The 138158-nt window shown below is 46.4% G+C and overlaps 1 protein-coding gene, 2 long non-coding RNA genes and 2 pseudogenes across 5 annotated transcripts; all 5 read right to left on the minus strand.

Annotated features, from left to right (window-relative positions):
- Positions 1-16465: 16465 nt before the first annotated feature.
- Positions 16466-19200, minus strand: LOC145535404 (24-hydroxycholesterol 7-alpha-hydroxylase pseudogene; annotated as a pseudogene). The gene has a single exon (XR_014075401.1). The product of XR_014075401.1 is annotated as a 24-hydroxycholesterol 7-alpha-hydroxylase pseudogene (transcript).
- A 4172-nt stretch (positions 19201-23372) lies between these two features.
- LOC145535415 (uncharacterized) lies at positions 23373-27839 on the minus strand. The gene is made up of 3 exons (XR_014075411.1): positions 27722-27839; positions 27157-27405; positions 23373-24849 (listed from the first exon to the last, which is right to left on the minus strand). It is a non-coding gene; the product is annotated as an uncharacterized LOC145535415 (long non-coding RNA).
- A 12287-nt stretch (positions 27840-40126) lies between these two features.
- Positions 40127-94616, minus strand: LOC145535702 (uncharacterized). Its single transcript, XM_081564074.1, is given in 7 exon segments — positions 40127-40133; positions 41452-41954; positions 67038-67135; positions 67405-67525; positions 69402-69527; positions 93894-94241; positions 94491-94616. Coding segments are annotated over 7 exon segments (1329 nt in total).
- Positions 65192-66878, minus strand: LOC145535407 (casein kinase I pseudogene; annotated as a pseudogene). The gene is made up of 2 exons (XR_014075402.1): positions 66675-66878; positions 65192-66450 (listed from the first exon to the last, which is right to left on the minus strand). The product of XR_014075402.1 is annotated as a casein kinase I pseudogene (transcript).
- Positions 94617-96191: 1575 nt separating the features above from the next.
- Positions 96192-98760, minus strand: LOC145535411 (uncharacterized). The gene is made up of 3 exons (XR_014075406.1): positions 97150-98760; positions 96693-96821; positions 96192-96513 (listed from the first exon to the last, which is right to left on the minus strand). It is a non-coding gene; the product is annotated as an uncharacterized LOC145535411 (long non-coding RNA).
- Positions 98761-138158: the final 39398 nt, after the last annotated feature.

A 138158-nucleotide genomic window follows, 5' to 3' on the forward strand; every position in this document is an offset into this window, starting at 1 on the left:
TGCAATGACACCAAGGAGGGTGTTTTAGGGCGTCTCTTAGAGACGGGTTTGATCCCTGGGTCGGGAAGATTCCCTGGAGGAGGGCGTGGCAGCCCACTCCAGTATCCTTGCCTGGAGAATCCCATGGACAGAGGAGGCTGGCAGGCTACGTACAGTCCACAGGGTCACAAGGAGTCAGGCATGACTGAAGTGACTTCACACACATGCTGTGTTCCTGCTCAGACTCAGCCAGAACCTTCCCGGGCCTCCTAGACCCAGCAGGAGCTGCAGGACCGTGACATGTCACCTGACAGGAGCTGAGCCTGCAGCTGAGGGTGGGGAAGGGCGGCAGAGAGGCTCTGGCTCTCTGATGTCACAAGGCAGGTTTGGCCCCCAAGGACACACATGTCTTAAAGACAGACGTGGTGGCAATGGCTTTGGGAGCCCAGCTTAAGGCACTAGGTGCTCTGCCTGGTTCTGAAGGGGCCGCACCAGCCAGGGCCTCCTACCCATCGGGGAGGCTGGCTCTGCTGAACCAGGACATGGTTGAGCCCGGTGGGGAGCATGTGGTGAGACAGTTTAATAGGCAGCCAGTCTTGTGTGCTGAGCTTGGTAATTAGAACTTCTGGAAAATCAGTGCACTCTAAAATGTTAGCAAAATGAAGCTGTTAATTAATTAAGCCAAATTTCAAGCTCCTTAGAATTTCAGGAGACATTTAAGCTGCAAACTCTCACTTGCAATTATGGAAATGTGACTTGGAGAAGACTTAAAGGAACCGTCATCAGGAGGGTCCTCCTTGAGGGTGCTCCGCACTTGCTTTCCCTTAATGGGAACCAGGGCACCATCGTAACCACAAGGGGACCAGGGGACCGCCGTGCAGATAGCCCCTGACTCATGATGCCGTGACTGCTGTCATTTTAAAAGCTGTACTTGGAAGTTTGAAATCTGCTCTTTTCTGGGCAGTGCTGTGTGGTCCGATCCTCTCTCGTGATGCTGGGCAGGGCAACTCCCGGTCAGCCTCGTGACCACGGGGGAAACCACAATACACGAACGACCGCTCTGGACCCAGATGGCCATTCTGCTTTTCACCTTCAGTACACTGTCCAGTAAACTACACGAGATATCCAACACTTGATTATAAAATAGGCTTTGTGCTAGAGGATTTTGCCCAAACCACCAAAGGCAGTTCCAAATGAGGAAGGGAAGCAGTGGTCATCCCCTAACCTGGACTACAACAGGAGCCATCATTTAGTGCCTGCTGCACACTCTGTGTGGTTACTACTATGTGATTTGAGCATCTAGATTACCCCAGGTTCTCCCAATAAACATGCAAATTAGGCATCTTAATCACCGTCATTTTATGGATGAGGAAACTGACTCAGAAGGCTCAAGGTCGAAAAAGCTAACAGGGTCGCCTGGCTCCAAAGTCTATATTTTTCCATTTTGTAATTTTCTCATCATTTGGGCAAAAATTATTTCTTTGGCTCAGATTCAACATACTATTAGGTTTCTCCTTCCACATCAGTGGCCAAGAGAGGGAACTAACTTTGACCATATCAAAGAAGGCTGCTCATGAGTTGTTCCAATAAACTTCACGGCATGCCTGGAGGTCTTTCTACCCTGTTTACAGATGAGGAAACTGAGGCTCTGAGGGGTCTTTAAAGTCACACAGTCCTGTGAGTGGCGGGGCTGGGTTTCAATCCAGCTCAGTTGTTGTTGTTATTGAGTTGCTAAGTTGTGTCTGACTTTTTTTGCGACCCCATGGACTACAGCATGCCAGGCCTCCCTGTCCTTCGCTGTCTCCTGGAGTTTGCCCAAGTTCATGTCAAGCCAGTTCAGGCTGCTTCTAAACTCTATTCTTTCCACCAGGGGAGTACTTCCCAAAGTTTGATTCACCATCAACCACCTTCATGATGTTTTTGTATTTTGATTTGAGTAACACTTAGTACTATTATTTGGGGCTTCCCAGGTGGCTCAGTGGTAAAGAATCCAACTGCCAACCAGGAGATGTGGATTTGATCCCTGGGTCAGGAAGATTCCCCTGGAGGAGGAAACGGCAACCCACTCCAGTACTCTTGCCTGGAGAATTCCTCGGACAGAGAAGCCTGGTGGGCTACAGTCCACGGGGTCACGAAGAGTCAGACATGACTGAGCAACTCAGCACAGTACTATTATTTACTAGTTATCTTTCAATCATTTCCCTTTCAATGCAAGCACATTTCATTTAAAAGGGATATTTTGCCTCACTAGTGTGAAGGGAACACCAGTATTCTCAGTAGTGAAGAGGTGGTAGGCATAAACAAACACCAACAAAACCAAACATTATTTCTAATTCTGTCTAGGTCTACCTAAAGATCTGTTTGTTTAAGATCTATTTAAAGGTCTCTTTGTTAAAAAGCAGTGTTAGCAGGCATCAGGGCTTGTCAAAGACTTTCTCCTGATCTATATGCCAAAGTCTGAAAGAGAAATGAAAATGGAATAATTTGTTTACTACGTACTGCCACCTTCCTTAGCTCTCCATGTCGCACCTACGGTTCGGCCCCAGACCATCCACCACTCGCCTCTTTGTTCCATAACATTAAGGAACTTCACCTATGTGTGTGGAGGAAAACAACCTTCAGAAAATGTCTGAGTTGCATCAAAACACTTTAAAGCTGCTTCTCATGGGTTGTTTCTGCCTAAGATGGTGTATTAGGAAGCAGAACTCGGAAAGATGCTCCTGGCTTTACCAGCCTTCTGTAAATAAATACCGGCTTGTGTAAATAAATACCGGCCGATTTGTTTGGTATGAACAGGATGGTGGAGCCATCAGGGAACACACAGAAACTGGTGGTCCTTAAGGCTGTGGGATTCCTGGCAAACGGAAGGCACTCAAACACTGTTGAATGAACAGGGCTTACAGCCATTATCATGAGAGAAAAGAGACCAGAGCAAATGAAACCAGGGTTGTTTTTTTCCTGTCCTCGACATTTTCACTTATTGTAGATCAGGTTAACATGAGGATACAGGCAGCTGTAAGGGGGAGTCACCAGTGGCCTGTCTGTAAGGGAAGTGCTGGTGCTGATGGAGAGGAACCAGCCCCTTCTGGTGCCTTGGGATGGGGGATGGACCCGGTGGAAGTAACTGGTCCCAGTGGACTGGACCATTTCTCCTCTCCCCTTAGGCTGAGACGGCTGCATGTGGAAAGAGCACAGCAGGTCCATGGACACAGCTCACTTTTCCTTGCCGTTCATGATGGAGAAGCTACTGAAAGTCAGTGTGAAAGCTCTGGTGTCTACATGTCAGGTCTTGGAGGAGGCCCCACCCAGGGTATGAGGCTTTATCTACAACACTGCTCACTGTCCAGGGAAGTTGTACTGCTGTGTTGATCTGTGCTGTTTCCAGCCAGAATGCAATCTAGGGAGGGTGGTTCCTTCTGGATGGAGTGGCAATAACCTAACAGTCTTGAGTTCACAGATGCTTTTAAAAGATTTCTAAGCTTCACATGTTCATTTTGGGCTTCCCAGGTGGTGCAGTGGTAAAGAATCCACCTGCCAATGTAGGAGGTGCAAGAGATGTGGGTTCGATCCCTGCGTGGGGAAGAGTCCCTGGAGTAGGAAGTAGAAACCCACTCCAGTATTCCTGTGTGGAAAATTCCATGGACAGCAGAGCCTGATGGGTTACAGTCCATGGGGTCGCAAAGAGCGGGACATGGCCAAGCACACAGACACATGGCATGTTCATTTCGATGAGACTCTCAATAAAATTAACCTGACATAGTCTAGACCTTCAAGATGAGTATCTAATAACCAAGCCCTACCATGTAATTTTCGTTCCTGACTTGATGTTCACAAGCACAAGAGTGCCTGTGACACTACTAGAGGTGTTGTGAGCCAATGAGAAAAGAATAAAAGTGAATTTGACATGTAAATAATACATCTCTGACGAGCAAAGCAAAAATAAGATCATGCTCTACTGTTCCAAAGACGGTTTCTCAGCAGGTCAAATAAAGAAAGTGAAAGTGTTAGTTGCTTAGTTGTGTCCGACACTTTGCAACCCCATGCACTGTAGCCCGCCAGGCTCCTCTGTCCATGGGATTCTCCAGGCAAGAATACTGGAGTGGGTAGCCTATTCCTTCTCCAGGGGATTTTCCCAGCCCAGGGATCGAACCTACGTCTCCCACATTGCAGGTAGATTCTTTACCATTTGAGCCACCCGGGAAGTGCCAAATAAAGAAAAGTCATGGGAAGCTGAATCACAATATGACTAACACAGGCATGAAGATAACACAGGCATGAAAAAAGAAAGGCAGGAACAGTCAGTGCTATGATCACCAGGCACTGCTGCTTTTAAATTTGTTGATTTTGTAAATTTGTTGAGGCTCGTTGGTAAATTATATCTGGCTTTATAAGTTCTGTAAATATATACCAAGCTTTGTGTTTGTACAAAAGTACCATTTTAATAAAGTGATTTAAGTCCAATTCAATAATGTATTTACCGCATTAGCAGATCAATGTTACTCATGAACATAGATGCAAAAAACATAGAGAAACTACTAGTTTAAAAAACCAGCAACCTATGTGTGCATATACGAAAAAGCTAGATTTATCTAACTGGATTTCTCCTAGTCAAACACGAGATGGCAAGGGTGAACGTCAACACTCTAGGAATCAGCGAACTGAAATGGACTGGAATGGGTGAGTTTAACTCAGATGACCATTATATCTACTACTGTGGGCAAGAATCCCTTATAAGAAATGGAGTAGCCATCATAGTCAACAAGAATCTGAAATGCAGTACTTGGATGCAATCTCAAAAGCGACAGAATGACCTCTATTCATTTTCAAGGCACATCATTCACTATCATGGTAATCCAAGTCTATGCCCCAACCAGTAACGCTGAAGAAGCTGAACTTGAATGGTTCTATGAAGACCTACAAGAACTTTTATAACTAACACCCCCAAAAGATGTCCTTTTCATTATAGGGGACTGAAATGCAGAAGTAGGAAGTCAAGAAACATCTGGAGTAATAGGCAAATTTGGCCTTGGAGTACAGAATGAAGCAGGGCAAAGGCTAATAGAGTTTTGGCAAGAGAATGCACTAATCATAGCAAAAACCCTCTTCCAACAAGACAAGAGAAGACTCTACACATGGACATCACCAGATCATCAACACCCAAATCAGACTGATTATATTCTTTGCAGCCGAAGTTGGAGAGGCTCTATCCAGTCAGCAAAAACAAGACTGGGAGCTGACTGTGGCTGATCATGAACTCCTTATTGCCAAATTCAGACTGAAATTGAAGAAAGTAGGGAAAACCACGAGACCATTCAGGTATGACCTAAATCAAATCCCTTACAATTATAGAGTGGAAGTGAGAAATAGGTTTAAGGGACTAGATCTGATAGACAGAGTGCCTGATGAACTATGGACGAGGGTCATGACATTGTACAGGAGACAGGGATCAAGGCCATCCCCAAGAAAATCAAATGAAAAAAGTAAAATGGCTGTCTCAGGAGGCCTTACAAATAGCTGTGAAAAGAAGAGAAGCAAAAAGAAAAGGAGAAAAGGAAAGATATATCCATTTGAATGCAGAGTTCAAAAGAATAGCAAGGAGAGGTAAGAACGCCTTCCTCAGTGATCACTGCAAAGAAATAGAGGAAAACAAAAGAATGGGAAAGACTAGAGATCTCTTCAAGACAATTAGAGATACCAAGAGAGCATTTCATGCAAAAATGGGCTCAATAAAGGACAGAAATGGTGTGGACCTAACGGAAACAGAAGATATTAAGAAGAGGTGGTAAGAATATACAAAAAAAGTATACAAAAAAGATCCTCACGACCTAGATAATCACGATGGTGTGATCACTCACCTTGAGCCAGACATCCTGGAATGTGAAGTCAGTGGGCCTTAGGAAGCATCACTACAAGCAAAACTAGTGGAGGTATTGGAATTCCAACTGAGCTATTTCAAGTCCTGAAAGATGATGCTGTGAAAGTGCTGCACTCAATACGCCAGCAAATTTGGCAAACTCAGCACTGGCCACAGGACTGGAAAAGGTCAATTGTCATCCCAATCCCAGAGAAAGGCAACGCCAAAGAATGTTCAAACTACTGCACAATTGCACTCATCTCACATGCTAGTAAAGTGATGCTCAAAATTCGCCAAGCCAGGCTTCAGCAATACATGAACCGTGAACTTCCTGATGTTCAGCTGGTTTTAGAAAAGGCAGAGGAACCAGAGTTCAAATTGCCAGCATTCGCTGGATCATTGCAAAAGCAAGAGAGTTCTAGAAAAACATCTGTTTCTGCTTTATTGACTATGCCAAAGCCTTTGACTGTGTAGATCACAATAAACTGTGGAAAATTCTGAAAGAGATGGGAATACCAGACCATCTGACCTGCCTCTTGAGAAACCTGTAGGCAGGTCAGGAAGCAACAGTTAAAACTGGTCATGGAACAACAGACTGGTTCCAAATAGGAAAAGGAGAACATCAAGGCTGTGTATTGTCACCCTGGTTATTTATCTTATATGCAGAGTACATCATCAGAGATGCTGGACTGGATGAAGCACAAGCTGGAATCAAGATTTCCAGGAGAAATATCAATAACCTCAGATATACAGATGACACCACCCTTATGGCAGAAAGTGAAAAAGAACTAAAGAGCGTCTTGACGAACGTGAAAGAAGGGAGTGAAAAAGTTGGCTTAAAGGCCAACATTCAGAAAATTAAGACCATGGCATCCGGTCCCATCACTTCATGGCAAATAGATGGGGAAACAGCAGAAACAGTGGCTGACTTTACTTTTCTGTGGCTCCAAGATCACTGCAGATGGTGACTGCAACCATGAAATTAAAAGATGCTCACTCCTTGGAAGGAAAGTTATGCCCGACCTACACAGCATATTAAAAAGTAGAAACTACTTTGCCGACAAAGGTTCATCTAGTCAAGGCTATGGTTTTTCCGGTGGTCATGTATGGATGTGAGAGTTGGACTATAAAGAAAGCTGAGCACCGAAGAATTGATGCTTTTGAACTGCGGTGTTGGAGAAGACTCTTGAGAGTCCCTTGGACTGCAAGGAGGTCCAACCCGTCCATCCTAAAGGAGATCAGTCCTGGGTGTTCACTGAAGCTGAAACTCCAATATTTTGGCCACCTGATGTGAAGAGCTGACTCATTTGAAAAGACTCTGATGCTGGGAAAGATTGAAGACAGGAGAAGGGGGATGACAGAGGATGAGATGGTTGGATGGCATCACCGACTCCATGGACATGAGTTTGGGTAGACTCTGGGAGTTGGTGATGGACAAGGAGGCCTAGCAAGCCGCAGTGCATGGGGTCACATAGAGTTGGACACGACTGAATGACTGAACTGAACTGAACTGAAACCTACAAGTAAACTGTAACAACGTCTGCTCAGGGCTCCCCCTTTGGGGCACCCACAGGGAGCCTGGAACAGAGAGCTCATTTAGTCGTCTGTAAGCAACTGTGAGGCTTTACTTCCTACTTGGCTTTGGTACAGGATCCCTAGCCCAGCTCCGTACCGCCCTTTACTCGGAGAAGCTGGCCTGCTCTCCTCTGGTCATGTTGACATTATTCATATATTTTTGCCTGTGCTGAGTCTTCCTTGATGGACACGGGCTTTCTCTAGTTGGGGCGAGTCACATCTACACACTAGTTGCTGTGCACAGGCTTCTCATCGCAATGGCTTCTCTTATTGCAGAACATTGGCTGTAGAACACAGCCTCAGGAGTTGCGGGGCATAAGCTCTGTTGCTCCATGGCTTGTTGGATCTTCCTAGACCAGGCGTTGAAGCAGTGTCTCTTGCATTGGCAGGTGGATTCCCATCCACTGAAACCCAGAGAAGTCCTCCTCATGTTTTATCTTGCTCGTCCTGAACTGTAAAAGCTTCTCTAACCTCTCCTTTCTCCTGGATTAAAAGTATATGTGTATATGTGTGTGGGGGATGAATCATGTCTGACTCTTTGTGACCCATGGACTGGAGCCTGCCAGGCTCCTCTGTCCACGGGATTTTCCAGGCAATGGAGTGGGTTCCCATTTCCTTCTCCAGGGGATCTTGCCCACCCAGTGATTGAACCTGTGTCTGTTGCATCTCTTGCATTGGCAGGAGGATTCTTTACGACAAGCACCACGTCTCTTTTGAAAGCCCGAAAGAAAGCATGTGGCTTTACACATTGGACCACCTGAATCATTTCCTCTACAAGGAGTTCACTGACACCATCCACTCACACCTGCTGTGTGACCTTTCCCACTCCTACCAAACAGGTCCGGCTTAGCATCTGCAGCCTTTGACACATCTCCCTTGACATGGGTTTCAACCTAAATATCAGCTTTATTACTGATGAAACTGATTGGGTAGACCGTGATTGGGCATCTGAGCCAAGTCAATTTGCTGACTTCCTCCAGACTGGCTGAGACATGGGAATGGCCGCCCTCGGGGAACCATGGGCCCCGAGGATTGATCCACCTTCCCAGGTTGCTGCCTCCCATGTCAGGTTCATTCCCTGTCACACTCTGACCTGTGTGACAGACCCATTTTCTTCTGTACATATTACCTCTGAGATTTTCTTTCTCATACTGAGTCAGAATATCTGTCACACACACTCTTTCTGTAATATTCCTGTGTCACTCTATAATGCGTTTTCCATCACCCTTATTCTCTCTTGCACCCTATCTCTCCCAGACTCTATCTCTGACACTCTGTGCCACACACTCACTCTGTCATCGTATGTGTGAGAGAGTTAACTTAGGTTGCTAGGGAGACCAAGGCTCTTTAAGGAAGAGGTGAACATTCTTTCTTTTTCACATTATTTTACTTTAGACATGGAGGCCTGGTCCGCAGTAGAATCTCTTGCTCAAGGACATGATTTTTTTGAGCTCAGAACTTATGTCATGCGAGAAGGTCTGGGTAAAACTTCTATGGGTTTGAGCTCTGGGCTAACCCATTTCTTCTGGGTGATATCCTGCAGATGTCATCCCAGGATGTATGTTATGGGAAAGGGTCTGGGCAAAATTTTCACCGCCTTGAGGCATCATTTTAATCTAAATCTATTTTCTGCAGCTAGCAGTAAAGTATAAAATGCTGTCTTTAAACTAGCAAAGCAGGTGCTCTTTCCACCTGCTTCTGATGTCTATGTCAGAAGCTTTTTCTATCACTATCCCTTTAATAAAATTCCTAGTACACAATTCTCTGAGTGACTGAAATTGCGTCTGTTGGTCCCGGAATTAAATCTTTTCCTTTGCAGGCCACGAATCCGGTGGCACTATTCAACACTCACTGCACATGTTAAGTTACCATCTATCATCCTGGGGGCTCACTATCACTATCACTATCATCTGCAACTTAGTCTCTGCCCATGATATTCTGTCCTTTTGAATTCCTGTGCCAATGACACATTCACTCTGTCACACTCACTCAAAACCATTCACCTGTCACAGTCGTAAAATCTCTGAGAAACTCATTCTATCATAGACTGTCTTTCCTTCATACTTCTGTCACTCTGTTCTCACACATATTATTTGTCATTGTCATTATCTTTTTCCTTTCCAGATCTCACAATTCAGACCCAACTTAGGTCCCGTGCCTGATGGAGCACTGCAGTCATCAGCTGTGAGAAATGGAGAAACCAAAATGCACAAGACTTGGAGCTGCTGGTGTTGGGGAGAGAGTGGGTTTATGTGATTTGTTTGGAGGAGAGCTGCATCATGGGAGACAGGAGACTGACATGGCAATACTGTCTGACAACTGACCTGGTGGACCAACACCTGGGAAAGCACCTGAAACAGTGCATGGACCGAAGCAAGTGCTAGCTCTCACTATGGTAGAACAGCACAGGCACCGACGTGGAGTGGGCAGACGGGGCACACTGGTGGGTCATGTGGCTTGGCCCCTCACCCTCTAGTCCATCATAGTCTAGTGAGCCCCCTTCTACAGCATGACTATTCTTACAAGTGTCCCCCCAACCTGACAGTGGGCCGCTGAGGGAGAGATGTGTCCAGGCTCCCCGCTGGGGTCCTCTTGGCCACACAGCAGAAGACAGACACAGGCAGTAGACCAGGTCTACCCACACCTTAAAACTGACTGGGGGCCAGAATCGGCAGAAACTGGCAAGGTGGGAAGGTGGGACAGGGATGCCGCACCCACAGGGAAGGGTCAGGCACTGCTGGTACCTCTCCCCTCCAAGGGGGGGTGGGGTGAAGGCTGCTGGCCTTGGATCTGGAGGGCCGAGAAGACTCTCTGGCCAGAGTGTGGGGCTCAGGGGCAGGACTGAAGTACAACCCCTGATGCAGTCACCTCCCAAGGCACCAGTGGTCCCTGGCAGATGAACCCCAGGTCCAGGCAATGCTGCCCCAGCCCTGTCGTCACTCCCAGCTGTACCTTGCCTGTTGACTTGACCCCCGTGCAGACACAGAAATAACCAGCACGCAGCAGGCAAGCAGGCACAGGGTCACCTCCCAGTTGAGGTCCCCTGGTACCTCCAGCCCTCCGGAGAACCTCAAGACTTTGTTTCTGGGGAGGGAAAGGCCGTGAGAGTTGTGCCAGCAGAGGGCAAGAGACTGCGGGTGTCCAGGGGAACATGGCCCTTCCCTCTGCCCTTGAGTCTAGCTAGTTCCTGTGGTGCTTTTGAGGGGCCCGGGGCTCGCACACAGCCTGGAATCCCTGCAGTCTGTGTGCCCAGACCCCCAGACGGCCCTGCCCCATGCCATCCCCGGTGGGCCCAAGAGTAGTCCCTGTTTCGCTCCCCAGGTGGTCAGGAATAGCCCCCTCCACATCCCTGCTCTCAGGACTCCAGGGCCAGGCCTCAGCGCACCCCCATGTGCATGCACCTGCAGATGCCCACACACATGGACAAGGACGCAGACTTGAGTTACGTGTGGGAGACAAATGGGACAGACTGGGCCTGGCCCTGGTGCTCAATTCCCTTCCAGAAATTGAAGTCAGTAGGCTGGTCACATGTGAACATGGCAGCAGAGGTATAAGGGGAAGCGGCTCACTTGTTGTTTCCACGTTTGGCGGGAAACAGTTATGTGCTCAGAACTGCCCCGGAGTGACATCCAGGGACTGGTGTCAGGGTCTGATTGCATAGCTATTCTCGGCCCCCATAGTGATGTCAACCGCCCAGTGGCGTGGTTTCCTTCGGGTGCCTCAGCCCCTCAGATGCTCTGGCTGGCCGTGGTGGGCTCACCTGCAGCATGAGTGGTCATGGAGTCTGCAGACCCAGGTGCCAGAGGAGGTAGCATGGTGGGAGGTGCTGAAGGCCAGAGAGGCCCGGATGAACCTGGTAACCCAAATGGCCCTGAAGGGCACGAGGGCCTCGGAGGCATGGGAGAGGCGGGTGCAGCAACGGCTGGAGTCCCAGAGCTGGTACAGGCACCTCACACTCTGGGACCTGGCAGAGACACCCTGCAGGGCTTGGGCGGACAGGCCTTGATGGGGCCCGGTGCCCAGGCCATGCCTTGGCCAGGTGGACAAGCTATGTCAGGGCCAGGTGACGATGCCACCACGGGACCAGTTGGGACATGTGGCACCAGGGCCAAGTGGCCACACTGCCCAGGGGCCAGGAGGACACGGCGGGCTGTGGCCTGGTGGACATGCTGCAACGGGACTTCGTGGGCATGTGCCACCTGTGGCCAGAAGACCAAGAAGCCACATTCTCAATTTATATCCTATTTGAAGAAAGATTAGGGGCTGGAGCAGGAAGGAACGGACCTCCTGTAGACAGTGGAATGGAGAGAAGGCAGTGAGCCTGGGGATAGGAAGGGTTGTGGGGAGGGAGACCAAGAAGACGGCTGGAGGGTCTGGCCTCAGGGTATGGGTCAGGGTTGGCAGGGAGAGATGGAGGGGGGAGATTGTCTGAGGGACTGGAAGGGCAGGGAGCAGACTTGCTGTGGGGATGGAGACAAGTGAGAACGGCCAGAAGGAAACAGGCCTCCGAATGAAGGGTAGGCCTGAGGCACAGGCAAGGTTGGTGTGAGATGGTCCCTTAACTTCGCCGCCACCAGCTCCTTCGTAGTGCTCCTCCCATCACCCTTGGAGGCAGAGATGGCCCGCCAGTCCCTGAGCCCACGCGTCCAGCCCTACCACAGGGCAGTAGGGAAGGAGCTCACAGTGAACGGCAGCATCCTAGCGATGTTAGTTTGCAAAGGGGCCTGGGCGGGTGGCAGGTGTCTGGGGTCATTCTAATAGTCAATTGGAGAACCCCCAAAGATGAAGTCTAAAGATGTAGACATGTGCAGTGAGCCTGTCACCAGCTGAGGGGGCAGAGAGAATTAGAGGAACAGTTCCCACATTTAATTTGATTTTCTTTTTCCCTGCCTTTTAGGCAGCTGACTGCTGAAGATGGGGGCCACCTCCAAATTTCCATCATCTCCTGTCTCAAGCAACTTTTCCTATGGGTTGGGATCAACCAACCAATTACAGGATACTTTGTGCCCCTGGTTATCCCTAAGCCTAGGCCAAAAAAGAGTGCCTAAGATTAACCTAGGCAGTGCATCCTTCCCCAGGGCATTGATTCCTACACTGGTTGCTAATTTATTGTGAGGGCCTAACTGTTTGCTTATATTGGCCTTTGGACACTCTTGGCCTTGTTGTTTTCCTCTGGCTGAAGGAGGAGGGTCTTTCAATATTTCTTGTAGCAAAAAATAAAGCTGAACTGTCATTCTGTGTCTGAATATATTTTCAAGTACTGTGCCTCCACAGTTTCTTGCCTTTGTCCTTGGTTTCAAGGGAAGGTTCTGGGCTTCAGATAGTCTAGTAGTACAGTGTATTTGAAGAACAAGTTAGGGAATGGAAGAAAATTAAAATGTATCATGGCTTCTCATTCAGCATTAACTGCTGTCCGTATTTTAGAATACTTTCTTAGTTGTATAGTGGCAATATATGGCTCAGCTGGTAAAGAATCCGCCTGCAGTGCGGGAGACCCAGGTCTGATCCCTGGGTTGGGAAGATCCCCTGAGAAGAGAAAGGCTATGCACTTCAGCATTTTGGCCTGTTGAATTCTATGGATTTTATACTTCATGGGGTCACAGTGTCGGACATGACTGAGAGACTGTCACTCCATATTTAACAATAATGTAATTTTTGCATGTTCAGGATTAATGTGTCCCCCGGATTATTTTTATTTAACATGTAAACGTTTTTATCTTTCTAAAATGTCCTCAAAAAGATGTACTTGGATGCATAAAAGAAGTACTATAATGTAAGTTAAATTAAACATTTAATATGTTTCCATTTTCCCTATTAATGTTTCAGTGGAATTTTGTATAATTCTTTGCCTGACTGGTTATTTCCTCAAGATAGATTCCAATGGGAAGAAGTACTGTGTTAAAAATTCACATTTGTATTGATTTTTTAAGGCTATTGGTCCACAGTAGGTGGTTGCTACTCAAAAGTGTGCCCTCCCACCAGAATTCTAGTTGGCCCACCACCTTTTATAAGTAGGTCTGATTCCTCCCAAAGTAAAATGCTTAGCTTGCAAAAGATCAAACAACTCAGAAACACTAGAACTGTAACTTATGGCCTACTGACCTTGTTTTAGAGCAATGTAGTTAAGTTTAGGGACAATTAGTTAAGTCTTTGGGGGAGAAGTTAGCTCCCTCCAATGTCTAGTGTTTCCTGTAACTTCACCAGATTTGCTGATAGTTTTAGTAGTTCTGTGAATTTCATTGTACTTTCTACATGTATGATCAGGTTATCTGCAGATAAGGTGTTTTCAGTCACTCAGTTGTGTTCGACTCTGTGTAACCCCATGGATTACAGCCTGCCAGACTCCTCTGTCCATGGAATTTTCTCCAGGTAAGAATACTCAAGTGGGTTGCCATTTCTTCCCCCAGGGAATCTTCCTGACCGAGGGATCGAGTCCGCGTCCCCTGCGTTGGCAGGTATATGATTTACCACTGTGCCACCTGAGAACTAGCACAGTGTTAAAACTGAAAGAAAGTAAATGTGCATCTTCACTGAGTAAAGATTCAGTAAATAGGAGTAAGCCCATCCCTTGGTGGCTCAGTAATAAAGAACCCACGCGCCAATGCAGGAGACTCGGGTTCCATCTCTGATTCAGGAAGATCCCCTGGAGTAGGACAACCCATCCAGTATTCTTGCCTGGGAAATCCCACGAACAGAGGATCTTGACGGGCTACAATCCATAGTGTTGTAGAGTAGAACACAACTGAGTGACTAAACAACAAAACAATAAGAAATCAGAAGAAGTTGAGAATCTGTGTGAGGACATGATACATTGCTGTTCTTAACGGTATGCTCCAACCATGTGATTGTGGGTATTGCTTTTGACACTTTTTTAATTTGTGTGAGTCTCAGTTGCAGCACACAGGCTTTTATCTAATAGTTGTAGCGTGTGGGATCTAGTTGGCTCACCGGGACCTGAACCTGGCCCCCGTGCATTAGGAGTGTGGAGTTTTTGCCCCTGGACTTCAGGGGAAGTACCTGACATAAGTATTTTCTTTACTTGGAAAAATACTACTTTGCTCTATTCGATTAATGGGCTTCCCAAGTGGCACAGTGGTAAAGAATCTGCCTGCTAATGCAAGAGATGCAGTGTCAATCCCTAGGTCCAGATGATCCCTGGGAGAAGGAAATGGCAACCCACTGCAGTAATCTTGCTTGGGAAATCCATTGGACAGAGGAGCCTGGTGGGCTACAGTCCACAGGGTGGCCAGAGTTGGACATGCCTGAGTGACTAAAGCACTACCACCAACACGTTATGTACAATAATTCTGATTTAAAAAGTAGGATTGTTGGGTCAAAAAGTAATCTCTCTTTAAAACGTTTTATACATGTTACCAAATTGCCCTCCAAAAAGGTTGCTTCGATTTGACTTCAACCGATTGGGCATGAAAGTGTCCATTTTCTTACTTCCTACCCTGTATTTGTCAGCTTCTTGCTTAGTCTCTAAGTTGTGCCCAACTCTTTTGCAACCCCTTGAACTGTAGCCCACCAGGCTCCTCTGCATATGTCCTTGGGGTTTTCCATGCAAGGATAATGGAGTGGGTTGCCATTTCTTTCTACAGGGGATCTTCCCGACCCAGGGATCACACTCATATCTCCTGCTTGGCAGGCAGATTGTTTATTTTACCACTGAGCCACCTGGGAAGCTCATTAATCTAATAGAGCAGACGATTATTTTCCCAAATAAAGAAAATACTTAGGTCAGAGACTTCCCTCGTGGTCTAGTGGCTAAGATTCCACACTCCCAATACAGGGGGCCCAGGTTCAATTCCTGGTGAGCCAACTAGATGCCATATGGTGCAACCATTAAATAAGAGCCCGCATGCTGCATTGAAGATCCTGCATGCTGCAACTGAGACCCACACAAATTAAAAAAGTAATACCCACAGTCTCATGGTGGGAGCATACTCTTAAGAACAGGAATGTATCATATCCTCACACAGATTCTCAACTTCTTCTGATGTCTTTCTTATTGTTTTGTTGTTTAGTTGCTCAGTTGTATTCTAGTCCACAACAGTATGGATTGTAGCCCACCAGGATCCTCTGTCCATGGGATTTCCCAGGCAAGGATACTGGATGGGTTGTCCTTTCCGACTCCAGGGGATCTTCCTGAATCAGGGATGGAACCCGAGTCTCCTGCATTGGCACATGGGTTCTTTACCACTGAGCCACCAAGGGATGGGCTTACTCTGATTTATTGAATCTTTACTCAGTGAAGATGCACATTGACTTTCTTTCAATTTTAACACCGCGTCACTTCCCAGGTGGCACATTGGTAAAGAATCCGCCTGCCAATGCAGGAGATGTGGGTTCAATCCCTAGGTCAGGATGATCCCCTGGAGGATGGCAACCAACTTGAGTATTCCTACCTGGAAAATTTCATGGGCAGAGGAGCCTGGCAGGCTATATAATCTATGGGGTTGCAAAGAGTCGAACACAACTGAGTGACTGAGAACACCTTATCTGCAGATAACCTGATCGTACATGTAGAAAATACAGTGTAATTCACAGAACTACTAAAACGATGAGCAAATTTGGTGCGGTTGCAGGAAATACTAGACATTGGAGGGCGCTAACTCCTCCCCCAAAGACTTAACTAATTATCCCCAAACTTTCCACACTGAAATGAAACAAGATCAGTAGGCCATAAAGTTATAGTTCTAGTGTTTCTGAGTTGTTTGATCTTCTGCAAGCTAAGCTTTTTACTTTGGGAGGAATCAGACCTACTAATAAAAGGTGGTGGGCAAACTAGAATTCTGGTGGGAGGGCACAGTTTTGAGTAGCAACCACCTACTCTAGACCAATAGCCTTAAAAAATCCGTAGAAAAGTATATTTTTAACTCAGTACTTCTACCCTTTGGAATCTATCTTGAGGACATAACCAGTCAGGAAAAGACTTATAGAGAAGAATTGCACTGAATTATTATAAGGGGAAAATGGAAACATATTAAATGTTTAACACTTACATTACAGTACTTCTTTTGTGCATCCAAGTACATGTTTTTGAAGAAATTTTATTTTTATTTTTTTTATTTTTTCGCGAAGCTTATTTATTGTGCAACCAAGGAGGCAGACGGCATTTTATTGACTCTTAGAGGGCAAATCACGCTGTGATTGGGGTCAGATATTTCCCCCGAACATGATAGGATTTCTTTTCTGGATTTCATAGTAAATATTTCAGGCAAAGGTCTTAAGTAGTAGATTGAAATGTTATTTGACTTGACACGTCCCTTAGAGCTTCTATAAATTAGGAAAAATATTATCTCTTCAACTACAATTATAAACACCTTGAATCAAAAGGGTGCTTTCATCTTAGTTAAAATACAAATGAATAAATCAGTCAACATACATGTATTGAATATATCCTATAGAGAAGTGCTGTCCTAGGCAGAGTGGAGGATAGAAATGAGTGTCAGACATGATCCCTGACTTCACAGGTCTTAGAAAGTGATCATTTTATTCATATATTTGGCATTAGACATGTTTCTTAAATAATTAAATTAATAGTGGTTTAAGAATTCCAATTGCTAGTTAAGAATCATATTAAGAAAAAGAGCAACTTTCCAGAAATCATTATTTAATACTCTTTCAAGTCTAAGACTATTAGCCTTTTTCAAAATAGAAGTATGTTGTCTTCACAGTGAATTTAATGTATGAAAAATTTCATTCAAATGACATTATTTCTATTTAAAGTTTTGATATAATAATGCAGGGATCCCCAGTCACGAATCAGTATTGGGCCCTGGGCTGTTAGGAACCAGTCCACACAGCAGGAGGTGAGTGGTGGGAGAAACGGAAGACTCTGCCTCCCCCACTGATCTGTGGAAAAATTGTCTTTCATGAAACTGGTGTCTGGTCCCAAAGAGGTTGGGGACTGCTGCAGTAATGTACAAAACCAATGCCAACTTCTGAAGAATACCTCTTTTTGGATCACTGAAACATTTTACCCTGTATTGAGGCCTCAGTATCAATGAGAGTGATGTCAGATTCTTCGTCTACACTTCAAATACCAAATACACACGCCACCTGGACATTGTCTTGAACTAAATCCTAAAATAAAATTAAGTGACGTGTTCTTGTCAAACTCAGGTCTAGGTGCCTCCGGGCTACTGGATGGGGTTCAGTCATTCCTCCAGACGGCCCTGGCCCTCAGGCAGACATCATTTTCTTTGTTTAAACTGAATTCGGCATCGTCCTTCCGGCTGCTGGACACCCACCAAGTGGAGAGAACTCTGTTTTGGCAATGGGTCCAGAAGACTACAGTCATAATAATAAAATATTAAAATAATACATATTTGAATCTCCAATAGAGCCAGCCACCTTCCAGGACACTGGTACTTCCCGCTCCCAAATGCCATGAAGCAGTCCAAGAAAGCATGCTTCTCTAAATTTGCCTTTTTCCAACGTTCAGGCTTGAACAGGTCAGGTTCAGGAAAATACTTTGGATTTCGATGTAGCCAAAATGGAGACAACATCAATAAGTCACCAGAAGGAACAGTGTAATTCAAAATTTTAACTGGCTTCAGCACTTTTTGAGTGATGACACCAGGGGCTCGTAAACGAATGGTTTCCAAAATACACCATTTAATTAGAGGGAGTTTCTTCAAGTCATCCTCAGACACTTGAATCTTATCTTTACCTGCTGTGCCAAACACAGATGCTATGCCTTCCATAATGGTCCTGTGGATTTGGGGATGAGACAGGACAAATGCAAATGTCCAAAATGCAACAGGGACAGTATTGGACAGAGAAGCCCAAAGTAGTAAGAGCCTATAATTTGGACTCTTTTGTTCATTTGCTTCCATCTCTAGGAGATCCAGTACAGCCTGCATTACTGTCGGGGAATTATCTTTTGCAGATTTGTACGTTTTTATATCTGGAATGTTTTTCTCAAAAAGTGCCAGAAGCCATTTTTTGGATTTTGACCAGTTTCTGAAGAGGCATTCTGGCAACTGGGATCCATATTCAAAACCTTCATCATAAACTTGAAAGTGCTGGTGAAACTCCCTGATTTTCCTCTCATCTGTGGGAAACAGACCTTTTTTAAAGAGTATGTTCACTGTGACTGGGTAAAGGAGGTGCCTCATAAACTTGTTCAGGTCTGTGGTCCCGTGAGTACCTAAATTCTGCAACTGTTCCTGTAATTCTTCAGTCAATTGTCCAGGGAATTTGTATAGGTTGAAAGTCCCCATTTTCCCTTTCACCGTGATATAAAGTTTCTCATGCAGTTTTAAAAAGATATTCTTTGCGATGGAGGCTGTATGATAGATGGGGTTTTGCACCGCTAGTTCAAAATTTACTTCTTTGGATTTTAGAAACACATTAATTCCCTCTTCTTCAGTAACAAAGGTCATTCGGGTGCCCATAACAATGACTGTAAATACTGGCCCATACTTGATTCTCGCTTTCTCTATAAATTCTAGAGGGGTTTTTCCAAACTCAAATCCAGCTCCAATCCAAGGAATCCAGCCCCCTAAGCACGGCGGTCTACGCAAGTTCTTCCACTGAAGAAATAATAAAACAGCAACACAACCTAAGATTATAATCACTGCTGGGGAAATAAATTCCATGTTTTTGTCTAGCACCTTCCTGAGTCAGAGAAGGGAAAAGTCTTGCTTCTTCGCCCTGGAACAGGGCACTCACTGGACCACTCAACTTTTCCGCTGTTACTTTTGCAGTTTGTTCGACTTCTAAACTTTAGCCTCTTTTCCCCGCCCCAATTTTTAGGTAATTTTTGCATCATCTCTTCCTCCCACGTCCACGTCTTTCTCAAGTCCTGGCTATCCGGGACAGAATTGAAGAAATTTTAGAAAGAGGAAAAGCGTGTATGTTAAATTAATTCCAGGAAAAACTTAATCCTGAACATTCAAATATTACATTATTGTTATTTATGAAGTGACAGTCGCTGATTCATGTCCAACACTGCGACCCCATGGACTATACAATCCATGGAATTCTCCAGGACAGAATACTGGAGTGGGTTGCCTTTCCCTTCTCAGGTGATCTTCCCAACCCAGGGATTGAATCCAGGTCTCCCACATTGCAGGTGGATTCTTTACCAGCTGAGCCAAATATTGCCACTGTAAAACTAAGAAAATATTCCAAAATACTGACAGCAGTTAATGCTGAATGACAAGACATAATACATTTTAATTTTCTTCCACTTCCTAAATTGTCTTCAATTACACTGTACTACTAGCCTATATAGGAGAAGGCAATGGCACCCCACTCCAGTACTCTTGCCTGGAAAATCCCATGGATGGAGGAGCCTGGTAGGCTGCAGTCCATGGGGTCACGAAGAGTCAGACACAGCTTAGCGACTTCCCTTTCCCTTTTCACTTTCATGCACTGGAGAAGGAAATGGCAACCCACTCCAGTATTCTTGCCTGGAGAATCCCAGGGACGGCGGAGCCTGGTGGGCTGCTGTCTATGGGGTTGCACAGAGTCGGACACGACTGAAGCAACTCAGCAGCAACTAGCCTATATGAAGCCCCGAACCTTCCCTTGAAACCAAGGACAAAGGCAAGAAACTGTGGAGGTGCAGTATTTGAAAATATATTCAGACAGAGAATGATAGTTCAGCTTTATTTTTTGCTATAAGAAATATTGAAACACCCTTCTCCTCCAGCCAGAGGAAAACAACAGGGCCAAGAGTGCCCAAAGGCCAATATAAGCAAACTAACAGTTAGGCCCCCTTAATAAATCAGCAACCAGTGTAGGAATCAATGCCCTGGGGAAGGATGCACTGCCTAGGTTAATCTTAGGTGCTCTTTCTTGGCCTAGGATTAGGGATAACCAGGGGCACAAAGTACCCCGTAATTGGTTGGTTGATCCCAACCGATAGGAAAAGCTGCTTGACACAGGAGGTGATGCAAATACTGAGTTGGCCACCGTTTTTAGCAGTCAGCCAGCTAAAAAGGATGGAAAAAGAAACTCAAAGTAAATGTGGGAACTGTTCCTCTAATTCTCTCTGCCCCCTCAGCTGGTGACAGGCTCACTGCGCATGTCTACATCCTTAGACTTCACCTTTGCGGGGTCTCCAATTGACTATTAGAATGACCCCAGACACCTGCCACCCGCCCAGGCCCCTTTGCAAACTAACATCGTTGGCATGCTGCCATTCACTGTGAGCTCCTTCCCTACTGCCCTGTGGTAGGGCTGGATGCGTGGGCTCAGGGACTGGCTGGCCATCTCTGCCTCCATGGGTGGCAGAAGGAGCACTACGATGGAGCTGGTGGCAGCGAGGCTAAGGGACCCTCTCACACCAACCTTGCCTGTGCCTCAGGCCCACTCTTCATTCAGAGGCCTGTTTCCTTCTGGCTGTTATCACTTGTCTCCATCCCCACCCCAAGTCTGCTCCCCGGCCTTCCAGTCCCTCAGGCCATCTCCCCTCTCCATCTCTCCCTGCCACCCCTGACCCATACCCCCGAGGCCAGACCCGCCAGCCGTCTTCTTGTTCTCCCTCCCCGCAGCCCTTCCTATCCCCAGGCTGACCGTCTTCTCTCCATTCCAATGTCTAGAGTAGGCCCTTTCTTCCCTGCTCCATCCCCTCACCTCTGTTCAAATAAGATATAAATTGAGAAGTTGGCTTCCTTGTGCTCCGGCCACAGGGGCACATGCCCACCAAGTCCCGATGCAGCACATACACCAGGCCCCGGGGCAGCGTGGCCACCGGGCTCTGGCATGGCTTGTCCCTCCAGCCAAGGCGAAGCATCTCCACCAGGTCCCGGAGCGTTAGATGCCTGCACCGGCTCTGGGGCTCCAGTTTCGGCCGCACCCGCCTCTCCCGCACTTCCGAGGCCCTGGTGCCCTTCAGGGCCATTTGGGTCACCAGGTTATCTGGGCCTCCCTGGCCTTCAGCACCTCCAACCACAACACCTCCACCGGCACCTGGGTCTGTGGCCTCCATGACCACACACGCTTCTCATCAGCCCACCACGGTCAGCCGGAGCATCTGAGGGGCTGAGGCACAAAAAGGAAACCATGCCCCTGAGCAGGTGATGTCATGATGGGCGCCGAGAACGCCTGTGCCATCAGGCCTTGACGCTGGCCCTGGATGTCCCTCTTAGGTGTTTATGAGCACTTCGCTGTTTCCCACCAAACGTGGAAACACCAAGTGAGCCCCTTCCCCTTACACCTCTGCTGCCACGTTCACATGTGACCAGCCTACTGACTTCAACTTCTGGAAGAGAGTCGAGCACCAGGGCCAAGCCCGGTCGGTCCCATTTGTCTCCCACACGTAGCTCAAGTCTGCGATCTTGTCTGGGCCTTAGGGCATGTGCAGGTGCATGCACATGGGGGTGCGCTGGGAACCGGCCCTGCAGTCCTGAGACCACGAATGCGGAGTGGGCTGTGCCTATCCTGCCTGCCTGGGCAGGGAAGCAGGGACTGCTGTTGGACTCACTGGGGATGGCATGGGGCTGGGCTGACTGGGGGTCCAGGCTCAGAGACTGCAGGGACTGCAGGCTCTGGGCTTGCCCCGGGCCCCTCAGAAGCACTGGAGGAACCGGCTAGACTCAAGGGCTGGGGGAAGGGCCGTGTTCCCCTGGACACCCGCAGTCTCTTGCCCTCTGCTGGCACAACTCTCATGGCCTTTCCCTCCCCAGGAACAAAGTCTTGAGGCTCTCCGATGGCCTGTTCGTGCCGGGGCCCTCAACTGGGAGGTGACTCTGTGTCTGCTTGCTTGCTGGGTGCTGGTCTACTTCTGCGTCTGGAAGGCGGTGAAGACAACAAGCAAGGTACAGCCCGGAGTGACGACCGGGCTGAAGCAGCACTGCCTGGGCATGGGGTGCATCTGCCAGGGGCCATTGCTGCCATGGGAGGTGACTGCATCAGGGGTTGTACTTCAGTCCGGCCCCTGAGCCCCACACCCTGGCCTGAGAGTCCTCTCGGCCCTCCAAATCCAAGGCCAGCAGACTTCCCCCACCCCCCTGTAGGAGGACAGGCACAAGCAGTGGCTGACCCTTCCCTGTGGGTGGGGCATTCCTGTCCCACCTTACCACCCTCCCACTTTCTCTCGATTCTGGCCCCCAGTCAGTTTTAGAGTGTGGGTAGACCCAGTCTATTGCCTGTGTCTGTCCCCTGCTCTGTGGCCAAGAGGACCCCAGCGGGGAGCCTGGACACATCTCGCCCTTAGGGGCCCACTGTCAGGTTGGGGGAACATTTGTAAGAATAGTCGTGCTGTAGAAGGGGGCTCACTAGACTACGATGGACTAGAGGGTGAGGGGCCAAGCCACACGACCCACTAGTGTGCCCCGTCTGTCCAGCCCACACCTGTACCTGTGCTCTTCCTTCGTAGTGATAGCTAGCACTTGCTATGGTCCATGTGCTGTTGCAGGGGCTTTCCATGTGTTGGTCCACCAGGTCAGTTGTCAGACAGTATTGCCATGTCAGTCTCCTGTCTCCCATGATGCAGCTCTCCTCCAAACAAATCACATAAACCCACTCTCTCCCCAACACCAGCAGCTCCAAGTCTTGTGCATTTTGGTTTCTCCATTTCTCAAAACTGATGACTGCAGTGCTCCATCAGGCATGGGACTTAAGTTGGTTCTGAACTGTGAGATGTGCAAAGGAAAATGATAATGACAATGACAAATAATACGTGTGACAAGAGAGTGAGAGAGTATGAAGGAAAGACAGTGTATGATAGAATGAGTTCCTCAGAGATTTTACCACTGTGACAGGTGAATGGTTTTGAGTGAGTGTGACAGCCTGAATATGTGATTGGGACAGGAATTCAAAAGGACAGAATGTGATGGGAAGAGACTAAGCTGCAGATGATAGTGATAGCGATAGTGAGCCCCCAAGATGATAGATGGTAACTTAACGTGCACGGTGAGTGGTGGAAGGTGCCACCGGATTTGTGGTCTGCAAAGGAGAAGATTTAATTCCAGGACCAAGGGATGCAAGTTCAGTCACTCAGAGATTTGTGCAGTAGGAATTTTATTAAAGTGATAGTGACAGAAAAAGCTTCTGACATAGACATCAGAAGGGGTTTGAAAGAGTACCCGCTTTGCTAGTTTAAGGAGAGCATTATATACTTTACTGCTAGCTGCTGAGAATAGGTTTAGATTAAAAAGATGCCTCAAGGCGGTGAAAATTTTGCCCAGGCCCTTTCTCGTAACATATATCCTGGGATGACATCTGCAGGATATTAACCAGAAGAAATGGTTTAACCTAGAGCTCAAGGCCATGGAAGTTTTACCCAGACCTTCTCCCATGACATAGGTTCCGAGCTCAAAAAAAGCATTTCATTGAGCAAGAGATTCTGCTGCCTACCAGGCCTCCATGTCTAAGGCAAAAGAATGTGAAAAAGAAAGAATGTTCACCTCTTCCTTAAAGAGCCTTGGTCCCGCTAGCAACCTGACTAAGTTAACTCTCTCACAGACACCATGACAGAGTGAGTGTGTGGCACAGAGTGTCAGAGATAGAGTCTAGGGGAGACTGGGTGTGAGAGAGAATATGTGTAGTGGAAAAAGCATTATAGAGTGACACAGGAATGTTACAGAAAGAGTGTGTGTGACAGATAATCTAACTCAGTATGAGAAAGCGAATCTCAGAGATAATATGTACTGAAGAAAATGGGTCTGCCACACAGGTCAGAGTGCGACAGGGAATGAAGCTGACCACGGGAGGCAGCAGCCTGGGAAGGTGGATCAATCCTCGGGGCCCATGGTTCCCTGAGGGTGGCCATCCCCAGGTCTCAGCCAGTCTGGAGGAAGTCAGCAAATTGACTTGGCTCAGATGCCCAATCACGGTCTGCCCAATCAGTTTCATCAGTAATAAAGCTGATCTATTTAGGTTGAAACCCATGTCAAGGGAGATGTGTCAAAGGCTGCAGATGCTAACCTGGACCTGTCTGGAAGGAGTGTGAAAGGACTCGCAGCAGGCATGAGTGGATGATGTCAGTGAACTTGTAGAGGAAATGATTCAGGTGGTCCAATTTGTAGAGCCGCACACTTTCATTCAGGCTTTCAAAAGACAGGTGGCGCTAGTGGTAAAGACTCTGCCTGCCAACATGAGAGACACAACAGACACAGGTCCCATGCCTGGGTGAGGGAGAGTCCCTGGAGAAGGAAATGGGAAGCCACTCCAGTATTCTTGCCTGGAAAATTCCGTGGAGAGAAGAGACTTGTGGGCTACAGTCCATGGGTCGCAAAGAGTCAGACACGATTCTCCCCCCTCCCCCACATATACACATGTAATTTTAATCCAGGAGAAAGCAGAGGTTAGAGAAGTAGTTACAGTTCAGGATGGAGCAAGACAAAACATGAGGAGGACTTCCCTGGGGGTTCAGTGGATGGGGATCCACCTGCCAACGCGAGGAACACTGCTTCAATGCCCGGTCCTGGAAGATCCAACATGCCACAGAGCAACTGAGTCTGTGCTCTAGAGCCCACGTTCTGCAATAAGAGAAGTGACGGCGATGAGAAGCCTGTGCTCAGCAACTAGAGTGTAGACACCACTCGCCACAACTAGAGAAAGCCCGTGTTCATCAATGAAGACAAGCACCGGCAAAAGTATACGAATAAAGTCAACATGATGAGAGCACAGCATCTAGAGTGTAGTCCCCAATCCCTTCAACTAGAGAAAGCCTGTTTGCAGAAAGGAAGACCCAGCATAGGCAAAAATAAATAAATAAAATCAACAGGAGGAGAGGGGAGCAGGCCAGCTTCTCCAAGTAAAGGGCAGTGCAGTGCTGGGCTAGGGACCCTGTAGGAAAGCCAAGTGGGAAGTAAAGCATTGCAGTTACTTACAGATGACTAAATGAGCTCTCTGTCCAAGCTCCCTGTGGGTGCTAAAAAGGGGGAGCCCTGAGCAGACGTTGTGATAGTTTTAGTTGTAGGTTTAGCAGATATTAATAGGTTTTCACCATCATCCCTGGAGAAAAACTGTGTCAGGCCAGAACCGGATTCTCATGGACATGTAGAGAGTAGGTGTGGACACTCTGGTCAGACATGTGGGAGGAAAGCCCAAAGATCGTACAGAGAGAGGGTCTAGCGTGTTGACTTCTGTCATCCATACACAAGTGGAAATTCATGAATTAAGCAGACCCACCTGAGGGTCTGACATTAGAGCAGAAAGACAGTCAGTGGGACGTCTAGGTGTCTCTGACTCACGCCTCCACAGTCGACACCATGAGGACACCCTCATACACCCCCGCTGAGGGGACTGGTCACAGTTTCCCAGGAGCAGAAATGCTGGAGGTCAGGGATGTGCAGGCTTCACTGGATTCAGTCATGCCAGACTGCTCCCTGCTATGGCTGCCCCCATCTCCACTCCTACTGTATCCTGCGACCTTTGGGGGTTTCCTCCGCTGTAACTAGCCTGTTTGTATCCTGTTCCCATTTCCACAAATCGGAATTGCAGTTAAATTCTGGATTATCAGCAGAATATTTAAAATATCGGTATATTCTTGATATTAATCTGTTATGGGCTTAAAACAATATTTAGGAAGTAGTTCCCCATTCCTGGCTCAGAAGAATATTTTATTACATTTTCTACAGTAGCTTTATTTATTCGGTAACTCAAGGAACATTTTTTGCTGGACACTGTTCCAGGCCTCCATGGAGGTTCCAGTCTAGCCAGGACAGACTGTCAAGAAATGAAATAACAACTACACTAGATAGCCTTTGGGAATATGGTGACATCTCTGGCCGGAAGGGCAGCAGGAGAAAAGACAGGGAGCACTTGGAGGAGTGGTTTTCCCTTTTCAACTGGGTGGTCAGGGTCGGCTTTGTTGTCAAGCAGAGACGGAGTGAGGACTTGAGGGAGGTTTGGGAGCGTGAGGAGACCAGTGTGGCTGGAGCAGAGTGGGTGAAGAGGAGAGCAGCAGGACAGGGGGCCAAGACCTGACGGGGACTGGATGTGGAGGCCTCAGGGGACATGCTGAGGGCTTGTGCTCAGAGTGAAGTGGGAGGTGGTGGAGGGTGGCTGTGGGTTGGACTGTGTCCCCCAGAAAAAGATGTTGAAGCCCCACCCCCTGGAGCCTGTGGATGGGACTTGATTTGGAAATGGGGTTTTGCAGATATAATTAGTTAAGGTGAGGTCACAGTGTGTTACGGTGGCCCAAATCAAGTGACTGCTACGTTTATAAGAAAGCCATGTGAGCACACAGAGAGAGAGGCTGTGTGAAGACAGAGGAAGAGTTGGAGTGAAGTGTCTACAAGGCAGAGAAGGCCAGGTGCTGCAGGCCACCACCAGAACCTATGAGAGAGGCCTGGAACTGACTCTCCCTTGGCGCCATCAGAGGGAATCAGCCCTGCCAACATCCCAGTCTCAGACTCCTGGCCTCCAGAACTGTGAGAGAATAAATTTCTCTTGCCTGAAGGCATCTTCTTTGTGGTACTTTATGATGGAAGCCCTAGGAAACTCATACAGTTATCAACAGAGTGGTGATATAATCTGACTGATATTTTTGATTCGTGAAGTCTGGGTTCATATTGTTCTTTTTGTTTTTCATGCTTATCAATATTGACTTCATATGTGCAAGACTTGCCTGCTGAAAAGTCACAACGTTCTCATCTGAGTCCTTAACTTTTTATACTTTTAGCTTTTGCGTGTAGAGCTCTGAGCGTTTGACTGTAATCTTTGTGAATGATGGAAGGTAAGTACACAAGGCAATGGAGGTTTGCTTTCCCCATATGGATATTCCACAACCAATTGCTCAACAAAAGATTATCCACCCCCGCCCCCCCGCATTGAATTACCTAGACTCCTCTGCTGAATATCCATTGACCACATACATATGTCTGGAAATGCTTCTGGACTGTCAGTCCTGTCCCATGGATCCACAGCTCCATTACTGGACATGTACAGTAAGCGATGAAACTAGGCTGTGTTTGTCTTTTTATTTGTGCATAGTCACAAGTCTTCAGGCTATCATCGCGCTTCTGTTCTCACATAAATTTCAATATCAGCTCATCAGGGAGTTCTCTGGTTGTCCAGTGGTTGAGACTCTACCTGCCAATGCAGAGAACACGGTTTCGATCCCTGCTCCGGGAAGATCCCACAAGCTGAAAGGCCACTAAGCCTGAGCACCACAACTGCTGGGCCTGTGCTCTGGAGCATGACAGCTGCAACTACTGAAACTTGAGTGCCTAGAGCCTGTGCTCTGCAACAAGAGAAGTCACCGCAATGAGAAGCTTATCTGCGGCAACTAGAGCGTAGCTCCCACTCACCATAACTAGAATAACCTGACGTGTGCAGCAACAAAGACCCAGCCAAGCCAAAATTACGTAAACAAGCAAACAAATGAATCTTTTAAAAAAGAACCTGCCTCACAATGCAGGGGACATCGCTTCAATCTCTGGTCAGGGAACGAAGATCCTATATGCAGTGGAGCAACTACTGAGCCTGGGCATCGTGACTGGAGTGCCTGTGCACTGCAACAAAAGATCCTGCGTGACACAATGAAGTTTCCACATTCCCCAAATAAGACCTGATGGAGCAAAAGAAAGAAAGAAAGAATTTGTTTAAGAAATCAGCTCATCAATTTCTGCAAAAATCGTTGCTGGCATTTTGGAGGACTCTATCGAGGAGTTTGGGTGAAATTGATCCTTGAACAATATCAATTCTTCCCATCAGACATGATTGAAGAACATGCATATGATACATCGCTGCATTTTTAGGACTTCTTCAATTTTTCCCACGGTGGTGTGTGATAAATTTTCTGAAATGTTCCCTAATGTTTCATAAAGGGCAAGGAGCCCTTTGTGTCTGGATCTAACTAGGCAAAGGTGAAGGAAAGTTGCATGGCTCAAGGTAGCCTGGAGTTAAAACTCCCCTCCAGGTCCTCCCCACCGTTCTAAACAAAACAGAGAACTCTCTCACCCAAAGAAAAAATGGATATTAGGTTGATTACACCCAGCTCCAAGCTGGCCCAGCTTCTGGCCGAACTCCAGAACTCGTTGCCCCAGCCATTTAAGAGATAACTACTCCCAGCAACCTTGGAGAAGAACAGGCCCCCTTAAGACAGTAGCTTTCTACATACATGTCTATATATACTTACTCTTTTCTTAGATAAGTGCAGCAGCTCGCTAACCTGACTGCTGCCCCTTCTCACCTCATAAAAGGTGATCTGTTCCTGTAGAGTGCCAATCTCATTCTTTTTCGGAACCTCGCCTACTCTAACTCCGTACCTTACATTTTTGGTGCTGAGACGCAGGAGGTTGAGGTTCCTTCTCCTTCTCCACGGCTAGCTCTTCGGAGCGTGGAAGACTGTCGAGCTCACTTTCCTTCCCGGGCTTTCAAGACCTCCTCGAGAGGACGCCCTGTGCCTTCGTGAGCGGTACAGGTCCTGTGTAAGGGCTTTATTGGTTTTCCACGTACCCCGAGGAATACTGCCCCCCCTTCCTGGTTTCTCTACACTCTCTTTTTCTCGAGACCGACCAACTCCAGCAGAGAGGCCGTTTGCCATTCGACTGCTTTACATGCAACACTCCATTCAAGCCAGCCCCTAAATTAAGGTAAGATCCAATCTGGATGGTTTTTCTAGAGGCGCCCTAAAACTTAGCCCTCCCGGGTCCCGGGGACCTTTGGCCTATGGCCACTCCGTAGGCCAAAGTAGGGGATGCTCCACCTCGACACAGAGCTCTCTTCTCATAACTCCTATTTCAACTATGGTGACAACTCGAGCTCCCAATAGGAACCTCTGCTTGCCTTTCAATTATGGGGTCTAGCCAATCTGTCCTAAAGGATTCCCCTCTGGCCCGTGTTCTCAAAAATCTCAAGCCACTCTCTCTCACTGAACTCAAAGCTAACCGATTAAAACAACTCTGTATACAGATCTGGCCTCAATACCAATTAGACAACCAAGACCACTGGCCTGAGTTTGGGACTTTTGATTTCAATATTTTATCAGATCTCACTAACTTCCTCAAATGGAATGGCAAAGGGTCAGAGGTCCCATATGCCCAAACCTTTTGAGCCCTTCCGAGCAGGCCCTCCCTATGCAAGAACTGGTCCACCCACGAGGTCCTTCTATGCACCTTGCCTCCCAAACAAAAGGGCTCTTCTTCTTCAACTAACCACTGGTCATGACCTTCCGCACCCCCAGAATTTGACCCAGCGGACGAGCCCCCTCCCTATCTGCCACCCCGCCAACCCTCTCCTTCCCCCTCATCCAATTCACCTACTGACCCCAAAACCTCTCCTGACTCCCCCTCAACCCCGCCACCCCGTCTCCCTGACCACCCCTTCCCTCTTCCCTCCCCTCCTGCCACACGGTCACATACCCAACATATGTTTCCCCTGAGAGAGGGAGCAGGGCCAGAGTGCCCCACACGAGTCCACGTGCCATTTTCATTGTCAGATATCAGCCAGATAGAAGAAAAGTTAGGATCATTTTATGAAAATCCTACCAGATACAGAGAACAATTCCTGAAACTCTCCAAGGCCTATAACCTCACATGGAGTGACATATATTATATCCTAAATGCCTCTCTCACCCTAGATGAAAAAGAACGTATCCGGCAAGTGGCAAAAGCCCATGCCGATCACTTCCATAACCAAGACAGGGATAGCCCAGCTGCTGATGAGGCGGTGCCTCAATCAGATCCCCACTGGACTTACCAGCCCAGTGACCCAGGTATCAGGAGACTGAATCATATGATTACCTGCCTTCTAGAAGGAATGCAGAAAAATGCTCATATCCATGTCAATTTTGATAAAGTCAGAGAAATCACCCAAGGGGCAGACATAAATACAGCCTTATTTTTGGCATGCCTCACAGAGGCAGTCCAGAAGTTTACTAACTAAGATATCACCACCCTGCTGGATTACTCTACCTTCATCTTCAGTTCATCAGCCAGTCCGCCCCTGATATTAGACGCAAGCTTCGACAGCTAGACAAGGGTCCTGAGACCTCCCCCCAAAGAGACCTTCTAGAAGTAGCCTTCAAGGTGTTCAATAATAGAGAGGAGGAAGCTAAGAGAGAAAAAGACCGTGAGAGAAAAGCTAAATATGCCCTTTTGGCGGCAGCAATTAAGGGAAGAGATCAGCCCGGCCCAAGTCATCCCAGACTGGGACTTAAGACCTCCCCCCTGGACCCTGCTTCCGATGCAACCAGTCAGGACACTGGACAAAGGCATGCCCAAACCTGCGGCCCCCTACAAAAGCATGCCCAACCTATGGTCAGTGGAGACACTAAAAGGTGGACTGTCCCCAGGGACGCCCTGACAACACTGGGGAGGTCCCCACCTCCCAGACCTGGAGAGTGGAATGTTCATAGGGATGCCCTGGCACCCCTGGAGAGATTCCCGCTTCTCCCCAAAACCCCAGCCCAACCCTACGAGAGTTGTTCCAATGACGGGGCCTGGGTTCCAGCCTCCCCGTCCGTGTCCCAGACACGAGCTCAGAACTTAGGGTAGACGGGGTAATGGCCAGAAAAAAGACCTGTATTGTAATAGACACTGGAGCCGCTTTCTCTCTCTTAACTTCCTACTCTGGCCCAACTCAAGACTCAGAACTCACAATCAAGGGGGTCTCTGGAGTTCCCTTAAGGCCAAAACTCAGCCCTCCATTACTCTGTCAATTTGAAAAATCGACCTCATACGCTCATTCCTGATAATGCCTAAATGCCCAATGGCACTCCTAGAGAGACATTTGTTATCCAAATTGGGGGTCTTTATTACCATACCCCACCTCGATACAGTCTCTATATTCTGCATGAAGATGGCACCTGGACTGTCCCTCTCCCGCACCCCTGACTTTCCCTTAGATCTACCCGCCTTGGACCCCCACGTCTGGGACACTGATCACCCATCCATAGCCAAACATCATCCCCCAGTCCACATTACCCTAAAGGACCCCTCGAATATAATCACCCAACAAGAGTATTCTCTCACCCCCGAGGCCCACAGGAGACTTAAGCCTATCATAGACCGGTCTTCTTCAGGCCTCTATCTTAATGCCTACCCATTCACCACACAACACCCCTATTCTGGCAGTAAGGAAGGGACCAAACTCTTGGAGACTGGTCCAGGATAGGCAAAAAATCAATGAGGCCATCACGTCGACTTTCCCAGTAGCCCCTAACCCTTACACCCTTCTGTCTGCCATACCCCCGACTGCAACCCACTTCATGCTATTAGATCTCAAAGACACCTTTTTCACCATCCCCCTCCACCCCTTCTCTCAACCCCTTTTCGCCTTCACCTGGCAAGACCCCGAGACTCATGCTTCCCAACAACTAACAGTTCTCCCCCAGGGGTTCAGAGACAGCCCTCGCTTTTTTGGACAGGCTTTACAAAAGGACCTAGAGACACTCGACCTAGCCCAGAGTCATCTCCTCCAATACGTAGATGACCTCCTCCTTTGTAGCCCAACCCGAAAACTCTGCCTCCAACACACTGCCAAACTCCTTGGGGCCCTGGGATCCTAGGGTGATCGGGTGTTCCCATCCAAGACCCGGGTGTTCCCATCCAAGACCCAAGTAGTACAGACAAACGTCACCTATCTGGGGCTCTCCATGTCCCACCAACAAAAAATTATTCCCCCAGATATAATCCAGGCCTTAATTAACTGTCCACTTCCAAAAACCAAAAGAGAACTCCTGTCTATCCTCGGCCTCCTAAATTTTTTCCGTATCTGGATCCCTAACTTCTCCCTCTTTGCAAAGCTGCTCTATGAGACAACTGAAGGATGTCTGGATGAGCCCCTCTTTAACCCTTTCTCGCTGGCCAATCCTATTCGCCAGCTCACCCTGAGCCTCCTCCGAGTGCCAACTCTCCACCTGCCAGATCACACCAGACCATTCTTTCTCTTTGCCCATTCCAACCAAGGACAGGCCCTGGGGCTTCTATGTCAGCAGGCTGGAGACACCTGGGCTCCCATAGCCTATCTGTCAAAACAGCTTGACATGGTGACCAAGGGTGGCCTCCCGACATACAGGCCACGGCTCCTATCGCAGCCCTCGCACCCAAAGCAAATAAACTCTCTAGACATGCCCCTTTAACAGTCTGTTCTCCACACAGCTTCTGAGACTTACTATCACATCGGGCTTTCCTCTCCCTTCCCCCTTCCAGGGTGCAGGTCCTATACGCCTTTCTCCTCAACCCTCGGCTCTCATTCTCCCCCTGCGCCCCCCTTAACCCCGCCAGCTTCTTACCCACATCCTCTACAACAGACCCTCTCCTACATAGCTGCAACCACCCTCTTAATACCTAAAGCCCCAAAACCAACCCAAAATGCTCCTCTAAATGTATGCTCACCTCATTCCTTCAAAGATTTACTCTCTCATCAGACTTTCCTTTCTCTGCCCCCTGCTCGACTACAAATCCTCCACACACACCTCCTCGACCCATCCCTTTCTTTTATGCCTTGTAAACCTCTTAATCCTGCTAGCTTACTCCCTACACCAGATCCAGAAGCAGAACACCTATTTCATGACTGTGTTCAGACCTTAGATATGACACTTAATCCCTTTGAACATATAACCGATCAGCCCCTTACTGACCCCAAAATCCCATCCTGGTTCATAGATGGCAATATGAACACTAATAGTCCAGAGACAGCCCAACAGAGTTATCCCCCCTTGCCTCATCAAGTTAGCCACACTCCCAGCTCACACATCCTCACAACAGGCTGAACTGATAACTCTTACACAAGCTTGGACCCTAGCCAAAGACCAAAAAAGAAACATTTACACTGACTCCAAATATGTCTATAACATATTACATTCTAACATTGTAATCTGGAAAGAGAGGAGATTGCTCACTCAGAAGGACACACCTATTCTCAATGCTTCTTTTATTTCTGAACTCCTCCATGCGGCTCAGTTCCCCAAACAAGCTGCTGTAATACATTGCCAGAGACATCAGCAACATAGTCCTATCTCCTTTTAGAACAATATACCAAATCACAAAACAAAATGACAAGCCGCCTCTGGTAGTCCTGTCTTTACTATAGCCAAAATTGGTGAGCCTAACATCCACACTTTACTTTCATATTTACATTCCCTTTTCCACCCCTCTACAAAAGTACTTAAGACTTGCCTTCAGAACTTGATTAAACTGACTAAAGACGATGTGACTTATTTCAATAATCTGACCCAAACTTCTACCATTTGTCAGCGGACAAATCCTAATTCTAACATTCGCCCCCCTCCTTCCCCCACCCACCGAATTTATAGATATCTTCCCACACAAGCCTGGCAGGTAGATTTCACCCACATGCCACCCGTAAAAAGGCTGAAATTTCTCCTAGTCTTTGTAGATACATTTTCTAGATAGATTGAAGCTTTCCCGACTACTAACAAATGAGCCCCTACTGTGGGTCAGGTTATTCTTACTGAAACTCTCTCAAGGTTTGAAATGCCTTCCTCCCCCCAGGCTGACAATGGACCCGAATTCACATCCCAAATCACCCAAAATATTGCACGAGCCCTTCAAGTTCCTTAGAGGTTTCACATTCCTTATCATCCCCCATCTTCTGATAGTGTTGAGAGAGCCAACCAAGTCCTAAAAAAAAACTCTGACCAAATTAACGATCAAACTTCAAGACTGAACGAAACTCCTCCCTTTAGCCCTCTTAAAGGTCCGGCCTTACCAAAAAAAACCCTTAAATATCAGTCCATTCGAGGCCATGTATGGGAGGCCCACAATACCTTTGGCTCTTCCCCCCTCCCAAGACAGTCCCAAACTGCTTTCCCACCTTCCTTTTCCTTTACTTGCCCAGACACGAGATGCCCTTTGACAACATATGGATAACTTACTCCCCCGACCACATCCCAATCTTCCATACCCATCCCTTCAAATAAGAGACAAAGTCTATATGACAGTTCAGTCCCACTCAGATCTAACTCCAAAATGACAAGGACCCTACACAGTAATTCTGCTGACCCCTACTGCTCCAAAACTAACAACAAAATCACCCCTTGGGTACACATTACCCGGTTAAAAAAGGTTATGCAGCCCATTGATGAAAATGCTTACCAGACTAATACCTATTAAGTTTCTCACACAGGCCCTACAACTCTAAAGTCCTCACCGCTTCCACCGCCCCCAACTGGCAACAGATGAGCCTGTCGGTTTCATGGCTACAATTATTCCTGTGACAACTTCTTTTTTTTTTTTTTATAAATTTATTTATTTTAGTTGGGGGCTAATTACTTTACAATATTGTAATAGTTTTTGCCATACATTGACATGAATCAGCCATGGGTTTACAGGTGTTCCCCTTCCTGGACCCCCCACCCACCTCCCTCCCCATCCCATCCCTCTGGATCATCCCATTGCCCCGGCCCTGAGCCTGAGACAACTTCTAGCAGAAAGCTGGGTCTGGAGTCCTCAAGGAGCCACGCTGGAACACATTGAAGATTACATCGCCACCCTGTGGCTACAGGAAGCCTTTTCTAACCTTTACCCCTTCTCAGACCATTCATTTTTATCATCCTCCTACTCACCTTTGGGCCTTGTTTGTTTAATCTTTTCCAGAGATTCCTCCAAGACCGAATCCGAGCCTTTTCCTGAGACCAAGTCAAGACTGCTGTTTTGCTTGAGACCCTGACGGCTAAAATAAAAAATCAACACTACAGGCCTTAGACTTCCTTCCTCCCGTACCACCAACCCCTGACCCTCATTTATCAGCACGAAGAAGCCCTGAACATTAAGGGCACCCACCTCTCTTTCTCTTTTTGTATATATTCCTTAGGGTCTGGAATGAAGGAAAGTTGCACGGCTGGAGGTAGCCTGGAGTTAAAACTCCCCTCCGGGTCCTTCCCACCATTCTATGCAAAACAAAGAACTCTCTCACCGGAAGAAAAACATGGACATTAGGTTGATTACACCCAGCTCCCAGCCGGTCCAGCCTCTGGCCCATCTCCAAAATTCCTTGCCCCAGCTGTTGAAGAGATAACTACTCTGAACAACCTTGGAGAAGAACAGGCCCCCTTAAGACAGTAACTTTCCACATACATGCCTATACATCTTTACTCTTTTCTTAGGTTAGTGCAGCAGCTGGCTAACCTGACTGCTGCCCCTTCTCGCCTCACTAAAGGTGATCTGTTCCTGTAAAGTGCCGGTCTCATTCTTTTTCTGAACCTCACCTTCTCTAACTCCCTTACCTTACAAGCAGTAAGTCTATTTCTCTTTCTTATCATTTATGTGCTCACTGGAGCATCACTTTTAATTTCCTACAAGAACTTTCCCTTTGCATTCATAACTTCAGTAACTGGTGTAAGAGGCCTAGCTTTCAGCCTGCCTCAAATTCTGATGCACCTTCCTCACTCAGCGTAACCATTTCTAGATGTTGATTTGAGCTGAGAGACTCTTCCTTTCACTTGAACACTTAGAGGCAAATTGTAAGTTTATCAACCGGCCTAATTTTCAATATTATTATGTCTCAGGGAAAGAGAGGCCTGAGGAGGACAGGAAGCAAGGCAGTTTGAACACATACATTTATCATCTAAGTTTGCCAACCTAGAGTCATGGATTAGTAGTAACATCAAAGATCACTGATCATAGATCAAGATAACAAGTATAATAATAATGAAAAAGTGAGAAATATTGCAAAAATTACTGTAATGAGTCACAGAGACAGGCAGTGAGCAAATGCTATTGGAAAAATGAATGGTGCCAACAGACCTGCGGAATGCCCGGTTGCCCACGAACTGTCAATTTGGTTTTTTTTGTTTTTTTTTTTAAAAACCCACAGTACAGAAGCAGACTCATAGACACAGAAAACAAACTTAATCGTTACCAAAGTAGGAGGTGTTAATTCGGAGTATGGAATTATCAGATGTACATTACCATATATAAAATAGATAAACAACAAGCACCTACTATATAGCACAGGGAACTATATTCAATATCTTGTAATAAAGTATAATGGAAAAAAATTGAAAAAAAGAAAAAAAACTCATGATATCTGTAAAGCACAATAAAGCAAGGCACAAGTAAAATGAGGGAAGTCTGTACTAGGAGCTGGGGGAGGGCAGATGTGGCTCGCAACATTTCTTCAGACAATAGTTTCAGAGGTGAGCATCTACACTCAGGGAAAAAGGAGAGAAACTCATGACCAGCATGGACAGAAGCCAGGCACATGGTGACAGCTTTCGCTGGTTGGTTGAGCAAGGAGCAGGAGGGGATGTGAAACTTGTTGCAAAAGAAGCTGAAATGTCTTATGGCTCAGTCCATCTACAGTCTACCATGCCTACCTCAGATGCATTGAGAAACCACAGCCAAAGGACTCAGAGGTTTCTGTAGTAGATCCTTCCTGCTGTGGTACAGCTTCTTGGGGAGATTTCACCAAGACAAACTTCCGTAGGAAACCACAGATGAGGCAATGACTGGCATCCGGGCTCTACTGCCCCATACTGGATCTATAATGCTGATGAAGACGACATACTGCCAAGAGAGAAATTGACCCCCAAAATTCTAGATACATTCTTGAGATCAGCTCCACTGCCCTGAAAAATTTCCCTAGCCTTTATCTTAAGAGTGAGTAAAAACGGAAGTTATAGAGGTATAGATGGACTTCAAGATGTGCTACCCCCAAACATGGCACCTTGGTGTATAGAATACTCTAAGCGGAAAGACTCTGAGAAAACAGCTGAAACAGTGCGTTCCCTCCGACCTTCCCCCCTGCCCTTCTTCCCTGAAGCAGGTCATTGAACCCTCAGGTGAGTGGTTCCCTGGCTATACCCAGACTAAAAGAGCATCCTTACTTATCTCAGAAAACAAAGGGACCCTAAGAAACAGTTTGTGCTAAGTCTCTCCCAGTTACTAAACTTACTCTCTGACTTATCATATTCCTCCACAACCATCCAGTCTTCCTCTAACCCAGCACAGAACTCCTCAGGTCAAACTGTTGCTTCGTGTCTTCATTCCCTTATCAAGGCTCCCACATCATGTAAAACTTATGTGTATGCTTTTCTTCTGTTAATCTTTCTCTGTCAGCTTAAATTTCCCATTCAGCCAGGGACCCTAAGAAGTCAAGAAAACCTTTTTGCTCCCCCACTGTAAATAAAAAGGGTAGCACATGCCCTGAATCAAAGTGGACATCTTTAAAAGTTGCTACTGCTCTAGTCTTCCCTTCAGGGATCACACACCATATTCAGAGTCGCTTGGACTGCAAGGAACTCAAACTAGTCAATGTTTAAACAGATCAACCCTAAATACTCATTGGGAAGACTGATGCTGAAGCTGAAGCTCCAATACTTTGGCAACCTGATGCGAAGAGCTGACTCATTGGAGAAGACCCTGATGCTGGGAAAGACTGAAGAAAAAAGGAGAAGGGGGCAGCAGAGCATGAGATGAATAGATAGCACCACTGACTCAATGAACATGAATTTGAGCAAAGCCTGGGCGATAGTGAAGGACAGAGGAGCCTGGCATGCTGCAGTCCATGGGGTCACAAAGAGTTGGATACGACTTAGTGACAGAACAACTGCACTAGTAATACCTCAGCTAGCCAATGGGCACAACTAGAAAGCCACATGGCCATGGCTGCAGAATCAAGGCATCCTCAAATTTGAAAGAGATGGCATCAGTCACAAGGAACGTGCTGCCCGATACAAAGCTCTGGGCATACTGAAAACATGAGATCCTTTGGTTGAGGCCCAAGCAGCTGCTGCGTTGTTCAAAACTAAACATAACGGTAAAGACTTGCCTTCTGGCATGGAGCCACACTCTCACTCTACACGTTGTCCCTTCCTTCCCTTGTATTCTGCAATTGGCCATTTTGAAGCAGTTATTGGGTTGGAGTGGGGCTTCCTGTTCCCAAGAGGGACCAAAGGCCATACACCCCCCTCTGAGTATTCTGGAGAACTTTGGTGAAGGGAGAGACTTGGACTTTTAAGGATCTGTTGGCGACATGCACCTCGACCGTTCTATCTGATCTCGAGGGGTGAGAGAGCACCCAGATCCAACTGATGGGGGTTAGGCCTGGAGAAGGGAAAAGGACCATAAAGTCGCCCTGTTAAGTCAATTCAATGTACACCTGACCCCTGAACAACATGGTTCTGAGCTGTATGGGTCCAATCATGCATACATTTTTTTCAAAACATCTACTGAAAACATTCTTTGGAGTTTTAACAACTTATTTGAAAAATTTGCAGATGAATCGTGTAACCTAGAAATATTGAAAAATTAAGAAAATAGCGGGTACATCCTGAATTCATAAAGTACGTGTAGATAACAGTCTCTTTTGGCATTTACTACCATAAAATATACACAAATCTATTATAAAAAGTTAAAATTTATCAAAACTTCAAGCACACGTTTATAATCCATGGCGCGGTTCACAGTCAAGAGAAATGTAAGCAATGGAGAAAGTCAGGAATACATTCTAACTGCATAAATTGAACCGTAGTCCATACCTACTACTGTAATCATTTCATAGCCAGCTCCTTTTGCACCTGCCATGAGCTCAAGACATGCAGGTATCCACTTAAACACCATGTGATAGTAATCATCTCTGTGTGAGCAGTTTGTTTTTCCAAAAAATTGTGTGTTGAAGTAATAAGCCATCTCCTATGGTTCTCAAGTAGTTTTCATCATGCTTAGTGCAATATTGTAAACCTTGAATGACACCATGAACCAGACCAAACCACTAGTGATGCTGGAAGTGCTCCCAAGAAGCAGAGAAAAGCCACAGCATTACAACAAAAAATTGAACTGCTTGATATTTGCTATAGGTTGAGGTCTGCAGCTGTGGTTTCCCACCATTTCAAGAAAAAAGAACCCATCGTAAGGCCTATTGCTTTTGAAAAAAGCAAATTGGTGAAGCTGCCATTGCAGCTATACCAACAGGCCTGAAAACCTTGCACTTTTTGTGAAACGCTGTATCTAATTTTGAAAATGCAGCTGTAATGTAGATGCAGGATTGCTCTGAGAAAGGCATACCAAAAGCCTCTATATGATTCAAGGAAAAGCCAAGTCTTTCAACAACAACCTAAAGCAAAGGAAGGTGAAGAATCTGAAGCTGGGGAATGCAATGTCAGCAAAGAAAGGTCTGATAATTTTAAGAAAGAAGTTTGTTTGGCTTTTAAAATGTCAAGATGAGAGGAGAAGCAGCTTGCACCCACTAGGGGGCAGCAGATGCGTTCCAGATACCAGGCAGAAAAACCGCTGAGGAGAGGGATATCTGCCTGAAGAGGTTTTGAATACAGATAAAAGTGCCCTATTCTGCCGGAACCATGTGGAAAAAGACATTTACGAGTAAGTAAGAGAAGCAAGCACCGAGATTGAAGGCAGGGACGTCAGGACTGACTGACAGACGCTCCGTCGTGTCCGACTCTTTGCTTCCCCGTGGACTTTATAGTCCGTGGAATTCTCCAGGCCAGAATATCGGAGTGGGTAGACTTTCACTTCTCCAGGGGATCTTCCCCACCCGAGGATCATACCCACGTATCTTGCTCGTCTCCTGCCCTGGCGGTCGAATTCTTTACCACTAGCGCCCAGGTAATGGATATAACATACAAAATATGTGTTAATCAACTGTTTATGTTAACCGTAAGGCTTCCAGTCAACAGTAGACTATTAGTAGTTAAGTTTTGGAAGAGTCTAAAGTTATACTTGGATTCTTGCCTCAGAGGGGGGTTGGTGCCCCTAACCCCTACGTTGTTCAAGGGTCAACAGAACTGTCATTGTTGCTTCCATGACCCAATACATCACCGGGACAGTGTTTTGCATGCTTGTTCTAGGAATGCTGGATGAAGACCAAAGGAAATTCTCTGGTTCAGGGGCTGCCACATGTAGAGAGATGACAGCAGAGTGTGCAGTGCATTCCCCAACCCATCTCCCTATCCTCTCCCAGGTGTCCGAAGAGAAACAGCAGAGAATCCCTGGAGGACAAAGAGAAGTTACGGCCTTGATTAAGACTAAGATGTGGCAGGTAGATTAGGACAGTAAAGCATCAATACAATGGCCCAGTCTGGCCAGTGGGAAAAACCAGCGCGGGGTGCAGGCTCACTGTGGATTACCGCCAGCGGAATGTATGTTGCTCCGGTGGCCCTGGCCATTTGAGACTTTGTGGCTGTAAACAAATGTACAGCACAGACTGATGGCACTGGGAGTGCTGTGTCACCGCCTAGGCCTTCTTTTCTGTCCCACTGGACTTGGAAGACACTCCTCCATGGGTCTCTTGCGCTCCTACACATCTTGCTGAGTGTGACAGGAAAGCAAGGCCCCGAGTGCTCTTTCCCTGGCATTTCTCAGGTTTGTGCTTACAGCAAATGACTCCAAGGCTGGTTTCCAGGCTTCTCTTAGGGAGCAGGTTGCCCAGGCTCAGGGTCCTTTCCTGTAAGGCAACTCAGTGCACAGGCAGGCATTTGTCAAGGATGATCTGCGTCACCTCTGCGGGAACTCAGGCTTAGGAAACTCACAGCCTTTTAAAACTCACAGCCGTTTTTAAAAAACGGAATCTTCCCTGTTGCTAGAAGAGAAAGAGACCTTTTCCTCCTTCCCTTTTCTTAGAACACTTCCTTGAGAAAACTGGTATTTATAAACCCTTCCTCTGCCCCTTGGGTACATATGTAAATCTGAAAAGGGTTCATAAGCCTTCTGCCAGCAAAACAACCCGGGAATAATTTTCTTTTGGGCCTAGGAGCCATCTCCTTGAACGATAAACACCAAAGCAGACAGTGCTCTGTCTCTCTGTCATCCTGGCACCTTAGCCTCAGGCCCTGGCTCTAAGCTGGAACACAGTTCAGTTCAGTTCAGTCCCTCAGTCCTGTCTGACTCCTTGTAACCCCATGGGCTGCACCACGCCAGGCTTCCCTGTCCATCACCAACTCCCAGGGCTTGCTCTAACTCATGTCTGTCGAAGTCAGTGATGCCATGCAACCATCTCATCCTCTGTGTCCCTTTCGCCTACAGCCTTCAAACTTTCCCAGCAACAGGGTCTTTTCTAATGAGTCAGTTATTCACATCAGGTGGCCAAAGTATTGAAGATTCAGCTGCAGCATCAGTCCTTCCAATGAATATTCAGGACTCATTTCCTTTAGGATTGACAGGTTGGATATCCTGGCAGTCCAAGGGACTCGCAAGAGTCTTCTCCAGCACCAAAATTCAAAAGCATCAATTCTCTGCCTCTCAGCTCTCTTTATGGTCCAACTCTCACATCCATACATGACTACTGGAAAAACCATAGCTTTGACTAGACGGACCTTTGTGGGCAAAGTAATGTCTCTGATTTTTATCACACTCTCTTGGATTGTCATAGCTTTTCTTTCAAGGAGCAAGCATCTTTGCATTTTGTGGCTGCAGTCACAATCTGCAGTGATTCTGGAGCCCAAGAAAATAAAGTCTCTCACTGTTTCCACTGTTTCCCCATCTATTTGCCATGAAGTGATGGGACAGGATGCCATCATCTTTGTTTTTTGAATGTTGAGTTTTAAGCCAGCTTTTTCACTCTCCTTTTCCACTTTCATCATGAGGCTCTTTAGTTTCTCTTTGGTTTCTGCCTTAAGGGTGGTGTAATTTGCTCATGTGAAGTTATTGATATTTCTCCCGACAATCTTGATTCCAGTTTGTGCTTCATGCAGCCAGGCATTTCCCATGAGGTACTCTGCATAGAAGTTAAATAAGCAGGGTGACAATATACAGGCTTCACGTATCCTTTCTCAGTTTCGAACCAGTCTGTTCTTCCATGTCCAGTTCTAACTGTTGCTTCTTGACCTGCATACAGGTTTCTCAGGAGGCAGCTTAGGTGGTGTGGTATTCCCATCTCGTGAAGAATTTTCCATCGTTTGTTGAGATCCACAGAGTCAACGGCTTTAGCATAGTCAATAAGGCAGAAATGCATGTTTTTCTGGAATCCTCTTGCTTGTTTTATGATCCAACGGATGTTGGCGATTTGATCTCTGGTTCCTCTGCCTTTTCTAAAAGCAGCTTGAACATCTGGAAGTTCTCGGCTCACGTACTGTTGAAGCCTAGCTTGGAGAATTTGGAGCATTAATTTGCTAGTGTTTGAGATGAGTACAATTGTGTGGTAGTTTGAGCATTCTTTGCCATTGCCTTTCTTTGGGATTGGAATGAAAACTGACCTTTGCCAGTCCTCTGGCCACTGCTGAGTTTTCCAGATTTGCTGGCATTTGAGCGCAGCACTTTCACAGCATCATCTTTTAGGATTTGAAATAGCTCAGCTGGAATTCCATCACCTCCACTAACTTTGTTCATAATGGTGCTTCCTAAGACCCACTTGACTTCAGGATATCTGACTTCAGGATATCTTGACTTCCAGGATATCTGACTCTAGGTGAGTGATCACACCATCGTGGTTATCTGGGTCATTAACATCTGTTTTGTGTAGTTCTTCTGTGTACTCTTGCCACCCCTTCTTAATATCTTCTGCTTCTGTTAGGTCCATGCCATTCCTGTCTTTATTGTGCGCAATTTTGCATGAAATGTACCCTTGGTATCTCTAATGTTCTTGAAGGCATCTCTAGTCTTTCCCTTTCTATTGTTTCCCTCTGTTTCTTTGCATTGATCACTTAGGAAGGCTTGCTTATCTTTCCTTGATACCTGCTTGTCATAAGAGACAGGAGAAGTCTGACTCTGCCTTCGGATAAAGACAATTAACTGGCACAGATGCCACTACCATGACCAGCTGAGCTTAGGATGAACTACAAGAGAATGTAGAGAAAATGGTGGTCTCAGGTCCTCTTGCAGGACCACTAGTTGTCGTTCTTCTTAAGAACATTCAGGTACTGGACTGTGTATGCTCAGTTAAGCAAAAGGTTGATTTCTTGCTACCTTTGCAGTCTGATTAGCAGATTGCGCATGATGCCAAGCACAGTCTGGTTTAATACTCAGTAATGAAATCATTCTGTCTCTATTCTCCATTTGTGGAGAAGATCTCCTGCGTTTTCAGGAGACTGTATTTTTAATTTTCCCAGTTTGCTGATGAGGCTGGGATGGCCTGAAATTTCCCGAACTGAGCAGACCAGTGAAGATGAATTATAAAATGCCTCCCCCTTAGCTCTTTGCTCTTTTCCAATACTACCTGCATGGATCTCACTGTCCAGATTCTAGATTTTCTTTTTGAGTAAGCATGCGTAATACAGGACCTAAAAATCCATCAGGGTCACCATCAGCTTTAATGGTGGGAAAGACGGGAAGCCCAGATGTTGCCTGCAGATCTTCTCTCTTGAATGGCCACTAGAGCTCTAGATGACATTTGGAAGGGAATCCATTTGAAAGGAAAATGCAGGCTTATATTGGCCTGAGGATGCTTCCATTAATTTGGATGAATTAACACATGCGGTGGTTTTTAGAAGAACCTCTTGCCCAGGTTTCCCTGGTGGCTCAGACGGTAAAGAATCTGCTAGCAACGCAGGATACCTGGGTTCAATCCCTGGGTCAGGAAGATCCCCTGGAGAAGGGAATGGCAACCCACTCCAGTATTCTTGCCTGGAGAATCCCACGGACAGAGGAGCCTGGCAGGCTACTGTCCATGGTGTTGCAAAGAGGTAGACACGACTGATCGACTAACACTTGCACTTTCATCCCCAGCAAAGGAATTACTTGTGTTTACAGGATGAGTATCATCCTAGGAAGAAGGTTAAACACTATTTGGGAAGATGTAGGAAAATGGAAGAGGAAATGGGAGAATTAAAGTCACTTTCTCTTTCTGCAAATCCTCCTCCTCCTTTCTCTGCTGTCTCCCCTCATTTTGGTCCCTTTCCATAGCATCTCTTTATCTTCACACCTCGATCAGACTTCTAGTGAAGGCAAAACTATGATCTTCAAGATGGGCAGTTAAATAGATTTCCCTGCAAAGAAGGACAAGGAGACAGTAATGAATTATCGGCCCTATGTGAGGTGTGTGAGTCTCATGCCCCAGCTCTGACTCCATTTCGGGCTTAGCCTAGATCTCGGTCTTCAAGAGTATTTTCTTATCTACAAACTAAATAGCTAGAAAAGCCGAGATGAGAAAGCAATACTGTTAAGGAGTAAGTGGGAACTTTAATAAAAGACGGTGTCCCCACCCCACCTCCCATGGTGGCTACAGGATGGGGATTTGTCACTTGGAATAGACCAGCAAAAATGGTGCTAGGCTGAAAAATACAATATGGGAAAGGAAACCCAAGAGTCATCTAATTCTACATTTTTCCTGACTCAATGACAAGACAGTTAGCCTTCCCTAACCACTTTGCCAATGAAACTGATGCCATTAAGTGGCTACCCAGACTTGAAACAGTACAAATCTACATGCTGTTCAACTTCCCTACATTATTCACTGAGGGATTCTTTTTGTGGGCCCAGGAAAGACCCACAGAAGTTTGCACAAGTACCTGGCAGTGTGTTTTCAATTTACAGCCCCAAACATTGGGATGTGCCCTGGTAGCTGCACAGAATTGTGCAAGCAGCAGGCTGTGGTTGGTTGATGGAGCAGGCATGTCAGGACCGAAAAGCAACCCAGCATATCAGGGGGAAAGGTGGCCAAAAGACTCAGACTATATGCCACCTCCCACAACCATGGAAGAACTAATGACTTGAGGGACCCACTGAGAGGCCTGCACATGGCCATACTTGAAGTCCTTCTACGAAAAGTGAGCTGGGAGAAATCACCCCACAACTTACCGGCCTGGATCCAGAGGCAGTTCAAAATCACCCACTAGTCCTAGCAACGTTTGCTTCAACCTAGAACAGACGATTGCATAAAACTTAGCAGCAGCTGCTCAATTTGGGGGCATGCTAGAGAAAAAGGAAGGAGAAAAGAAGCAGTTAAACATCACTGTGTTAGCCACTTGGTTACAGCTATTTTCTAAGGGAAGAACCCCTACTCTGGACAACACGTGAAGGGAGCCAAGTTAGGTGGGAAAACTGTATGTCATTATTACAGTATGCCAAGACACTGGATGAGGGACTGGAGAAAGAGACTCCTGAGAATGCAGAACCTGCAGGAACAAGGGAATCAGGAAAGCCCAGGACGAAACCCTCAGCCAGGGAATACTAGGGAAAAGTCTCAGAGTCAACTGATTGAGGGAACCTTGGAGGTGGAACCCAGTGAACTACAGGTTTCAATAACTTGCCCTGAGGCTAATCTATGCTTGCCTTTTCTGGTAAATAGTCATGCTGCAGAAGACTCTTGAGAGTCCCTTGGTCTACAAGGAGATCAAACCAGTGAATCCTGAAGGAAATCATCCCTGAATATTCATTGGAAGGACTGATGATGAAGCTGAAGCTTCCAAGGTATGATGTGGACAGGAGCAGGAGCAGGGTGGGCAAGATCAAGGGCAGGATGTGGGTGGGCTCAGAGGCAAAAGTGGGTGAATTGGGGGGCAGGGTTTGTGTGAGGAGCCACCAGGGAAGCCCACTTGGGTGGGATTGGGAGAAAGTGTGGCCTGGGTTCAGGGTGAAACCACCCTCCTCTTCATCTTTAGCACCTCACTTTCAATCTCTCCCCAGAGCCACAAGGCTCTTCTACGATGTTTACAACCCACAGAGTAAGAGGTCCCAAGCCCTCAGTGGACCCCAAGGTGAGACTTTTCCTTCTCTATTTCATGACCTTCCATTTCTCCCCTTCTCCCTACCTGACCACCTTCTTCTTCTGGTTCTCCATGCTTGAAGTGCCTCCTATTCCTTCTTCCCTCTGCCTGACTGCTTTCATACCTACTGACCAATCTCGGTGGGTCCCCTCCTCTCTTCCTGACCTCCCCTACACTCCCCCGCCCTACTGCTCAGGCATCTTCTAGTCTCACTTTTCTCTCTGCCTGGTTGCTGCTTCTTTATTGATAAGCTCCTTGCCTGACCACACCCCCCCCAAACATTTCTCTTTCTGCCTGTCTCTCTCTTTCTGCCTGTCTAGCCTCCATTCCTCTCCTGCTCTGTAAAACCATCTCCTGTTCATCCTGTCTCCTTGCGTGCCCAGCTACTTTCTTTTCCTAGCCCCTGCCCGACATTCCACCCCAACCATCCCTGAAAAGCCACCCTCAATTCCTCTCTTTTGAATTTCGGACTTCCCTTCATTTATGTTTTTATTCTTGCTGCCTCACTTGTCCAGTCACCTTCTCCCTGCTTCTCATCTCCAAAATCCCTTCTTCTTTGCTTGATCAGCCCTCATCCCTCCACACTCCTGACCCCATTCCTCACCTCCTCTATGTTTTACCAACCTCCATTCATCTACTGTGGTCCAGCTAGTAAAGAATCCGCCTGAAATGCGGATGACCCGGGTTCAATCCCTGGTTTGAGAAGATCCCCTGGAGAAGACAAAGGCTACCCACTGCAGTATTCTGGCCTAGAGAATTCCATGGGTCCATGGGGTCGCAAAGAGTTGGACATGACTGGGCGGCTGTCACTCACATTCATCTACTTCTCCCTGTCAGACTTCCCCTCCATCCTTCCTCTCCTTCCTGTTTGATCTCTTTCTACTCTTCCATCCATCCTACCCATCACACCCTTTCCTACATCCCAGCTTAGCTTCTTCCTCCATCCTCCGTGCTTGATCATACCCGCTTTGCCCCCTTCTTCTTTACCTAGTAATCACTGAATTCCTCTCTTCCTTCCTGCTAGGTCACTTCCCGGCCCTCTCCTTCTGCCCGACTGCCCTCCAATCCCCCTCTTCCTCTCATTTTACCTGCCCGATCACCCTCCATAGCCACCCCCCTCCATACCTCATCATTATTCTTTCTGCCCTCAGGCTCCAGATGATCAGGTGTGTGGTTGTCCACTAGTGCACAATGTCTTTGAGGTCACTGATGATTTCTGTCATCTCCCCAAATGCCTTTGCAACCTCCACTATTGCTGGGAGAAGCTGAGGCGTGCCGAGGTGGACCTAGAGCATGTTTGTGTGGTAGGTTACGAGGCTGAGTGTGGCTGAGGGGCAGCATGGGATCCTAGAAGCCCCTTCTCACACTTACCCCCCGCAGTTGCACGAGCTGGCTGAGCAGGAACACAAGGAGCGCACAGCCATGATGAATCGGACAGGGTTGCCGGCCCTGATGCTTCACCAAGCAATCCAGCATGATCCACTCACCACTGACCTTCGCTCCAGAATAGACAGCTGAGCTCTGCTCAACTGAGGTCCTATGCCCGATACCTGGTCCAAGGGAGACACTACAAATTTCTCACACACCTGTTCCTATAACCATGTCTTTCTCAGGGCATCTCAAAGTTTCTCTGTGCTTCTCTGTTCCCCATTTAGCATCCTGTCTCTACGCCTCCTTAAGGTGGACTGGTCTTTAAAATTTCCCCATTTCTGTCCTTTCTCTTATCCCCCGTCTCTCTCTTTCCTGAATCTGGGCGGGGCCAAAGGGTCTGCCCTGTGCTCATCTCCCACTGGCCAGAGTTTTGTTTAGAAACTTGAGATTAGCAAGACATTTTAATATCTCCTGGTGGCCCCTAATCCAGTCTCTGTGCCCACAAACTCAATTCCACACCTCCGATGGTGGTGGGTCACAGTGCAGCTTTACTTGGGTGGCAGGCTCATTTGGAGTTGGCTGAGAAGTGCTGCACACTCAGCTCAGTTTGTCCTTTTCTGTCAAGGGAGAGGTGAGGCTACAAAGTGGGTACCAGTGACCCTGAGTCCCCCGTCCCAGGCCATCAGTTCTGTCATTGTCACCTGATCAGTGCACTTTGACCAACTTCTGTATAATTGTTGGCATTCCCCAGGCCAGAGGTGCTGGAAAAATGTTGCAATGGAGGGAAAAGGTGATGATTCCGTTTTGGGACACTGAGGAGAGTTCAAGGTGTCAATGCGATCGTGCCCTTGCCCCTGCCCATCTTGTTCCACCCCTCACCATACCATGAGATCCCAGCCCTTCTGTCAGCCTTGGCCCCTGTCAGTAGAGTCCTGGTCTATGCACACCCCCACTCCCAGACCTCTGATCCTGTCTTGTTCTCCTCTTCCCACTACCCTGCTCTGGGTCTACTCTTTCCAGCTGACTCTGTCTACCTAATGCCTGTAGGGTTGCCAGAAGAGGATTGGGACCTCTGCCACATCTGCCTTTGCCAGGCCCTGCCAGGCCGGTGGAGGTGTGTCCAGTAACGCTGCCTGTGGGGACTGGTATGCCTCCAATGAGAGACTTCAACTACTCTTCCTGTTCTTTTTATATTCACTTGACCCTCAGAGATTTTGGGGGGGGCAAGTAATTTTCACTATTGTTTCTTCTGCATGGACTCAGATATTTCATCTAAATATTTCGGGATGTTGCTCTAGACTTACACCTCATATTCCACCATCACTAGTATATTAGTTATCTAATGCACTCCCTATCTGGTGCCATATCTCCTTTTTTTATTCCCAGTATTGTATTTTTTTCTTTCTTGATCATATTTTCCAGGAGCTAATCCCTTTAAATAATTATAAGATTAGATGTTAGTTTTATTTATACTCCCTAAGTTTATATTTATTTCTGTAAACTTTCATTTGATTAATTGCCACCTTGATTGTTTGTTTTGTGTTTCATTTGTATGTGTTTGCTTCATTTTGTTCTTTCTTGAATTGAATTCCTAACTTTATTATTTTTTGTTTTCCAGTCTATTATAGTAGTAAAGGATTTGAAACTACACACGTTTTTCTAATGCAGCTGTACCTCATAAACTCTGGTCTGAAAAGTGCAACTTCAGAATTGATTTCTCACTCTGATTCTACCTTTTGAGGAATGTTTCTTAGTTTCTAACTGCTTAAGCAGTTTTGGCTATCTTTCCTTTCTATATTTGTAATTATGCTTTTACTGTGATGAGAGAATGTAGCATGTTGAATCTGAACTCCAAACATGACTCAAGATTTTCTTTGTGGCCCAGATTACTCAAGTGAGTTTTGTAAGACTTTTCATGGATGTAAGAAAACATATTTTCTGTTAGGTTCAGATTACTCATTAGGACTTTTCTATCTAGTTTGACAGTTACTGCTTCTTTACTCTGACTTTTGTCTTTTTGTCTGTTCCAACTCTTCTGTTATCAAAAGATAGAATAAATGTTGTAATATTTTAAGACAAATTTCTCTTTGTAGTTGTGTTTTTGGCAGGTAGAGGTGGGAAACCCCAAAGTTTTGCACAATCTTAGGCTCTTTTGCACAACGCCACTATGGGTTTTCTCTGTTTTGCTTGTTGAGTCCTTTTGACCTTGAATTTACTTTGCCAAGCACATCATCACTGCTTCTTTTATTTTGCAGCCACTAACCTTCTGTGTGGGTTTCCCAGGTGACTCAGTGGTAAAGAATCCACCCACAATGCAGGAGAGATGGGTTCTATCCCTGGGTCGGGAAGATCCCCTGGTGTAGGAAGTGGCGCTCCACTCCAGTATTCCTGCCTGAAAAATTCCATGGACAGAAGAGCCTGGGGGCTACAGTCCAGGACTTGCAACGAGTCAGACACGACTGAGCAACTGAGCATGCACAACCTTGTGTATCTTTGCCTAAACCTTATTTTTCTCACTGTTTAAGGTATGCTTCTTTTCAACTGTATACATTTGTTGCTCTCATCACACACTTGTGTCTTCGGCTTTAGTCCATTTAAATACGTGTAAGTACGATAATCTTGTCTTTTCTATTATACCATCCTTATTATCAATTTTACTGTTTCCTAAATGCAACGTTTTTCTTTCCTTCTTCCTAATACTTTGATGCTTCTGTTCATTTTTGTCCCTCCCCCTTACCGCATTAATGCTTTTTATGTTTACTAATTGTACAATTATATATTGGGTCACTTCTAACAGGCATGATTTATGTGTTCTCTATTATTTGATCAGAATATAATCAGCCTTTCCTTGTAGAGAAGGATATTTATCACCCGTATTTGCCTCAGGAAGATGAACAGTATTATTTTTGGGTTTTTCTAGCAATATTTAAACTGATCTTTGGAAGACTGTATTTTTCTTAGGGTAAGTCAATTCTGCTTCAAGAAAACTTACTTAGTATTTGTACCTCAAGGTCCCAATCACTTTATTTACCATAATTTAACTCTAGCTACATGAATGTGCAAATGTTTTACCACAACAGTTATTGCTAATCATTGTTTTGCTCTCTTATTTTGAGGTCTATCTTCTCATTCAGTATTCATTTATTTAGAATACTTCCTTTAGTGTTTTCATCAAATAGAGTAAACTGGTGGAAGAGTCTTCAAATTATTTAGTGTCTGAACCTGTTGTTCTTTTGCTTTAAGGAGTGTTTTCTTGGGAGTGGGTATAGGATCTCTGCACTAGAGTCCTTCTTTTTAACTACACTTTTTATTTTTGTATTGGAGTGTAGCAGATTAACAATGTTGTGATAGTTTCAGGTGGCAAACAAAGGGACTCAGCCATACACATATAGGTATCCAAGAGTCCTTCTTTATTGATGGCCTATGAGAAGTGGCTTCTAAGATGGCTCCCAGTGATCCCAGACTCCTGGTAGTCAAGACTTTGTGTAATTCCCTCCATTTGTGTGACTCACTTCTAAGCAGTAGCATACCTTTAACACTGAGGAGATGCCACCTTCGTGATTTGCTTACAAGAGATTGTAGCTTGTGTCTTGCTAACAGACTCTCTTCCTTGTGGACTTAGTGAACCAACTTGCCGTGTTGGGGAGGCCTAGATAGCAGGGAACTCAGGACTGCCTTTGACGAATAGTATGAAACTGAGGCTCTCAGTCCAACAGCCCAGATGAACTGGATCCTGCAAACAACCACATAAATGAGCTTGGAAGAACATCCTTCCCCAGGTGAGCCTTCGGATGAGGCCCCAAGCCCTGCTGAGACCTTGATGGCAGCCACACGAGAGACCCTGAAACAGACAATCGAGCTATGCTGTGCCTAGGATCTTGACCCACAGAAACTATGAGATAATCAGTATGTGTTGTTTTCGACAACTCAGTTTATGGGGATGTGGAGACAGACAGGTAGGGACTGGAGGGTCAGTGATTTTGTGAAAGATACTAGGTGGGTTTCTGAAATGAAAACCATAGCATCCATCAGGAAAGTTCAGTGTTTGGCTGCTCCATGAGGCAGTTTTCAAAACTACGTGGGTCATTAATTGGTAGTCTGGGGAGACAGATAATTGGAAACCTGCGTGGGATGGGGCACTGCTGCACTTGTGTTGGTTATTATTCAGTGTTGTCATAGTCATCACTGTGGATTAGTAATATGAGGAGCCTGGCCATTCAAGTGACTTTGAAGTGTCCTCTGGCAGTCCCTGTAGTGCATCCATGGGTGGATTCTGCTGGTCAGTGAGTGATTGGCAGCGAGAGGAATCAGGGGTATAGTGCCAGGGACGTGAGGTGAGCAGAGACCAACATTTTTGAGTTGGTCAGTCACAGGGGGACTTGGTGCACACCTGGTTTCCAGGGTCTAAGAAAGGAGGGAGGATGAGTTTGAGTTTTGGCCTCTGTCAGAAAAGGGAAATTCAAGCAGGTTGCTGTGGATGTGCACAGAAATATGCAGAAGCTCAGTTTATGCCCACAAGATGTCCTCCTTCAGCCGGAGCATCTTGAAGACGATGGATAATAGGAGTATTGTTTATTGGGAGCCGACCCGGTATGGGGTTCAGAATCACAGACTGACTTTGGAGTCGGCTGACCTTGGCTTCAGTATTTCCTGGTCTTTCTACTTGCTAGTAGTGTGACCTTGGGATAACTGACTTAGCCTCATTGTGCTTCAACAGCTTCTGCTGTCAAATGGTTTTAATGATCATCATTGTCATGTAGCTGGCAAGGTTACAGCGAAAATTAAATGAGGTACCTGATATTGATCAGCAGGGCCTCAGGGCAGAGCAAGTGTGTCACAGGAGGGGCAGATTCCAGACTTGCTGCCCCTGAGATGAATCACCATCCCACTTCTGAGCGTGAGTACCACGTGGCTGGTGTCCCACATCCAGAGCCCTGCCTCTTTCAGTGAAAAATGTGATGTAGTTGATGGAGGAAAGGTGGGATGAAGGGTTAACCCCCAGAGCCTGGGAGAGGGGGAGGTCCAGGGTGTCTGCAGGCAGCAATGTTCAGGTAGGGTGACCACCAGCCCCAGCCTGGGAGACATTGCCCCCTGATGTCCAGCATGCCCCACTGGCTCTGTGGCAAAGGCTCAGCTGATCACCACCCGATCTTCTGTTTTCCTGATCCTTGGGGATTTGCTAATTTCCCCTCTACCCTCATCTAGGGCAGAAAATTCCTTTTTTTTTTTTTTTGGACCCTAGAGGATGGCCAGGTAGTAGGGTGAGCACAGTCTCTAGGGCCCTTCTAGTTCTTCCTCTTCTTCTCAAAGATGAATAAAGTGGCCTGAGAAGGTACATGAGTTGCCCAGGTCCCTGGGGTTGTGACTGTAATGAACTGGAGCCAGGTCTCCTGACTGTGTCCTCCACCCTCCCCACACTCCAGCCAAGACCAGCTTTCCCACTAAAAGTTCCCCTTGAAATTTTGCAAACAGAGGAGAATGAGGGAGCCAGACATTGCCCCACAGCTCCCTTCTTCTGACACTCCCGACTCTGCTGTCAACTTCGGGGACAGGCTGGTTGTCACAGGAGCTCAGTAAGACAGTATGTGTTATAAAACTGCATTACTTTAGTTTTGTTGATTATATGGATTTGAAATAGTTAAATGTATTTTATATTATTATATAGATTCATATATGTATATAAATATGTAAAAATGTATATTAATATATATGATTATATAAAAATAGTTTCATGTTTGTAACAGGAAGTGACACAATCTAAGTAGAAAGATGAAAATTAAAATGACCTCTAACTCTATTATCACCTAACTATCAATTCTATTAACGTTTTGATGTTTATGGTTTCAGACATTTTTTCTGTGTATGTGCATGTGTGTCTGTTCCTGAGTGTTTAATATATTAGTAATATATGCACACTTAGTTTATATGAAAATTAGAATTGTTTACCTTCATTTTTTGCTCTTTACACTAACTTAAACTTTTCTCCATGTCAGCAAATATTTTTGTATGCAAATTTAACAGTTGCATAATATTGAGTTTTTGCATGTATCATCATTTTTATAACCAATATACTGTTAATCTAGGAATCATTTTAGGAATCAGTGACCTAAAATAGACTGGAATGGGTGAATTTAACTCAGATGACCGTTATATCTAACACTGTAGGCAAGAATCCCTTAGAAGAAATCGAGTAGCCCTCACAGTCAGTGAAAGAGTCTGATGTGCAAGAGTCTGATACTTGGGTGCAATCTCAAAAATGACAGAATAATCTCTGCTCGTTTCAAGGCAAACCATTCAGTAGCACAGTAAACCAAGTCTATGCCCCAACCAGTAGTGCTGAAGAAGCGGAAGTTGAACAGTTCTATGAAGACCTACAAAACTTTCTAGAACTAACACGCAAAACAGATGTCCTTTTCATTATAGGCAACTGGAATGCAAAAGCAGGAAGTCAAGAGATACCTGGAGTAACAGGCAAATTTGTCCTGGAAGGACAAAACAAAGCAGGGCAAAGGCTAACAGGGTTTTGCCAAGAAAACGCACTGCTCATAGCAACACCCTCTTCCAACAACACAAGAGAAGACTCTACACATGGACATCACCAGATGGTCAATACCAAAATCAGATTGATTATATTCTCTGCAGCCAAAGATGGAGAAGCTCTATATGGTTAGCAAACACAAGACCGGGAGCTGACTGTGGCTCAGATCATGAACTCCTTATTGCCAAATTCTGACTTTCATTGAAGAAAGTAGGGAAAACCGCTAGACCATTCAGGTATGACCTAAATCAAATCCCTTACGATTATGAGTGGAAGTGACAAATAGACTCAAGGGATTAGATCCAAAGGACACAGTGCCTGAAGAATTATGGACAGAGGTTCATGACATTGTACAGGAGGCACTGATCCAGAGCATCCCCAAGTAAAAAAAATGCAAAAAGGCAAAATGGTAGTCTGAGGAGGCCTTACAAATAGCTGAGAAAAGAAAAGAAGCTAAAGGCAAAGGAGAAAAGGAAAGATATACCCATTTGAATGCAGAGTTCCAAAGACTAGCAAGGAGAGATAAGAAAGCCTTCTTCAGTGATCGATGCAAAGAAATAGAGGAAAACAACACAATGGGAAAGACTAGAGATCTCTTCAGGAAAATTAGAAACACCAAGGGAACATTTCATGCAAAGATGGGCACAATAAAGGACAGAAATGTTATGGACCCAACAGAAGCAGGAGATATTAAGAAGAGGTGGCAAGAATACAGAGACGAACTATACAAAAAAGATCTTCATGAACCAGATAACCATGATGGTCTGATCACTCACCTAGAGCCAGACAACCTGGAGTGTGAACTCAAGTGGGCCTTAGGAAGCACCACTATGAACAAAGCTAGTGGAGGTGATCGAATTCCAGTAGAACTATTTCAAATCCTAATAGATGATGCTCTGAAAGTGCTGTGCTCAAATGCCAGCAGATTTGGGAAACTCAGCAGCGGCCACAGGACTGGCAAAGGTAAGTTTTCATTCCAATCCCAAAGAAAGGCAATGCCGAAGAATGTTCAAACTACTGCACAATTGCAATCACCTCACACGCTACCGAAGTAATGGTCAAAATTCTCCAAGCCAGGCTTCTTCAACTGTACGTGGACCGTGAACTTCCAGATGTTCAAGCTGCTTTTAGAAAAGGCAGACGAACCAGAGATCCAATTGCAACATCCGTTGGATCATTGAAAAAGCAAGAGAGTTCCAGAAAAACATCCACTTCTGCTTTATTGACTATGCTAAAGCCTTTGACTGTGTGGATCACAACAAACTGGAAAATTCTTCAAGAGATGGGAATAGCAGACCACCTGACCTGCTTCCTGAGAAATCTGTATGCAGGTCAAGAAGCAACAGTTAGAACTGGACGTGGTAGAACAGACTGGTTCCAAATCGGGAAAGGAGTACGTCCAGGTTGTATACTGTCACCCAGCTTATTTAACCTCTATGCAGAGTACATCATGGGAAATGCCTGGCTGGATGAAGCACAAACTGGAATCAAGATTGCCGGGAGAAATATCAATAACTTCACAGGTGCAAATTTCAGCACCCTTAAGGCAGAAACCAAAGAGAAACTAAAGAGCCTCGTGATGAAAGTGGAAAAGGAGAGTGAAAAAGCTGGCTTAAAACTCAACATTCAAAAACCGAAGATGATGGCACCCGGTCCCATCACTTCATGGCAAATAGATGGGGAAACAATGGAAACAGTGAGAGACTTTATTTTCTTGGGCTCCAAATCACTGCAGATGGTGACTGAAGCCATGAAATTCAAAGATACTTGCTTCTTGGAAGAAAAGCTATGACAATCCAAGAGAGCGTGAAAAACATCAGAGACATTACTTTGCCCACAAAGGTCCGTCTAGTCAAAGCTATGGTTTTTCCAGTAGTCATGTATGGATGTGAGAGTTGGACCATAAAGAGAGCTGACGGGCAGAGAATTGATGCGTTTGAACTTTGGTGTTGGAGAAGACTCTTGCGAGTCCCTTGGACTGCCAGGAGATCCAACCAGTCAATCTGAAAGGAAATGAGTCCTGAATATTATTGGAAGGACTGATGATGCAGCTGAAGCTCCAATACTTTGGCCACATGTTGTGAGTAACTGACTCATTAGAAAAGACCCCGTTGCTGGGAAAGATGAAGGCTGTAGGAGAAGGGGACAACAGAGTATGAGATGGTTGGATGGCATCACCAACTCGATGGGCATGGGTTTTAGCATGCTACGGGAGTTGGTGATGGAAAGGGAAGCCTGGCGTGCTGCAGTCCCTGGGGTCGCAAAATTTGGACACAACTGAGCGAATGAACTGTACTGATACTGTTAGTAAACATGCATGAAGGATAGTTTGGGTTTTGACAATTAATACCACTGTAGTTACATTTCTGCACTTAAACCTTTCTTCATATAGGTGACTGATTTCTAGAAATTGAAGTCTTGGATCACGGTGTAAGGAAAAATATTTAACAACTTAGGAGGGGATAGTCGGTACACATAGTCCCAGTGAGAAACCTGCCTTTTCTAAGTGTCACACAATCATATCAGTTACAGATACACAGCTTGTGGCCATAGAAATATGGTGCTCCTTGGGTCTCCCACAGGGTGCGACCCCCAGCTGAAGTGTGGGTGTTTTCAGACGGGTGGATCTGATCTCTACAACACTTATGACTTCACAGACCAAGCTCCTTCCCAAAAAAGCAGGAAGTAACCAAGTTTTTAATGAGTTATCATTAATTCATGTATTTGTTTTTTTGCATCCATTGCTTTCCCAGTGTCTTTAGGGGGCCTTTAAGAATCCCTGAAGCATAGCCAAAGCAATCTTGAGAAAGAAGAATGGAACTGGAGGAATCAACCTGCCTGACTTCAGGCTCTACTACAAAGCCACAGTCATCAAGACAGTATGGTACTGGCACAAAGATAGAAATATAGATCAATGGAACAAAACAGAAAGCCCAGAGATAAACCCACACACCTATGGACACCTTATCTTCGACAAAGGAGGCAAGAATATACAATGGAGAAAAGACAATCTCTTTACCAAGTGGTGCTGGGAAAACTGGTCAACTAGTTGTAAAAGAATGAAACTAGAACACTTCCTAACACCATACACAAAAATGAACTCAAAATGGATTAAAGATCTAAATGTAAGACCAGAAACTATAAAACTCCTAGAGGAAAACATAGGCAAAACCCTCTCTGACATAAATCACAGCAGGATCCTCCATGACCCACCTCCCAGAATATTGGAAATAAAAGCAAAACTAAACAAATGGGACCTAATTAAAATTAAAAGCTTTTGCACAACAAAGGAAACTATAAGCAAGGTGAAAAGACAGCCTTCAGAATGGGAGAAAATAATAGCAAACGAAGCAACAGACAAACAATTAGTCTCAAAAATATACAAGCAACTCCTGCAGCTGAATTCCAGAAAAATAAACGACCCAATCAAAAAATGGGCCAAAGAACTAAACAGACATTTCTCCAAAGAAGACATACAGATGGCTAACAAACACATGAAAAGATGCTCAACATCACTCATTATTATTAGAGAAATGCAAATCAAAACCACAATGAGGTACCATTTCACACCAGTCAGAATGGCTGCTATCCAAATGTCTACAAGCAATAAATGCTGGAGAGGGTGTGGAGAAAAGGGAACCCTCTTACACTGTTGGTGGGAATGCAAACTAGTACAGCCACTATGGAGAATAGTGTGGAGATTCCTTAAAAAACTGGGAATAGAACTGCCATATGACCCAGCAATCCCACTGCTGGGCATACACACCGAGGAAACCAGAATTGAAAGAGACGCGTGTACCCCAATGTTCATCGCAGCACTGTTTACAATAGCCAGGACATGGAAGCAACCTAGATGTCCATCAGCAGACGACTGGATAAGGAAGCTGTGGTACATATACACAATGGAATATTACTCAGCCATTAAAAAAATACATTTGAATCGGTTCTATTGAGATGGATGAAACTGGAGCCCATTATACAGAGTGAAGTAAGCCAGAAAGAAAAACACCAATACAGTATACTATTGCATATATATGGAATTTGAAAGATGGTAACGATAACCCTATATGCGAGACAGAATAAGAGACACAGATGCATAGAACAGTCTTATGGACTCTGAGGGAGAAGGTGAGGGTGGGACGTTCTAGGACAATAGCATGGAAACATGCATATTATCATATGTGAAAGAGAACTCCACTCCATGTTCGATGCATGAGACAAATGCTCAAGGCTGGGGCAATGGGATGGCCCAGAGGGATGGGGTGGGGAGGGAGGTGGGAGGGGGGTCCAGGACGGGGAACACATGTAAACCCATGGCTGATTCATGTCAATGTATGGCAAAAACTACTACAATACTGTAAAGTAATTAGCCCCCAACTAAAATAAATAAATTTATTTGAAAAAAAAAAAAAGAATCCCTGAAGCAAAATGTCCAGCTATGACTCTATAAATTTAGGTCAGAGGAGATATAGAGAGAATGAACAAAGTCAGCACCAAGATCTATCTTGAGTGTAGACAGTTGTGCCTGATAGTCCTGCAAAGTAAATAAAATTGAGCTATAAGTTTCTTTCTTACCTTCCTATTAGATGCAGCTGGAAAAGAAATGCAGTCATTTGCAAGATTTACATTGGTCACAGATAGAAAATATGCCAATTCTTCCAGGGTAAATGTTTCCTGATAATTGAATTTCAAAAACAAGTTTGATCTCCTTATGGAGTGTAGATGAGTTAACCTTGTACTTTATCATCTAAATCAGGGCACTTTAGAATGCGGAAGGGGCATCGTTAATAATTATGGTGGGGGACTTCCTTCCTGGCAGTCCAGTAATTAGGACTCTGTGGTCTCACTGCTGAGGATCTGGGTTCAATCCCTGGTCAGGGAACTAAGACCTCACAAGCTGTGCAATGCAGCCATTAAGAATAGTAATAGTGGTTATACCAAACAACAGGTGTAAACTGGAAAAGGGGTCGGCCTAAGGAAAAAGACAGAGTGTTATCGACAGTAATCTTGTCGTTAAGTGTATTGTAGTAGGGTCTGCCACAGCCGTCTTCTAGAAAACGGTTCTCACATATATATGTATCTCACATATTCTCTATCCGTTCGTTTGTCTATGTAGTCCTCATTTTTAGTAAAGAACAACTATTACTGCATGAAAACTGAATTTCAGAAATTTCAGTTATATTTTCTCCTACAAAATGTTCTTTTATATTAGGTATTTAGTAACAGGCATACTATGTTTTATACTAGGATTAAAACTCATTAAGGACTTTGCAGGTGGCACAGTGGATAAGACTCCACTTGCCAACACAGGGGACATAGGTTGGATTCCTGGTCCAGAAAGATTCCTGCAGTAGGAGGAGGGGGGTTGTTTGGATCTGAGGATAGAGATCTGTGATATTTACAGTGCCCCAGTGGTACCCTCAGTTTATTGCATGGGAGCAAGACAGAGAATTATCTTCTAAGACATACAACTAGGGGAGAGGGTGGAAATTTAGGATGGAACAGTCCCCCTTCTGAGATTTACCACTGGATGATCTGAGGAATGGGCAAGTCAGGGAGGTTCACAAGCTACCAATGATAAGATAGCATTAGAGAAGACTGGGGAGGTGTCAGAGTGGTCATGAGGGAGTTCAGGGTATTTCACATTCAGCACACACAGAAGGTTTCCTTCCAGTATGAACATTCAGGTGTACAATGAGGTACGACTTCTGGGTAAAGATTTTCCCACAGTCACTGCATTCATAAGGTTTTTCACCAGTATGAATTCTCTGATATGTAATCAAGACTGACTTGTAAGTGAAGGCCTCTCCACATTCAGTATAAACATAAGTTCTTTGTCCAGTCCGAGTCTTCTGGTGTAGAAGGAGATTGGATCTTTCGGTGAAGACCTTCCCACATCTTGTGCACGTATGGGTTTTTACCCTGTGTGAGTTCTTCTATGCTCATGCATTGGATTTGGAAGGGAAAGATGTCCCATAGTCACTGCATTCATACGGCTTCTCTCCACTATGAAATTTCTGATGTGCGGTCAGGTGGGTCTTCTGGATAAAAGCCTGCCTACATTCAGTGCATATGCAGGGTTTCACTCCTGTGTGAATTCTCTGATGCAACCTCACTATTGACTGATGAGTGAAAGTCTCATCACACTCATTGCATTCATAGGGTTTTCCCACAGACTGGGTTGGAAAAAGAGGTGTGGCTTCTGAGTGAAGACCTTTCCACATTCACTGCATACATAGGCTATCTTCCCAGTAAGAAATTTTCAATGAGGAATGTGTTCTTGTTTCTGGCTGAGGGCTTTCCCACACTGATTAGGTTCACAGAATTTCTCATTTAGATGAGAATTAACATAGTATAGAAAAGGGAATAACTAAAATTTGACTACGACCAACAATCTTCTCAAGGTTTTTCTTATGTTACTTCTGTTAGGACTTGTAAGTTTAACCTATACTTCAAACCATTTCCAAATGTATCATATTTAAGGGGTTGTTCTTATGAACTAACTATGGGCTCACGTAAGTTATTATTCCAGTGTACTTACATTCACAATCTCTATACTTATTCAATGTGTTCTTATTGATGAAAGCAACATGACACAAAGGTGTATTTTGGTTTCCCTTATATTTATCTGGTCATTGTATTGTCACAGTTTTTGTTTAAAATGAATGCAGCTGCTGCTGCTGCGAAGTTGCTTCAGTCATGTCTGACTCTGTGTGACCCCATAGATGGCAACCCACCAGGCTCCACCGTCCCTAGGATTCTCCAGGCAAGAGTACTGAAGTGGGTTGCCACTGCCTTCTCCGTTAAAATGAATAATCATTTTAATTAAAAAGAAACAATGAATAATTCCTCTTGAATTCATCCAGTTTCTCATTGTGAAATGAAGCTTTTACGGTAATCTACTCTATGATTTCAGTCTCAGGTTTCTTTATTAAAAGGAGAAAAAGAAGGCAAAATTCAAACTTAGAACAGTTAGCCAAATATAGAGGAGCTACATGCAAGTGATCCAGGTTGGACACAGGGAAAGCAGATGAGGATGAGGATGATGATGATAGAGAACACTCCTATCGCTCTCTGTTTATGCTATGTGCTTATAGTTTTTAGGACATGCCAGGCACTGTCCTATGTGACACAGAAGTATGTACACACATATAAACTCATTTAATTCTCTCAGAAACCGTAAGAGCTGGATACTATTAAACATTATTTAAAAAGGAAACTAAAGGCCAGAACAAGTAAATACTTTTCTCAAGATGGCATGGGTCATATGCAGGAGAGATTAAAACAATGCAGCACGTCTCCACTTACATAGTCTATCTGGTACCCATTTGGGGGCTTCCCTGGTGGCTCAGATGATAAAGAATCCACCTGTTAATGTAGGAGACACAAGAGACACGAGTTCCATCCCTGGGTCGGGAAGATCCCCTGGAGAAGGGAATGGAAACCCACTCCGGCATTGCTGCCTGGGAAATCCCATGGACAGAGGAGCCAGGTGGGCTACAGTCCACGGGGTCGCAAAGAGTCGGACACGACTGAGTGACTAAACATGCACCTACATAGTACCCATTTAGTTCTTCCAGCAGCTCAGCTTTACCCTAAGTAACGTACCAACTCAGCTGGAAGGGAAAATCACTGATGCTTTGTACAGAAGATGAAATACAATAGGTTTTAATATTAAATAGAATGAATAAGTTATGCTATTATCCCATTATACTAAATTTTAAAATATTGAGCCTGATCAGATCATGAAATCCAGTTTGTTTTCCTCGTTTAGTTAGGCTAAAATAGTGAAATCTAGAACTTTGTCTTATCCCTGCCAAGCTTCACTATTCTTTCACTCCTATGCTGTACTCTTTATATCCACAAGCCTCATTTCATTTATTCTAGAGATCTTATGCATCCCGATTCACAGGCATGGATTGAGACTTCTTCCAACTTTCTACTTCATTTAGTATATATGTACAAAATTCTCTAGAGCCAATAATATCTAGTTACAGTTAACACCATTCAATGTAAAATGTTAATGCCTGTGCTGAAAATAATTATCTTTAACATTCTGAGCCCATAGACTTCCTTATCAGCACATAAATAGAGTCATCAGTCTGGAAACATAGCTATGAACGTGAGTTTGTATTCTGCCAGTCGTGGAAGTGAAAGTCGCTCAGTCGTGTCCAACTCTTTGCAACTCCATGGACTGAACAGTCCCATGGAATTTTCCAGGCTTGAATACTGGAGTGGGTTGCCTTTCCCTTCTCCAGGGGATCTTCTAAACCAAGGGATCGAACCCAGGTCTCCCACATTTCAGACAGACTCTTTACCAGCTGAGCCACAAGGGAAGCCCAGAAATACTGGAGTGGGTAGCCTATCCGTTCTTCACAGGATCTTCCTGACCCAGGAATCAAGCCGGTGTCCCCTGCGTTGCAGGCGGATTCTTTAACAACCAAGCTATGAGGGAAGCCGTGAGTCATGAACGTGTCCTCAAAACATCCAGCTTATTCCCCACTCCAATAATTATTCACATACACGTCTTCCATTCATTTGGCTCTTTCTGCTCTTTGTGCCAGTTCAAAATACATATGTGATTCATAGACCAGTTAAGAGCACTATGCTCTGAAAATTAGTCCACAGTCTCACCACAACTTTAGGGAGACATAATTTTCTCTGAATGTTAAAAGCAGACTTTATCTATGCTGCCCGCCTTGATGCTTTTTGAGGGAGAGTTGTCTCCTTCACTAGAGTGATTAATGCACAAGGCTGAATTCTTTTTTGTTTTCAAGCCATTTCCCCCTTCCTACTAACGAACTCTTTTTGACACACTTTAAAAATAAAAACCCACTGAAACATCTCCAAAACACTATTAATGTCAGTACTTGAACTGTTTGCTCCATTTTTCCACTAGAAAATTTAAGGATAAAATATTATTAATTGTTTAAAGTTTCCTCATAGGTATAGGATGGAATACAATCATGTACCACACAATCGAAAAACATTATCTTTAAAGATATATTTCTGGAAAGAAAGCAAAAAAATGATTAACATGGGTAGTCCCTGGGGAAGAGAACCGGAGCGTAGAGGTGAGAGTGAGATGTTTTAGTGTCTACTCTTTCACACATCTGAATTTCAAAGTTTGTGAATGTGTCATCTCTACAAACAAACAAACTCTGACATCAGATTGTATACTCTTGCTCATCACCCTATACCTCATCCTCAGCTGCTAACTTTGTGGTGTTTCAATTTCTCTTATAATCTGCTACTTTGAATGTTAATTGGATTTCTTATCCATGTGGGGTTCCATTCCGTGAAGTGCTTGTTCTTATTGTTCTATCCATTTGTAACTGTAGATATTTTGCATTTTCCTTCTTGATGAGTACCTTCTTTTCTTTATCCAAACTTTTTCCTTCCAATTAAATTAAAAATTAAATAGAGGGGGGAAAGTTTTTATTTTCTCTGAGTTCTATGGGATGGTGGGGGTGAGAAAAGGAAAAAAAAAATATTAGATACTGGAGTGATTAAGGGCCCAATTTTATGGAACAGGTGAAGCCTGTATCAAAATAGAGCCCTAAATAATCAATAGCCCAGACACAGGGAGAAATTTCCTATGTAGGAAGCATTAAGAAAACTGGAGTTAAACATGAGTTGTGGAAGATATACAGATACAAGTTTGAGTTAGAAATAAGGGGCCTGCTGTCATTAAGAGCAAAGTTTCATTATCATGTGCTACATAATAGGGAGTAACTGCAATTTTATTTCATAAGGCTAGCACAAGATAAATGTCATGGTTTAGGTAATGATATCTGTCAGTAGCACTTAAAATAAACTTGTCAAAAAATGGAATTAGTTATCCCATTAAGAACAGAATGATTCAACCAGGATACAATATGGACTTGTGTTGTGGTGACAGAGATGGGACTTAAAAGGGTGGGGGGGGGCATTTAAATAACACTTTCAAAAAGAGAAAAAAAGAGGAATTGCAGAGTGAAGAATGTTGGAGAACAATATCTGATTTGGGCAATGATGATTCCAGTTAATAATATATTTAGAGTGAAAGAACTGCACAGTGAGGAATGTCACTCCACATAGGTAAATTTTGGTACTAAGGTACAGACATAATGCAAGGACTAAGGGTATCACTATATGAGTCAGTAGAACAGGAAAATAAAACGTGTTCAGAATGGATGGAAGATTCCATTAAGGAAGGGACGAGCAGAGGACAGTAGACAGCGCCTTTCAGTTAAAGGGAATGGAAGGAAAAAAGTTTGTAAAAAGAAAACAAGGTACTCATCAACAAGGAAAATGCAAAATATCTACAGTTACAGATGGATAGAACAATAAGAACAAGCACTTCACAGAATGGAACCCCACATGGATAACAAATCCAATTAACATTCAAAGTAGCAGATTATAAGAGAAATTGAAACACCACAAAGTTAGCAGCTGAGGATGAGGTATAGGGTGATGAGCAAGAGTATACAATCTGATGTCAGAGTTGACATATATAAAACAAAATGAGGTTGGTTTTAGATGACATTGAGAAGCTGGAGAGGAAATGGAAAGGGATTGGCAGGAGCAAGGGCGGGAATTGGTTCTTTTGAAAGGAAGCAGAGCCATGAAATCCGAACACATAAGGACAAAAACTATGGTGGGGAGGGGGGCAGGACAAAAGAAGCACAAAGTAGGGAAGGAAAAAAATAACTAGGAAAGCAAGGTGCCTGAGATGGTAGCGTGGCATGTGATCTAGAGTACAGGGGTAGGGGGAGAAGGGCAGATAGCTCTCCTGCCAAAAAGCCAAGCAAAGAAGACAATGGATATTCCCAAGGGTCATACTAGGACATGGCATTTAAGTATTAAAGGGGCTTCTGTCAACTCTGCCTAAGCAACCCTAAAAGTTTAGAGACATTATTTTTTTACAGAAACAGTTTACAGTTTTTAGTGAATCTGTAAACCAAAAAGCTCTCGTTTCCAAGTAAAAACAAATTCCAGATCATGTAGATGTTTATAGTGACTAGTTTACCTAAACATATATCCATGTTCAGTTGTAAGATGTTAACTAAAATTCTGTGACAAATATGCTTTTTCTTAAATACCAAGAACATTAGAGAATTAATGCAGTCCTAAGGGTAATCTAGTGGTCACTAAGTTTTTCTTAAGCCTTCACTTAAGATGCTGTTATTTCTAGCACAGGTAAGCAGGCACAGTCTTTCATATGATCAAACACTGGAATCTTTGATTGCTACCATAACAGCTGGCTTGCAAACAAGTAGCCAGCCATTTAAAGAATGTTTTAAATGAACAACTTGCAAACCCCAGGGTTGGATAAACCCTCAGAATGCATTTACAGCCATAGCAACTGTGCTTAAAGACTGTACGGGTTGTTCTTCTGAAATGAGATCTCTCAAAGCAGTAGAGTTCAAAATAAACGATTTTAATTAAAACTGGCATAGGCACAATTTTCCCACCAATTTGTGTGTGTCAAGCATTTAGTGAACTTTTCCACTTGAAAAAGTGATATAGAAAACCAGATACCATGTTTTACTAATTACAGAGCCTTCAGGAGACACCACATCTCTGCTGACCAGAGCGTTTATAGGGAAATTAATTTCCTGCTCCAATCTCCTGCTCTGCATCTTCTGTTCCTTGATTCATGCTTGAGGAGCTTTCACTTTACTTTTGGTTTTGTCACTTGGCTTGCCTGTCCGGGTTTGGGCCTGCTGACCCTGCCCACTTGAAGAGGCAGCCTGCTGTGCTGCTTTCTGCTTTAACACTATCCAATCAAATGCATAGTCATGTTGGTAATTCAGGGTCCTGAAAAGAGTGCGGAATAGCTGCCTCAGGTACGCGTAATCTGGGGCTTCGTCAAAGGACAGCCCACGACAGTGCTTTAAGTACATGGCAAATGCTACAGGAAATCCGTCACATAAGACTTCAGCAGGTGTGGTCATCTTCATTTTGCTAATCTTTTTACATGTTTGCTTCATTGTTGGAGCCTTTAGTCCCTGCCATGGCAGGCTGCCTCTACAAAAATACATCAAAAGATATCCTAACGATTCCATGTCATCTCGGCGACTTTGTTCACCCCCAAGATGTGTGTTGAGGCTAACAAAGTCGGGTGTTCCACTCAGATGTTTACCGTCTCTATAGGGTATGTGTTGCCCTGTCCTGCTGTCTCTGTACTTCTTGGCCAAACCAAAATCAATAAGGAACAACCTCTTCCACTGCTGCCCAGTACCCATGACAAAATTTTCTGGTTTAATATCTCTATGTATCATATTCATTGTATGGACATATTCGAGTCTACTGATCATCTGATTAGCTAACATCAGTATAGTTTTCATCGTGAACCTTCTTGAACAGAAATTGAAGAGGTCTTCGAGGCTGGGTCCCAGAAGATCCATCACTAGCACATTGTATTCTGTTTCCTGACCACACCATCGTATCTGGGGGATGCCAACCCCACCCTCAAGGATACTGTAGAGTTCCTTTTCATGTATCAAGAGCGGCTGCCTCACCTTCCGTGATTCTAATTTTACGGCCACTTCTTCGTGGTTGGTGAGGTCAATCGCCAAATAAACGTCCCCGAAAGAGCCAGAGCCGATGTGCCGTACCAGTTTATATCTCCCTCCGACAATGAAATCAGCCTTGTATCCGCTGCTGCTCGCCATCCTGAGAGACAAAGATGGCGTTAGGGTTAAGCCCCAGCACCTCTAAGGGGACGATGGACGCCCGTAGGGCTCGTCCACGGAGCAAGGCTGTGAAGGCAGGCTAGGAACAGAAAACGCTGGCTGTTTCTCAGCGTTACAGGGCCCAGAATCGGCCAAGGGGAACCTGACCACCGCTACTGTCAGGTTTCTTTTCACCAGCCCTCAGATTGTTAAGGGGGTTCTCACCTTTAGCAGGCTGAGCCACTTGTTTCTGGCGGCGGCCGCGGCCTCGCTTTCGCGGCGAATTCGGGGGCTGGGGAGCCGTGAAGTTACGGTGGTGATACCGCTGCCACCACGGCCGCCGGCTCCGGTCAGGCCAGGCGAGATCCCTCGTCACCCCGCCGACGCTGCCATCTTGGTACAACGGCTGCAGCCAACACAAACTGCCCCGAGTTCCAGGAGGGCGCTTCGTGGCGCAGAGAACTCTGGGAAAGGAATCACGGGCGCTCTTAGAACCTTCAAGCCAGATTCTCTTCAGAGCCTTTCAAAGGCATCAGCCTCTCCTAGAAAAACAGATCTACTCCACGGCCCCATCTCCTCAGCTCACACATCTGAGCAGCTGTGATGTGGGGTTTCCTCCTGCAATGTCCGTGGGCCCTCTCCTTGCTCCAGCTTGAAGATGACCTCTGGTTTGGGAACTTGGTTCCCTGTGAACAGGACACGATACAGGATTGGGTCCGGGTCATTGGGTTTCAGGGCCTTTCAACCACACTTCTATCTGCTCTTCAGGAAAGGGATCCCATTTCCCTGGGAATAGAGTAATATTCAAAGAAGTGCAAAAGGACGGAAGTACCTCGGGCAAATCAAGGATGACACCATTACACACTTCGGATGCCCCAGAGCATTCAGCAGCTGAGAATGGAAGCAGCCTCTCTGAGGCCCCTGGCAGGTGCACAGGGCAGCTGTGCTTACTTACCCACCGCGCACAGGTGGCTGTAGGTCTCCAGTGTCACATCCCGGTACAGGCACCTCTGTACAGGGGCCAAGTGCTGCCACTCCTCCCTGCTGAAGCCCACAGTGACGTCCTCGAATGACCCCTGTTACAATACAGTCCCATTCAAGGTGACATGGTCAGCACTGGGGGTTGGATGGAAGAGATCTAGGAAGTTAGTTGTCTTGAATGATTTTCGCCATGATATGCTATGCTTATTAAATACCTAGTTATACCTAACACTGTGCAGGGTAAAAATAGCTAAAGCTATTAATTTCTCGTATTCAACATGTGTTAAATTCAATCAGTAAAGAATTATTCAGAAATTAAGATTAAATTAGCTTTTCTAAATCTTCTAGTTCTTTTAGGAAATACCTAGAATTCATTTTCTAAACAGGTAGGTACCAGACACGCTAGGTTCCTTGGCCAGTGCTGTGTGCTAATTCGCTTCAGTCGGGTCCGACTCTTTGTAACCCCATGAACTGTAGCCCGCCAGGCTCCTCTGTCCGTGAGATTCTCCAGGCAAGAAAACTGGAGTGGGTTGCCCTTTCCTTCTCTGGGGGTTCTTCGTGACCCGGGGATGGAACCCGAGTCTCCAGCATCGGCAGGAGCCTTCCTGCCATCCCAGCGTCACCTGGGAAGCCTATCTGAGACCTCAGCAAAAACACAGTTATTCCTATTTCTCCCACCAGTTTCTTTGAGGCAACCTAGCCTTTTCCATCAAGCACCTACAAATTTTTCCAGCCTCTACCCGCTGCCCAATTCCAAAGCCACTGCCATGTCTTTTTAGGTGTTTCTTATAATAGCACTCCACTCCCAAGTACAGAAAGCTGTAGTTTCCTAGGACTGTCGTAACAAAGTACCACAAACCGTGTGGCTCAGAACAACAAGAATCTCTTGTCTTGCAGTTCTGGGGGCCAGAAGTCTAAAATCAAGGTGTCAGCCAGGTCATACTCTTGTTGAAGGTGCTAGGGAGGGTTGTGTTCCATGCCTCTCTCCTGGTTTCTGGTGGCCTCAGGCATGTCTTGTCCTATAGAGGCATCACTCCAATCACACGGTCATCTATTCCTTGTGTGCCTCCACGAGGTCTCCCTTGTGTGTTTGTGTGTCTTTGTGTCTACACTTCCCTTTTTTGTAAGAATGCCAGGCATATTGGATTGGGGCCCACCTAATGACCTCATTCTAGCTTGATTACTTCTGGAAAGACCTGATAGGTTACTGCTGTGAGCCGTGTGCTACGCCAGGATTCGTGGCCTCGGGAGGAGAGGAATTCGATCCAGGGCCAGAGATGAGGCTTGGCCACTGGAATTTTTTGTGTAACAGAATTTTATTAAAGTATAAGAGAGACAGAGAAAGCTTCTGACATGGACATCAGAAAGGGGCAGAAAGAATGCCCCCTTGCTAGTTTTTTAGCAAAGTGTTTTATGTCTGTTAGCAAGCTTATTAATCAGATAAGAGAGACACCTCAAGGCTGAGGGAGTTTCACCAGGCCCCTCTCCCACAATAAGCATTTTTGAGATAGGAGGGCCCAAGGTGTGTCATCCCCCAGCCATAAAACAACTGACATGAATACTGGTTTGTTGAGCCATTATCAGCCCAAGGGTTGAGTAAAGAAAAACAAGTTAGTCGTAGGCAGAACCATTTTCAAGGAAGGCAGATTCCAAATCAAATACATGGTTTCATTAACATAGCTTAAGAAAAACTTTTCCATAGGAAACATATTGGTTAGCTCAATTCTGAACCAGGTGTCGTCAACACAGAATTAAAAGCAGAGAAGGAAAACTAATGTCTGCCACTTGCAGTTTATTTTCTCCTGCCGCTCTGGGACTTCTGTGCTTCCTACCTGTTACCCTCTCAGACCCTATTTCTACTTAGGTCACATTCAGAAATAGTGGGGGTTAGGACATCCACATATTTTCTTGGATGGACACAATTTTACTCATAACAGGGTCCTCATACATTCACAGGGTAGATGCACATACCCAGTGAGAGGAGGTGGCTGTAGTTTTCAGCATCATGTCCTGGTACAGGATCCTGTGAGCAGAGTCCAGGTGCTGCCACTCCTCTCTGCTGAAGTCCGCGGTCATGTCCTCAAAGGACACTGACACCTGTAAACACAGCCCCATTGGGGGTGACCAGGTCAGCGCAGGGGGATCAGGGGAAGACAAGAAATTGCTTTTACTGAGTTGTATCGTAATACCTCATGGGCTATGATTTTTCTATTGTCACTCTGCTTATTTGACTTATATGCAGAATACGTCATGAGAAATGCTGGGCTGGAGGAAGCACAAGCTGGAATCAAGATTGCCGGGAGAAATATCAATAACCTCAGATACGCAGATGACACCACCCTTATGGCAGAAAGTGAAGAAGAACTAAAGAGCCTCTTGATGAAAGTGAAAGAGGAGAGTGAAAAAGTTGGTTTAAACTCAACATTCAGAAAACTAAGATCATGGCATCCGGTCCCATCACTTGATGGCAACTAGATGGGGAAACAGTGGAAACGGTGACATACTTTATTATTTTGGGCTTCAAAATCACTGCAGATGGTGACTGCAGCCGTGAAATTAAAAGATGCTTACTCCTTGGAAGAAAAGTTCTGACCAACCTAGACAGCATAGACATCACTTTGTCCACAAAGGTCCGTCTAGTCAAAGCTAAGGTTTTTCCGGTGGTCATGGATGGATGTGAGAGTTGGACTATCAAGAACACTGAGTGCCAAAGAATTGATGCTTTTGAACTGTGGTGCTGGAGAAGACTCTTGAGAGTCCCTTAGACTGCAAGGAGATCCAACCCGTCCATCCTAAAGGAGATCAGTCCTGGGTGTTCTTTGGAAGGACTGATGTTGAAGCTGAAATTCCAATACATTGGCCACCTGATGCGAAGAGCTGACTCATTTGAAAAGACCCTGATGCTGGGAAGGATTGAGGGCAGGAGGAGAAGGGGACGACAGAGGATGAGATGGTTGGATGGCATCACTGACTCAATGGACATGGGTTTGGGTAGACTCCGGCAGTTGGTGATGGACAGGGAGGCCTGGCGTGCTGCGGTTCACAGGGTCACAAAGAGTCAGACACAACTGAGTGACTGAATTGAACTGAACACATAATGTATAGAATAAAAATATCTAGTCATAAATTTCTGCCATCTATTGTACGTAGCAGTCTTTCATTTAAAAAATAATAATTTTCATTAGTTATCTATTTTATACATAGTATACACAGTATACCTGATTCAGTATGCTATACAGCAGAAACCAACACAGCAGTGCAAAGCAACTATACTCCAATAATAAATAAATAAATAATGTGATTGAAAGGGGAAAAATAATGTTGTCCAGGATTTGAAGTTTATTCTATTGTGTTGCTCACGTTAAAGGGGAATTTGTGTTTTATTCTGTTTTGAAGAAGGCATGTACACTGTATAAAAATTTATTTACTGATTTATCATTGGCTGTGGTGGGGTCTTTGTTCCTGTGCATGGGCTTTCTCTAGTTGTGGCAAGCGGGGGCTACCATCCAGGTGCAATGTGAGCGCGTCTCATTGCAGTGGCCTCTCTTGTTGCAGAGCACATTCTCTGGAGTACACGGGCTTCAGCGGCTGGTGTGCATGGGCTCTGAGGTGGGCTCCTGGGTTCTAAAGTGCAGCCTCAGTAGTTTTAGTGCACAGGGTCACTTGAACGGGAGGCCTTTGTCTTGACAAGTGGACTCTTAACTGTTGGACCACCAGGAAAGCCCAGCATCAACCCTTTTTTCTCAATTTACATAGCTCCCACTACTGCTGCTTTCATTTAGTCTTCAAAAATACAGGCATTTTCTCCTGATGCCTTTTTTCTGAGTCAATTTTCACTTAATTCCCTAGTTGTCAGAAAATGTTCAGTTCAGTTCAGTCGCTCAGTCGTGCCCAACTCTTTTGTGACCCCATGGACTGCAGCACACCAGGCTTCCCTGTCCATCACCAACTCCTGAAATTTGCTCAAAGTCATGTCCATCGAGTCAGTAGTACGATCTAACCATCTCATCCTCTGTTGGCCCCTTCTCCTTCTGCCATCAATCTTTCCCAGCATTAGGGTCTTTCCCAGTGAGTCAGTTCTCTGCAGCAGGTGGTGAAAGTATTGGAGTTTCAGCTTCAGCATCAGTCCTTCCAATGAATAGTCAGGACTGATTTCCTTTCGGATGGACTGGTTGGATCTCCTTGCGGTCCAAGGGACCTCAAGAGCCTTCTCCAACACCGCAGTTCTAAAGCATCATTTCTTCGGTGCTCTGCTTTCTTTATAGTCCCAACTCTCACATCCGTCCATGACTACTGGAAAAACCATAGCTTTGACTAGATGGACCTTTGTAGGCAAAGTAATGTCTCTGCTTTTCAATATGCTGTCTAGGTTTGTCATAGCTTTTCTTCCAAGGAGCAAGTGTCTTTTAATTTCATGGCTTCAGTCACCATCTGCAGTGATTTTGGAGCACAATAAAATAAAGCCTCTCACTGTTTCCATTGTTTCCCCATCTATTTGCCTTGACGTAATGGGACTGGATGCCATGGTTTTAGCTTTCTGAATGTTGAATTTTAAGCCAGCTTTTTCACTCCCCTCTTTCACTTTTATCAAGAGGCTCTTTAGTTCTTCACTTTCTGCCATAAGGCTAGTGTCATCTGCCTATCTGAGGTTATTGATATTTCTCCCAGCATTGTCGGTTCCAGCTTGTGCTTCATCCAGTCCAGCATTTCTCATGATGTACTCTGCATATAAGTTAAAGAAGCAGGGTGATATTATACAGCCTTGTCGTAGTCCTTTCGCGATTTGGGACCAGTCTGTTGTTCCATGTCCAGTTCTAACTGTTGCTGCTTGACCTGCATACAGATGTCTCAGGAGGCACATTAGGTGGTCTGGTATCCCAATCTCTTGAAGAATTTTCCGCAGTTTGTTGTGATCCACACAGTCAAAGGCTTTGATGTTGTCAATAAAGCAGAAGTAGATATTTTTCTGGAACTCTCTTGCTTTCTCAATGATCCAGTGGTTGTTGACAAGTTGATCTCTGGTTCCTCTGCCTTTTCTAAAACCAGCTTGAACATCTCGAAGTTCACGGCTCACGTACAGTTGAAGCCTGACTTGGAGAATTTTGAGCATTACTTTGCTAGTGCGTGAGATGAGTACAATTGTGCGGCAGTTTGAACACTCTTTGGCTTTGCCTTTCTTTGGGAACGGAATGACATCTGACCTTTTCCAGTCTTGTGGCGATTGCTGAGTTTTCCAAATGTGCTGGCATACTGAGTGAAGCACTTTCACAGCATCATCTTTTAGGATTTGAAATAGCTCAACCGGAAGTCTAAAACCTCCACTAGCTTTGTTCGTGATGATGCTTCCTAAGGCCCACTTGACTTCACTTTCCAGGATGTCTGACTCTAGGTGAGTGATCACACCATCGTGGTCATCTGGGTCACTAAGTCTTTTTCGTATAGTTCTTCTGTGTATTCTTGCCACTTCTTCTTAATAGCTTTTGCTTTCGTTAGGTCCCTAATATTTTTGTCCTTTATTGTGCTCAGCTTTGCATGAAATGTTCCCTTGGTAGCTCTAATTTTCTTGAAGAGATCTCTAGTCTTTCCCATGCTATTGCTTTCCTCTATTTCTTTGCATTGATCACTGAGGAAGGCTTTCTTTTCTCTCCTTGCTATTCTTTGCAATTGTGGATTCAAATGGGTATATCTTTCCTTTTCTCCTTTGCCTTTGGCATCTCTTCTTTTCTCAGCTATTTGTAAGGCCTCCTCAGATAACCGTGTTGCCCTTTTTACATTTCTTTTCCTTGGGAATGGTCTTGATCACTGCCTCCTGTACAATGTCATGAACCTCCATCCATAGTGTTTCAGGCACTCTGTCTATCAGATCTAATCCTTTGAATCTGTTTGTCACTTCCACTGTATAATCATAAGGAATTTGATTTAGGTCATAACCGAATGGTCTAGTGGTTTTCCCTACTTTCTTCAATTTAAGTCTGAATTTGGCAATCAGCAGTTTTGATCTCAGTCACAGTCAGCTCCCAGTCTTATCTTTGCTGACCGTGTAGAGCTTCTCCATCCTTGGCTGCAAAGAATATAATCAATCTAATTTCTGTATTGACCATCTGGTGATATCCATGTGGAGTCATCTCTTGTTTTGTTGGAAGAGGGTGTTTGCTATGATGAGTGTGTTCTCTTGGCAAAACTCTATTAGCCTTTGCCCTGCTTCATTTTGTACTCCAAGGCCAAATTTGCCTGTTACTCCAGGTATCTCTTGACTTCCTACTTTTGCATTCCAGTTCCCTATGATGAAAGGACATCTTTCTTGGGTGTTAGTTCTAGAAGGTCTTGTAGGTCTTCATAGAACTGTTCGACTTCAGCTTCTTCAGCATTACTGGTTCGTGACTAGACTTGGATTACTGTGATATTGAACGGTTGGCCTTTGAAACAAACAGGGATCATTCTGTTGCTTTTGAGATTGCACCCAAGTACTGCATTTCGGACACTTTTGTTGACTATGAAGCCCATGAACAGTTGGAAAACGTACTCTGTTCGATATCAACCCATGGTCTATCTAGAAGAATGTTTCAGGTGTCCCAAGAAAAGAATGCATATTCAGCCAAGGATGGGTGCCGTGTTCTCTAATATATGTCAAGTTGATTGAGTGTTGTTGAAATTTTATAACACTTTACTCATTTGTCTTCTACTTGATCAATCAATTATTTGTCAACTTTTTGGTGAAAACTGAAATGGAGATGTTAGAAATTTATACTTCTACGCAAAGGAACTAGAATACACAAAGCAGGGACTAGCATGGAGGATTTCTATTATGTAATGTTAAGACTTACCCTAAATCTACAATAATTCAGACAGTGTGTTACTGATGCAAGTAAGTACAGACACATATATTAATGAAACAGAATAGAGGTCCAGAAACAGATTTGCACACATATACACAACCAGTTTATGAAAAAAGTGACGAAGTACTTCAATGGGGAAAAGCAAAGCCTTTTTATTTATTTATTTATTTTGGGGTTTTTTTTTAATCAATTTATTTATTTTAGTTGGAGGCTAATTATTTACAATATTGTAGTAGTTTTTGCCATACATTGACATGAATCAGCCATGGGTTTACATGTGTTCCCCATCCTGAACCCCCCTCCCACCTCCCTCCCCATCCCATCCCTCTGGGTCATTCCATTGCCCCAGCCCTGAGCATTTGTCTCATGCATCGAACATGGAGTGGAGTTCTGTTTCACATATGATAATATACATGTTTCCATGCTATTGTCCTGGAACGTCCCACCCTCACCTTCTCCCTCAGAGTCCATAAGACTGTTCTATGCATCTGTGTCTCTTATTCTGTCTCGCATATAGGGTTATCGTTACCATCTTTCAAATTCCACATATATGCATTAGTATACTGTATTGGTGTTTTTCTTTCTGGCTTACTTCACTCTGTATAATGGGCTCCAGTTTCATCCATCTCAATAGAACCGATTCAAATGTATTTTTTTAATGGCTGAGTAATATTCCATTGTGTATATGTACCACAGCTTCCTTATCCAGTCTTCTGCTGATGGACATCTAGGTTGCTTCCATGTCCTGGCTATTGTAAACAGTGCTGTGATGAACATTGGGGTACATGTGTCTCTTTCAATTCTGGTTTCCTCGGTGTGTATGCCCAGCAGTGGGATTGCTGGGTCATATGGCAGTTCTATTCCCAGTTTTTTAAGGAATCTCCACACTGTTCTCCATAGTGGCTGTACTAGTTTGCATTCCCACCAACAGTGTAAGAGGGTTCCCTTTTCTCCACACCCTCTCCAGCATTTATTGCTTGTAGACTTTTGGATAGCAGCCATTCAGACTGGTGTGAAATGGTACCTCATTGTGGTTTTGATTTGCATTTCTCTGATAATGAGTGATGTTGAGCATCTTTTCATGTGTTTGTTAGCCATCTGTATGTCTTCTTTGGAGAAATATCTGTTTAGTTCTTTGGCCCATTTTTTGATTGGGTCGTTTATTTTTCTGGAATTCAGCTGCAGGAGTTGCTTGTATATTTTTGAGACTAATTGTTTGTCTGTTGCTTCGTTTGCTATTATTTTCTCCCATTCTGAAGGCTGTCTTTTCACTTTGCTTATAGTTTCCTTTGTTGTGCAAAAGCTTTTAATTTTAATTAGGTCCCATTTGTTTAGTTTTGCTTTTATTTCCAATATTCTGGGAGGTGGGTCATGGAGGATCCTGTTGTGATTTATGTCGGAGAGTGTTTTGCCTATGTTTTCCTCCAGGAGTTTTATAGTTTCTGGTCCTACGTTTAGATCTTTAATCCATTTTGAGTTTATTTTTGTGTATGGTGTTAGGAAGTTTTCTAGTTTCATTCTTTTACAAGTGGTTGACCAGTTTTCCCAGCACCACTTGGTAAAGACATTGTCTTTTCTCCATTGTATATTCTTGCCTCCTTTGTCTAAGATAAGGTGTCCATAGGTGCGTGGGTTTATCTCTGGGCTTTCTATTTTGTTCCATTGATCTATATTTCTATCTTTGTGCCAGTACCATACTGTCTTGATGGCTGTGGCTTTGTAGTAGAGCCTGAAGTCAGGCAGGTTGATTCCTCCAGTTCCATTCTTCTTTCTCAAGATTGCTTTGGCTATTCGAGGTTTCTTATATTTCCAGACAAATTGTGAAATGATTTGCTCTAGCTCTGTGGAAAGCCTTTTTAAAAAAGTGTGCTGGAACAAGTAGATAAACACTTTGGAAGAGAACACAAACCGTGATCCACACTGCACACCATACACAAAAATTAACTTTAGTGTTCACACCACACACACAAACACACAGACACACAAACTAACTCTGTGAGGTGATGAGTGTGCTGACGAACTTGATTGTGCTATGAAAACGGACATACAGATCAACAGGACAGATGAGAAAATCTAGAAATAAACCCACACATTGATGGTCAATTGCTTTATACCAAAGGAGCCAAGAAAATGAAAAGGGAAGGTCAGTCTCTTCAATTACTGGTCCGGGAAAACTGAACAGCCACATGCAATAGAATGAAACTGGAGCACTCTCTTCAGCACACATCAAAGTGAACTCAAAATGGTTAAAGACTTGACCTTAAGACCTGAAACCATACAACTTCTGTTGAAATCATAGGTGGTAAGCTCCTTGAAATAACGCATGGAGATAAATTCTTGGACTTGACACCAAAATCAAAGGCAACAAAAACAAAAATAAACAAGTGGGAATATACCAAACTGAAAAGTTTATGCATAGCAAGTCAAACCTTCCACAAAATGACAAGGTAGCATACTGAATGGGAAAAATTATTTGCAAATTGTATGTCTGATAAGCGGTTAATATCCAAAATATGTGGGGCTTCCCTGATGGTTCAGATGATAAAAGAATCTGCCCACAATGCAGGACACCCTGCTTAGATCCCTGGGTCGGGAAGATCCCCTGGAGAAGGAAATGGATTTAAGGAAATAGAATTCAAATCCATAGATGTAAAATCTGTGGATTGGGTTGACAACACTTCAACACAGCAAGAGAGATAACCAGACATTATGTGCCATCTGGAGGGATGAATTAACACGCATTCAGTACCATTTCTGAAGTACTTGTGCCTAAAAATCGAATCTGTATCGATCAAGCCTCTAAAATTATCAGTCCATATTAACATAGGGACATGGGAACTATGAACTAACATCACAAGAATGCAATTAGAAAATTCCAAAAGGTGGAACATAGTTCAGGGCAAATGGCCCAGTTGCTTCCACAAGAATGTAACTGGAGTAGAGACCATTACCTCAGTTCCAGATTAAAAGGGACTTCAGAGATTATTGAGGGAGAATTCTCCACAAATCTCAATTTCTGTATATCTTTCAAGCAGACCCAAGATTGCCTTTTTTCCAAACTATATTTTCAAAGATATTTATATAGTGAACAGCCTTAGAAGATAGAGTCACCCTCTCTCGAGCAAAGGGCAGGTTATACTAGAAATTATGCCCAAGACATTTCTTCCTCAAGGCAAGATTCAGGGAGGCTTACCACCCTTTATGAAAGACTCCATCGATGCCCATAAGCTAGGGGTGCTTCTCCTATGATGCAACCTAGCGCACATGCAGGTAGCATCTGGCCTCTGCATTACCCTGTGGGAACTGAAGTCTGGGGAACTGGTGAGAATGTTCATACTCTGGCCACCACTAACGCTATGAGTATTCAAATCGTTTGACTCTGACCCAGGAGTCTCATGTCTGCTCTCAGCAGCCATAACACCGTGGCCAGCTAACTTGTTAGCTTGCATGTAGGATAAAATCTTAGATCCTGTACAGTTCTTGGAAGTTTTGGTGATTAGGATGTGCTGTGCACAGATATGTGGCTTTCTGGAAAAGGAAATAGAAGGGACTCATGAACATCCCTGCCCCAGAGATGTCCACCTCCTAGTCTCTGGAACATGTGGATATGTTATACTACACAGCAAAGGGGGAATTAAGGCTGCAGATGGAATTAAGGTTGCCAATCAACTGCCCTTAAAACAAGGATACTATTTTGGCCTTTCTGGGTGGGGCCAGTGTAAAGAGTCCTTAGAAGTGTAGGAGTGAGGTAGACGAGAAGGCTAGAGTAATGTATGAGAATATCCAACCCGCTGTTGCTGGTGTTAAGGATGACGTGAACCATATCAAGGAATATGTGTGACCTCGAAAAGCTAGAAAGAGCAAAGCAATTGATTCTCCCCTTGAGCCTTCAGGAAAGAATCCATCTGGGTTTCCCTGGTTCGTCAGTCAGGAATCGGCTTGCCAATGCAGGAGACGAGGTTCGATCCCTTATCTGGGAATATCCCACCTGCTACGGATCAACTAAGTCCATGTACCACAACTACTGAGCCGACGCTCTAGAGCCTGGGAACCACAAATACTGAGCCCATGTGCTGCAACTACAGAAGCCCACACACCTAGAGCCTGTGCTCTGCAACAAAAGAAGCCTCCACAGTAAGTCCTCACACAGCAACAAAGAGTCGCCCCCGCTCACTGCTACTAGAGAAAAGCCCACGCACCAACGAAGATCCAGCACAGAAAAAATTAACAAAAATAATAACAAAGAACAAAACGAACCCATACCTGCCAACATCCTGACCTTGGCCCAGTGGGAGCCATTTAAGACTTCAGAACAACAAGATTAAAAATTTCTCTTGTTTTAAGCCACTGAGTTTATGGCAGTTTGTTACAGGAATGATAGAAAAGTGACAGAGGCAAATTAAGGAGATTTGAGAGAAGTCCCTGGAATCAGTAGTGGGAAAATGTTGATCAAATTGTATGGTCAATAAATGGTCCTCCACTTTACTGCCAGTCGGTGAGGAGGAATTGGAGAAGTTATTGCACATGAAGTACCATGTAGTAGGTTTAGACAGCTGCCTCAATAGTGTTACGTATGGTTGGTCTTAATTCTTCTAGGTGGGGGACTTCCTCACCAAACTGTGATCAGTCTCAAGTGTAACTTATAGTACACACTCTCAAGCCTCTAATTGTAACAACTCGTACAGGCATACCTCAGAGATATTGTGGGTATTCCAGACCACCACAATGAAGTGAGTATCACAATAAAGTGAGACACAAATTTTTGGTTTCCCAGTGCATATTCCAAAAGTTACCTTTAAATCATACTGTAGTCTTTAAGTGTTCAACAGCATTGTATCTTAAAAAGCAATGTAAGTTAATAATTAAGAAATATTTTATTCTTAAAGGGCTTCTCAGGTGGCACAGTGGTAAAGAATCTGCCTGCCAGCAGAGGAGATGCAAGAGACAGTGGGTCAATCCCTGGGTCAGGAAGACCCCCTGGAGTAGGAAATGGCAACCCATTCCAGTATTCTTGCCTGGAAAATCCCATGGACAGAGGAGCCTTGAGGGCTACAGTTCATGGTGTTGCAAAGAGTCAAACACTACTGAGCACAGAACAGCACTGAGGCCTAAAAGATGCTAACCATCATCTGAGTCTTCGGTGAGTCGCAGTCATTTTGCTAACGGAGAGTCTTGCCTTGATGTTGATGGGTACCACCTTGACTAAGATGGTGGTTGCTGGGGTGACTGTGGCATTTCTTAAAATAAGACAGAAATGAAATTTGCCTCACTATCTCTTCCTTTCACGAACAGCTTCTCTGCAGCATCTGATGCTGTTTGATATAGCATTTTACCCACAGCAGAACTTTTATCAAAATGTGAGTCAATCCTTTCAAATTCTGTTTTATCAACTAAGTTGATGTCATATACAGCAATCTTCATGGCATCTTCACCTGTAGTCGAGTTTATTTCAAAAAACTTTTTTTTTTTTTTGCTCACACGTAAGAAGCGGCTGTTCATCTATTCAAGCTTCACGATGAGATTGCAGCACTTAAGTCACATCTTCAGGCTCTACTTCAAATTCTAATTCTCTTGCTATTTCTGACATCGGCAGTTACTTCCTTCAGTGAAGTCCTGAAACCCTCAATATCATCCATGAGAGTTGAACCCACTTCTTCCAAACTCCTGTTAATGTCAATATTTTGACATCCTCCCATGAGTCATGAATGTTCTTAATGGCATCTAGAATGGTGAAACCTTTTCAGAATATTTTCAATTGCCCTTGCCCAGATCTACATGAGGAATCACTACCTATGGCAGCTAAAGCATTATGAAATGTATTTCTTAAATAATAAGGCTTAAGCTGAAATTACTCCTTGATCCATGAGTTGTAGAATGAATAGGGTGGTAGCAGGTATGAGAACAATATTCATCTCATTGTACATCTCCATTAGAGCTTTTGGGTGACTGGTCCATTGCCAGAGAGCAGTAATATTTTGAAAGCAATCTTTTTATTTTTCTGAGCAATATGTCTCAAGAACAGGCTTAAAATATTCAGTAAACCATGCAGTAAACAGATGTGCTGTCATCCAGGCTTTGTTGTTCCACTGACAGAGGATAGGTAGAGTGAAAGTGAAAATGTGAGTCTGTCAGTCGTGTCTGACTCTGTGGCCACATGGACTGTAGCCCACCAGGCTCCTCTGTCCACGGAATTCTCCCAGGCAAGAAGACTGGAGTAGGTTGCCATTCCCTTCTCCAGGAGATCTTCCCTACCCAGGCATCGAACCCAGGTCTCCTTCACTCTAGCCAGATTCTTTACTGTCTGAGCCACCAGGGAAGCCCACTTCCAAAGGACAGGTAGAATACATTTAGCCTAATTCTTAGGAGCGCTAGGATTTTCAGAATGCTCAGTGAACATTGGCTTCTTTCTTAAAGTTACCAGCTGCATTAGCCCCTAAAAGAGAGCCAGCTTGTTCTTAGAAACTTTCAAGTCAGGCCTTGCATTCTCGCTGACTATGAAAAGTCCTAGATGACATCTTCTTCTGATATAAAGCTATTTGACTACACTGGAAATTTGTTGTTTGGTGTAGCCACTTTTATTAGTTATTGTAACTAGATCTTCTGGATAAGTTGCTGCAGCTTCTACGTTAGCACTTGCGACTTCAACTTGCACTTTTATGTTCCAGAGACAGCTTTCATTAACCCTCATGATCCAGCCTCTGCTAGATTCAGACTTTTCCTTTGCAGCTTCATTCAACTCTCTCAGGCTTCACAAAGGAGAAGAGTTACAGCTTTGCTCTGAGTAAAGCTTTGGCTTAAGGGCATGTTGTGGCTGGTTTGATCTTCTGTGCAAAGGTGAAAACCTTCTCTCCATATCAGCAGTGAAGGAAAGTTGCATGGCTCGAGGTAGGCTGGAGTTAAAACTCCCCTCCAGGTCCTCCCCACCATTCTAGGCAAAAGAAAGAACTCTCTCACTCAAAGAAAAAATAGACATTAGGTTGATTACACCCAGCTCCAAGCTGGCCCAGCTTCTGGCCGATCTCCAGAACTCCTCGCCCCAGCCATTTAAGAGATAACTACTCCCAGCAACCTTGGAGAAGAACAGGCCCCCTTAAGACAGTAGCTTTCTACATACATGCCTATATATACTTACTCTTTTCTTAGATAAGTGCAGCAGCTCGCTAACCTGACTGCTGCCCCTTCTCACCTCATTAAAGGTGATCTGTTCCTGTAGAGTGTCAGTCTCATTCTTTTTCGGAACCTCGCCTACTCTAACTCCGTACCTTACATTTTTGATGCTGACACCCAGGAGGTTGAGGTTCCTTCTCCTTCTCCACGGCCAGCTCTTCGGAGCGTGGAAGACTGTCGAGCTCACTTTCCTGCCCGAGCTTTCAAGACCTCCTCGAGAGGACGCCTTGTGCCTTCGTGAGCGGTACAAGTCCTGTGTAAGGGCTTTATTGGTTTTCCACGTACCCCGAGGAATACTGCGCCCCTCTTCCTGTTTTCTCTACACTCTCTTTTTCTCGAGACCGATCAACTCCAGGAGAGAGGCCTTTTGCCATTTGACCGCTTTACATGCAACACTCCATTCAAGCCGGCCCCTAAATTACGGTAAGATCCAATCCGGACAGTTTTTCTAGAGGCGCCCTAAAACTTAGTCCTCTCCAGGTCCCGGGGTCCCCCGGCCTAGGGCCACTCTGTAGGCGACAGTAGGGGACGCTCCACCTAGACACAGAGCTCTCTTCTCATAACTCCTATTGCAACTATGGGTGACAACTCGAGCTCCCAGTAGGAGCCTCTACTTGCCTTTCAATTATGGGATCTGGCCAATCTGTCCTAAAGGATTCCCCTCTGGCCTGTGTTCTCAAAAATCTCAAGCCACTCTCTCTCACTGAACTCAAAGCTAACCGATTAAAACAACTCTGTATACAGATCTGGCCTCAATACCAATTAGACAACCAAGACTGCTGGCCTGAGTTCGGGACTTTTGCTTTCAATATTTTATCAGATCTCACTAACTTCCTCAAACGGAATGGCAAAGGGTCAGAGGTCCCATATGCCCAGGCCTTTTGAGCCCTTCGGAGCAGGCCCCCCTTATGCAAGAACTGCTCCACCCACGAAGTCCTTCTATGCACCTTGCCTCCCAAACAAAAGGGCTCTTCTTCTTCAACTAACCACTGGTCATGACCTTCTGCACCCCCAGAATTTGACCCAGCCGACGAGCCCCCTCCCTATCTGCCACCCCGCCAACCCTCTCCTTCCCCCTCATCCAATTCACCTACTACCCCAAAACCTCTCCTGACGCCCCCTCAACCCCGCCACCCCATCTCCGTGACCACCCCTCCCTTCTTGCCTCCCCTCCTGCCACACGGTCACGTACCCAACATATGTTTCCCCTGAGAGAGGTGGCAGGACCAGAGGGCCCCACACGAGTCCACGTGCCATTTTCATTGTCAGATATGAGCCAGATAGAAGAAAAGTTAGGATCATTTTATGAAAATCCTACCAGATACAGAAAACAATTCCTGAGACTCTCCCAGGCCTATAACCTCACATGGAGTGACATATATTATATCCTAAATGCCACTCTCACCCCAGATGAAAAAGACCGTATCTGGCAAGCAGCAAAAGCCCATGCCGATCACTTACATAACCAAGACCGGGATAGCCCAGTTGCTGATGAGGCGGTGCCTCAAACAGATCCCCACTGGACTTACCAGCCCAATGACCCAGGTATCAAGAGACTCAATCATACAATTACTTGCCTTCTAGAAGGAATGCAGAAAAATACTCATATCCATGTCAGTTATGATAAAGTCAGAGAAATCACCCAAGGGGCACACATAAATCCAGCCTTATTCTTAGCACGCCTCATAGAGGCAGTCCAAAAGTATTCCAACCTAGATATCACCACCCCTGCTGGGTTACTCTACCTTCATGTTCAATTCATCAGCCAGTCCACCCCTGACATTAGACACAAGCTTCGACAACTAGAGAAGGGCCCTGAGATCCCCCAAAGAGACCTTCTAGAAGTAGCCTTCAAAGTGTTCAATAATAGAGAGGAGGAAGCTAAGAGAGAAAAAGACCATGAGAGAAAAGCTAAATATGCCCTTTTGGCAGCAGCAATTAAGGGAAGAGATCAGCCCGGCCCAAGTCATCCCACACTGGGACTTAAGACCCCCCCCTCCAGACCCTGCTTCTGATGCAACCAGTCGGGACACTGGGCAAAGGCATGCCCAAACCCGTGACACCCCCCCCCACAAAAGCACACCCAACCTGTGGTCAGTGGAGACACTAAAAGGTGGACTGTCCCCAGGGACGCCCTGACACCACTGGAGAGGTCCCCACCTCCCAGACCTGGAGAATGGAATGTCCACAGGGATGCCCTGGTGCCCCTGGGGAGATCCCCACTTCTCCCCAGAGCCCCAGCCCAACACTATGAAAGTTGTTCCAATGACGGGGCCTAGGTTGCAGCCCCCCAGCCCATGTCCCGGACATGAGCTCGGAACTTACGGTAGACGGGGTAGTGGCCAGAAAAAAGACCTCCTTTATAGTAGACACTGGAGCCGCTTTCTCTCTCTTAACTTCCTACTCTGGCCCAACTGAAGACTCAGAACTCACAATCAAGGGGGTCTCTGGAGTTCCCTTAAGGCCAAAAAATCAGCCCTCCATTACTCTGTCAATTTGGAAAATTGACCCTCGTACACTCATTCCTCATAATGCTTAAGTGCCCAATGGCACTCCTAGGGAGAGATCTATTATCCAAATTGGGAGTCTTTATTACCATAACCCCCCTCGATACAGTCTCTATATTCTGCATGCAGATGGCACCTGGACCATCCCTATCCCTCACCCCTGACCTTCCCTTGGATCTACCTGCCTGAGACCCCCAAGTCTTGGATGCTGATCATCCATCCATAGCCAAACATCATCCCCCAGTCCACATTACCCTAAAAGACCCCTCGACTATAATCACCCAACAACAGTACTCTCTCACCCCAGAGGCCCACAAGGGACTTAAGCCTATCATAGGCCATCTTCTTCAGGCCTCTATCTTAATTCCTACCCATTCACCACACAACACCCCTATTCTGGCAGTAAGAAAGGGACCAAACTCTTGGAGACTGGTCCAGGACCTGAGAAAAATCAATGAGCCTATTACGCCAACATTCCCAGTAGTCCCTAACCTTTACACCCTTCTGTCTGCCATACCCCCAACTGCAACCCACTTCACAGTACTAGATCTCAAAGATGCCTTTTTCACCATCCCCCTCCATCCCCTCTCCCAACCCCTTTTCGCCTTCACCTGGCAAGACCCTGAGACTCACATGTCCCAACAACTAACATGGACAGTTCTCCCCCAGAGGTTCAGAGACAGCCCCCACTTTTTGGAAAAGGCTTTACAAAAGGAGCCACACTCGACCTAGCCCCAAGTTATCTCCTCCAATACATAGATGACCTCCTCCTTTGTAGCCCAACCCAAAAACTCTGTCTCCAACATACTGCCAAGCTCCTTGAGGCCCTGGGGTCCTGGGGTTATCGGGTGTCCCAATCCAAGGCCCAAGTAGTACAGACAAACATCACCTACTTGGGGCTCTCCATATCCCACCAACAAAAAACTATTCCCCCAGATAGAATCTAGGCCTTAATTAACTTTTCACTTCCAAAAACAAAAAGAACTAACTCCTGTCTATCCTTGGCCTCCTAAACTTTTTCCGTATCTGGATCCCTAATTTCTCCCTCATTGCAAAGCCGCTCTATGAGGCTACTAAAGGATGTCCAGATGAGCCCCTCTTTAACACCACCTCTCTGGCCAATCCTATTCGCCAGCTCACCCAGAACCTCTTCCGAGTGCCAACTCTCTACCTGCCAGATCACACCAGACCATTCTTTCTCTTTGCCCATTCCAACCAAGGGCAGGCCCTAGGACTTCTATGTCAGCAGGCCAGAGACACCTGGGCTCCCGTAGCCCATCTGTCAAAACAGCTTGACATGGTGGCCAAGGGGTGGCCTCCCTGCATACCGGCCATGGCTGCTATCGCAGCCCTCGTACGTGAAGCAAATAAACTCTCTTGACATGCCCCTTTAACAGTCTGTTCTCCACACACCTTCCGAGACTTACTATCACATCGGGCATTCCTCTCCCTTCCCCCTTCCAGGGTGCAAGTCCTACATGCCTTTCTCCTCAACCCTCGGCTCTCATTCTCCCCCTGCTCTCCCCTTAACCCCGTCAGCTTATTACCCACGTCCTCTACAACAGACCCTCTCCTACATAGCTGCAGCCTAACAGTAGATCTTACCCAAAACCCCTTTCAACATTTAACAGATCAGCCCATCTTAGACCCAGACACCTCACACTGGTTCGTTGATGGCGGCTCTCAAAAATCCCCACCCTTCGCAGCGGGATATGCCACCATCCAGAGGGACCTTTGCCACAATTACGAGACCCAGACAACTGAAGCTTCACCTCTGCCACCTCACACCACCTCCCAACAGGCAGAACTGATAGCTCTCACCAGAGCTTTGACTCTGACTAAATATCTAAGGGTTAACATCCACACAGACTCCAAATATGCCTGTAACCTACTTCACTCAAACATCCTAATATGGAGAGAGAGAGGTTTCCTAACCCAAAAGGGATTCCCCCATTATTAATTCAGACCTGATCCACAAACTTCTAGAAGCAGCACTCTTACCAAACAAAACCGCCATCCTCCCCTGTAGGGGACATCAAAAGAAAAGTCTCATATCAGCCTACAACAAAGCTGCAGACCAGAAGGCAAAAGAAATAGCCCTGTCCCATCCCTCCCTCCAGTCCCCTGTCATCTTAGCTCTGACTCCATCCGACCCTCCCACCACCAGAAAAATCCTCTCTTATCTACACTCACTCTTTCATCCCTCATCCAAGACACTCCAACAGTTCCTCCGTAACCACTTCCCCACATCCACTGCTGACCAACAATATTTAGATAACCTTAACCGCTCCTGTCAACCATGTCAACGTATTAATCCCAATTCCAACCTTAAACCCACCTCCTTTCCAACCCATCAAATGCGAGGCAGCCTCCCAGCACAGGTTTGGCAGATAGACTTGACTCATATGCCCCCGGTTTGGAGATTCAGATACCTCCTGGCCCTTGTGGACACCTTTTCAGGATGGGTAGAAGCATTTCCCACGACAAACAAAAGAGCCCACACCGTGGCCCAAATCCTCCTCACAGAAATTATCCCCAGGTTTGGCCTGCCTTCATCCCTACAGTCTGATAAGGGCCCAGAATTTACGTCCAAGGTCACCCAACAACTTGTCTAATTCTTACAGATACCCTGGAAATTTCACATTCCATATCATCCCCAGTCCTCAGGAAAGGTAGAGAGGATGAACAGAATAATCAAAGAAACTCGTACTAAATTAACCCTCGAGGTACATCTGGATTGGACTAAACTTTTGCCAACTGTTCTCCACAAAATGCGGGCTTTGCCCAGAAAGCCCTTGTGGCTGAGCCCCTTTGAGGTGATGTACGGAAGGCCCATGCTCCCTCCTGGACTCCCCCCTGAACCTCTTCCCATACCAAGCTTCCTACACTCCCCTCTGCTGGCGGAACTCCGCAATGCCCTCTCGAAATTCGTCAACCACAACCTGCTTGCCCCTGACCCCCAAGCCCCCTTGCCCCCTTTACAAATTGGGGACATGGTCTATCTGTCAGAAACTCCCCAGGGTGACCTAAACCCAAAGTGGCAGGGACCATTCAAAATCATCCTGCTTACCCCAACCGCAGCTAAACTCGAGAAGGTCACCTCCTGGGTACACCTCTCCTGCCTAAAACGGGTCACTTCTCATCCTGCGCTACCTGGACACTCTTCAACCTACAGCTGTTCTTGACCCAACAGCTCCAACCCTGATATAACAGAAACATGCCTAGGCAACAACCTGTACTTAACTCTTATCACGTTATTGAAATAGACAACCCACTTTGCCTGAGATGTCAGCCTTAGACAGGTTAGTACAACTTCAAGCCAAAAAAAAAAAAAAAAAAAAAAAGAGGGCAAAAAGACCTTTTAATCTTAAAGCAGAAAACTGTGAGATCTCTGTCTGTCTGGATATATATGTATGTCTCAGTGCATGTCTTTGTCTCTGGATAACATTGCTGAGGTTAATTTATAAATGAGCTAAACAACAGTTCATGGTTTCTGAAAGAAAGTAAGATGCATGTGTTCAGTAAAAAGGTATAAGAAATGGAATTAAGAGAAAAAGGAAGTATGGCCTATAGATGGCTGTTCTATGAATGGATGAATACAGAAAGGGTAAAAAAGGTTTGTGGAAAGTGAAACCAAAAAAGTTCTATGTGTGGTACATTTTATTAAGAGAAAAAGAGGTATGGCTTACAGATGGCTGTTCTATGAATGGGCAAATAAAGTGATGAATACAGAAAGTGTAAAAACGGTTTGTGGCAAGTAGAAGAGAGTTTTGTGCATGACACAAGTTTCTTAAGACATTAAACTGCCTTTGCAAACAAACAAACAAACAAACACATGTTTCTATCACATTACCCACTGGAATCACCTCCTGGGAACACCTCCCTCACCTCAAATCTGATCCTGCACTGCCCTCCTTAACTGACCCCTATCAGGTCTCTCTCACAGGCCCACCTCCTTAAAAATTACCCGACGACAACCTCTGTCGACCATCTAAGAAGACACCGAATGACGTGGACACTCTTCAACCTACAGCTGTTCCTGACCCAACTACTACAAGACCTCTAGACCAGCGCCCCAACAGGAACCTCCTTCGAAGACCTGACCATGCTGGGGTCTCAACTGTGGCTTCAGGGAACCTTCTACAACCTGACTCCAGACGAAATTGATTTCTTTACTCTCATTCGCTACATCATTCTACATCCTAATGAACACTGTTCCTCCTCAGATTCAAACCACCACCAACTTGGGACCTTCTGACCCTCGCCCTGGCTGGCCTCTTCCTGTCTCTCTAACTATAACTGCACTCTTAATCTTAGCCCTTGCTATAGGCCTAATAACTATCTCCCCTCAGGACTGGTCACTTATCCTTCGTCTTTCCATTGGCATCGCCTATGTCGTTAGCTGTGTTCTACTCCTAGGGTACTATTTCCTCTGCACTGCCTAACTAACAGGACCATTACTCCTCTGTTCCTTATCTTTGATGCACTCCCCAGCCTTCTGGCTAGTCCCTGCCCCTGTTCAGACATTTATTCCCATGTTCATTCCTCATGTTATAATATGGCTCCAAGTCCATGTACCATGAACCTCGGGGGGGGGGGGAGGGGAGTCCAAACACCTACTCACTGTTAAAGTACAAAAGAGAGGAAGTTTCGTCAAAAGCCAAATGGAAAAAACATATGTTTCTATCCCATTACCCACTGGGGATACTCAGATAGGGGTGGGATACTAGATCAAAATCAGAAAAAAAAGAACAAGTTATAAAGAAATTAATTTCCCAGTTACAGGCGACCCCTGAGCCTTATAAATGCCTAGGCCTCCCTGTCCATCACCAACTCCCTGAGTCCACCCAAACCCATGTCCATCGAGTTGGTGATGCCATCCAGCCACCTCATCCTCTGTCGTCCCCCTCTCCTCCTGCCCTCAATCTTTCCCAGCATCAGGGTCCTTTCCAATGAGTCAGCTCTTCACATCAGGTGGCCAAAGTATTGGAGTTTCAGCTTCAACATCAGTCCTTCCAATGAACATCCAGGACTGATCTCCTTTAGGATTGACGGGTTGGATCTCCTTGCAGTCCAAGGGACTCTCAAGAGTCTTCTCCAACACCACAGTTCAAAAGCATCAATTCTTCGGCGCTCAGCTTTCTTTATAGTCCAACTCTCACATCCATACATGACCACCGGAAAACCCATAGCCTTTACTAGACGGACCTTTGTTGGCAAAGTAATGTCTCTGCTTTTTAATATGCTATCTAGGTTGGTCATAACCTCCTTTCCAAGGAGTAAGCGTCTTTTAATTTCATGGCTGCAGTCACCATCTGCAGTGATTTTTGAGCCCAGAAAAATAAAGTCAGCCACTGTTTCCACTGTTTCCCCATCTATCTGCCATGAAGTGATGGGACCGGATGCCATGATCTTAGTTTTCTGAATGGCGAGCTTTAAGCCAACTTTTTCACTCTCCATTTTCACTTTCCTCAAGAGACTCTTTAGTTCTTCTTCACTTTCTGCCATAAGGGTGGTATCATCTGCATATCTGAGGTTATTGATATTTTTCCAGGCAATCTTGATTCCAGCTTGTGCTTCCTCCAGCCCAGCGTTTCTCATCATGTACCCTGCATATAAGTTAAATAAGCAGGGTGACAATATACAGCCTTGACGTACTCCTTTTCCTATTTGGAACCAGTCTGTTGTTCCATGTCCAGTTCTAACGGTTGCTTCCTGACCTGCATACAGGTTCCTCAAGAGGCAGGTCAGGTGGTCTGGTATTCCCATCTCTTTCAGAATTGTCCACAGTTTATTGTGATCCACACGGTCAAAGGCTTTGGCGTAGCCCCCTTTTGGGTCAATTCTGGGCGCCCTGTCTGGAAAGGGATGGTTTTCTTCCTTGTCCCCTTCCTTCAGCTTCCCCTTGCAGTTTCCCTTCCCTCCCCTCCTTTGACTCATCTGTCTCGTTTTCAACCACAATGTGAGTTGATCAGCAAGGAACTAATCCCTTAGTAAGAAAATAGGCCAATTTCTCCCTTGAAGTAATAAAGAAGGGCCAAGTCTTCAGACGAAATTCGTTAAGTAAGAAAGAGAATTATGATTCTTCAATTGACTAACCCTCAAGACTTTGCTATTGCAAGTGAAAAAATGGACAAATCAATAAAAAATACTCACCTTCATTTAAGCCACAGGGGGAACCTCTGGGTCTGTTTAACTACAAGGTACAGAGGTAGTTTCTGTCTTCAGGCATGGCTGGACGCAGCATTTTGTTCCCTGAGATTTGCCTTCTTGCTCCAACTCCCCCTCTGTCATTTGCCAGTCTGCATCCCCTACAGCCCGCAGACTGTCACTGGTTGGATGATATCACTACGGCTGGAGGAAAGCAGTGGTCCAATTGGGCAGGCCTGAGCCACAAGTCTATCCCTGGAATCAGACTTAAAGTCAACTCTGTCCTAATCATAATGGCCTAGAGAAAAGGAAAGGGGCAACTTTCCAGAGTGACAGCATATCAGTACCAAGAGAAGGAAAGTGGTTGCTGGGTTACAAAACCCATACATGTCCTCGACAGCGGTACAGACTTTTCATCAACTTCGAAATTATTTTCTAATGTTTTAAAGGAACCAGACTGGGAAAGATTATTTCCTTATCTAATGGAACGTGTATGCTCAGTCTCTCAGTCATGTTAGACTCTTTGCGAGCCCGTAGACTATAGACCGCCAGGCTCCTCTGTCCACGGAATTTTCCAGGAAAGAATACTGGAGTGGGTTGCCATTTCCTTCTCCAAGGGATCTTCTGGACCCAGGGATTGAAACTGCATCTCTTGCATCTCCTGCATTAGCAGGCTGATTCTTTACCACTGTGCCACCTGGGAAGCCCATTAATGTAATAGAGCAAAGTAGTATTTTTCCAAGTAAAGAAAATACTTACGTCAGGGACTTCCCCAGTGGTCCAGTGGCTGAGACTCCACACTCCCAATGCAGGGGGCCCAGGTTCAATTCCTGGTGAGCCAACTAGATCCCACATGCGGCAACTATTAAATAAAAGCTTACGTGCTGCAACTGAGACCCACACACGTTAAAGAAGTGTCACAAGTAATACCCACAGTCACATGGTGGGAGCATACTGTTAAGAACAGGAACATATCATATCCTTACACAGATTCTCAACTTCTTCTGATTTCTTATTGTTTTGTGTTCAGTCACTCAGTTGTGTTCTACTCCTCAACACTATGGATTGTAGCCCACCAAGATCCTCTGTTCACGGGATTTCCCAGGCAAGAATACTGGATGGGTTGCCCTTTCCTACTCCAGGGGATCATCCTGAATCATGGATGGAACCCAAGTCTTCTGCATTGGCACATGGGTTCTTCACCGCTGAGCCACCAAGGGATGGGCTTACTCCTATTTACTGAATCTTTACTCAGTGAAGATGCACATTTAGTTTCTTTCAATTTTAACCCTGTGCCACTTCCCAGGTGGCACAGTGGTAAATCCAACTGCCAACGCAGGGGCCACAGACTCGATCCCTAGGTCAGGAAGATCCCCTGGAGAAGAAATGGCAACCCACTTGAGTATTCTTACCTGGAAAATTCCATGGATAGAGGAGCCTGGCAGGCTATAATCCATGGGGTTACGGAGAGTCGAACACAGCTGAGTGACTGAGGACACCTTATCTGCAGATAACCAGATCATGCATGTAGAAAGTACAATGTAATTCACAGAACTACTAAAACTATCAGCAAATCTGGTGAGATTGTAGGAAACACTATAGACATTGGAGGGAGCTAAATCCTTCCCCAAAGGCTTAACTAATTGTCCCTAAACTTTTCTACATTGCTCTAAAACAAGGTCAGTAGGCCATAAAGTTACAGATCTAGTGTTTCTGAGTTGTTTGATCTTCTGCAAGCTAAGCTTTTTACTTTCGGAGGAATCAGACCTATTGATAAAAGGTGGTGGGCAAACAAGAATTCTGGTGGAAGGGCACACTTTTGAGTAGCAGCCACCGACTGTAGACCAACAGCCTTAAAAATAAATAGAAATGTGAATTTGTAGCTCATACTTCTACCCCTTGGAATGTATCTAGAGGAGATAACCAGTCAGGCAAAGACTTACACAGAAGATTTCCACTGAATCATTAATAGGGAAAAATGGAAACATATTAAATATCTAACACTTACATTATAGTACTTCTTTTATGCATCCAAGTACATGCTTTGAAGAAATTTTAGAAAGAGAAAAATGCTTATATGTTAAATAAAAATAATTCCAGGAAAAAATTAATCCAGAGCATGCAACACTTACGTTACTGTTGTATATGAAGTGACAGTCTCTCAGTCGTGTCTGCCACTGTGACCCCATGAACTATACCATCCATAGAATTCTCCAGTCCAGAATCCTAGAGTGCATAGCCTTTCCCTACTCAGGGGATCTTCCCAACCCAGGGATCGAACCCGGGTCTCCCGCATTGCAAGTGGATTCTTTACCAGCTGAGCCATATAAATGCCACTATGCTTGCTAAGTCACTTCAGTCGTGTCCGACCCTCTGCGACCCCATGGACCATGGCCCGCCAGGCTCCCCTGTTCATGGGATTCTCCAGGCAAGAACACTGCAGTGGGTTGCCATTTCCTTCTCCAAAATGCCAGTATAAAACTAAGAAAGTATTCCAACATACAGGCAGCAGTTAATGCTGAAAAACAAGGCATAATACATTTAATTTTTTTCCATTTCCTAAATTGTCTTCAATTACACTCTACTACTAGACTATCTGAAGCCCAGAACCTTCCCTTGAAACCAAGGACAAAGGCAATAAGCTGTGGAGGCACAGTATTTGAAAATATATTCAGACACAGAATGATAGTTGAGCTTTATTTTATGCTACAAGAAATATTGAAACACCCTCCTCCTCCTCCAGCCAGAGGAAAACAACAAGGCCAAGAGTGCCCAAAGGCCAAGAAAAACAAACAATTAGGCCCTCATAATAAATCAGCAACCAGTGTAGGAATCAATGCCCTGGGGAAAGATGCACTGCCTAGGTTAATCTTAGGTGCTCTTTCTTGGCCTAGGATCAGGGATAACCAGGGGCACAAAGTACCCTGTCATTGGTTGGTTGATCCCAACCAACAGGAAAAGCTGCTTGAGACAAGAGATGATGGAAATTCGGAAGTGGCCACCATTTTTAGCAGTCAGCCAGCTAAAAAGGGAGGGAAAAAGAAAATCAAATTAAATGTGGGAACTGTTCCTCTAATTCTCTCTGCCTCCTCAGCTGGTGACAGGCTCACTGCACATGTCTACATCCCTAGACTTCGCCTTTCAGGGGTTTCCAATTGACTATTAGAATGACCCCAGACACCTGCCACCCGCCCAGGCCCCTTGGCAGACTGACATTGCTAGGATGCTGCCGTTCACTGTGAGCTCCTTCCCTCTGCCCTGTGGTAGTGCTGGACGCGTGGGCTCAGGGACTGGCGGGCCATCTCTGCCTCCATGGGTGACGGGAAGAGCACTACGATGGAGCTAGTGGCGGCGAGGTTAAGGGACCATCTCACATCAACCTTGCCTGTGCCTCAGGCCTACTCTTCATTCGGAGGCCTGTTTCCTTCTGCCCGTTCTCACTTGTCTCCATCGCCACACCAATCTGCTCCCAGCCCTTCCAGTCCCTCAGGCCATTTCCACGCACCATCTCTCCCTGCCACCCCTGACCCATACCCCCGAGGCCAGACCCTCCAGCCGTCTTCTTGGTCTCCCTCCCCACAGCACTTCCTATCCCCAAGCTGACCGCCTTCTCTCCATTCCACTGTCTCCAGCAGGTCGGTTCCTCCCTGGTCCAACCCCTCACCTCTCTTCAAATAGGATACAAATTGAGAAATTGGCTTCTAGGCCCTCTGGCCACGGGCAGCACATGCCCACCAAGTCCCGATGCAGCATGTCCACCAGGCCACGGCCCGGTGTGTTCTCTTGGCCCTGGGGTGGCATACCACCGGGCCCTGGCACCACATGCCCACCTGGTCCTGGGTCGGTGTGGCCACCCGGCCCTGGCATGGCTTGTCCACCTGGCCAAGGCGCGGCGTGTCCACCGGGCCCTGCCAAGGCCTGTCCGCCCAAGCCTGGCAAGGCGTTTCTGCCAGGTCCCGGAGCGTGAGGTACATGAGCTGGTTCTGGGGCACCAGCCGCGGCTGCACCCGCCTCTCCCACGCCTCTGAGGCCCTGGTTCCCTTCGGGGCCATTTGGGTCAACAGGTTTATCCGGGCCTCCATGGCCTCTAGCACCTCCTGCCATGCCACCTCTGCCGGCAACTGGGTCTGCGACCTCCAGGACCACTCATGCTGCAGTTCAGCCCACCACGGCCAGCCGGACCGTCTGAGGGGCTGAGGCACCCAAAGGAAACCACGCCCCTGGGTGGGTGATGTTACTATGGGTGCCGAGAACGCCTATGCAATCAGGCCCTGACATCAGTCCCTGGATGTCCCTCCTAGGTGGTTATGAGCACGTGACTGTTTCCCACCAAACGTGGAAACACCAAGTGAGCCCCTTCCCCTTACACCTCTGCTGCCATGTTCACGTGACCAGCCTACTGACTTCAACTTCTGGAAGGGAGTCGAGCACCAGGGCCAGGCCCGGTCGGTCTCATTCGTCTCCCACACGTAGCTCAAGTCTACAATCTTGTCCGTGCATGTGGGCATGTGCAGGTGCATGCACATGGGGGTGCGCTGGGAACCGGCCCTGCAGTCCTGAGACCAAGAATGCGGAGTGGGCTGTTCCTGCCCACCTGGAGAGAGAAGTGGGGACTACTGTTGTGCCCACTGGGGAAGGCATGGGGCAGGGATGCTTGTGGGTCCAGGCACACAGACTGCAGGGACTCCAGGCTGTGGGCGAGCCCTGGGCTCCTCAGAAGCACCGGAGGAACCAGCTAGACTCAAGGGCAGAGGGAAGGGCCCTGTTCTCCTGGACACTCGCAGTCTCTTGCCCTCTCCTGCTGGCACAGCTCTCATGGCCTTTCCCTCCCCAGGGTCAATGTCTTGAGGCTGTCCAGAAGGCTGGAGGTACCAGGGGACCTCAACTGGGAGGTGACCCTGTGTCTGCTGACCTGATGGGTGCTGGTCTACTTCTGTGTCTGGAAAGGAGTCAAGTCAACAGGCAAGGTACATCCGGAGGAGACCCTGTGGCTGAGGTAGCACTGCCTGGGCGTGGGGTTCATCTGCCAGGGACCACTGGTGACATGGGAGGTGACTGCATCAGGGGTTGTACTTCAATCCGGTCCCTGAGCCCCACCCCCTGGCTGGAGAGTCCTCGGCCCCCCAGCAGCATTCCCTCACCCACACTGGAGGGGAAGAGCCACCAGCATTGGCTGACCCTTTCCTGTGTGGGGGGCATCCCCATCCCACCTTTCCACCCTCCCAGTTTCTGTTGATTCTGGCTCCCAGTCAGTTTTAGGGTGTGCAAAGACCTGGTCTACTGCCTATGTCTGTCCCCTGCTCTGTGGCCAAGAGGACCCCAGGGGGAGCCTGGACATGTCAATGTATGGCAAAAACCAGTATAATATTCTAAAGTAATCAGCCTCCAATTGAAAAGATAAATTAATTTAAAAAAAAAAAGAAAGAGAGAAGTAAACAGGTCAGTATTTCTAATTCTTGGAATATATTAATACTTTAAGGAAATAACCATTAATGGAAAGATTTATAAATTCCACTAATTCATTAACCATAGTAATGAAAAACGTGGAAACAACTTACATGTTCCATAATGAGATTATTATTGTTGTTGTTGTTTTTATTTAAAGACCCAATTTTAATTTTTTGGCCACGCCACAAGACATGTGGGATCGTAGTTCTGCTGCCAGGGATTGAACCTGCAGCCCTTACACTGGAAGTGCATAGTCTTATCCACTGGACTGCCTGGGAAGTCCCAATAATTACATTATGTTGCATCTTCTATCTACTGAATAACACATTCCTGAAGAGAATTTAGAAAGTGGAAAAGCTAGTATACTAAATGAAAAAAAATTCAGGAAAAAAATTAAAGCTAAACATGATAACTTCTACATCACATGCTATTATATATTTAATGTGCAAGTACAACTAGAAAAAATTCTTAAATGTAGACGTATTTAGTGCTGAACATAAGGCTCGATTTTCATTTTCCCAAATTGTTTTCAATTCCCTTGTTATTGGAATTCAAACATCTGAATTTCAGTACCTTCCCTCTAACACGAGAACAAAGATAAAAAGTGTTTTTAAAATCCGAAGCGCATTAGCTGAAAAGAAACTGGGGCACAAAAAGTGACTTAGATTTATTTTCTGCTGTAATAAACACTGAAGCACCCCACTCCTCAAGCAGCAGGGAAACAAAGCAAGTGAACCAAGAGAGACCAAAGGCCAGTAAAGGCAAAAACTTAGACTCAAATAACAAAGTGGCGATGACTCTTAGCTTGAATTCCCTATGCCCCGCTGAGTAGGGGACACAAGGTTAGGCCTCAGCCCCTTTCCTCAGCGAGGTGGGAGCCCAAGGCTCCGAATGTTCTGAATCACCAGGGAAAGCTGATCGAGGAATGGGTTCATGGAAAGTCGGATGAAAGCAATGTCTTCAGCAGTCCATCTACTAAAAGCAGGGAAAAGAAAATCAGGTTAAAGGGAAGATTGCTCCTGTAGGTCTAGGGTACCAACCCCCCTCCTTATACCAAGCCCCACAGTGTCTCCATCATAGCACGCTTAAGAGGGAACTCAGACCACAGCACCCGCCACCCCCCACTTCCCAAGGCAAACTCGTCTGGAACTCACACAAGCAGGTCACTGCCATTCACTGCAAATTCCTTCCGAATCAATCCTTGGTGGCGTTGGGCATCTGGGAGCAGAGATCTGCGAGCCATGTCTGCCTCCAGGGGCGACTGGAAAGGCACTCTGAGTGTGCTGGGAGAGACACGGTTAAGGCACCATCCATTACTGAATTTTCTGGTATCTCGGGCTTCCTCACACCTCAGAGGCCCGCTTTTTCCCCAGGATGCCCATCCTCCCGACCACAACCTGAGACCACCCTGAGCTGCCTCCCTAACCCTTCGGTCCATCTCCCCCACCCTCCAGGCTCCTCAGGCCTCGACAACCTCCTTTCCTGCCAGGCTGCCCAGTCCTGCTGCCCCGGATCGCCCCGTACTCCCTTCTATCCCTTCCTCAGGCTGCCGGCATGTTTCCCACCACCACACCACTGACCCTGCCCAGAAAGGCTCCATGAAAAGGATACAGCACCACCTCTTCACGTCTACGCCTTACAACCACGGGTGCTACATCTCCAGCAGGTCCTAGGCCACCTGGTGCCTGCTCACCCCGGGGACGAGCTCCAGGATCTTCCATCACCGCTCTTCCTCTGCCAGGCCCACCCCGGCCTTCTGGGGACCGGTGACGATCCTCACCTTCGGCGCTGCCTGAACCACTCTGGCAAGGAGGTGCTCTGGAGCTATGCTGGTCATCTCGGCCCTCTGCACCACCGGCACCACCACGCGATGCCTGCATGGCTGCTGCGCGTCTCCCTCAGATGCCAAATAAGGGGCGGAGAGACTGGGCCCCTCACGAAGTCCCTCCCCTTCTGCGCAAGGACGCCAAAAGTGCGCCTGCGCATACAGCCCAGCCACCCATGGGCTGCCATGGAGACCCCGTGAGGCTGGAGGGACTCCGCCCCGACACAATGCCACGCTCCTTTCAGGTGCCCCCGATGCGCCTGCGCACACGGGCCCCTCCAGTGCCGGCTCAGTTGGCGTAGAATGGAGCCCGCCAAGTGTCCACGGAGACGTCACTGAGACACAAATGCCAACTTTCCCGTCTCATGGCCTAAAGCTAGTTCCACAGTGCAACTTTGATTTCTCCAACGTATGCCGCAAAGGGTCTCACGGGACTAAGGTGGGAGTCGAGGGCAAGGGGCCAAGCCACACCACCCACCCTGGTCCCCTTTTTGCCCACTCCACATCATAGCTGTGTTCTTTGACCGTAGTGATAGCTGGCACTTCCTATGGTCCAATCGTTATTTCAAGTGCTTTCATGTGTTCGTCCATCACTTCAGTTTTCAGACAGTATTGCCATGGCACAGGCCTCCCTTGTGGTTCAGCTGGCAGAGAATCTGCCTGCAATGTAGGAGACCTTGCTTCGACCCCTGGGTTGGGAAGATCCCCTGGAGAAGGGAAAGGCTACCCACTCCAGTTGTCTGGCCTAGAGAATTCCATGGACGCTATAGTCCATGGGGTCGCACAGAGTCAGACACGACTGAGCGACTTTCACTTCACTTCACTTCATAAAATGAGAAAATATTCCAAAATTAATACTGAATGGCAATAAACTACTGTCTTATTCTCCGGCTTCTTACATTGTCTTCACTTATGTTGCACTCCTTGAATATCTGGATCCCAGAACCTCCCCTCCAACCAGAAGACAAATACAGTATTAAGAAGTGCAGAAGCTAAAACTAAAGTCAGAGAGGGCACAGTAGCTCATTTTCATTTTCTGCACTTAACAATCACCGAACTATGTGGACCCTGAACCCGCAACAGCAGCACAGGCACAAGATGAAGCCTGATCCATCTACTGCAGAAATCAATGCCCTCGGGAAGGACACTTGAGGCTAGGGCACATACGCTAGATTTAACCCTGACTTTCGTGCAGAGGCTTAGTAAAAAGTGGAGGGGGGGAAATAGCGCTGCAAGGTCCTCATCACCAGAGAATTCTGCAGACAGACGGCAATGGACGTCTGGAGCAGGGCATGGTTTTCAGCACTCAATTGGCTAAAATAGGGAGGGAAAGTGAAATTCAAGCTCCCAACAAGAAGGAGGAAGTGGAGCATGTCCTTCCTCTGTCCCCGTGCACCGACAAGCCCAGAGCACCACATTTCTCCTTTAGGCTTAACCCTGCATTATGGCTCCTCCTGGGCCAAGACTGGCCCTGGCCACTGCCCACCACCCCCTCCCCAGCCCGGGCCCCTGCCCCCTTTAGAACTGACAGAACCAACAGGCAGCCATTAACATTGAGCTCCTTCTGAACTGGCGCTCACGGTGGAGTACTTTGAGACAGGAAGTTGTTTGCGATTTTTGCCTGAGCGAGTGATGTGAAAGGTACGGTGAGGCTGCTGGTGGAGATATGGTTAAGGCACCATCCGCATTTCTCATTTTGCCTGTACGTCAGGCTCCCTGCTCATGGAGACCCACCTTCTCCCACAAGGTTGCCGCTGGACACCCTGGATATCACCGCCCCGACCCTCTGGATCCCTTCAGGTTGCTTTTCCTCACCACCATGCCCTGGCAGCCAGACCAATCCTGACCCATACCCTCCAGCCCCCCAGAGTACCCTCCTCCTACACTTTAGGCCCCGCTGCCTGCAACCACCCAAACCACCCCTAGCCCACACCCTGAAGTGCGTGGCCGCCCGACAGGGTCCTCAGCTCATGGTGGACAGCCATGTTCACGTCCCCTCTGGTTCCTAAATACTAGGCTCCGAAGCGCTCAGTGGGGCTGCTCATTCCAGCACCACATGAGACCCAGCGACCAGAGCAGGACTCAGGGAACTTCTGAAGCCAGCACCTTGTCCCCTGCCCTCTCCCCTGGTCAGGGCAGGCTCTGCCGACCTGATGGAGCCCTCAGGCCTGCCTCGACCCTTCCCCCTCCCCCTGCCCCTCATAGTCTCCTCACAGCTCTTTCAGGAAACAAATACCACTGTGGAGTCACGAAGACTTTCAGTTACATCCTCCTGTAAGCCACGGGCAGGCACGGCTTCCATCCCCAGCTGGAGGAAGATGAGACACAGAGAGGTGAAGCAATCTGCCCGACATGGCAGGCAGGGTTGCCCGAGCTGAGGTCCGGCCCAGGCTGTGGCTCCAGGATCCGCTTTACAGGGCAATCCTCCATAATTGGTGTTAAAGACGTGTGTGTAGGTGCTCATCCACCAAGGCCACACCCCATCCACTCAGCGCCCCGCTAATAACACCCTGTGTCAGGCCACTACTGCTTCCTCCTCACTAAGGCCTGTCTCGGCGGCTTGGGCTGCCGTAAAAGAACAGCACAGATGGGGCCACTTAAACAGAAAGTGTGTATAGCTTACAGTTCTGGGGGCTGGCAGTCCAAGATCAGGTTGCCATCGGGGTCGGGTTCTGATGAAAACCTTCTTCTTGGTTCACAGACGGTGCCCCGGGCTGTGTCCTCACATGGCAGAGAGAGATCATCTCTCACGTGTCTTCTTATAAAGGCACTGATCCCATTCATGGGGGCTCCATCCTCCTGACCCAATCACCCCAACGACTGCTCCCCCTCCTGACACCATCCCACTGGAGATAAGGGTTTCTGTGCATGAATTTGGGGGACACAAACATTCAGCCCATAGCAGTGCCTTCCAGCTCTGCTGTGCAAAAGCCAAGCCTGTTCTGCCTCTTTCAGGAAGCCTTCCATGACTGCCTCCATCTCCCTCCCTCTAATGCATGAACACCAATCAACATCATGTGATAAAGGGCATCATTTAAGCTCTGAACTGCAGCGATCACCAAGCACAGTTCCTTGTCATAAAAAACAGGGGAGTTAAGACTCTTTAGCTTCTCAAAGTCTGTAGTAACTTTCCTAGATTATGTCATGTGTGTGCATCTTGTCCAAATATTAATCTCCTTCAGGTCTCGCTTTTTTTAAAATTATTTATCTATTTTTTAACTTTACAATATTGTATTTGTTTTGCCATACATTGACATGAATCCGCCATGGGCGTACATGTTTTCCCCTTCCAGAATCCCCTTCCCACCTCCTTCCCCATCCCATCCCTCCGGGTCATCCCGGTGCACCAGCCCCGAGCACCCTGTATCATGCATCGAACCTGGACTGGCAATTCGTTTCACATATGATCTTTATCTCATACAAACACTGGCACAGCTCTGGGCAAACACAGGGATTACGCTTTTGGGTCTGAGCCATCCGAGTTCTCTGCTCCTGGCCTGAGGTCCCACCAGCCCCCTCAGATCCTGGTGAACAGGCAGCAAGCTCTGCACCAGGACTTGAGCCTCACGCAGCCTCAACTAATCCCCTAACGGGACACCAGCATCTCAGGACCACGGCGCCACATGCAGGGGGTGGTGACAATGGTGGTGTCTGCGCCCCCATCTCTGTCACTCACCAGCCATGGATTCAGGGCGCATTTTAATGTCAAAACAGAAGCTGTCTTTTGAAATGTCTCAGGAGGCAAATCTCACTTTTCCAGGCACACTGGGAACAGGTAGGGAACAGGCGAATTATTACTAACTGACCTGATTGGTGAGGTGAGGTCACTGGACAGGATCATGTGCGGGCAGGTGCGTGGGGAAAGGGAGGAAGAAATGAGCTGGGGGCTGAGGAGGAGAGGGTGGGCTACAAACGCCCCCCAGGGGTTGTGAGCGGGTAGGTCAGCCGCCTGTGCATCTGGGACTGTCCCGTGTTAACACTGAACACTCAGAAAAGCTGGGGTGGCCTGTCACCCCGGTTCAGGTGACCCATAAATGGTGGGGAGGGCTCAGCTGGTCTTTATTACCTGTATCATGGGTTGAAAATTCCCTGGACAATCAATGAGAAAAATTATGGAAAAAAACCCAAAGTCCCACATCTTCCTATATGGTTATAGACATCCACACACCAACCTTCACGCGTGTCTGTGTCCACCTATTGCAATGACACCAAGGAGGGTGTTTTAGGGCGTCTCTTAGAGACGGGTTTGATCCCTGGGTCGGGAAGATTCCCTGGAGGAGGGCGTGGCAGCCCACTCCAGTATCCTTGCCTGGAGAATCCCATGGACAGAGGAGGCTGGCAGGCTACGTACAGTCCACAGGGTCACAAGGAGTCAGGCATGACTGAAGTGACTTCACACACATGCTGTGTTCCTGCTCAGACTCAGCCAGAACCTTCCCGGGCCTCCTAGACCCACCAGGAGCTGCAGGACCGTGACATGTCACCTGACAGGAGCTGAGCCTGCAGCTGAGGGTGGGGAAGGGCGGCAGAGAGGCTCTGGCTCTCTGATGTCACAAGGCAGGTTTGGCCCCCAAGGACACACATGTCTTAAAGACAGACGTGGTGGCAATGGCTTTGGGAGCCCAGCTTAAGGCACTAGGTGCTCTGCCTGGTTCTGAAGGGGCCGCACCAGCCAGGGCCTCCTACCCATCGGGGAGGCTGGCTCTGCTGAACCAGGACATGGTTGAGCCCGGTGGGGAGCATGTGGTGAGACAGTTTAATAGGCAGCCAGTCTTGTGTGCTGAGCTTGGTAATTAGAACTTCTGGAAAATCAGTGCACTCTAAAATGTTAGCAAAATGAAGCTGTTAATTAATTAAGCCAAATTTCAAGCTCCTTAGAATTTCAGGAGACATTTAAGCTGCAAACTCTCACTTGCAATTATGGAAATGTGACTTGGAGAAGACTTAAAGGAACCGTCATCAGGAGGGTCCTCCTTGAGGGTGCTCCGCACTTGCTTTCCCTTAATGGGAACCAGGGCACCATCGTAACCACAAGGGGACCAGGGGACCGCCGTGCAGATAGCCCCTGACTCATGATGCCGTGACTGCTGTCATTTTAAAAGCTGTACTTGGAAGTTTGAAATCTGCTCTTTTCTGGGCAGTGCTGTGTGGTCCGATCCTCTCTCGTGATGCTGGGCAGGGCAACTCCCGGTCAGCCTCGTGACCACGGGGGAAACCACAATACACGAACGACCGCTCTGGACCCAGATGGCCATTCTGCTTTTCACCTTCAGTACACTGTCCAGTAAACTACACGAGATATCCAACACTTGATTATAAAATAGGCTTTGTGCTAGAGGATTTTGCCCAAACCACCAAAGGCAGTTCCAAATGAGGAAGGGAAGCAGTGGTCATCCCCTAACCTGGACTACAACAGGAGCCATCATTTAGTGCCTGCTGCACACTCTGTGTGGTTACTACTATGTGATTTGAGCATCTAGATTACCCCAGGTTCTCCCAATAAACATGCAAATTAGGCATCTTAATCACCGTCATTTTATGGATGAGGAAACTGACTCAGAAGGCTCAAGGTCGAAAAAGCTAACAGGGTCGCCTGGCTCCAAAGTCTATATTTTTCCATTTTGTAATTTTCTCATCATTTGGGCAAAAATTATTTCTTTGGCTCAGATTCAACATACTATTAGGTTTCTCCTTCCACATCAGTGGCCAAGAGAGGGAACTAACTTTGACCATATCAAAGAAGGCTGCTCATGAGTTGTTCCAATAAACTTCACGGCATGCCTGGAGGTCTTTCTACCCTGTTTACAGATGAGGAAACTGAGGCTCTGAGGGGTCTTTAAAGTCACACAGTCCTGTGAGTGGCGGGGCTGGGTTTCAATCCAGCTCAGTTGTTGTTGTTATTGAGTTGCTAAGTTGTGTCTGACTTTTTTTGCGACCCCATGGACTACAGCATGCCAGGCCTCCCTGTCCTTCGCTGTCTCCTGGAGTTTGCCCAAGTTCATGTCAAGCCAGTTCAGGCTGCTTCTAAACTCTATTCTTTCCACCAGGGGAGTACTTCCCAAAGTTTGATTCACCATCAACCACCTTCATGATGTTTTTGTATTTTGATTTGAGTAACACTTAGTACTATTATTTGGGGCTTCCCAGGTGGCTCAGTGGTAAAGAATCCAACTGCCAACCAGGAGATGTGGATTTGATCCCTGGGTCAGGAAGATTCCCCTGGAGGAGGAAACGGCAACCCACTCCAGTACTCTTGCCTGGAGAATTCCTCGGACAGAGAAGCCTGGTGGGCTACAGTCCACGGGGTCACGAAGAGTCAGACATGACTGAGCAACTCAGCACAGTACTATTATTTACTAGTTATCTTTCAATCATTTCCCTTTCAATGCAAGCACATTTCATTTAAAAGGGATATTTTGCCTCACTAGTGTGAAGGGAACACCAGTATTCTCAGTAGTGAAGAGGTGGTAGGCATAAACAAACACCAACAAAACCAAACATTATTTCTAATTCTGTCTAGGTCTACCTAAAGATCTGTTTGTTTAAGATCTATTTAAAGGTCTCTTTGTTAAAAAGCAGTGTTAGCAGGCATCAGGGCTTGTCAAAGACTTTCTCCTGATCTATATGCCAAAGTCTGAAAGAGAAATGAAAATGGAATAATTTGTTTACTACGTACTGCCACCTTCCTTAGCTCTCCATGTCGCACCTACGGTTCGGCCCCAGACCATCCACCACTCGCCTCTTTGTTCCATAACATTAAGGAACTTCACCTATGTGTGTGGAGGAAAACAACCTTCAGAAAATGTCTGAGTTGCATCAAAACACTTTAAAGCTGCTTCTCATGGGTTGTTTCTGCCTAAGATGGTGTATTAGGAAGCAGAACTCGGAAAGATGCTCCTGGCTTTACCAGCCTTCTGTAAATAAATACCGGCTTGTGTAAATAAATACCGGCCGATTTGTTTGGTATGAACAGGATGGTGGAGCCATCAGGGAACACACAGAAACTGGTGGTCCTTAAGGCTGTGGGATTCCTGGCAAACGGAAGGCACTCAAACACTGTTGAATGAACAGGGCTTACAGCCATTATCATGAGAGAAAAGAGACCAGAGCAAATGAAACCAGGGTTGTTTTTTTCCTGTCCTCGACATTTTCACTTATTGTAGCTCAGGTTAACATGAGGATACAGGCAGCTGTAAGGGGGAGTCACCAGTGGCCTGTCTGTAAGGGAAGTGCTGGTGCTGATGGAGAGGAACCAGCCCCTTCTGGTGCCTTGGGATGGGGGATGGACCCGGTGGAAGTAACTGGTCCCAGTGCACTGGACCATTTCTCCTCTCCCCTTAGGCTGAGACGGCTGCACGTGGAAAGAGCACAGCAGGTCCATGGACACAGCTCACTTTTCCTTGCCGTTCACGATGGAGAAGCTACTGAAAGTCAGTGTGAAAGCTCTGGTGTCTACATGTCAGGTCTTGGAGGAGGCCCCACCCAGGGTATGAGGCTTTATCTACAACACTGCTCACTGTCCAGGGAAGTTGTACTGCTGTGTTGATCTGTGCTGTTTCCAGCCAGAATGCAATCTACGGAGGGTGGTTCCTTCTGGATGGAGTGGCAATAACCTAAGAGTCTTGAGTTCACAGATGCTTTTAAAAGATTTCTAAGCTTCACATGTTCATTTTGGGCTTCCCAGGTGGTGCAGTGGTAAAGAATCCGCCTGCCAATGTAGGAGGTGCAAGAGATGTGGGTTCGATCCCTGGGTGGGGAAGAGTCCCTGGAGTAGGAAGTAGAAACCCACTCCAGTATTCCTGTGTGGAAAATTCCATGGACAGCAGAGCCTGATGGGTTACAGTCCATGGGGTCGCAAAGAGCGGGACATGGCCAAGCACACAGACACATGGCATGTTCATTTCGATGAGACTCTCAATAAAATTAACCTGACATAGTCTAGACCTTCAAGATGAGTATCTAATAACCAAGCCCTACCATGTAATTTTCGTTCCTGACTTGATGTTCACAAGCACAAGAGTGCCTGTGACACTACTAGAGGTGTTGTGAGCCAATGAGAAAAGAATAAAAGTGAATTTGACATGTAAATAATACATCTCTGACGAGCAAAGCAAAAATAAGATCATGCTCTACTGTTCCAACGAAGGTTTCTCAGCAGGTCAAATAAAGAAAGTGAAAGTGTTAGTTGCTCAGTCGTGTCTGACACTTTGCAACCCCATGCACTGTAGCCCGCCAGGCTCCTCTGTCCATGGGATTCTCCAGGCAAGAATACTGGAGTGGGTAGCCTATTCCTTCTCCAGGGGATTTTCCCAGCCCAGGGATCGAACCTACGTCTCCCACATTGCAGGTAGATTCTTTACCATTTGAGCCACCCGGGAAGTGCCAAATAAAGAAAAGTCATGGGAAGCTGAATCACAATATGACTAACACAGGCATGAAGATAACACAGGCATGAAAAAAGAAAGGCAGGAACAGTCAGTGCTATGATCACCAGGCACTGCTGCTTTTAAATTTGTTGATTTTGTAAATTTGTTGAGGCTCGTTGGTAAATTATATCTGGCTTTATAAGTTCTGTAAATATATACCAAGCTTTGTGTTTGTACCAAAGTACCATTTTAATAAAGTGATTTAAGTCTAATTCAATAATGTATTTACCGCATTAGCAGGTCAATGTTACTCATGAACATAGATGCAAAAAACATAGAGAAACTACTAGTTTAAAAAACCAGCAACCTATGTGTGCATATACGAAAAAGCTAGATTTATCTAACTGGATTTCTCCTAGTCAAACACGAGATGGCAAGGGTGAACGTCAACACTCTAGGAATCAGCGAACTGAAATGGACTGGAATGGGTGAGTTTAACTCAGATGACCATTATATCTACTACTGTGGGCAAGAATCCCTTATAAGAAATGGAGTAGCCATCATAGTCAACAAGAATCTGAAATGCAGTACTTGGATGCAATCTCAAAAGCGACAGAATGACCTCTATTCATTTTCAAGGCACATCATTCACTATCATGGTAATCCAAGTCTATGCCCCAACCAGTAACGCTGAAGAAGCTGAACTTGAATGGTTCTATGAAGACCTACAAGAACTTTTATAACTAACACCCCCAAAAGATGTCCTTTTCATTATAGGGGACTGAAATGCAGAAGTAGGAAGTCAAGAAACATCTGGAGTAATAGGCAAATTTGGCCTTGGAGTACAGAATGAAGCAGGGCAAAGGCTAATAGAATTTTGGCAAGAGAATGCACTAATCATAGCAAACACCCTCTTCCAACAAGACAAGAGAAGACTCTACACATGGACATCACCAGATCATCAACACCCAAATCAGACTGATTATATTCTTTGCAGCCGAAGTTGGAGAGGCTCTATCCAGTCAGCAAAAACAAGACTGGGAGCTGACTGTGGCTGATCATGAACTCCTTATTGCCAAATTCAGACCGAAATTGAAGAAAGTAGGGAAAACCACGAGACCATTCAGGTATGACCTAAATCAAATCCCTTACAATTATAGAGTGGAAGTGAGAAATAGGTTTAAGGGACTAGATCTGATAGACAGAGTGCCTGATGAACTATGGACGAGGGTCATGACATTGTACAGGAGACAGGGATCAAGGCCATCCCCAAGAAAATCAAATGAAAAAAGTAAAATGGCTGTCTCAGGAGGCCTTACAAATAGCTGTGAAAAGAAGAGAAGCAAAAAGAAAAGGAGAAAAGGAAAGATATACCCATTTGAATGCAGAGTTCAAAGGAATAGCAAGGAGAGGTAAGAACGCCTTCCTCAGTGATCACTGCAAAGAAATAGAGGAAAACAATAGAATGGGAAAGACTAGAGATCTCTTCAAGACAATTAGAGATACCAAGAGAGCATTTCATGCAAAAATGGGCTCAATAAAGGACAGAAATGGTGTGGACCTAACGGAAGCAGAAGATATTAAGAAGAGGTGGTAAGAATATACAAAAAAAGTATACAAAAAAGATCCTCACGATCTAGATAATCACGATGGTGTGATCACTCACCTTGAGCCAGACATCCTGGAATGTGAAGTCAAGTGGGCCTTAGGAAGCATCACTACAAGCAAAACTAGTGGAGGTATTGGAATTCCAACTGAGCTATTTCAAGTCCTGAAAGATGATGCTGTGAAAGTGCTGCACTCAATACGCCAGCAAATTTGGCAAACTCAGCACTGGCCACAGGACTGGAAAAGGTCAATTGTCATCCCAATCCCAGAGAAAGGCAACGCCAAAGAATGTTCAAACTACTGCACAATTGCACTCATCTCACATGCTAGTAAAGTGATGCTCAAAATTCGCCAAGCCAGGCTTCAGCAATACATGAACCGTGAACTTCCTGATGTTCAGCTGGTTTTAGAAAAGGCAGAGGAACCAGAGTTCAAATTGCCAGCATTCGCTGGATCATTGCAAAAGCAAGAGAGTTCTAGAAAAACATCTGTTTCTGCTTTATTGACTATGCCAAAGCCTTTGACTGTGTAGATCACAATAAACTGTGGAAAATTCTGAAAGAGATGGGAATACCAGACCATCTGACCTGCCTCTTGAGAAACCTGTAGGCAGGTCAGGAAGCAACAGTTAAAACTGGTCATGGAACAACAGACTGGTTCCAAATAGGAAAAGGAGAACATCAAGGCTGTGTATTGTCACCCTGGTTATTTATCTTATATGCAGAGTACATCATCAGAGATGCTGGACTGGATGAAGCACAAGCTGGAATCAAGATTTCCAGGAGAAATATCAATAACCTCAGATATACAGATGACACCACCCTTATGGCAGAAAGTGAAAAAGAACTAAAGAGCGTCTTGACGAACGTGAAAGAAGGGAGTGAAAAAGTTGGCTTAAAGGCCAACATTCAGAAAATTAAGACCATGGCATCCGGTCCCATCACTTCATGGCAAATAGATGGGGAAACAGCAGAAACAGTGGCTGACTTTACTTTTCTGTGGCTCCAAGATCACTGCAGATGGTGACTGCAACCATGAAATTAAAAGATGCTCACTCCTTGGAAGGAAAGTTATGCCCGACCTACACAGCATATTAAAAAGTAGAAACTACTTTGCCGACAAAGGTTCATCTAGTCAAGGCTATGGTTTTTCCGGTGGTCATGTATGGATGTGAGAGTTGGACTATAAAGAAAGCTGAGCACCGAAGAATTGATGCTTTTGAACTGCGGTGTTGGAGAAGACTCTTGAGAGTCCCTTGGACTGCAAGGAGGTCCAACCCGTCCATCCTAAAGGAGATCAGTCCTGGGTGTTCACTGAAGCTGAAACTCCAATATTTTGGCCACCTGATGTGAAGAGCTGACTCATTTGAAAAGACTCTGATGCTGGGAAAGATTGAAGACAGGAGAAGGGGGATGACAGAGGATGAGATGGTTGGATGGCATCACCGACTCCATGGACATGAGTTTGGGTAGACTCTGGGAGTTGGTGATGGACAAGGAGGCCTAGCAAGCCGCAGTGCATGGGGTCACATAGAGTTGGACACGACTGAATGACTGAACTGAACTGAACTGAAACCTACAAGTAAACTGTAACAACGTCTGCTCAGGGCTCCCCCTTTGGGGCACCCACAGGGAGCCTGGAACAGAGAGCTCATTTAGTCGTCTGTAAGCAACTGTGAGGCTTTACTTCCTACTTGGCTTTCGTACAGGATCCCTAGCCCAGCTCCGTACTGCCCTTTACTCGGAGAAGCTGGCCTGCTCTCCTCTGGTCATGTTGACATTATTCATATATTTTTGCCTGTGCTGAGTCTTCTTTGATGGACACAGGCTTTCTCTAGTTGGGGCGAGTCGCGTCTACACACTAGTTGCTGTGCACAGGCTTCTCATCGCAATGGCTTCTCTTATTGCAGAACATTGGCTGTAGAACACAGCCTCAGGAGTTGCGGGGCATAAGCTCTGTTGCTCCATGGCTTGTTGGATCTTCCTAGACCAGGCGTTGAAGCAGTGTCTCTTGCATTGGCAGGTGGATTCCCATCCACTGAAACCCAGAGAAGTCCTCCTCATGTTTTATCTTGCTCGTCCTGAACTGTAAAAGCTTCTCTAACCTCTCCTTTCTCCTGGATTAAAAGTATATGTGTATATGTGTGTGGGGGATGAATCATGTCTGACTCTTTGTGACCCATGGACTGGAGCCTGCCAGGCTCCTCTGTCCACGGGATTTTCCAGGCAATGGAGTGGGTTCCCATTTCCTTCTCCAGGGGATCTTGCCCACCCAGTGATTGAACCTGTGTCTGTTGCATCTCTTGCATTGGCAGGAGGATTCTTTACGATAAGCACCACATCTCTTTTGAAAGCCCGAAAGAAAGCATGTGGCTTTACACATTGGACCACCTGAATCATTTCCTCTACAAGGAGTTCACTGACACCATCCACTCACACCTGCTGTGTGACCTTTCCCACTCCTTCCAAACAGGTCCGGCTTAGCATCTGCAGCCTTTGACACATCTCCCTTGACATGGGTTTCAACCTAAATATCAGCTTTATTACTGATGAAACTGATTGGGTAGACCGTGATTGGGCATCTGAGCCAAGTCAATTTGCTGACTTCCTCCAGACTGGCTGAGACATGGGAATGGCCGCCCTCGGGGAACCATGGGCCCTGAGGATTGATCCACCTTCCCAGGTTGCTGCCTCCCATGTCAGGTTCATTCCCTGTCACACTCTGACCTGTGTGACAGACCCATTTTCTTCTGTACATATTACCTCTGAGATTTTCTTTCTCATACTGAGTCAGAATATCTGTCACACACACTCTTTCTGTAATATTCCTGTGTCACTCTATAATGCGTTTTCCATCACACTTATTCTCTCTTGCACCCTATCTCTCCCAGACTCTATCTCTGACACTCTGTGCCACACACTCACTCTGTCATCGTATGTGTGAGAGAGTTAACTTAGGTTGCTAGGGAGACCAAGGCTCTTTAAGGAAGAGGTGAACATTCTTTCTTTTTCACATTCTTTTACTTTAGACATGGAGGCCTGGTCCGCAGCAGAATCTCTTGCTCAAGGACATGATTTTTTTGAGCTCAGAACTTATGTCATGCGAGAAGGTCTGGGTAAAACTTCTATGGCTTTGAGCTCTGGGTTAACCCATTTCTTCTGGGTGATATACTGCAGATGTCATCCCAGGATGTATGTTACGGGAAAGGGTCTGGGCAAAATTTTCACCGCCTTGAGGCATCATTTTAATCTAAATCTATTTTCAGCAGCTAGCAGTAAAGTATATAATGCTGTCTTTAAACTAGCAAAGCAGGTGCTCTTTCCACCCGCTTCTGATGTCTATGTCAGAAGCTTTTTCTATCACTATCCCTTTAATAAATTCCTACTACACAATTCTCTGAGTGACTGAAATTGCGTCTGTTGGTCCCGGAATTAAATCTTTTCCTTTGCAGGCCACGAATCCGGTGGCACTATTCAACACTCACTGCACATGTTAAGTTACCATCTATCATCCTGGGGGCTCACTATCACTATCACTATCATCTGCAACTTAGTCTCTGCCCATGATATTCTGTCCTCTTGAATTCCTGTGCCAATGACACATTCACTCTGTCACACTCACTCAAAACCATTCACCTGTCACAGTCGTAAAATCTCTGAGAAACTCATTCTATCATAGACTGTCTTTCCTTCATACTTCTGTCACTCTGTTCTCACACATATTATTTGTCATTGTCATTATCTTTTTCCTTTCCAGATCTCACAATTCAGACCCAACTTAGGTCCCGTGCCTGATGGAGCACTGCAGTCATCAGCTGTGAGAAATGGAGAAACCAAAATGCACAAGACTTGGAGCTGCTGGTGTTGGGGAGAGAGTGGGTTTATGTGATTTGTTTGGAGGAGAGCTGCATCATGGGAGACAGGAGACTGACATGGCAATACTGTCTGACAACTGACCTGGTGGACCAACACCTGGGAAAGCACCTGAAACAGTGCATGGACCGAAGCAAGTGCTAGCTCTCACTATGGTAGAACAGCACAGGCACCGACGTGGAGTGGGCAGATGGGGCACACTGGTGGGTCATGTGGCTTGGCCCCTCACCCTCTAGTCCATCATAGTCTAGTGAGCCCCCTTCTACAGCATGACTATTCTTACAAGTGTCCCCCCAACCTGACAGTGGGCCGCTGAGGGAGAGATGTGTCCAGGCTCCCCGCTGGGGTCCTCTTGGCCACACAGCAGAAGACAGACAGAGGCAGTAGGCCGGGTCTACCCACACCTTAAAACTGACTGGGGGCCAGAATCGGCAGAAACTGGCAAGGTGGGAATGTGGGACAGGGATGCCGCACCCACAGGGAAGGGTCAGGCACTGCTGGTACCTCTCCCCTCCAAGGGGGGGTGGGGTGAAGGCTGCTGGCCTTGGATCTGGAGGGCCGAGAAGACTCTCTGGCCAGAGTGTGGGGCTCAGGGGCAGGACTGAAGTACAACCCCTGATGCAGTCACCTCCCAAGGCAGCAGTGGTCCCTGGCAGATGAACCCCAGGTCCAGGCAATGCTGCCCCAGCCCTGTCGTCACTCCCAGCTGTACCTTGCCTGTTGACTTGACCCCCGTGCAGACACAGAAATAACCAGCACGCAGCAGGCAAGCAGGCACAGGGTCACCTCCCAGTTGAGGTCCCCTGGTACCTCCAGCCCTCCGGAGAACCTCAAGACTTTGTTTCTGGGGAGGGAAAGGCCGTGAGAGTTGTGCCAGCAGAGGGCAAGAGACTGCGGGTGTCCAGGGGAACATGGCCCTTCCCTCTGCCCTTGAGTCTAGCTAGTTCCTGTGGTGCTTTTGAGGGGCCCGGGGCTCGCACACAGCCTGGAATCCCTGCAGTCTGTGTGCCCAGACCCCCAGACGGCCCTGCCCCATGCCATCCCCGGTGGGCCCAAGAGTAGTCCCTGTTTCGCTCCCCAGGTGGTCAGGAATAGCCCCCTCCACATCCTTGCTCTCAGGACTCCAGGGCCAGGCCTCAGCGCACCCCCATGTGCATGCACCTGCAGATGCCCACACGCATGGACAAGGACGCAGACTTGAGTTACGTGTGGGAGACAAATGGGACAGACTGGGCCTGGCCCTGGTGCTCGACTCCCTTCCAGATATTGAAGTCAGTAGGCTGGTCACATGTGAACATGGCAGCAGAGGTATAAGGGGAAGCGGCTCACTTGGTGTTTCCACATTTGGCGGGAAACAGTTATGTGCTCAGAGCTGCCCCGGAGTGACATCCAGGGACTGGTGTCAGGGTCTGATTACATAGCTCTTCTCGGCCCCCATAGTGATGTCAACCGCCCAGTGGCCTGGTTTCCTTCGGGTGCCTCAGCCCCTCAGATGCTCTGGCTGGCAGTGGTGGGCTCACCTGCAGCATGAGTGGTCATGGAGTCTGCAGACCCAGGTGCCAGAGGAGGTAGCATGGTGGGAGGTGCTGAAGGCCAGAGAGGCCTGGATGAACCTGGTAACCCAAATGGCCCTGAAGGGCACGAGGGCCTCGGAGGCATGGGAGAGGCGGGTCCAGCCCGGCTGGAGTCCCAGAGCTGGTACAGGCACCTCACACTCTGGGACCTGGCAGAGACACCCTGCAGGGCTTGGGCGGACAGGCCTTGATGGGGCCCGGTGCCCAGGCCATGCCTTGGCCAGGTGGACAAGCTATGTCAGGGCCAGGTGACGATGCCACCACGGGACCAGTTGGGACATGTGGCACCAGGGCCAAGTGGCCACACTGCCCAGGGGCCAGGAGGACACGGCGGGCTGTGGCCTGGTGGACATGCTGCAACGGGACTTCGTGGGCATGTGCCACCTGTGGCCAGAAGACCAAGAAGCCACATTCTCAATTTATATCCTATTTGAAGAAAGATTAGGGGCTGGAGCAGGAAGGAACGGACCTCCTGTAGACAGTGGAATGGAGAGAAGGCAGTGAGCCTGGGGATAGGAAGGGTTGTGGGGAGGGAGACCAAGAAGACGGCTGGAGGGTCTGGCCTCAGGGTATGGGTCAGGGTTGGCAGGGAGAGATGGAGGGGGGAGATTGTCTGAGGGACTGGAAGGGCAGGGAGCAGACTTGCTGTGGGGATGGAGACAAGTGAGAACGGCCAGAAGGAAACAGGCCTCCGAATGAAGGGTAGGCCTGAGGCACAGGCAAGGTTGGTGTGAGATGGTCCCTTAACTTCGCCGCCACCAGCTCCATCATAGTGCTCCTCCCATCACCCTTGGAGGCAGAGATGGCCCGCCAGTCCCTGAGCCCACGCGTCCAGCCCTACCACAGGGCAGTAGGGAAGGAGCTCACAGTGAACGGCAGCATCCTAGCGATGTTAGTTTGCAAAGGGGCCTGGGCGGGTGGCAGGTGTCTGGGGTCATTCTAATAGTCAATTGGAGAACCCCCAAAGATGAAGTCTAAAGATGTAGACATGTGCAGTGAGCCTGTCACCAGCTGAGGGGCCAGAGAGAATTAGAGGAACAGTTCCCACATTTAATTTGATTTTCTTTTTCCCTGCCTTTTAGGCAGCTGACTGCTGAAGATGGGGGCCACCTCCAAATTTCCATCATCTCCTGTCTCAAGCAACTTTTCCTATGGGTTGGGATCAACCAACCAATTACAGGATACTTTGTGCCCCTGGTTATCCCTAAGCCTAGGCCAAAAAAGAGTGCCTAAGATTAACCTAGGCAGTGCATCCTTCCCCAGGGCATTGATTCCTACACTGGTTGCTAATTTATTGTGAGGGCCTAACTGTTTGCTTATATTGGCCTTTGGACACTCTTGGCCTTGTTGTTTTCCTCTGGCTGGAGGAGGAGGGTCTTTCAATATTTCTTGTAGCAAAAAATAAAGCTGAACTGTCATTCTGTGTCTGAATATATTTTCAAATACTGTGCCTCCAGTTTCTTGCCTTTGTCCTTGGTTTCAAGGGAAGGTTCTGGGCTTCAGATAGTCTAGCAGTACAGTGTATTTGAAGAACAAGTTAGGGAATGGAAGAAAATTAAAATGTATCATGGCTTCTCATTCAGCATTAACTGCTGTCCATATTTTAGAATACTTTCTTAGTTGTATAGTGGCAATATATGGCTCAGCTGGTAAAGAATCCGTCTGCAGTGCGGGAGACCCAGGTCTGATCCCTGGGTTGGGAAGATCCCCTGAGAAGAGAAAGGCTATGCACTTCAGCATTTTGGCCTGGAGAATTCTGTGGATTTTATACTTCATGGGGTCACAGTGTCAGACATGACTGAGAGACTGTCACTCCATATTTAACAATAATGTAATTTTTGCATGTTCAGGATTAATGTGTCCCCCGGATTATTTTTATTTAACATGTAAACATTTTTATCTTTCTAAAATTTCCTCAAAAAGATGTACTTGGATGCATAAAAGAAGTACTATAATGTAAGTTAAATTAAACATTTAATATGTTTCCATTTTCCCTATTAATGTTTCAGTGGAATTTTGTATAATTCTTTGCCTGACTGGTTATTTCCTCAAGATAGATTCCAATGGGAAGAAGTACTGTGTTAAAAATTCACATTTCTATTGATTTTTTAAGGCTATTGGTCCACAGTAGGTGGTTGCTACTCAAAAGTGTGCCCTCCCACCAGAATTCTAGTTGGCCCACCACCTTTTATAAGTAGGTCTGATTCCTCCCAAAGTAAAATGCTTAGCTTGCAAAAGATCAAACAACTCAGAAACACTAGAACTGTAACTTATGGCCTACTGACCTTGTTTTAGAGCAATGTAGTTAAGTTTAGGGACAATTAGTTAAGTCTTTGGGGGAGAAGTTAGCTCCCTCCAATGTCTAGTGTTTCCTGTAACTTCACCAGATTTGCTGATAGTTTTAGTAGTTCTGTGAATTTCATTGTACTTTCTACATGTATGATCAGGTTATCTGCAGATAAGGTGTTTTCAGTCACTCAGTTGTGTTCGACTCTGTGTAACCGCATGGATTACAGCCTGCCAGACTCCTCTGTCCATGGAATTTTCCAGGTAAGAATAGTCAAGTGGGTTGCCATTTCTTCCCCCAGGGAATCTTCCTGACCTAGGGATCGAGTCCGCGTCCCCTGCATTGGCAGGTAGATGATTTACCACTGTGCCACCTGAGAACTAGCACAGTGTTAAAACTGAAAGAAAGTAAATGTGCATCTTCACTGAGTAAAGATTCAGTAAATAGGAGTAAGCCCATCCCTTGGTGGCTCAGTAATAAAGAACCCACGCGCCAATGCAGGAGACTCGGGTTCCATCTCTGATTCAGGAAGATCCCCTGGAGTAGGACAACCCATCCAGTATTCTTGCCTGGGAAATCCCACGAACAGAGGATCTTGATGGGCTACAATCCATAGTGTTGTAGAGTAGAACACAACTGAGTGACTAAACAACAAAACAATAAGAAATCAGAAGAAGTTGAGAATCTGTGTGAGGACATGATACATTGCTGTTCTTAACGGTATGCTCCAACCATGTGATTGTGGGTATTGCTTTTGACACTTTTTTAATTTGTGTGGGTCTCAGTTGCAGCACACAGGCTTTTATCTAATAGTTGTAGCGTGTGGGATCTAGTTGGCTCACCGGGAACTGAACCTGGCCCCCGTGCATTAGGAGTGTGGAGTCTTTGCCCCTGGACTACAGGGGAAGTACCTGACATAAGTATTTTCTTTACTTGGAAAAATACTACTTTGCTCTATTCGATTAATGGGCTTCCCAAGTGGCACAGTGGTAAAGAATCTGCCTGCTAATGCAAGAGATGCAGTGTCAATCCCTAGGTCCAGATGATCCCTGGGAGAAGGAAATGGCAACCCACTGCAGTAATCTTGCTTGGGAAATCCATTGGACAGAGGAGCCTGGTGGGCTACAGTCCACAGGGTGGCCAGAGTTGGACATGCCTGAGTGACTAAAGCACTACCACCAACACATTATGTACAATAATTCTGATTTAAAAAGTAGGATTGTTGGGTCAAAAAGTAATCTCTCTTTAAAACGTTTTATACATGTTACCAAATTGCCCTCCAAAAAGGTTGCTTCGATTTGACTTCAACCGATTGGGCATGAAAGTGTCCATTTTCTTACTTCCTACCCTGTATTTGTCAGCTTCTTGCTTAGTCTCTAAGTTGTGCCCAACTCTTTTGCAACCCCTTGAACTGTAGCCCACCAGGCTCCTCTGCATATGTCCTTGGGGTTTTCCATGCAAGGATAATGGAGTGGGTTGCCATTTCTTTCTACAGGGGATCTTCCCGACCCAGGGATCACACTCATATCTCCTGCTTGGCAGGCAGATTGTTTATTTTACCACTGAGCCACCTGGGAAGCTCATTAATCTAATAGAGCAGACGATTATTTTCCCAAATAAAGAAAATACTTAGGTCAGAGACTTCCCTCGTGGTCTAGTGGCTAAGATTCCACACTCCCAATACAGGGGGCCCAGGTTCAATTCCTGGTGAGCCAACTAGATGCCATATGGTGCAACCATTAAATAAGAGCCCGCATGCTGCATTGAAGATCCTGCATGCTGCAACTGAGACCCACACAAATTAAAAAAGTAATACCCACAGTCTCATGGTGGGAGCATACTCTTAAGAACAGGAACGTATCATATCCTCACACAGATTCTCAACTTCTTCTGATGTCTTTCTTATTGTTTTGTTGTTTAGTTGCTCAGTTGTATTCTAGTCCACAACAGTATGGATTGTAGCCCACCAGGATCCTCTGTCCATGGGATTTCCCAGGCAAGGATACTGGATGGGTTGTCCTTTCCGACTCCAGGGGATCTTCCTGAATCAGGGATGGAACCCGAGTCTCCTGCATTGGCACATGGGTTCTTTACCACTGAGCCACCAAGGGATGGGCTTACTCTGATTTATTGAATCTTTACTCAGTGAAGGTGCACATTGACTTTCTTTCAATTTTAACACCGCGTCACTTCCCAGGTGGCACAGTGGTAAAGAATCCGCCTGCCAATGCAGGAGATGTGGGTTCAATCCCTAGGTCAGGATGATCACTTGGAGGATGGCAACCAACTTGAGTATTCCTACCTGGAAAATTTCATGGGCAGAGGAGCCTGGCAGGCTATATAATCTATGGGGTTGCAAAGAGTCGAACACCACTGAGTGACTGAGAACACCTTATCTGCAGATAACCTGATCGTACATGTAGAAAATACAGTGTAATTCACAGAACTACTAAAACTCTGAGCAAATTTGGTGAGGTTGCAGGAAATACTAGACATTGGAGGGAGCTAACTCCTCCCCCAAAGACTTAACTAATTATCCCCAAACTTTCCACACTGAAATGAAACAAGGTCAGTAGGCCATAAAGTTATAGTTCTAGTGTTTCTGAGTTGTTTGATCTTCTGCAAGCTAAGCTTTTTACTTTGGGAGGAATCAGACCTACTAATAAAAGGTGGTGGGCAAACTAGAATTCTGGTGGGAGGGCACAGTTTTGAGTAGCAACCACCTACTCTAGACCAATAGCCTTAAAAAATCCGTAGAAAAGTATATTTTTAACTCAGTACTTCTACCCTTTGGAATCTATCTTGAGGACATAATCAGTCAGGAAAAGACTTATAGAGAAGAATTGCACTGAATTATTATAAGGGGAAAATGGAAACATATTAAATGTTTAACACTTACATTACAGTACTTCTTTTGTGCATCCAAGTACATGTTTTTGAAGAAATTTTAGAAAGAGGAAAAGCGTGTATGTTAAATTAATTCCAGGAAAAACTTAATCCTGAACATTCAAATATTACATTATTGTTATTTATGAAGTGACAGTCACTGATTCATGTCCAACACTGCGACCCCATGGACTATACAATCCATGGAATTCTCCAGGACAGGATATTGGAGTGGGTTGCCTTTCCCTTCTCAGGTGATCTTCCCAACCCAGGGATTGAATCCAGGTCTCCCACATTGCAGGTGGATTCTTTACCAGCTGAGCCAAATATTGCCACTGTAAAACTAAGAAAATATTCCAAAATACTGACAGCAGTTAATGCTGAATGACAAGACATAATACATTTTAATTTTCTTCCACTTCCTAAATTGTCTTCAATTACACTGTACTACTAGCCTATATAGGAGAAGGCAATGGCACCCCACTCCAGTACTCTTGCCTGGAAAATCCCATGGATGGAGGAGCCTGGTAGGCTGCAGTCCATGGGGTCACGAAGAGTCAGACACAGCTTAGCGACTTCCCTTTCCCTTTTCACTTTCATGCACTGGAGAAGGAAATGGCAACCCACTCCAGTATTCTTGCCTGGAGAATCCCAGGGACGGCGGAGCCTGGTGGGCTGCTGTCTATGGGGTTGCACAGAGTCGGACACGACTGAAGCAACTCAGCAGCAACTAGCCTATATGAAGCCCCGAACCTTCCCTTGAAACCAAGGACAAAGGCAAGAAACTGTGGAGGTGCAGTATTTGAAAATATATTCAGACAGAGAATGATAGTTCAGCTTTATTTTTTGCTATAAGAAATATTGAAACACCCTTCTCCTCCAGCCAGAGGAAAACAACAGGGCCAAGAGTGCCCAAAGGCCAATATAAGCAAACTAACAGTTAGGCCCCCTTAATAAATCAGCAACCAGTGTAGGAATCAATGCCCTGGGGAAGGATGCACTGCCTAGGTTAATCTTAGGTGCTCTTTCTTGGCCTAGGATTAGGGATAACCAGGGGCACAAAGTACCCCGTAATTGGTTGGTTGATCCCAACCGATAGGAAAAGCTGCTTGACACAGGAGGTGATGCAAATACTGAGTTGGCCACCGTTTTTAGCAGTCAGCCAGCTAAAAAGGATGGAAAAAGAAACTCAAAGTAAATGTGGGAACTGTTCCTCTAGTTCTCTCTGCCCCCTCAGCTGGTGACAGGCTCACTGCACATGTCTACATCCTTAGACTTCACCTTTGCGGGGTCTCCAATTGACTATTAGAATGACCCCAGACACCTGCCACCCGCCCAGGCCCCTTTGCAAACTAGGATCGTTGGCATGCTGCCATTCACTGTGAGCTCCTTCCCTACTGCCCTGTGGTAGGGCTGGATGCGTGGGCTCAGGGACTGGCTGGCCATCTCTGCCTCCATGGGTGGCGGGAGGAGCACTACGATGGAGCTGGTGGCAGCGAGGCTAAGGGACCCTCTCACACCAACCTTGCCTGTGCCTCAGGCCCACTCTTCATTCAGAGGCCTGTTTCCTTCTGGCTGTTATCACTTGTCTCCATCCCCACCCTAAGTCTGCTCCCCGGCCTTCCAGTCCCTCAGGCCATCTCCCCTCTCCATCTCTCCCTGCCACCCCTGACCCATACCCCCGAGGCCAGACCCGCCAGCCGTCTTCTTGTTCTCCCTCCCCGCAGCCCTTCCTATCCCCAGGCTGACCGTCTTCTCTCCATTCCAATGTCTAGAGTAGGCCCTTTCTTCCCTGCTCCATCCCCTCACCTCTGTTCAAATAAGATATAAATTGAGAAGTTGGCTTCCTTGTGCTCCGGCCACAGGGGCACATGCCCACCAAGTCCCGATGCAGCACATACACCAGGCCCCGGGGCAGCGTGGCCACCGGGCTCTGGCATGGCTTGTCCCTCCAGCCAAGGCGAAGCATCTCCACCAGGTCCCGGAGCGTTAGATGCCTGCACCGGCTCTGGGGCTCCAGTTTCGGCCGCACCCGCCTCTCCCGCACTTCCGAGGCCCTGGTGCCCTTCAGGGCCATTTGGGTCACCAGGTTATCTGGGCCTCCCTGGCCTTCAGCACCTCCAACCACAACACCTCCACTGGCACCTGGGTCTGTGGCCTCCATGACCACACACGCTTCTCATCAGCCCACCACGGTCAGCCGGAGCATCTGAGGGGCTGAGGCACAAAAAGGAAACCATGCCCCTGAGCAGGTGATGTCATGATGGGCGCCGAGAACGCCTGTGCCATCAGGCCTTGACGCTGGCCCTGGATGTCCCTCTTAGGTGTTTATGAGCACTTCGCTGTTTCCCACCAAACGTGGAAACACCAAGTGAGCCCCTTCCCCTTACACCTCTGCTGCCACGTTCACATGTGACCAGCCTACTGACTTCAACTTCTGGAAGAGAGTCGAGCACCAGGGCCAAGCCCGGTCGGTCCCATTTGTCTCCCACACGTAGCTCAAGTCTGCGATCTTGTCTGGGCCTTAGGGCATGTGCAGGTGCATGCACATGGGGGTGCGCTGGGAACCGGCCCTGCAGTCCTGAGACCACGAATGCGGAGTGGGCTGTGCCTATCCTGCCTGCCTGGGCAGGGAAGCAGGGACTGCTGTTGGACTCACTGGGGATGGCATGGGGCTGGGCTGACTGGGGGTCCAGGCTCAGAGACTGCAGGGACTGCAGGCTCTGGGCTTGCCCCGGGCCCCTCAGAAGCACTGGAGGAACCGGCTAGACTCAAGGGCTGGGGGAAGGGCCGTGTTCCCCTGGACACCCGCAGTCTCTTGCCCTCTGCTGGCACAACTCTCATGGCCTTTCCCTCCCCAGGAACAAAGTCTTGAGGCTCTCCGATGGCCTGTTCGTGCCGGGGCCCTCAACTGGGAGGTGACTCTGTGTCTGCTTGCTTGCTGGGTGCTGGTCTACTTCTGCGTCTGGAAGGCGGTGAAGACAACAAGCAAGGTACAGCCCGGAGTGACGACCGGGCTGAAGCAGCACTGCCTGGGCATGGGGTGCATCTGCCAGGGGCCATTGCTGCCATGGGAGGTGACTGCGTCAGGGGTTGTACTTCAGTCCGGCCCCTGAGCCCCACACCCTGGCCTGAGAGTCCTCTCGGCCCTCCAAATCCAAGGCCAGCAGACTTCCCCCACCCCCCTGTAGGAGGACAGGCACAAGCAGTGGCTGACCCTTCCCTGTGGGTGGGGCATTCCTGTCCCACCTTACCACCCTCCCACTTTCTCTCGATTCTGGCCCCCAGTCAGTTTTAGAGTGTGGGTAGACCCAGTCTATTGCCTGTGTCTGTCCCCTGCTCTGTGGCCAAGAGGACCCCAGCGGGGAGCCTGGACACATCTCGCCCTTAGGGGCCCACTGTCAGGTTGGGGGAACATTTGTAAGAATAGTCGTGCTGTAGAAGGGGGCTCACTAGACTACGATGGACTAGAGGGTGAGGGGCCAAGCCACACGACCCACTAGTGTGCCCCGTCTGTCCAGCCCACACCTGTACCTGTGCTCTTCCTTCGTAGTGAGAGCTAGCACTTGCTATGGTCCATGTGCTGTTGCAGGGGCTTTCCATGTGTTGGTCCACCAGGTCAGTTGTCAGACAGTATTGCCATGTCAGTCTCCTGTCTCCCATGATGCAGCTCTCCTCCAAACAAATCACATAAACCCACTCTCTCCCCAACACCAGCAGCTCCAAGTCTTGTGCATTTTGGTTTCTCCATTTCTCAAAACTGATGACTGCAGTGCTCCATCAGGCATGGGACTTAAGTTGGTTCTGAACTGTGAGATGTGCAAAGGAAAATGATAATGACAATGACAAATAATACGTGTGACAAGAGAGTGAGAGAGTATGAAGGAAAGACAGTGTATGATAGAATGAGTTCCTCAGAGATTTTACCACTGTGACAGGTGAATGGTTTTGAGTGAGTGTGACAGCCTGAATATGTGATTGGGACAGGAATTCAAAAGGACAGAATGTGGTGGGAAGAGACTAAGCTGCAGATGATAGTGATAGCAATAGTGAGCCCCCAAGATGATAGATGGTAACTTAACGTGCACGGTGAGTGGTGGAAGGTGCCACCGGATTTGTGGTCTGCAAAGGAGAAGATTTAATTCCAGGACCAGTCACTCAGAGATTTGTGCAGTAGGAATTTTATTAAAGTGATAGTGACAGAAAAAGCTTCTGACATAGACATCAGAAGGGGTTTGAAAGAGTACCCGCTTTGCTAGTTTAAGGAGAGCATTATATACTTTACTGCTAGCTGCTGAGAATAGGTTTAGATTAAAAAGATGCCTCAAGGCGGTGAAAATTTTGCCCAGGCCCTTTCTCGTAACATATATCCTGGGATGACATCTGCAGGATATTAACCAGAAGAAATGGTTTAACCTAGAGCTCAAGGCCATGGAAGTTTTACCCAGACCTTCTCCCATGACATAGGTTCCGAGCTCAAAAAAAGCATTTCATTGAGCAAGAGATTCTGCTGCCTACCAGGCCTCCATGTCTAAGGCAAAAGAATGTGAAAAAGAAAGAATGTTCACCTCTTCCTTAAAGAGCCTTCGTCCCGCTAGCAACCTGACTAAGTTAACTCTCTCACAGACACCATGACAGAGTGAGTGTGTGGCACAGAGTATCAGAGATAGAGTCTAGGGGAGACTGGGTGTGAGAGAGAATAAGTGTAGTGGAAAAAGCATTATAGAGTGACACAGGAATGTTACAGAAAGAGTGTGTGTGACAGATAATCTAACTCAGTATGAGAAAGCGAATCTCAGAGATAATATGTACTGAAGAAAATGGGTCTGCCACACAGGTCAGAGTGCGACAGGGAATGAAGCTGACCACGGGAGGCAGCAGCCTGGGAAGGTGGATCAATCCTCGGGGCCCATGGTTCCCTGAGGGTGGCCATCCCCAGGTCTCAGCCAGTCTGGAGGAAGTCAGCAAATTGACTTGGCTCAGATGCCCAATCACGGTCTGCCCAATCAGTTTCATCAGTAATAAAGCTGATCTATTTAGGTTGAAACCCATGTCAAGGGAGATGTGTCAAAGGCTGCAGATGCTAACCTGGACCTGTCTGGAAGGAGTGTGAAAGGACTCGCAGCAGGCATGAGTGGATGATGTCAGTGAACTTGTAGAGGAAATGATTCAGGTGGTCCAATTTGTAGAGCCGCACACTTTCATTCAGGCTTTCAAAAGACAGGTGGCGCTAGTGGTAAAGACTCTGCCTGCCAACATGAGAGACACAACAGACACAGGTCCCATGCCTGGGTGAGGGAGAGTCCCTGGAGAAGGAAATGGGAAGCCACTCCAGTATTCTTGCCTGGAAAATTCCGTGGAGAGAAGAGACTTGTGGGCTACAGTCCATGGGTCGCAAAGAGTCAGACACGATTCTCCCCCCTCCCCCACATATACACATGTAATTTTAATCCAGGAGAAAGCAGAGGTTAGAGAAGTAGTTACAGTTCAGGATGGAGCAAGACAAAACATGAGGAGGACTTCCCTGGGGGTTCAGTGGATGGGGATCCACCTGCCAACGCGAGGAACACTGCTTCAATGCCCGGTCCTGGAAGATCCAACATGCCACAGAGCAACTGAGTCTGTGCTCTAGAGCCCACGTTCTGCAATAAGAGAAGTGACGGCGATGAGAAGCCTGTGCTCAGCAACTAGAGTGTAGACACCACTCGCCACAACTAGAGAAAGCCCGTGTTCATCAATGAAGACAAGCACCGGCAAAAGTATACGAATAAAGTCAACATGATGAGAGCACAGCATCTAGAGTGTAGTCCCCAATCCCTTCAACTAGAGAAAGCCTGTTTGCAGAAAGGAAGACCCAGCATAGGCAAAAATAAATAAATAAAATCAACAGGAGGAGAGGGGAGCAGGCCAGCTTCTCCAAGTAAAGGGCAGTGCAGTGCTGGGCTAGGGACCCTGTAGGAAAGCCAAGTGGGAAGTAAAGCATTGCAGTTACTTACAGATGACTAAATGAGCTCTCTGTCCAAGCTCCCTGTGGGTGCTAAAAAGGGGGAGCCCTGAGCAGACGTTGTGATAGTTTTAGTTGTAGATTTAGCAGATATTAATAGGTTTTCACCATCATCCCTGGAGAAAAACTGTGTCAGGCCAGAACCGGATTCTCATGGACATGTAGAGAGTAGGTGTGGACACTCTGGTCAGACATGTGGGAGGAAAGCCCAAAGATCGTACAGAGAGAGGGTCTAGCGTGTTGACTTCTGTCATCCATACACAAGTGGAAATTCATGAATTAAGCAGACCCACCTGAGGGTCTGACATTAGAGCAGAAAGACAGTCAGTGGGACGTCTAGGTGTCTCTGACTCACGCCTCCACAGTCGACACCATGAGGACACCCTCATACACCCCCGCTGAGGGGACTGGTCACAGTTTCCCAGGAGCAGAAATGCTGGAGGTCAGGGATGTGCAGGCTTCACTGGATTCAGTCATGCCAGACTGCTCCCTGCTATGGCTGCCCCCATCTCCACTCCTACTGTATCCTGCGACCTTTGGGGGTTTCCTCCGCTGTAACTAGCCTGTTTGTATCCTGTTCCCATTTCCACAAATCGGAATTGCAGTTAAATTCTGGATTATCAGCAGAATATTTAAAATATCGGTATATTCTTGATATTAATCTGTTATGGGCTTAAAACAATATTTAGGAAGTAGTTCCCCATTCCTGGCTCAGAAGAATATTTTATTACATTTTCTACAGTAGCTTTATTTATTCGGTAACTCAAGGAACATTTTTTGCTGGACACTGTTCCAGGCCTCCATGGAGGTTCCAGTCTAGCCAGGACAGACTGTCAAGAAATGAAATAACAACTACACTAGATAGCCTTTGGGAATATGGTGACATCTCTGGCCGGAAGGGCAGCAGGAGAAAAGACAGGGAGCACTTGGAGGAGTGGTTTTCCCTTTTCAACTGGGTGGTCAGGGTCGGCTTTGTTGTCAAGCAGAGACGGAGTGAGGACTTGAGGGAGGTTTGGGAGCGTGAGGAGACCAGTGTGGCTGGAGCAGAGTGGGTGAAGAGGAGAGCAGCAGGACAGGGGGCCAAGACCTGACGGGGACTGGATGTGGAGGCCTCAGGGGACATGCTGAGGGCTTGTGCTCAGAGTGAAGTGGGAGGTGGTGGAGGGTGGCTGTGGGTTGGACTGTGTCCCCCAGAAAAAGATGTTGAAGCCCCACCCCCTGGAGCCTGTGGATGGGACTTGATTTGGAAATGGGGTTTTGCAGATATAATTAGTTAAGGTGAGGTCACAGTGTGTTACGGTGGCCCAAATCAAGTGACTGCTACGTTTATAAGAAAGCCATGTGAGCACACAGAGAGAGAGGCTGTGTGAAGACAGAGGAAGAGTTGGAGTGAAGTGTCTACAAGGCAGAGAAGGCCAGGTGCTGCAGGCCACCACCAGAACCTATGAGAGAGGCCTGGAACTGACTCTCCCTTGGCGCCATCAGAGGGAATCAGCCCTGCCAACATCCCAGTCTCAGACTCCTGGCCTCCAGAACTCTGAGAGAATAAATTTCTCTTGCCTGAAGGCATCTTCTTTGTGGTACTTTATGATGGAAGCCCTAGGAAACTCATACAGTTATCAACAGAGTGGTGATATAATCTGACTGATATTTTTGATTCGTGAAGTCTGGGTTCATATTGTTCTTTTTGTTTTTCATGCTTATCAATATTGACTTCATATGTGCAAGACTTGCCTGCTGAAAAGTCACAACGTTCTCATCTGAGTCCTTAACTTTTTATACTTTTAGCTTTTGCGTGTAGAGCTCTGAGCGTTTGACTGTAATCTTTGTGAATGATGGAAGGTAAGTACACAAGGCAATGGAGGTTTGCTTTCCCCATATGGATATTCCACAACCAATTGCTCAACAAAAGATTATCCACCCCCGCCCCCCCGCATTGAATTACCTAGACTCCTCTGCTGAATATCCATTGACCACATACGTATGTCTGGAAATGCTTCTGGACTGTCAGTCCTGTCCCATGGATCCACAGCTCCATTACTGGACATGTACAGTAAGCGATGAAACTAGGCTGTGTTTGTCTTTTTATTTGTGCATAGTCACAAGTCTTCAGGCTATCATCGCGCTTCTGTTCTCACATAAATTTCAATATCAGCTCATCAGGGAGTTCTCTGGTTGTCCAGTGGTTGAGACTCTACCTGCCAATGCAGAGAACACGGTTTCGATCCCTGCTCCGGGAAGATCCCACAAGCTGAAAGGCCACTAAGCCTGAGCACCACAACTGCTGGGCCTGTGCTCTGGAGCATGACAGCTGCAACTACTGAAACTTGAGTGCCTAGAGCCTGTGCTCTGCAACAAGAGAAGTCACCGCAATGAGAAGCTTATCTGCGGCAACTAGAGCGTAGCTCCCACTCACCATAACTAGAATAACCTGACGTGTGCAGCAACAAAGACCCAGCCAAGCCAAAATTACGTAAACAAGCAAACAAATGAATCTTTTAAAAAAGAACCTGCCTCACAATGCAGGGGACATCGCTTCAATCTCTGGTCAGGGAACGAAGATCCTATATGCAGTGGAGCAACTACTGAGCCTGGGCATCGTGACTGGAGTGCCTGTGCACTGCAACAAAAGATCCTGCGTGACACAATGAAGTTTCCACATTCCCCAAATAAGACCTGATGGAGCAAAAGAAAGAAAGAAAGAATTTGTTTAAGAAATCAGCTCATCAATTTCTGCAAAAATCGTTGCTGGCATTTTGGAGGACTCTATCGAGGAGTTTGGGTGAAATTGATCCTTGAACAATATCAATTCTTCCCATCAGACATGATTGAAGAACATGCATATGATACATCGCTGCATTTTTAGGACTTCTTCAATTTTTCCCACGGTGGTGTGTGATAAATTTTCTGAAATGTTCCCTAATGTTTCATAAAGGGCAAGGAGCCCTTTGTGTCTGGATCTAACTAGGCAAAGGTGAAGGAAAGTTGCATGGCTCAAGGTAGCCTGGAGTTAAAACTCCCCTCCAGGTCCTCCCCACCGTTCTAAACAAAACAGAGAACTCTCTCACCCAAAGAAAAAATGGATATTAGGTTGATTACACCCAGCTCCAAGCTGGCCCAGCTTCTGGCCGAACTCCAGAACTCGTTGCCCCAGCCATTTAAGAGATAACTACTCCCAGCAACCTTGGAGAAGAACAGGCCCCCTTAAGACAGTAGCTTTCTACATACATGTCTATATATACTTACTCTTTTCTTAGATAAGTGCAGCAGCTCGCTAACCTGACTGCTGCCCCTTCTCACCTCATAAAAGGTGATCTGTTCCTGTAGAGTGCCAATCTCATTCTTTTTCGGAACCTCGCCTACTCTAACTCCGTACCTTACATTTTTGGTGCTGAGACGCAGGAGGTTGAGGTTCCTTCTCCTTCTCCACGGCTAGCTCTTCGGAGCGTGGAAGACTGTCGAGCTCACTTTCCTTCCCGGGCTTTCAAGACCTCCTCGAGAGGACGCCCTGTGCCTTCGTGAGCGGTACAGGTCCTGTGTAAGGGCTTTATTGGTTTTCCACGTACCCCGAGGAATACTGCCCCCCCTTCCTGGTTTCTCTACACTCTCTTTTTCTCGAGACCGACCAACTCCAGCAGAGAGGCCGTTTGCCATTCGACCGCTTTACATGCAACACTCCATTCAAGCCAGCCCCTAAATTAAGGTAAGATCCAATCTGGATGGTTTTTCTAGAGGCGCCCTAAAACTTAGCCCTCCCGGGTCCCGGGGACCTTTGGCCTATGGCCACTCCGTAGGCCAAAGTAGGGGATGCTCCACCTCGACACAGAGCTCTCTTCTCATAACTCCTATTTCAACTATGGTGACAACTCGAGCTCCCAATAGGAACCTCTGCTTGCCTTTCAATTATGGGGTCTAGCCAATCTGTCCTAAAGGATTCCCCTCTGGCCCGTGTTCTCAAAAATCTCAAGCCACTCTCTCTCACTGAACTCAAAGCTAACCGATTAAAACAACTCTGTATACAGATCTGGCCTCAATACCAATTAGACAACCAAGACCACTGGCCTGAGTTTGGGACTTTTGATTTCAATATTTTATCAGATCTCACTAACTTCCTCAAATGGAATGGCAAAGGGTCAGAGGTCCCATATGCCCAAACCTTTTGAGCCCTTCCGAGCAGGCCCTCCCTATGCAAGAACTGGTCCACCCACGAGGTCCTTCTATGCACCTTGCCTCCCAAACAAAAGGGCTCTTCTTCTTCAACTAACCACTGGTCATGACCTTCCGCACCCCCAGAATTTGACCCAGCGGACGAGCCCCCTCCCTATCTGCCACCCCGCCAACCCTCTCCTTCCCCCTCATCCAATTCACCTACTGACCCCAAAACCTCTCCTGACTCCCCCTCAACCCCGCCACCCCGTCTCCCTGACCACCCCTTCCCTCTTCCCTCCCCTCCTGCCACACGGTCACATACCCAACATATGTTTCCCCTGAGAGAGGGAGCAGGGCCAGAGTGCCCCACACGAGTCCACGTGCCATTTTCATTGTCAGATATCAGCCAGATAGAAGAAAAGTTAGGATCATTTTATGAAAATCCTACCAGATACAGAGAACAATTCCTGAAACTCTCCAAGGCCTATAACCTCACATGGAGTGACATATATTATATCCTAAATGCCTCTCTCACCCTAGATGAAAAAGAACGTATCCGGCAAGTGGCAAAAGCCCATGCCGATCACTTCCATAACCAAGACAGGGATAGCCCAGCTGCTGATGAGGCGGTGCCTCAATCAGATCCCCACTGGACTTACCAGCCCAGTGACCCAGGTATCAGGAGACTGAATCATATGATTACCTGCCTTCTAGAAGGAATGCAGAAAAATGCTCATATCCATGTCAATTTTGATAAAGTCAGAGAAATCACCCAAGGGGCAGACATAAATACAGCCTTATTTTTGGCATGCCTCACAGAGGCAGTCCAGAAGTTTACTAACTAAGATATCACCACCCTGCTGGATTACTCTACCTTCATCTTCAGTTCATCAGCCAGTCCGCCCCTGATATTAGACGCAAGCTTCGACAGCTAGACAAGGGTCCTGAGACCTCCCCCCAAAGAGACCTTCTAGAAGTAGCCTTCAAGGTGTTCAATAATAGAGAGGAGGAAGCTAAGAGAGAAAAAGACCGTGAGAGAAAAGCTAAATATGCCCTTTTGGCGGCAGCAATTAAGGGAAGAGATCAGCCCGGCCCAAGTCATCCCAGACTGGGACTTAAGACCTCCCCCCTGGACCCTGCTTCCGATGCAACCAGTCAGGACACTGGACAAAGGCATGCCCAAACCTGCGGCCCCCTACAAAAGCATGCCCAACCTATGGTCAGTGGAGACACTAAAAGGTGGACTGTCCCCAGGGACGCCCTGACAACACTGGGGAGGTCCCCACCTCCCAGACCTGGAGAGTGGAATGTTCATAGGGATGCCCTGGCACCCCTGGAGAGATTCCCGCTTCTCCCCAAAACCCCAGCCCAACCCTACGAGAGTTGTTCCAATGACGGGGCCTGGGTTCCAGCCTCCCCGTCCGTGTCCCAGACACGAGCTCAGAACTTAGGGTAGACGGGGTAATGGCCAGAAAAAAGACCTGTATTGTAATAGACACTGGAGCCGCTTTCTCTCTCTTAACTTCCTACTCTGGCCCAACTCAAGACTCAGAACTCACAATCAAGGGGGTCTCTGGAGTTCCCTTAAGGCCAAAACTCAGCCCTCCATTACTCTGTCAATTTGAAAAATCGACCTCATACGCTCATTCCTGATAATGCCTAAATGCCCAATGGCACTCCTAGAGAGACATTTGTTATCCAAATTGGGGGTCTTTATTACCATACCCCACCTCGATACAGTCTCTATATTCTGCATGAAGATGGCACCTGGACTGTCCCTCTCCCGCACCCCTGACTTTCCCTTAGATCTACCCGCCTTGGACCCCCACGTCTGGGACACTGATCACCCATCCATAGCCAAACATCATCCCCCAGTCCACATTACCCTAAAGGACCCCTCGAATATAATCACCCAACAAGAGTATTCTCTCACCCCCGAGGCCCACAGGAGACTTAAGCCTATCATAGACCGGTCTTCTTCAGGCCTCTATCTTAATGCCTACCCATTCACCACACAACACCCCTATTCTGGCAGTAAGGAAGGGACCAAACTCTTGGAGACTGGTCCAGGATAGGCAAAAAATCAATGAGGCCATCACGTCGACTTTCCCAGTAGCCCCTAACCCTTACACCCTTCTGTCTGCCATACCCCCGACTGCAACCCACTTCATGCTATTAGATCTCAAAGACACCTTTTTCACCATCCCCCTCCACCCCTTCTCTCAACCCCTTTTCGCCTTCACCTGGCAAGACCCCGAGACTCATGCTTCCCAACAACTAACAGTTCTCCCCCAGGGGTTCAGAGACAGCCCTCGCTTTTTTGGACAGGCTTTACAAAAGGACCTAGAGACACTCGACCTAGCCCAGAGTCATCTCCTCCAATACGTAGATGACCTCCTCCTTTGTAGCCCAACCCGAAAACTCTGCCTCCAACACACTGCCAAACTCCTTGGGGCCCTGGGATCCTAGGGTGATCGGGTGTTCCCATCCAAGACCCGGGTGTTCCCATCCAAGACCCAAGTAGTACAGACAAACGTCACCTATCTGGGGCTCTCCATGTCCCACCAACAAAAAATTATTCCCCCAGATATAATCCAGGCCTTAATTAACTGTCCACTTCCAAAAACCAAAAGAGAACTCCTGTCTATCCTCGGCCTCCTAAATTTTTTCCGTATCTGGATCCCTAACTTCTCCCTCTTTGCAAAGCTGCTCTATGAGACAACTGAAGGATGTCTGGATGAGCCCCTCTTTAACCCTTTCTCGCTGGCCAATCCTATTCGCCAGCTCACCCTGAGCCTCCTCCGAGTGCCAACTCTCCACCTGCCAGATCACACCAGACCATTCTTTCTCTTTGCCCATTCCAACCAAGGACAGGCCCTGGGGCTTCTATGTCAGCAGGCTGGAGACACCTGGGCTCCCATAGCCTATCTGTCAAAACAGCTTGACATGGTGACCAAGGGTGGCCTCCCGACATACAGGCCACGGCTCCTATCGCAGCCCTCGCACCCAAAGCAAATAAACTCTCTAGACATGCCCCTTTAACAGTCTGTTCTCCACACAGCTTCTGAGACTTACTATCACATCGGGCTTTCCTCTCCCTTCCCCCTTCCAGGGTGCAGGTCCTATACGCCTTTCTCCTCAACCCTCGGCTCTCATTCTCCCCCTGCGCCCCCCTTAACCCCGCCAGCTTCTTACCCACATCCTCTACAACAGACCCTCTCCTACATAGCTGCAACCACCCTCTTAATACCTAAAGCCCCAAAACCAACCCAAAATGCTCCTCTAAATGTATGCTCACCTCATTCCTTCAAAGATTTACTCTCTCATCAGACTTTCCTTTCTCTGCCCCCTGCTCGACTACAAATCCTCCACACACACCTCCTCGACCCATCCCTTTCTTTTATGCCTTGTAAACCTCTTAATCCTGCTAGCTTACTCCCTACACCAGATCCAGAAGCAGAACACCTATTTCATGACTGTGTTCAGACCTTAGATATGACACTTAATCCCTTTGAACATATAACCGATCAGCCCCTTACTGACCCCAAAATCCCATCCTGGTTCATAGATGGCAATATGAACACTAATAGTCCAGAGACAGCCCAACAGAGTTATCCCCCCTTGCCTCATCAAGTTAGCCACACTCCCAGCTCACACATCCTCACAACAGGCTGAACTGATAACTCTTACACAAGCTTGGACCCTAGCCAAAGACCAAAAAAGAAACATTTACACTGACTCCAAATATGTCTATAACATATTACATTCTAACATTGTAATCTGGAAAGAGAGGAGATTGCTCACTCAGAAGGACACACCTATTCTCAATGCTTCTTTTATTTCTGAACTCCTCCATGCGGCTCAGTTCCCCAAACAAGCTGCTGTAATACATTGCCAGAGACATCAGCAACATAGTCCTATCTCCTTTTAGAACAATATACCAAATCACAAAACAAAATGACAAGCCGCCTCTGGTAGTCCTGTCTTTACTATAGCCAAAATTGGTGAGCCTAACATCCACACTTTACTTTCATATTTACATTCCCTTTTCCACCCCTCTACAAAAGTACTTAAGACTTGCCTTCAGAACTTGATTAAACTGACTAAAGACGATGTGACTTATTTCAATAATCTGACCCAAACTTCTACCATTTGTCAGCGGACAAATCCTAATTCTAACATTCGCCCCCCTCCTTCCCCCACCCACCGAATTTATAGATATCTTCCCACACAAGCCTGGCAGGTAGATTTCACCCACATGCCACCCGTAAAAAGGCTGAAATTTCTCCTAGTCTTTGTAGATACATTTTCTAGATAGATTGAAGCTTTCCCGACTACTAACAAATGAGCCCCTACTGTGGGTCAGGTTATTCTTACTGAAACTCTCTCAAGGTTTGAAATGCCTTCCTCCCCCCAGGCTGACAATGGACCCGAATTCACATCCCAAATCACCCAAAATATTGCACGAGCCCTTCAAGTTCCTTAGAGGTTTCACATTCCTTATCATCCCCCATCTTCTGATAGTGTTGAGAGAGCCAACCAAGTCCTAAAAAAAAACTCTGACCAAATTAACGATCAAACTTCAAGACTGAACGAAACTCCTCCCTTTAGCCCTCTTAAAGGTCCGGCCTTACCAAAAAAAACCCTTAAATATCAGTCCATTCGAGGCCATGTATGGGAGGCCCACAATACCTTTGGCTCTTCCCCCCTCCCAAGACAGTCCCAAACTGCTTTCCCACCTTCCTTTTCCTTTACTTGCCCAGACACGAGATGCCCTTTGACAACATATGGATAACTTACTCCCCCGACCACATCCCAATCTTCCATACCCATCCCTTCAAATAAGAGACAAAGTCTATATGACAGTTCAGTCCCACTCAGATCTAACTCCAAAATGACAAGGACCCTACACAGTAATTCTGCTGACCCCTACTGCTCCAAAACTAACAACAAAATCACCCCTTGGGTACACATTACCCGGTTAAAAAAGGTTATGCAGCCCATTGATGAAAATGCTTACCAGACTAATACCTATTAAGTTTCTCACACAGGCCCTACAACTCTAAAGTCCTCACCGCTTCCACCGCCCCCAACTGGCAACAGATGAGCCTGTCGGTTTCATGGCTACAATTATTCCTGTGACAACTTCTTTTTTTTTTTTTTATAAATTTATTTATTTTAGTTGGGGGCTAATTACTTTACAATATTGTAATAGTTTTTGCCATACATTGACATGAATCAGCCATGGGTTTACAGGTGTTCCCCTTCCTGGACCCCCCACCCACCTCCCTCCCCATCCCATCCCTCTGGATCATCCCATTGCCCCGGCCCTGAGCCTGAGACAACTTCTAGCAGAAAGCTGGGTCTGGAGTCCTCAAGGAGCCACGCTGGAACACATTGAAGATTACATCGCCACCCTGTGGCTACAGGAAGCCTTTTCTAACCTTTACCCCTTCTCAGACCATTCATTTTTATCATCCTCCTACTCACCTTTGGGCCTTGTTTGTTTAATCTTTTCCAGAGATTCCTCCAAGACCGAATCCGAGCCTTTTCCTGAGACCAAGTCAAGACTGCTGTTTTGCTTGAGACCCTGACGGCTAAAATAAAAAATCAACACTACAGGCCTTAGACTTCCTTCCTCCCGTACCACCAACCCCTGACCCTCATTTATCAGCACGAAGAAGCCCTGAACATTAAGGGCACCCACCTCTCTTTCTCTTTTTGTATATATTCCTTAGGGTCTGGAATGAAGGAAAGTTGCACGGCTGGAGGTAGCCTGGAGTTAAAACTCCCCTCCGGGTCCTTCCCACCATTCTATGCAAAACAAAGAACTCTCTCACCGGAAGAAAAACATGGACATTAGGTTGATTACACCCAGCTCCCAGCCGGTCCAGCCTCTGGCCCATCTCCAAAATTCCTTGCCCCAGCTGTTGAAGAGATAACTACTCTGAACAACCTTGGAGAAGAACAGGCCCCCTTAAGACAGTAACTTTCCACATACATGCCTATACATCTTTACTCTTTTCTTAGGTTAGTGCAGCAGCTGGCTAACCTGACTGCTGCCCCTTCTCGCCTCACTAAAGGTGATCTGTTCCTGTAAAGTGCCGGTCTCATTCTTTTTCTGAACCTCACCTTCTCTAACTCCCTTACCTTACAAGCAGTAAGTCTATTTCTCTTTCTTATCATTTATGTGCTCACTGGAGCATCACTTTTAATTTCCTACAAGAACTTTCCCTTTGCATTCATAACTTCAGTAACTGGTGTAAGAGGCCTAGCTTTCAGCCTGCCTCAAATTCTGATGCACCTTCCTCACTCAGCGTAACCATTTCTAGATGTTGATTTGAGCTGAGAGACTCTTCCTTTCACTTGAACACTTAGAGGCAAATTGTAAGTTTATCAACCGGCCTAATTTTCAATATTATTATGTCTCAGGGAAAGAGAGGCCTGAGGAGGACAGGAAGCAAGGCAGTTTGAACACATACATTTATCATCTAAGTTTGCCAACCTAGAGTCATGGATTAGTAGTAACATCAAAGATCACTGATCATAGATCAAGATAACAAGTATAATAATAATGAAAAAGTGAGAAATATTGCAAAAATTACTGTAATGAGTCACAGAGACAGGCAGTGAGCAAATGCTATTGGAAAAATGAATGGTGCCAACAGACCTGCGGAATGCCCGGTTGCCCACGAACTGTCAATTTGGTTTTTTTTGTTTTTTTTTTTAAAAACCCACAGTACAGAAGCAGACTCATAGACACAGAAAACAAACTTAATCGTTACCAAAGTAGGAGGTGTTAATTCGGAGTATGGAATTATCAGATGTACATTACCATATATAAAATAGATAAACAACAAGCACCTACTATATAGCACAGGGAACTATATTCAATATCTTGTAATAAAGTATAATGGAAAAAAATTGAAAAAAAGAAAAAAAACTCATGATATCTGTAAAGCACAATAAAGCAAGGCACAAGTAAAATGAGGGAAGTCTGTACTAGGAGCTGGGGGAGGGCAGATGTGGCTCGCAACATTTCTTCAGACAATAGTTTCAGAGGTGAGCATCTACACTCAGGGAAAAAGGAGAGAAACTCATGACCAGCATGGACAGAAGCCAGGCACATGGTGACAGCTTTCGCTGGTTGGTTGAGCAAGGAGCAGGAGGGGATGTGAAACTTGTTGCAAAAGAAGCTGAAATGTCTTATGGCTCAGTCCATCTACAGTCTACCATGCCTACCTCAGATGCATTGAGAAACCACAGCCAAAGGACTCAGAGGTTTCTGTAGTAGATCCTTCCTGCTGTGGTACAGCTTCTTGGGGAGATTTCACCAAGACAAACTTCCGTAGGAAACCACAGATGAGGCAATGACTGGCATCCGGGCTCTACTGCCCCATACTGGATCTATAATGCTGATGAAGACGACATACTGCCAAGAGAGAAATTGACCCCCAAAATTCTAGATACATTCTTGAGATCAGCTCCACTGCCCTGAAAAATTTCCCTAGCCTTTATCTTAAGAGTGAGTAAAAACGGAAGTTATAGAGGTATAGATGGACTTCAAGATGTGCTACCCCCAAACATGGCACCTTGGTGTATAGAATACTCTAAGCGGAAAGACTCTGAGAAAACAGCTGAAACAGTGCGTTCCCTCCGACCTTCCCCCCTGCCCTTCTTCCCTGAAGCAGGTCATTGAACCCTCAGGTGAGTGGTTCCCTGGCTATACCCAGACTAAAAGAGCATCCTTACTTATCTCAGAAAACAAAGGGACCCTAAGAAACAGTTTGTGCTAAGTCTCTCCCAGTTACTAAACTTACTCTCTGACTTATCATATTCCTCCACAACCATCCAGTCTTCCTCTAACCCAGCACAGAACTCCTCAGGTCAAACTGTTGCTTCGTGTCTTCATTCCCTTATCAAGGCTCCCACATCATGTAAAACTTATGTGTATGCTTTTCTTCTGTTAATCTTTCTCTGTCAGCTTAAATTTCCCATTCAGCCAGGGACCCTAAGAAGTCAAGAAAACCTTTTTGCTCCCCCACTGTAAATAAAAAGGGTAGCACATGCCCTGAATCAAAGTGGACATCTTTAAAAGTTGCTACTGCTCTAGTCTTCCCTTCAGGGATCACACACCATATTCAGAGTCGCTTGGACTGCAAGGAACTCAAACTAGTCAATGTTTAAACAGATCAACCCTAAATACTCATTGGGAAGACTGATGCTGAAGCTGAAGCTCCAATACTTTGGCAACCTGATGCGAAGAGCTGACTCATTGGAGAAGACCCTGATGCTGGGAAAGACTGAAGAAAAAAGGAGAAGGGGGCAGCAGAGCATGAGATGAATAGATAGCACCACTGACTCAATGAACATGAATTTGAGCAAAGCCTGGGCGATAGTGAAGGACAGAGGAGCCTGGCATGCTGCAGTCCATGGGGTCACAAAGAGTTGGATACGACTTAGTGACAGAACAACTGCACTAGTAATACCTCAGCTAGCCAATGGGCACAACTAGAAAGCCACATGGCCATGGCTGCAGAATCAAGGCATCCTCAAATTTGAAAGAGATGGCATCAGTCACAAGGAACGTGCTGCCCGATACAAAGCTCTGGGCATACTGAAAACATGAGATCCTTTGGTTGAGGCCCAAGCAGCTGCTGCGTTGTTCAAAACTAAACATAACGGTAAAGACTTGCCTTCTGGCATGGAGCCACACTCTCACTCTACACGTTGTCCCTTCCTTCCCTTGTATTCTGCAATTGGCCATTTTGAAGCAGTTATTGGGTTGGAGTGGGGCTTCCTGTTCCCAAGAGGGACCAAAGGCCATACACCCCCCTCTGAGTATTCTGGAGAACTTTGGTGAAGGGAGAGACTTGGACTTTTAAGGATCTGTTGGCGACATGCACCTCGACCGTTCTATCTGATCTCGAGGGGTGAGAGAGCACCCAGATCCAACTGATGGGGGTTAGGCCTGGAGAAGGGAAAAGGACCATAAAGTCGCCCTGTTAAGTCAATTCAATGTACACCTGACCCCTGAACAACATGGTTCTGAGCTGTATGGGTCCAATCATGCATACATTTTTTTCAAAACATCTACTGAAAACATTCTTTGGAGTTTTAACAACTTATTTGAAAAATTTGCAGATGAATCGTGTAACCTAGAAATATTGAAAAATTAAGAAAATAGCGGGTACATCCTGAATTCATAAAGTACGTGTAGATAACAGTCTCTTTTGGCATTTACTACCATAAAATATACACAAATCTATTATAAAAAGTTAAAATTTATCAAAACTTCAAGCACACGTTTATAATCCATGGCGCGGTTCACAGTCAAGAGAAATGTAAGCAATGGAGAAAGTCAGGAATACATTCTAACTGCATAAATTGAACCGTAGTCCATACCTACTACTGTAATCATTTCATAGCCAGCTCCTTTTGCACCTGCCATGAGCTCAAGACATGCAGGTATCCACTTAAACACCATGTGATAGTAATCATCTCTGTGTGAGCAGTTTGTTTTTCCAAAAAATTGTGTGTTGAAGTAATAAGCCATCTCCTATGGTTCTCAAGTAGTTTTCATCATGCTTAGTGCAATATTGTAAACCTTGAATGACACCATGAACCAGACCAAACCACTAGTGATGCTGGAAGTGCTCCCAAGAAGCAGAGAAAAGCCACAGCATTACAACAAAAAATTGAACTGCTTGATATTTGCTATAGGTTGAGGTCTGCAGCTGTGGTTTCCCACCATTTCAAGAAAAAAGAACCCATCGTAAGGCCTATTGCTTTTGAAAAAAGCAAATTGGTGAAGCTGCCATTGCAGCTATACCAACAGGCCTGAAAACCTTGCACTTTTTGTGAAACGCTGTATCTAATTTTGAAAATGCAGCTGTAATGTAGATGCAGGATTGCTCTGAGAAAGGCATACCAAAAGCCTCTATATGATTCAAGGAAAAGCCAAGTCTTTCAACAACAACCTAAAGCAAAGGAAGGTGAAGAATCTGAAGCTGGGGAATGCAATGTCAGCAAAGAAAGGTCTGATAATT

This window comes from Giraffa tippelskirchi, chromosome X (assembly GCF_054371585.1).
Source record: "Giraffa tippelskirchi isolate mGirTip1 chromosome X, T2T-mGirTip1v1.2.pri, whole genome shotgun sequence".
In the NCBI taxonomy this organism is placed as follows: Eukaryota; Metazoa; Chordata; class Mammalia; order Artiodactyla; family Giraffidae; genus Giraffa; species Giraffa tippelskirchi.